This window comes from Herpailurus yagouaroundi, unplaced genomic scaffold (genome assembly GCF_014898765.1).
Source record: "Herpailurus yagouaroundi ecotype Mexico unplaced genomic scaffold, PumYag 77, whole genome shotgun sequence".
Taxonomy (NCBI): domain Eukaryota; kingdom Metazoa; phylum Chordata; class Mammalia; order Carnivora; family Felidae; genus Herpailurus; species Herpailurus yagouaroundi.
This window is the reverse complement of record NW_024412388.1, coordinates 55,858,690-55,967,947: the sequence shown is the minus strand read 5'-3', so window position 1 is coordinate 55,967,947 and position 109,258 is coordinate 55,858,690. Positions and strand designations below refer to the sequence as shown.

Here is a 109,258-nt window from a genome sequence, read left to right as displayed (position 1 = left end):
AAATGAAGAAAGATGAAGTGAGACAAAGGTATATGTGCTATCACCAATTAAATTTATATAAAATTCCTTTCCTCTGTAGACAGCTCAAAAGACACACATTATATAAATTCCAAACAATATTACCATTAGTTTATGACTAGTTGCATTATTTACTCAGTTACTTACATTTTTATTTAAATGTTACTTTACATTATTATTTAATAACCAACATTATTCAGTTATTTTTATGTTTAATAAAACCTGAGCCTTTCATATAAGACAGCAAAACAAAATCATGACTCATCATATAGCATAAAATATCTGATAACATTCTTAAAACCTGGGGTCCCCATGTCACCCATGAATATAGGAACACCTTTCATAATTTGCTAGCAATATGAGGTCTTCTCTTTATGAATAATAAGCAGAACAAAATCTAAAATGTTCCTGGTTAGAAGTTAACTACTCACCCCAATAGAATATATACAATAATTGTTTAAAGTGATATAGTATCAGACAACATTTGAGTATAAACTTTCATCTGTAACCACTCTATAAAATATTGCAAGAACTTACAAGAAAAAACAACCGGAGCCCCTGGGTGGCTCAATCAGTTAAGTATCTGACTCTTGCTTTCAGCTCAAGTCATGATCTAGGATTGAGCCCTACATCGGTTCTTTGCTGACAGCAAGGAGCCTGCTTGGGGATTCTCTTTCTCCCTCTCTTTCTGCTTCTCCCCCATTCGTGTTCTCGTGTGTGCTCTCTTTCTCTCAAAAATAAGTAAACATTAAAAAAGAAAGAAAGAGGGTCACCTAAGTGGCTCAGTTGGTTAGCGTCCGACTTCAGCTCAGTTCTTGATCTCTCAGTTCGTGGGTTGGAGCCCCACGTAGGGCTCTGGTGCTGATAGCTCAGAACCTGGAGTCTGCTTCAGATTCTATGTCTCCCTTTCTCTCTGCCCCTCTCCAGCTCGTTCTCTCTCTCTCTCTCTTTCTCTCTCTCTCTCTCAAAAATAAATAAACATTAAAAATTTTTTTAAAGGAAAGAAAGAGAAAAACAACCTGTGCCATGTATTTCCATAGAAAATATAGCTGTTTTTAAGCATTTGGATGATCATGGTTTGTTTACCTTTCAACTTGTTTGAAGCATATAATTCCACTTCAGAGCCAGGCTGCTACCTTGTTGCCTGCATCATGTCCTCTTTCCCCACTGTCAATAATCACTTCAGATTTTCAGCAATGAGGCAAATGGAAATGTCAGCAAAGCCCTGACCTACATTTCAGACTCTTGAACTCAAACTGTCCAATTCAAAATGACTGGCTCTAATGTCACTATTTGGGAAAACCCAGATTACTGAAAGTGAACTGCTTTGTCAGTACTTTTTCTTCTCAGCTTAATTTAAAATGATCTGTCTCATCCAAGAAGTAGAACCCCTATACAGGTTCTATCTGTCAGAATCTTTGACGCCAAAAATACGATGCTTAGCTTTAATTTGCAATTAACATTGATATTTATTATAAACCAGTTTCTTAAGAAAGTTTAAATGCTACCATTGACCATTCATTTATTTAACAAACATTTTTGGGTATCTAATATGTGTCAGCCATTGTTCTGGGTATTAAGAATATGATGGTGATTAATTACTGAACAGCTCTTTTGTTGTATTGTTTTTTTTTTTTTATTTTTTTTTCAACGTTTATTTATTTTTGGGATAGAGAGAGACAGAGCATGAACGGGGGAGGGGCAGAGAGAGAGGGAGACACAGAATCGGAAACAGGCTCCAGGCTCCGAGTCATCAGCCCAGAGCCTGACGCGGGGCTCGAACTCACGGAGCGCGAGATCGTGACCTGGCTGAAGTCGGACGCTTAACCGACTGCGCCACCCAGGCGCCCCTGTTGTATTGTTTAAAGTGATTAAATGGTAGATCAGTTGTTTTGAACTATCACAGGATTCTACAGGCAAATAAAAAATTACCAAATATTTGGTACATTTATAGAAGTCCTCACCAAGGGCTTTTCATGGCGTGCTTTTTCCTCCCATGTCCTTGGTTGCTTCTACTTGAGTATCTTTTCACTCTGTGTATTCCTTTTTATTGTAAATGACAGTTAAGTTACTTGTTTCAATGAACTTCTTGAAGCCAGAAACTCCATCCTGCCTTTTAAATTTTTATATCTTTGGTACCTAGCATAATATAATACTCTGGGGAAACATTCAAAACATTTCTATGCTCAGATTTATTTTAGACAGTGAAGATTAGAATGTTTGTGGGTGAAGGCTGGGCATCAATATTTTACACCTCCCCGCCATGTGATTAGTGATTATAATGAGCAGTCAGGGTTGAGAATTATTGGAATATAAGAATGAGTATCTTTGAAGACCACACAAAAGAAAGGACTGTCAACTGGATGTCAATGATTAGGAACAATTTGCCAAGCTGTGAAGGAAAGGGTGTGGGAAAACATTTCACATATGAGAACAGTGTGCAAGTAATAGAGATGTTTTGGGACAAGCTAGTTGAAGGGAATAGGATTTGAGCTAGAAAATTAAGGCCAGTGGCAGAATGTGATTACTGGGTTTTGTATTCCTGCTGAGTGGTTTAACCTTTGTCTTGAAGTCAGTCAGAGATAGCAAAGATTGGTAAGCAGAGAAATAACATAATCAGATTGGATTTTAAAGAGATAATTCTAGGGGCACCTGGGTGGCTCAGTAGGTTAAGTGTCCCACTTCGGCTCAGGTATTAATCTTGTGGTTTGTGAGTTAGAGCCCCGTGACAGGCTCTCTGCTGACAGCTCAGAGCCTGGAGCCTTCTTCAGATTCTGTGACTCCCTGTCTCTCTGCCCCTCCCAGCTCGTGCTCCATCTCTGTCTCTCAAAAAATAAACGTTAAAAAAAATGTAAAAAAAAGGTGATTCTAATTATTGTGTGGAGCATTGAATGAAGATAAAGAGCCCATTTAAGTTATTGAAAATCAGAAGCTGGTGAGGGCACAAAGCAAAGCAATGGCAGCAAGAACTCAGAGGAAGAAACAGCATTGGGAGCTATGTGGAGGCAGATTGGACAAAATGGCGACCCCTGCAGTTGTGCAGTAAACAACACTTGTTGGGAGCTAAGAAATCAGGAGCATGAAGAATGACTCTCGTGGTGATTTTTGCTGACCCAGTAGATAAGGGCATTAACTGAGCACACAAAAGGAGTGATAGGGAAGTGATGAGTTTGATTCTGGTCATGTTGATTTGGCGGCGCTTACAACATATTCAGAGAAAACTGTCTAGAGGCCATCGTAGACACTGGTAAACTTGGGGGAGAAGTTTGAGCTAAAGATCTAAATTTGGAAGATTTCAGCATGTCAGCAGTTTTAAAACTGAGATTAGAATAAGAAAACTTAGCACATCTAGAATCGTAAGGGAAGGGAGCAGGTGGACAGAACCAAGAAATCTTGACCAAAGGACAAGAAGAAGAGATACAAGGAGTGTGTGGCCAGTGTCCAATGGTCAGAGATTAAAGATGATAAGAACTAAAAGGAAATGTTGGATTTGACAATAGTCAGTCTTCCCTGAGAAGAGTTTTAGAGAAGAAATGGAGGTAGAAAGGAGACTAAAATGAGTTAGAATAAAAAATAAAAAAGAGGATATTGGCTAATCTTTCAGGAATTTGGACAGTGAAGATGCTACTGATGGGGAGCTCTGTGCAAATTAAGATTTATTTATTGTTTAAAATGGGGGTTGGTGGTGGTGCCTCTTCTTTGGTGAACAGTCCAGTCACATCTTTTATCCATTTCATTAGTTTGTTGTTTTTCTTATTATTGAGTTTTGAGAGTTCTTTATATGTTTGGAAACCAGTCCTTTATCACATATACATTGTACAAATATTTTGTCCTGGTCTGTCTCTTACCTTTTCATTTTCTTACCAATGTCATTTGAGAACAGAAACTTTTAATTTTGATTAAGTCTGATTCATTAATTATTTTATTTTCTTTTTTAAAAATATTTTTCTTTTTCTTTATTTCAGAGAGTGAGAGAGAGAATAAGTTGGGGGGGGGGTGAGAGAGACAGAGAGAGAGAAAGAATCTCAAGCAGGCTACACGCTTAGCAGTAAGCCCAACGTGGTGCTCAATCCCATGACCCTGGGGTCATGACCTGAGCTGAAATCAAGAGTTGGACCCTCAACTGACTGAGCCGCCTGGGTGCTCCCCAATTAATTATTTTAATGTTCCATTTGTTTTTCCCTGCTTACATTTTCATCAACAGATTAATACATAATCTTATTGTATGTGTGTTTCCGTTTAAAGACACCTTACTTAATCTATATTGCTGATTCATTAACACTGAACTCAGGGCCAATAACATCATAACTCATGCCTGAACAAAGCTCACCAACACATGGAGTTTCTTTGTAATATACATTGCAACCTTCTTGTGCTCAGAAACACCAGACAGTGTTTAAAATTGGGAGCCATTTTAAACAGTGAAATCGCAAACGGAAAGTACAAAATGGGAAAAAATGTGGCACTAAACAGATCTCCAAAAGGACACTTGTTTATAGTATGAGATTGGAAACAAGTTTCTTAGCTAGGGACTTGTACATTGGGTGACTCAAATTTTTCACCACTCTGCACATGTCTGCAAATTACTGACAAATGCTGCAAGTATTGATTTGGGGGTTACAAGTAAATTTTAGTTGGCAAATGAATTCCCAAATTTGGAATCAGGGAACGATGAAGATCAACTATATAAAATCCCATATGTAAGTGGTTTCACTTCATTTGCTAATCAGAAAGCATGAAGACCATTGTCTTGGCTTTTCCTCTATAGGCAGGGTTGCTATTTGGGTATACCAGGACAGTCTAATTTACACTTGTCCCAGGGTAATTATATATAACATTCCATTTTATTTTCAAAATTATTCCATTTTGGAAGATATATTATCACTGTCTTATAGGTATATAAGTAATAAACTTGGTTTGTTTCCTAAAAGTCACACTATTTTAAGTTTTCTCTGGTATTTGGTAAAAGTTTGGAACGTTTGTTGGCTGAAGGGAATGAAAAGAGTGATTGAGTATAAAATGCATATCCTGAAAACATACCATATTAAATTAGTAAGTATATTGTGAGTTAGCACATCATCAAGGCAAATACATCATAATGCAGCATTTTAGATTTTTTTCCAACTTAAAAAAAAATTCTCCCTAGGGAACTTAAAGGTAGAACAGAAGGAAACGGTTAGAACTATAGTGCTTACATAATTGTGCCTTTCTGTAAATTTACCTGCCTGTTGTGGATTGAAAATATCTCCATTTTCCCTGTCCATAGGCAACACACATTGTCATAAACTAACTAGAAGGAACTAGCTACTAGAAGGAACTCCTCAAAGTAGATTAGTTAAGATCTCCCAGTTTAAGATGTATAGCTGGGTCAAGACCGGGAATTGCTATTGCCTACAACACTGGTCTACCCACTGGGGAGCAGGCTAGAGGGCTCTATCTTGCCTCAGGACCCAGATACCATATGTGGGTGGGAATGAGCAGAACAAGGAGTAAACTGTTGACCCCTGAAATGGGAACCTAGTGACTCTTGACTCTGAATAGAGATGGAAAACCTACCGCCTGTATATGGGGAAGTGATATAGCAGCCCCAGTGATTTGAATAGGCCTGGTTTAGGGCTGGTAATCTGGTTAGAGAAAGGGAGTAGGAAACTTGTCCTGAGTTTGTGCTTGCATAGAGGGTACACTGTTTTTCCTTAGATGACTGCATTTCTTTGTGGTAGCTTTAGTAGGGGTGAGTGACTGAATATTACAGTGTGTAAAGCTCCTGAGACATTCCCTTGGAGGTATGACTAAATATGCAAATCCCATTAGGTAGACTTGATTTGGGAGGCTTAAGATGTTGTATGGTGATCTAGCACTTCTGTACTAAAGGAATAAATCAATATTATGGAAAGGTGTGGAAAATGGTGGGTGGTTGGATGAGATGGTTTTTGAAGCAGCCCATAAGAGCCAGAGCATGTCCCCTGATATATGAGTATGCTCAGGGGAAGATGCTTTGTACATATCTACCCAATTCTTGGTATGTAGGATGCAGTGGTACAGCCCAGTCCTCTCTACACCTGGGTGTAAAATAAGTGCCCCCATTTGAGAGGGCTTACTGTACTACAATAGGTAAAGGGTGAAAAGGATCCCTTCTCACTCCCCGACTGGGACAAGACACATATCCACCCTCCTTCCTGGGTAGGCACAAATGGAACCAAAATGACAGAAGAGGGCCTTTAGAAAAGCAACACAAAAAGGGGCAAGAGAGGATGGCTTTTTTGTTTTTCCTAAAGCAAACCACAGCTTTGAAATAACTCCCCAATTCTTTGTAGAATAAAAGTCTAATTGTTTAACAGATGTTTGACTAGGGAAGTGGCTTCCTCCTCCCAATTTCTTCTTTAAAGAACCAAGAGAGAGGCAGCGGCATGGATGGGTGCCCGGAAATTGAGGATGAGAGCAGAAAAGCCCACTGTGATTGCAGATGGTCATATGCAGTGAGCCACCCTTCATGGCCTGAAGGTATTTCTGTATATACCATATTAAGGAGCTTGATCCTAGGACAAAGAACTCTTCTGTACTTTCCAGTACACTGTAGACTATATGAAGTGAAGACTTATTTTGCTAATTTATTGTGACATCCTGTCTTTCTGTTGTTATCGGCCCAATGAAGAGGCTGCATATTCTTGGGTGTCTTCTGGGTACCAGCATACACTGTACTTGAGGCTATGGCTACGGAGAAGATGTTAATAGCTTTCGAGGATCCTTAAGTGGGAAAGAAGACAGAATTTAAAAATTAAAATGCAAAAGAATAAATTTTTGCAAGCTTCAGGCCTGAACGCCAGCTCCTGTAGGATAAAGTTTACCTGATGTGAGTCAAGGACTCGGGCTCAATTTCTTGCCTGGTCCCTCAAGTTTGATCTCGCACCTTTGCCTCTGAACTTGATTTTATGGTATCAGCATAACTCTTTCAACTGCCTCTCCTGCTGCCCCATCATCCTCCAATGGAAGTGTACCATACCACATCCACTTTGCTTCACCAGTGGGGTCCACCTCACTGTCTCAGCCTGCCCTACTTTTCAACACTCACAAGTCTGAGTAATTATGAAAAGTACAATTTTAGTTCTACAGTCTTTAAGAAGGTAACAGAAAATGTTATTCATTTCAGAAAGCTTGTAATAAAAAATATCGAACTTATTTTTCTAACTTCAAGGCCTTGAAGTTATGTTTTAATTATCTTGAGGGTAGTCTTACCTGGAAGAGCTCATTATTCACATATGCCAGATAAATGAGGTGTCATTTTATTAATTTTCTCAACCACTGAATTAATAACCCCATTATTCATAAAGAGATATGTAGACTCTTTGAAGAGAAATGAATACCATAAATCTTATGACTCATCCAGAGGATGGTACCTACCTGCAGCTGCCTGATTCTTCTCAGCATCAAGCACCTGATAGTACATTGAGCTGTGTTGGAGGAATGGGTGCTACAGGCTGAATCATTGCTATTTCCTGTGAGGTGTGCATTAAAGGTCATCTTTACCTTACTTCCTTATGAGTGTGTTAGAGACTTAAGAATGCTAAGAAGTGGAGATGATTTTAAAACTTTCAGTGCACATCTCAAGCTTTTAGATTGCATATATACTTTTAAGGGGGTCAATTTCCAGAGTCTCAATTTCCATTACATACCCTTTCCTAAATTTGATTCCTCTGAGAATGAGCCTGGGTTCACAGTAGTCATCCTCTCATTTCATAAAGAATGGTATCCCTCCATGCCAAATCTCAGCATGCTGAATTACCCTGGGTATAAATAGCTGCAGTGTACCAAACAAACAGATAAATGTAAATACTGGTTTCATGGAGACCTCTATGGATAATTAGTCAGGGGCTTTAAATACTTAAGGCTTCTCTAGCCTTTGCCTGTGAAGCTTACCAAAATACTTGTATTTCAGCTCATGTTGAGATACTCTGAATTTTAGCCAATTTGGGGATATTTGGATCTCTTTTGGAATAGTCTGACTACCAGGCATCAGAAGCAATATGGAGGACTTACAGTTATTTTCTTGAATGTAAATGAAATTTTTGATGGACTGTCATATTTTTTCTAGACACATTGGATAAAACTCATGGTTAAAGTTTTACTTGATTTTTTTCAGACTTAATGTACTTTATTCCATAAGGTAGTTCATGGCATATTTGTTCCTATTACAGCTTAGTTGAACTTACTTCACCATCTAAAATGTTTAATAATTTCTGTTGTTTATTTAAAAAGAAATAAACTTACTTAGACTTATGCTTAACATTTTAGATGTTAATTAAAAATATACAAGTGGGTACATAATTTTAAAAGCTTCTTTTAAGAGTATTTAAGGAAAATATTTGGAAGACCACTGCACTAGAGCTCAACTATACAAGCCAATCAAAACCATGGTGGAAAAAATACATCAAAATCTCAATAGTGGTTTTTTTGATTATCAAATTATCAAGTTTTTTTTTCTTCCTTTTGCTTTTCTATAACTCCCTGTTTTTAGGGTGAGTATTTATATATGATAATTTTAAAACATTGAAAAAATACTAAACACAATAAGGACAAGGAAAAGTTTAAATGAAGGGATATAAAGGGGAGTTTCCTTCCTAGTCAACTCTGAAATATGAGACAGTTGGAGGGAATTATTGATATGTCTGCTGATGTACATATTTAATTTATGCAAATTTAACTATAAGGGGCAGGAATGAGGACGGTTTTTCTTCCCATAGAGGAAAAATCAATTCTTCTATACCTTAAGACTTGGACCTTAAGCCCTTAATGATTCAAAGAAAAGAAGACCAATGAAAAATGCAATAATAATAATAATAATTTTTTAAATTGAAGTAAAATTGACAAAATTATATATATTTCAGGTGTATAACATGATGATTTGTGTATATATATATATATATATATATATATATATGTGTGTGTGTATGTATTAAATGATTACCCAAATCAAGTTAACACATCCATAACCTCACATAGTTACTTTTTTTTTTTTTTTTTGGTGAGAACACATCAGATCTACCCTCTTAGCAAATTTCAAGTGTATAGTACATTATTATTAACTTGAATCACCATGCTGTACATTAAATCCTCAGAACTTGTTCATCTTATAACTAAAAGTTTGCACCCTTTAACTAATATCTCCCCATTTCCTCCACCCCACAGTCCTTGGCAACTACCATTTTACTCTCTGTTTCTATGAGTTTGACTACTTTTTGGATTCCCCACATAAATGATACAATATAGTATTAGTCTTTCTTTTTCTGGCTTATTTCATTTAGCATAATGTTCTCTAGATTCATCCACGTGGCAAAGGACAGAATTTCCTTCTTTCTCATTGCTGAATAATATTCCAGTGTGTGTGTGGGTGCACACGTATGCATCATATCTTCTTTATTCACCTTGTCAGACACTTAGCTTGTTTCCGTATCTTACCTATTGTATATAATGCTGCAATAAACATGGATGTGTAAGTATCTTTCCAAGATAGTGATTTCCTCTGGATATATACCCAGGAGTAGGATTGCTGGATTATGTTGTAGTTCAATTTTTAATTTTTGAGGATACTTCATAATGTTTTCCATAGTGACTGCCCTATTTTACATTCCCACTAATGGTATATAAGGGATCCCTTTTCTCCAGATCCTTGCCAACATTTGTTATCTGTTGTCTTTTTATAAAAGCCTTTCTGATAGGTGTGAGGTGATATCTCATTTTGGGTTTGAGTTGCATTTCCTTGATGATTAGTGATGTTGAGTGCCTTTTCATGTACCTGCTGCCCATTTGTATATCTTTTTCTGGAAGAATATCTATTCAGTTCCTCCAATTTTTAATCAGATTATTTGTTTTTCTGCTATTGAGTTGTAGGAGTTCCTTATATATTTTAGATACTAAGTCTTATCAAGTATATGGTTTGCAAATATTTTATCCCATTCTATAGGTTGCCTTTCCATTTGTTGATTGTTTTCTTTGCTGTGCAGAAGCTTTTCTGCACAGTTTGATATAGCCCCACTTGCTTACTTTTGCTTTTGTTGCTTGCACTTTGGTATTATATCCAAACAATCTTTGCCAAAATCAAGATCGAGGAGCTGTTTCCCTGTTTTCTTTCAGGAATTTTAGAGTTTGGGGTCTTAAATTTAAGTCTTTCATTCATTTCAAGTTAGTTTTTGTGAATGTGCAAGATAGGGGTCCAATTTCATTCTTTTGCATGTAGATATCCAGTTTCCCCAGCACCATTTATTAGAGACTATTCTTTTCCCATTGTGTGTTCTTGGCACCTTTGTCAAAGATTAATATGTGCGTGGGTTTATTTCTCGGCTCTTTATTCTGTTCCATTGATCTGTATATCTGTTTTTATGCCTGTACCATATAGTTTTGATTACTATAACTTTATAATATAGTTTGAAATCAGGAAGTGTGATGACCTCAGCTTTGTTCTTTCTCAAGATTGTTTTGCCTATGTGGTCCTCTGTGGTCCCATAAAAAGTTTATGATTGTTTTTTCTATTTCTGTGAAAAATGCCATTGGAAGTTTGATAGGGATTGCACTGATTCTGTAAATTGCTTCAGGCGGTATGGACATTTTCGCAATATTAATTCTTCTAAGCCAAGAACACAGGATATCTTTCCATTTATTTGAAACTTCTTCAATTTCTTTTATCAGTGTCTTCTAGTTTTCACCTTCTTGGTTAAATTCATTCCTAAGATCTAAATTCTAGATCTTTCACCTTCTTGGTTAAATTCATTCTAAGTATTTTATTGTCTTTGATGTTATTATAAATGGAATTATCTTCCTTAATTTCTCTTTTAGATACTTTACTACATAAAATGCAACTGATTTTTATATATTGATTTTGTACCCTAAACATGTACTGAATTTGTTAGTTCTAATTATTTTTTGGTGGCACTTTTAAGGTTTTCTATATATAATATCATGTCATCTGCAGAGACAACTTTACTTCTTCTTTTCCACTGTGGATACCTTTGATTTCTTTTTCTTGCCTAATTGATCTGACTTGTTGAATAGAAGTGACAAGAATGGGCATCCTTGTCTTGTTCCCGATCTTAGAGGAAAAGCTTTTCATTGTTGAAAATGAGATTACCTGTGGGATTGTTACATGTGGATTTTATTATGTTGAGATACATTTATTCTGTACCTAATTTGTTGAGAGTTTTTATCATGAAAGAATGTTGAATTTTGTCAAATGCTTTTTCTACATATATTGAGATGATTATATGATTTTTATTCTTCATTCTGTATCACATTTATTAATTTGTGTGTGTTGAACCATTTTTGCATTCCAAGGACAAGCCCCACTTGATTATGGTGTATGATTTTTTTAATGTGCAGTTTAATTCAGTTTGCTAGCTTTTTGTTGAGGATTTGTACATCTCTGTTCATTAGGGATATTGGCCTGTAATTTTCTTTTCTTGTGTCCTTGTCTGGCTTTGTTATCATGATAATGCTGCCTTCATAAAATGAATTTTTTCCACTTTTTTGGAAGAGTTTGAGAAAGATCAGCATTAATTCTTTAGAGGTTTGGTAGAATTCACAAGTGAAGCCATCTTGTCCTGGACTTCCCTTGGTTAGAAGATTTTAGATTACTGATTCAACCTCCTTGTTACTTATAGGTCGTTCATATTTTCTATTTCTTCATGATTTAGCCCTGGTAGGTTGTATGTTTCTAGGAACTTATCTGTTTTTTCTAGATTATTTAATTTGTTGGCATATAACTGTTCATAGTAGAATTTCATGATCCTTTGTATTTCTGCAGTATCAGTTAAAATGTTTCCTCTTTCATTTCTGATTTCATTTATTTGCATTTCTTTTTTGTCTAGATAAAGGTTTGCCATTTTTGTTTATCTTTTTAAAAATCAGATCTTTGTTTCACTTTTGATCTTTTATATTGTTTTTCTGGTCTCTGTTTCATTTACTTCTGCTTTGATCTTTGTTATTTCTTTCCTTCTTGTAACTTTGTGTTTAGTTTGTTCTTCTCTTTATAGTTTCTTGAAATGTAAAGTTAGGTTGTTTACTTGTGATCTATTCTTTTTCTTAATATAGGTGCTTGTTGCTATAATAATAATTATTAACAATGAAACTTACTGTCATTAATTATTATTATTATTAATGTTGGCTTTGATGGAAAATTTATATCATTTTAAAAAACATATTATTAAAAGAAAAAAAGTTTTCCTTATCCGTTCACCACTGTCCATTGGTGGGAAAAATATTTATGAATTCTTTCATGATGTTCAAGATATTTTTAGAGAGTTTTTCAAATAGAGAACAATGGAACTGAGCATGATCAAGGCACACATTCATCACTCTGTTTTGCAGAAGCACACCCCTCCTTCACTTGGCCTTTGCATATAATTCTTTTTTTTTTTTTAACGTTTATGCATCTTTGAGAGACAGAGGGAGACAGAGTATGAGTGGGGAAGGGGCAGAGAAAGGGAGACACAGAATCAGAAGTAGGCTCCAGGCTCTAAGCTGTCAGCACAGAGCCCGACGCGGGACTCACACTCACGAACTGTGAGATCCTGACCTGAGCCTAAGTCGGACGTTCAACCGACTGAGCCACTCAGGTGCCCCAGCCTTTCCATATATTTCTAATGGAGGCCTTGCATTGTAAGGATGACTTTAGGCTATTCAAATTAGCAAAGATATTGATAAGATATTTTAATGTTCAAATCCATTCATGAAAACAGTTTTGAAATTTAGTTTCCTCCAGTAAGATTTAGAGTCCTGTCAACTCAAATGAAAGAGTGAGGACCCAGCTACATGAAATCTAAGGATTTTCAGTGGTTTCATTGCCTCTGTTCATCTCCCTGAAAGGAAAAATCTGACACTTAAGAGGACTTTGGATGATACAGTTAACATTTGAAAAGCATCATTTAAATACTTATCTTCAGTTTGCAAGTAGGTGCTCAAGGTTTTTTGTGTTTGTTTGCTTTGCTGGTGCATCCAAACAGTAACTAGATTATGCTTTCAGGGCAACCACTTTAATGCTCCAGTTATCAGCTTCTCAAAGTGACATTTCATTTTTTTTTTCTTTTTCAAGTTTTTATTTAAATTCTAGTTAGTTAAAATATATTGTAATATTGGTTTCAGGTGTAGAATTTAGTGATTCATCACTTACATATAATACTCAGTGCTCATCAAAATAAGTGCTCTCCTTAATACCCATCACTCATCTAGCCCATCCCCCACTCTCTTCCCTCCACCAACCCTCAATTTGTTCTCTATAGTTAAGAGTCCCTTAGGGTTTGTTTCCCTCTCTTTTTTTTCCTTCCCATATGTTCATCTGTTTTGTTTCTTAAATTCCACACATAGAACTACCTTACAACCCAGCAATTGCACTACTAGGTATTTACCCAAAGCATACAAAAATACTGATTTGAAGGGGTACATGCACCCGATGTTTGTAGCATCATCATCAATAATAGCTAAATTATGGGAAGATCCCAAATTTCCATCAACTAATGAATGGATAAAGATGTGTGTGTACACACACACACACACACACACACACACACAATGGAATATTACTCAGCAACCAAAAAGAATGAAATCTTGCCATTCACAATGACATAGATGGATTAAAGTAACATTTCAATTTAGTGCTAAGAAGAATTCAAGAATGGGCTTGAAAATTCAGTATGTAATAAAACATACTAGTGAACAACATCATTGAGGTTATACATTCCATGAACAGTTCCAGGAGAAAATTCAGTCATGGAGATTCACAGCAATCATGGGCAGACCTGAAGCCCCCTTCTATGATTCATGTAGTATTCAGATTACCACACTTCTACTTGCTTTAGCCTTATCCAAAAAAGTAATGTCCAGAAAAATCACAGTTCTGATATTCTGGTTTTATTTTTTCTAATACATATTAAAATAAACACATTGATATTAAGTGTAAATGGTTATCTGTGTACACTCTAAAATTACTCATTTATCACCAGAAATATACACACTGCATTAAAGAAACTTGTTATGTGTATCCCCTATAGCAAACTGAATTTTTTTAGAGAACCAAAAAACCTTTTTTTAAAACTGCTATACTTTGGCTAGCATATTTTCTCTGCCATTCTACCCATAGATATACTTTAAAATAACTGAATGATAGTGTTTTTTTATTAAACAATATAAAATATACTGTGGAATCATTCTTGCCTTCTATATGCATTGATAGGTATAATTCAAGGGAAAGAAAAATGATTCTTTATCATTTTGTTCTACACATATTTGTTCTGACCTTACATTCATTTGTTGAAGAGATATTTATTTTTTCCTATGTTCCAGTAACTATTCTACTGAAAATAAAGCGGTAAACAAAACAGAAAAGAAAATCTACTCCTCATGGAGTTTACTTATATTCAAGTGTAAGGAGACAAGTAACAAGTAAAATAAATAAGAAAAGTTTAGTTTTAGATGATGATAACGTTTGGTGAAATTTAAGTAGGAAAGGCAGACAGAGGTCAACGTGCTCAAAGATCTTGCTGGAATGTATCATTTGAGCAAAGATCTAGTAGAAATGAGGGAGTTGCTACAGAGGTAATTTGAAGAAGTGTGATTCAGCCATAAAGAACAGTTGGGGACAGGGGAGGGGGGAAAAAAAGAAGCTCTGGGGTGCTTTTGAGGGCCAGGAAGGAGGCCAGTGTGGGAGGAGCAAGGTAAGCAAGAGGGACGACAGTGAGAGATGAAAACAGAAGGAAATGAAGTCAGAGAAATAACTGCAGTGAGGGGGGATGGGCCATAGCATAAGGCTCCACAGGGCTCTGGGCTCTTCTGATGATTGAGATGAGAAGTCATTGGAGGGTTTTACGTAGCAGAATGATGATGATTTGACTCCAAGAAACAAGAAACAAGAAAAGAAAGCAATAACAGAAGACCCAACCACAGGAAGGGAAGTAGACATTGTATGTTTATGGGTTTCATTATGAAGGTGCAGCTTGTAGGAAATGTGTATGGGTGTGTTTTTAAGTTATGTATATTACATAGAACAGGAAACAAATATTAAAATAAACAGTGCTGTAAGTATGGGAGAAAAAAGCAACTAGAAAGGTTGGGTAAAGTAGCCACTAATTGATATGAGGTAAAACTTGAAGAGGAAAATATTTTGCAGAGGAATGGGGAAGGGAATTAGGCATTTGTTTTGGGACATTATCAGCTTAGAGTCCCCATTTTGCATCCAGACAGAGATGGTCAGTGGGCAGTTGGTCACACCAGTCTAAAATTCAGAGAGAGAGACAGTTAAGATATAAGATTTTGAGTGTCATCTGCACATAGATGGAACTTACAGCTACTAACATGACTGAGATTACCAAGAAAGTAGATATAAACTAGAGATTGAAAAGGACTGTGCCCAGAATATTCCTATGCAAAGATATCAAGAATAAATAATCAAGAATAAACCAAGAATAAACCAAGGCAAATTTTCTACCAAGTATCTGTAAGATGGTTACCAGAAAATTCATTTATTTATGATTGGGAAAATAATTACCTGCCTATATCACAAAGAAAGCTAAAGAATCTTGAAGCTAAAATAGACCTTAACCTTAATAGGGATGATGACATTCAACATGTTGGCCTTTTGGCAACAACTATTTTGACCTTTAAAAAACCAGGTGATTGAGTCATTCATTAAATTCTAACTCAGGGTTTTAATTTCAGTCAAATGATGGGTAATGATTGACATGTGAACTTCCAGTATAAAGTAGGTAGATTAGAATAAATATGGGTTTACTCGTACAAAGAAAGGGATCTAGTTTTTAACTCCAGGGTTTGGATGGGGAACCACTCAATTTCACAAATATTTATTCAGTGGCTATTATCACTTGAAAGGATAATTTGGAAAATATAGATAATGTAAATAAGTTGCTCTTTTCCTTCAGAAAGATTTAAACATAATAATGGAGAATGAGATAAGTAAAATGTGATAAGAGACATAGTGAGGCGGAAACACCTTATGAAGGTTTGTGCTAAAGAAAGTGATTCTTCATTGGCTCCATTTTAGAAGTACCATAGAGGACACAGCATTTAAGATAGCCCCTAAAGTATGGGTAGAATTGGATATTGACAGGTAGAAGATACAGTATGAGCAAAGGTCTTCGGGTGGGAAAGCTCAGGAGGATGTTTCACTGGTGGGTGGTCATGTCCCCGGACTACTGTTATTGTCATCCTATTTCTTTAATTTTTTTCCTTCCAAAGTAGGTAAGCAGAGATTGCACAAATAATTATTAGCTTGACTCCATTAAGAAAATAAGTGTATATTTGCATACCTATGTTCATCGCAGCATTATTCACAATAGCCAATAGGTAGAATCAATCTAAATGTCCATCAATGGATCAATGAATAAGAAAAATGTGGTATATACACGTAATGGGGGCATTTTTCAGCCTAAAAAGAAGGAAATTCTGTCAGGTGTTACAACTTGATTGAACTTTGAGGACATTATTCTAAATGAAATAAGCTGGTCCCAAAAAGACATACTGAATGATTCCACTTATATGCGATATCTAAGGTAGTTAAGCTTATAGAAACCAAAAGTAGAATGGTAGTGGCAGGGATAGAGAGGAGATGGAAAAGAGGAATCATTGTTCCATGTATGTAGCATTTCAGTTTCACAAGACAAAAATGTTCTAGAGATCTAGAACAATGTGCACATCCTTAACACTACTGCACTCTAATTTGTTAGGTACTACACTTAAAAATGGTTAAGATGGTAAATTTTATGTTATATGTTTTTTACCACAATAAAGAAAAACAAAAATGTTTATGTGCTGATACTCATTTGATTGTAATTAAACCCAACCAAATTAGCTTAGTGAAACAAAGGAGAATTTATTGGTTCAGAGAACCTAAGAAAGGGTAAGGAAGCAGCAGAGCCTTAACAAGAACTGCAACCAGAGACTCTAAACAGCCTCTAGGTGTCGCTCTCTGCCTCCTGACTCATTTCCTTTCTCATTACAAGTATGCTTTCTCTACAGGCTGATAACTCCCAAGGTTTACATCTTAGACTTTCTGCCATAGAAAGTGTGCCTGATGTTCTCCCTCTGAATTCAAAGCATTGAGAACTCTAAGTAGCCCAGTCAGCCTCTGGACCAACTGTTGATAGGATCTTGTAAGATATTACAAGGAGTCAGATCTTATAATAACTTGGTAAGTCCTGTGGGAACCATATGATGGGGAGTAAATGGAGTAGGGTGACAGGTATATCAGCTAGCTATTATTACTTTAATGCTGTATAACAAACATCCCAAACTAGTGGTTTAAAACAACTGTCAATTATTTCTATGATGTGCAGATTGGCTGGTGCAGCTCTACTTCAGTCTGTGGTGACCATGGTATTCCACACATTGGTCAACCTCCCCGGGGACAGTAAGCTAGCCAGGGCTTGTGGAAGTCCTCTGAAGTTTAGACTCAGAACCGTCTTAACACTTCTACCCCCACCCACAAGCCATCAGTCAATGTATATCCCATGGCTAGACAATAAGGGCCAGGGAAACACTTTCTGGCCAAAGTGAAGCTATAGTCAGAGTGGGATGCAGCAGATAGGGAAGGATGAGACTGAATAATTCAATCCACCATAGGGGGTAAATGTGAGAAACAGCTCTCAGAGAAAGATGGGATGTTGGGCAAACAATAGGTATCCAATATGGTATTATTACATAGATACAAATGTAGTAAAACCAAGTAGTAAATATTGTCAATCCCCAAATGTTACAGAGCAATTGGAAGAGAAATAGTCTCATAATGTAACAAGTACTGTACTAAGAATCTAACAGATAGAATCTCAAAGGAGAAACAATAAAAGCTGTATTTAACTGAGACAATGTCATTTTGTCTATAAACTCTCTTAGTTAAGCTCCAAAGAAAGTGTCCTTGAGGATTCCAAATTAGTATCTCTTTTTCCAATTGCTACTTTTTTAGGAGTAGGTCATGCCCTCATTTAATCTCTTTGTCTATAAAAGAAAGACACTAACTAGCATGCTGCCTCCTTTTCTTTCCAGTATTGGGAAATCAAAGAGTTCACACTTATAAACACATTTAAAAAGGCAACTTATAGTACAAATTTTTACTTTCTCATTTAACAAAGTAAATCTTGGCTAATGAATTTAAGTAATTTGCCTTCTTTAGACACCTTTATACTTTATACATTTCATATGGCCTTATTTATAAGAAACTTTATATTTTGCTGAGATATCTTTCTTCAGGTAATACTGATCAGTTGTTAAAAAAAAGAATGATCCAATTTGCTAGAGTTGAATCTTTGTTCATGTTTTACTCTAAAATCAATAGAAAACTTTATTAAATCCAGAGCATAGTACTATTCAGTAGTAAAGAATTTTCAAAGAGTTTCATTACTTCATATTATATATCTCGTGTTTTCTGGTTAGCAAAATTATAGAGACATTCTTTTTTTTTTTTAAAAAAACAAAAGTTTCAAATTGGAGTTGCAAGAGAAAATAGTAAAGCTGAGTAAGTTTTAAAACTGTCATTTTATTCCAACAAAGCGTATATTTTCCATAAATTTTTCCCATTACAAAAAACTCCGAAAATCTAATTTCCTTTTCTTGAACAATTGTTAACCATATTGGATCATTGCAACCACAAGTTACACAAGCACATTGATTTCTAATTATATAACTCTAAATATGTGCAACTTCAGCTCTTTTTACTTTAAGTCATTTTCCCCACTTTCCCATTATGAATGTAAGACAGATCATTTAAAACAAAAAAAAGATATTTTTACCATTTTGGCATGCTTGTATTTTCAATAGTCAGAATTTTTTTTACTATGCCTGATAGAAATCCAACCCAAATTACCTACATAAAAAAATGAGAATTAATGGCAGAATAATGGGGCATATTATAGAATTAGTGGCATTTTTGGGAGGAACAGGTCACTTCAGGTATCTCGAGGAGAGAAACTTCTACCTTGACATGATCAGGACTCATTCTTTTTTATACCATTCATCTCTCATCTGTTTAATTCTTCTAGACTTTGTTCTTTCCAAGTATTGTCCACAGAGAGGCTCAGATCACAACCTTATTCTATACCTCAAGAATGAAGGAGTGTCTTCCTGAAACAAATCTCAAAGAAGGATTCTGATTGCCCTATCATTGGGTCATTACTCATCCTTTAGAATAATCCCTTTTCCTAGAGAAATGAAGTATCATTGACCAGAACATGTTTGTGTTCCTATCCCTGTGGGCTAGTATCCCTCTACTATAATTGAAAGTCCAACCATAGCTAATCAGAAAGAAGGAAGGGCAGTTTCTCTAAGCAGAAGGGTAGCTGTTAGTAAATGAAGTTGAGGTGAGGAGAGGTACTCTGCACTGATTAAATAAATAAACAAAAAACATTAAATGTCTTCAGTCTTAATTCCCTAGAACCTGGGCATGCTGAACCTCTTGGTTTCAGCCTTCTCTGGACATATCTGATGTCTGGTGACACTCATATCCTTGGATCTGTTTACATGATGGACCTTGGTGCCTCTTTGGAAATACTTCAATCCCAGGGAATGGAATTTCATGGCACAGAACTATGGCTTAAGGACAATGGCCAAGGTAAAGGAGGATAAATGATTATGAATGCAGCACAATTTCTGTCTATCAGTCAGATTGGTTTTTGGCCAAGCCCCCATAGATTCAAGCCTGAGTCCTAGGATGAAAGGGGTACACTTAAAATGTGAGTCAATCAGAAGAGCCGTTGTACAGTGATCTCTGTGGGACACTGAAGTACAAGAAGTCAGCAGCATTCATGACAAAACTTCTGTAGTGACCTGAGGCCACACCCCAGTGTAGACATCTACACTCTCAACATCAAGTACCAGCAGCATTAGCAAAGACATTGGCAGGCACTGATAATCAGTCTGGTGAGGCAAAGACTTGGAAGGCAGCAGAATTGTCACTTTTGTCATCATGTGCATAGAAGACATGATCACACTAAGCCAGAATAGGAGCAAAGCTGTTGACTGGACTGAGAGGTTCTTCTGTCCCACATGATGTTGATGGGACATGTAGTCATCTTGGCTCAATGGGTCTGGAATATGAAAATGGGTCATGCATGGGGCTCATAGCTTGCACTGGCTAGCATTTGGGAAATCAGCTGGGACTGTTGACCAGAGTGCCTCACTTTTCCTCCTTGTGTCTTCTCCATGGCTTGGGCTGCTGAAAGCATGTTGCCTGGTTTCCAAAGGGGAGTCTCCAAAGCAAAGAAATTAGCAACTGTAGATATTTTAAGCCCATTCTTATAAATTGCACAGTGCCACTTTTTCCACATTCTATTGACTAAGAGTGACCACAGGGCCAGTCCGCTCAATATGGGAATGGTTTGCCTAAGATATGAGTACTGGGAGGCATGGTTCACTGGGGGCTGTTTCAGCAAACTGGCTACCTCAGCCAGAGAATGTAGTTTTGTGCCTTTTTAAATGATCCTGCTTTCCCTACAAGTTATGTGGCAAATATAATAGCTACAAATATTATTCACTCGTTCGTGTATTCATTAATTCATTCAACAGATATTGAGGTATCTAATATGTGCCAGTCCCTGTGCATGGTAATGAACATATTAACATGAGTCTGACAGTGAAATGAATTCTGACATGGGAATAAAGAGCTACATGCAGTGCATAAGGTCTAGAAAAGAGTGGGTCCTGGGAACACAGAAAAGAGGAGATGGAACAAAATGTCAGGGAGGATTTCTTCCTAAAAGGCAACAACTAAGTTGAATTTCTAAAGATGCATAGGAGAGATATTCCCAGGAGGAGCAGCATATTAGAAAAGCAGAATAAGGTACCTTTGAGAACCTGAATGGGATGAATATGAGCCTGAGGGGAGTGGCCAGTGAGGTAAGTGTTAATCAGGTTTTTCAAGCATCCTAGAGCCCATGCTGTGGAATTAGGATATTATCTGCTGGGGAATGGGAAACCATTTAAAAATTTCAAGTGAGAACAGGGAATTAATATAATATTATTTTAGAAGGGTCACTCTGGCTGCACAGTGGAATATGCATGGGAGATGGCTAAGGATGGGTGTAAGAAGATCAGTTACTTAGAGGCTGTCCCAGCTAGAGAGACAATGAGGACTTAGTCTCTGGCAGTGTGGAAAGAACAGAGAGGAAGAAGAATTAGGGAGGGCTGAGATTTGCTGATTGGTTTGGATGTGGAGAGTAAAGGAGAGGGAGGAATTTATTGGCATATTGCCTGTATCAGTCAGGACAGGCTAGGATACACTGTGCTCATAACAAATCCAGAAATTTCCAGAGCTTACCACAAAAGTTTTATCCTTAGTCATATGGAATCTCTTCCATCATGTAGCTATGCCATCTGGAATTCATGGCCTCTAAGGTTGCCATAGCTGAGGAACAGAGATCGAAAGGAACACCATTTTTTAAGTGCCATGGCCTGGAAGAAACATACATTACTTGCATTCACATTTCATTGGCCAGAACTAGATAGATGGCCCCAACCTAATTGCAAGGCAGGTGGGAAAATTGTTAGACACATATGGATATTTGGTGCTATTATCACTAACAGTGTGGATTAGTAATATGGGCTTGAAAACATACTGCCTGAGTTTAAATCCCACTTCCTCTACTTACTAGCCATGTAGCTATGGACAAGTCTCTATTCTTCATTTGTAAAATGATCTGAACAATAGCACTTACTTGTTTTGAGTATTAAAAAGGTGACACACATAAAAGACTCAGTGCCTGGGACAAGGTAGGAACTCAATTAGTAATATTATTATTCACATTAAAATGATTTTAATATGTCACTCTCAATGATGGGACCTCCAGTGGAGATGTTTAATAGGTAATCACAAAAATAAAACAAGCTTCAGAGAGAGTTGGGGCTGGGAATAGAAGTCTAGGAATTGTCAGTAAGTGGGAGGAGGTGAAACACTTTAGATATGGGTGAGATTGCTTAGGGGCGGTGACTAGGTTGAAGGAAAATAGAAGTTTGAAGATAAAACCCTGGATAATACCAACATTTATAAAATGAGGAGACAGTGGTGTGCCTAGGTGGCTCAGTTTGTTAAGCGTCTGACTTCGGCTCAGGTCATGATCTCACAGTTCGTGGGGTTTGAGCCCTACATCAGGCTCTGTGTTGACAGCTCAGAGCCTGGAGCCTACTTTGGATTCTGTGTCTCCCTCTCTCTCTGCCCCTCAGCTACTTGTATCATGTCTCTCTTTCTCTGTCAAAAATAAATAAACATTAAAATAATTTTTTTTAAATGAGGAGAGAAAGAAGAGCCCACAGTAGAAACAATCTAATCAGTAGGAGGAAACCAAAAGGAAGTAGAAAAGGGAGTTTGAGAGCATATCAATCCTTTTATTTTTTTATTTTTTTTGAGAGCTTATCAATCCTCTTAGCATTAATAATAATTTATCAATGTTTAATTTTACATTTAGTTCAAAGATAATGATGTTATTTTATACAAGCTTTTTCAAAAATGTTTATTTATTTTGAGAGAGAGAAAGAGAAGCAGAGGGAGCCAGATTCTGGGCTTGATCTCACAAACTTGTGAGATCATGATCTGAGCAGAAAACAAGAGTCAGATGCTTAACCGACTGAGCCAACCAGGTGCTCCTTATACAAGCTTATGATTAAGTGTACTTAATAGAGTTTTTAATTTATCATTGTTAGGTAGTATAAGAAGAAATATGAATATAACACAAGAAATGAATACAGGAAAATGGTTATCATTATCAGCATTTATAATAATTTTTGATCAGCATTTTGGTTAGGAAAACAGCTCCTCTCTTACTGAAAAGAAAGATATTTTTGTTTCTATAAAAAATGCCAATATAAAGAGAGACAAATCAGGCCTTAAGTAGCAGTAAAGAGTAAAGAGATATACAAAGTAAGAAAGTGGTTTAAGTATTAATTCAACAGTTTCACTGCACTGTAATAGTAATTTCATGACTATAATAGGCATAAAAATGGTCAGGGCTAGGGGGAGAAGGGAAGCACTCTTACAATATAGTAACAGTAGCTTAATCTCCAACTGGAAAAAGGGCATATTCTGGGGAAGTTGTTTTGGGGCCATTATTATGAGATATTCAGTGTCATTTCAAGACTTTGTTTCCCTTCCTTCCTCCCTTCCTCCCTTCCTCCCTTCCTTCCTTCCTTCCTTCTAGATGGAAACTTTGGTAAACTGCCACCAAGAGGTAGGAAGATGTATATAAGTAAGAGAATATAATTTTTCTCTTCATTTTATTCTATTGAATCTACTTATCTTCTGAAACTGTGTTTTATTTATAGAAGCTACACACATGCACAGACACACATGATATTATTTATTGGTCCCCATGGTCCATTCTGTTGATGTCCTGCCTATATATTCCTTCAGTCTACTCCTAAAGGTCACCTGCAGCTTCATGGAGAATTCCTTTATATTCCAAAGACATCTTATTTCAGTCATCTGTGGTCTCAAAAGTGAGCTCAGCCCATTTGTGGGCAGGGTGGAAGTGCCAGGGACATACTGACACAGAATAACCATCATTCAATGAGGGATGAGTGTTATAGATAAATAACCTAGCTTCCTCACCCATAGTAGGGACAATTCTGTTGTGTGTTCTACATCAATTCCAACAGCTCTCAGAGCTACCCAGGGGAACTGAGCCCCAGTTGCCAGCAGCAGTGACCTACTCATTAACATATTAAATTTTCTTCTTCCCTTGCTTCACTACCTCATCACACTTCCTGGGGTTATTTGCTAAGTAAACTCCTTGTACTGAAATCTTTGTCTTTGCTTGGTCTGCTTTTGGGACAATGCAAATAAGATCGTAGAACCCTTTGTTTATTTATTTATTTTTTTAATGTTTATTGTTTTTGAGAGACAGAGCATGAGTGGGAGAGGAGCAGAGAGAGAGGGAGACACAGAATCTGAAGCAGACTCCAGGCTCTGAACTGTCAGCACAGAGCCTGATACGGGGCTCGAGCCCACAAACTGTGAGATCATGACCTGAACTGAAGTTGGATGCTTAACCGGCTGAGCCACCCAGGCGCCAACAGTAGAACACTTTGTAATGATCTTTATATTTTCATGATCTATTCACCTTTAATTTTACTTTTGAAGGAAAAATTCTTCCCAGCACTATATCCTAAGTTATGCTACTCATTTCAAACAATCTAAAGATTGCCTATCTCTCAGCAGACTGCCAAATTTGTCTTGAATCACAGACAGGATATTACACTCTACTTACTCTACATGAAGCACATGTATAGCTTTTGATTTTGTTATGCTGGGAGGAGTGGGGGAGAGGAGAAAGATCCTGGCTTTGAAAGGAAAATAAAAACATCCTCTCACTACCTAAGTAACTTTGTCAAATTATTTCATCTATCTGAGTGTCAGTTTTTCGTCTATGAAATGGGGATAATAATACCTTTTTCTTAAGCTTGTGAGGATGATTGAACACAGTTCAATCAACAGTGATTTATTTCTGGGGAGCCTGGGTGGCTCAGTCAGTTAAGCCTCCGACTCTTGATTTCAGCTCAGGTCACCATCTCATGGTTCGTGGGTTTGAACCCCGCATGGGGATCCATGCTGACAGTGAGGAGCCTGCTTGTGATTCTCACTCTCTCCTCTCTCTCTGCCCCTCCCCTATTTGCATGTGCTCTCTCTCTCAAAATAAATATTAAACTTTTTTAAAAAGTGGTTACTTTTTAAATGTAATAACAGAAACAAAACATCTAGCAAAATACCTCACACATGTGTCTTTGCTCTTTCTCCCTGCCCTCTTTCTCTTAAAGTTTCACCTTCTTTCTCTAAATAGTACCAAAAAGAAAATAACAAAAGAGCTATCCAGGACATATTCTTATATGTACCATAAAACCTTCCATGATTATTAAAGAATTTATTTGCTCTTTAATCCCCTCCCCCACCTACTCAATTCATTCTAATTTCTTTCTCCTTCTTCCCTTCCTCCTGCCTTCTCTATCAACACTCCCTTATCCACCTTTGCCTGGTTCGTCACTGGTCTATGAGGGCTATAATAATATTTTTCTAATTTAGTTTTAGAGTACTTTTAAAAATATTTTAAAATAATAAGACAGATTTCTGAGAACTTTTTAAAAAAGTAACAGAAGGGTCGCCTGGGTGGCACAGTCGGTTAAGCGTCCGACTTCAGCCAGGTCACGATCTCGCGGTCCGGGAGTTCGAGCCCCGCGTCAGGCTCTGGGCTGATGGCTCGGAGCCTGGAGCCTGTTTCCGATTCTGTGTCTCCCTCTCTCTCTGCCCCTCCCCCGTTCATGCTCTGTCTCTCTCCGTCCCAAAAATAAAATAAACGTTTAAAAAAAAAAAGTAACAGAATCCCTTGCAAAATTTCAAATAAAACATATAAATATTTCAAACTCACATTAAACTCTTTTCTGTCACTGTTCTAGAAGAGTTGAAAAGCTGATTTGGGAATTATAATAAGATTCCGAACACTAACTTAATCTAAGCAGGAATTTTATGTTCGATTCAGCATTAGAGACTCTATTTCAATTTAATTGGATGTATCCTCACTAGTTTTGAGCAATAAAAATATTTACATTTGATTGAGTCATAGGAATAACTAATCTATTATTTCCACTGTAGGATACAATCAAAACTTAGTAGTTTTGAAGTCAGAGCTAAAATGTCTTGCTCATTTCAGATTTTTCCTGCATTACAAACAAAACAGATTGCCTTATTGTATTTGTAAACTATCTTGGAGAGCAGGCCAATTGGAGAGGCTCCAGCTCTTATTCGCACAAAAGCATCTTGGCTCCTCCCTCAGGAAAAAGTGCCACAGCCTGGAACAGAGAACAGAAGCATTTTAAAGGTGATTGCTTGGAAATTATCAATTATCTTTCTTTTGTCTACTTTCAGCTTTTCTATTTTCTATGGGTTTATCCTTTACTTTTAAAATCATTAAGTTATTGTTTTAATCTTTAGCTTTATGTACTTTTGTAAAAACTTTTTTGGGGTGTTAAATGGAAAGACATTTTAAACTTTTTATTTTAAAAGGCTTTTGACTTTCCAAATCTCACAAGAAGGAAAGAAAACTTAAGTCCATACTGAAGTTTTAAAATAACTTTTTTTGGCTGCAAAAATAATACGTATTTATATGTATTCTCTAGGTGTTAGTCTTTGTGCATTTAGGAAAAACAAGAGTAACAGCAGTAAAAAAATTTCTAAGATACAATTTTACCGCCCCAAGGTAACCATCTTTTAGGATGTTTTAGCACGATTCTTTTTCTGTGAACAGAGACCTATATTTTATTTTGTTAAAAAGAAAATAATTCTGGGGCGCCTGGGTGGCGCAGTCGGTTAAGCGTCCGACTTCAGCCAGGTCACGATCTCGCGGTCCGTGAGTTCGAGCCCCGCGTCAGGCTCTGGGCTGATGGCTTGGAGCCTGGAGCCTGTTTCTGATTCTGTGTCTCCCTCTCTCTCTGCCCCTCCCCCGTTCATGCTCTGTCTCTCTCTGTCACAAAAATAAATAAAAAACGTTGAAAAAAAATTAAAAAAAAAAAGAAAATAATTCTATGTCTAAAGTCTTACAATATGTTTTTTTCAACTAACAATATCATAAATATTTTCCTAGATCATTAATATCCCTTTATATCACTTTTAATATGTACATCACATGTAACATCAAATGGCTAGATAAGAATTTAGATGAGAAAATCTAAAAATAGGGGCACCTGGGTGGCTCAGTCAGTTGAACATCCAACTTCCGCTCAGGTCATGATCTCACGGTTTGTGGGTTTGAGCCCCATGTAAGGTAACGTTTGTGTTAACAGCGTGGAGCCTGCTTTGGACACTGTCTCCCTCCCTCTCTGCCCCGCCTCTGCTTGCTCTCTGTCTTCCTCTCTTTCAAAAATAGTGAAATAAAACAGAAAGAAAGAAAGCAAGAAAGCAAGAAAGCAAGAAAGAAAAAGACAATTGAGAGGGAGTTAAGATGGTGGAGAAGTAGGGAGACCCGGATTTTCCTCGTCCCTCAGACACAGCTGTATTGAGGTCAGATCACTTGCAACATCCAGGAAATCAGTCTGCCGAGTACAGAAGGATCTCCACAGTTGGAAGGAGACAGCTTGGCAGGATCGAGGTGTGTGTATGTGAATTGCGGGAGATAAAACGGCATAGGCACAAAGGGGAGGGAAACTTTTCTGTGGAGAAACAAAAGGGAGAGAGAGAGAGAGGTGTGAAAGTGCAGCATCGAATTAGGACAAGAGAAAACCTCTCTGGACCATGAACTGGGGAATGAGAAATATGAAGAGTGACAGTTTCTTTTTTGCAAACAGCCTTAGGGGCTGAAACTTGAGGTTCAGAAGTGTGTGACTTTCTCCAGAGCAAAACCGGGAGCCTTGGCTCATGCTCCTCGGAGGTGGGAGTCGGCCCCAGAGTGCATAGCTCAGTGTAGCAATCTCAGGGGTTCAGTGGGAGAGAACAGTTCCCTTCCTCAAGTACTTTGGGAAGAGGCTTTATTGCCCTTCCAAGGACAAAAGACCCTGCAGGTGCCAACCAAAGGCCTTTTATCAGCAGGCCAGAGTGGCTCTATTCTGGAACAGGGGAGAGGAACCACACTCAGCTGGGTCCTTTAAGGTTTTGCATTTGACTCCCAGCTGAGTGCCTACAAAGATCGGGAGACTGTGGAGTAGAGCAAGCCGACTGCTCTCACTATTCTGTAAGGGCTGCCTGAACAGCATGGGTAGAGATACCCGGTCAGGGGGAAGAGATGTTCATTTTACCTTCAACACCAACGTGGTGGGACATCAGAGAGCAGCACAGTGGCCTCCAGTGGAGGCGGGACATGCTTACACAAAACCCCACCACTCTGGACCTGGCAACTGTTTATCTACTGGAGAAAAACTGATACTAAGTGAACCAGATGGCCACTCCTCCAAACCGGCACAGTCACCAGTCCCAGGCATCTACAGACAACTGTTTTTTTGTTTTGCATTTTATTTTAATTTATTTTATTTTTATTTTTACCCTTTTATTATTTTTCTTTTGGAATCAGGCTTATAGTTTCTGATTTGTTTTTGGTCAGTTCTTATTATATGTGTGTACACACACACATTAAACAATCATATATATATATGTATATATGTATATATATATATATATATATATATATAAAATAATTATGCATCTCGGGGCGCCTGGGTGGCTCAGTCGGTTGAGTGTCTGACTTCGGCTCAGGTCATCATCTCGCAGTCTGTGAGTTCGAGCCCCACGTTGGGCTCTGTGCTGACAGCTCAGAGCCTGGAGCCTGCTTCAGATTTTGCGTCTCCCTCTCTCTCTGCCCCTCCCCCGCTCATGCTCTGTCTCTCTCTCTGTCAAAAATAAATAAACATTACAAAAAAATTTAAATAATTATATATCTAAATGTTTTATCAAGCATTTTTATTCTATTCTTTTTCCTCCTTTTCTCTTTCTTCTTTATTTTCCTTTCTCTTTCTCTGTATTTAGACTTTACTTTTTTGATTCTCTGTTTCATCTTCTTTTCGCCCCCTTCATTTTTCTCTTTTTCTGGGATCAGGCTCCTGCCCCCCTCCCCCTTTTCCTTTCCCCACCCCACACCGCCAGATTTACTTGAACAAACAAATCAAAGCATTCCTGGTAAAAGGTCCAAACACTCCACCACTACAAGCAAGGAGGAGCTTTGCAGAGGACTGACCAGTGGGACAGAGCAGCCAAAATGCAACAGTAGAGTGCATGCAACATACACCAAAAACACTTCCTGAAGTGACAGGACCTGGACAGTGTATGATTCCTTCTTAATATGAAAGTACTGGTAGGCTCAGGACACACAACAAGAATTTAAAACACCCAGGGGTGCCTGGGTGGCTCAGTTGATTGGGCATCCGGCCTTAGCTCAGGTCATGATCTCATGGTTCATGGGTTCAAGCCCTGCAACAGGATCTGTACTGACAGCTCAGAGCCTAGAGCCTGCTTCAGATTCTGTGTCTCCCTCTCTCTCTGCCCCTCCCCAACATGCACTCTGTCTCTTTTCTAAAAAAAATTAAAATATTCAAAAGACAGAAACTTAGACAAAATGACAAAACAGAGGAATTCTCCCCAAAAGAAAGTTCAAGAAGAAATCACAGCCAGAAAATTGTTCAAAACAGATATAAACAATATATGTTGAAAAAGAATTTAGGATAAGTCATAAGACTAATAGCTGAGCTTGAAAGAAGCATAGAAGACACCAGAGAAACTTTTGCTGCAGAGATCAAAGACCTCAAAACTAGTCACGATGAATTAAAAAATGCTATAACTGAGATGCAAAATAAACTAGATACAGTGACAGTGAGGATGGAATAAGCAGAGGAGAGAATAGGTGAAATAGAAGATAACATGGAAAATAATGAAGCTGAAAATAAGAGGGAAAGGAAATTACTAGATCACAAGGGGAGAATTAGAGAACTGAGTGATCCCATGGAATGAAACAATATCCATATCATATGAGTTCCAAAAGAGTGGGAGAAAGAGGCTGTAGATTTATTTGAGCAAATTATAGCTGAGAACTTCCCTCATCTGGGGAAGGAAACAGGCATCCAAGTCCAAGAGGCACAGAGAACTCCCTTCAAAATCAACAAACATAGGTCAAAACCATGACATATCATAGTGAAACTGGCAAAATACAAAGATAAACAGAGAATTCTGAAAGCAGCTAGGGACAAATGGGCCTTAACCTACAAGGGTAGACACATAAGGGTAGTAGCAGACCTGTCTACTGAAATGTGGCAGGCCAGAAGGGAGTGGCAGGAAATATTCAATGTGCTGAATGGGAAAAATATGCAACCAAGACTCCTTTATCCAGCAAGGCTGTCATTCAGAATAGAGAGACAAACGCTTTCCCAGACAAACAAAAACTAAAGGAGTTTGTGACCACTAAACCAGCCCTACAAGAGATCCTAAGGGGGACTCTGTGAGTGGAAAACAGCAAAGACTGTGAAGAACCAGAGACATCACAACAAACATGAAATCTACAGATAACACAATGGCACTGAATTCATACCTTTCAATAATCACTCTGATGTAAATGGACTAAATGCCCCAATCAAAAGGTATAGAGTATCAGAATAGATAAGAAAACAAGACCTGGGGTGCCTGGGTGGCTCAGTCGGTTAAGTGTCCAACTTCAGCTCAGGTCATGATCTCACAGTCTGTGAGTTCAAGCCCCACGTCAGGCTCTGTGCTGAAAGCTCAGAGCCTGGAGCCTGCTTCAGATTCTGTGTCTCCCTCTCTCTCTGCCCCTCCCCTGCTCATGCTCTGTCTCTCTCTGTCTCAAAAATAAATAGAAAAACATCAAAAATAAAAAAAAAAAAAACAAACAAACAAGACCCATCAATATGCTGCCTAAAAGAGACTAATTTTAAACTCAAGGACAACTGCAGATTGAAAGTGAGGGGATGGAGAACAATCTATCACACTAATGGACATCAAAAAAAGAAAGAAAGAAAGCTGGTATAGTCATACTTATATCAACAAGCTAGAGTTTAAACCAAAGACTGTAACAAGGGATGAAGAAAGGCACTATATCATAATTAAGGGGTTTATCCATCAAGAAGAACTAATAATTTTAAGTGTTTATGCCCCAATGTGTAAGCACCCAAATATGTGAGTCAATTAATCACAATCATAAATAAATGTATAGGTAACAATACCATGGTTGTAGGGGACTTTAATACTCATAGCAATGGATAGATCATCTAGGCAGAAAATCAATAAGGAAACAATGGCTCTGAGTGACACATTGGACTGGATGGACTTAACAGATATATTCAGAACATTTCATCCTAAAGCAGCAGAATATACATTTTTCTTGAATGCACACAGAACATTCTCCAAAATAGATCACATACTGAGTCACGAAACAGCTCTCAACAGGTAAGGAAGGATAGAGATCATACTATGCATATTTTCATATCACAAAGCTATGAAACTTGAAATCAACCACAAGAAAAAATCTGGAAAGCCCCCAAATGCATGGAGGTTAAAGAACATCCTACTAAAGAATGAATGGGTTAAAAAGGAAGTGAAAGAAAAATTTAAAAATGCATGGAAGTAAATGAAAATGAAACATGACAGTCCAAATCCTTTAGGAGGCAGCAAAGGCAATCCTAAATGGAAAATACATTGCAATTCAGGCCTATCTCCAGAAGCAAAAACAGGTCCCAAATACATAATCTAACCTTACACTTGAAGGACCTAGAAAAGGAGCAGTAAATAACACCCAAAGCCAGTAGAAAAAGGGATATGATAAAGATTAGAGCAGAAACAAACACGATAGAATCCAAAAAAAAAGAGATCAATGAACAGATCAATGAAACTGAGAGCTGGTTTTTTGAAAGAATAAACAAAATTGATAACCTGCTAGCCAGACTTCTTAAAAAGAAAAGAGAGAGGACCTAAATAAATAAAATCACAGATGAAAGAGGAATGATCACAGCTAACACCATGAAATACAAACAATTATAAGAGAATACTATGAAAAATTATATGCCAACAAATGGGACAATCTGGAAGAAATGGACAAATTCCGAGACATTCACACACTACCAAAACTCAAATGGGAAGAAATAGAAAATTTGAATAGACCCATAACCAGTAAAGAAATTGAATCAATTATCAAAATCTCCCAACAAATAAGAGTCCTGAGCCAGATGGCTCCCCAGGGGGATTCTACCAGACATTTAAAACAGAGTTAATACCCATTGTTCTCAAACAGTTCCAAAAAATTGAAATGGAAGGAAAGTCTCCAAACTCATTCTATGAAGCCAGCATTACCTTGATTCCAAAACCAGACAAAGACCCCACTAAGAAGAATTACAGGCCAACATCCCTGATGAGAACCTGGGTGCAAAAATTTTCAACAAGATACTAGCAAATTGAATTCAACTCTACATTTAAAGAATTACTCACCATGATCAAGTGGGCTTTACTCCTGGGCTGCAGGGCTGGTTTAAAATTCACAGATCAATCAATGTGATACACCATTTTAATGGAAGAAAGGATGAGAATGATATGATCCTGTCAATAGATGCAGAAAAAGCATTTGACAAAATACAGCATCCTTTATTGATAAAAACCCTCAAGAAAGTTGGGATAGAAAGAACATACCTTAACATAATAAAATCCATATATGAAAGGCCCACAGCTAACATCATCCTCAATGGGGAAAAACTGAGAGCTTTCCCCCTGAGATCAAGAACAAGTCAGGGATGTCCATTCTCACCATTCTTGTTCAACATAGTGTTGGAAGTCCTAGTCTCAGCAATCAGACAACAAAATGAAATAAAAGCATCCAAATTGGCAAATAAGAATCAAACTTTCACTTTTCTCGGATAACATAATACTCTACATGGAAAACCCAAAAGACTCCACCAAAAAACTAGTAGAGCTGATACAGGAATTCAGCAAAGTTGCAGCATATAAAATCAATATACAGAAATTGGTTGCATTTCTATACACCAATAATGAAGCAGCAGAAAGAGATAAAAGGAATTGATCCCATTTATTTTTATTTTTTTTTCAACGTTTATTTATTTTTGGGACAGAGAGAGACAGAGCATGAACGGGGGAGGGGCAGAGAGAGAGGGAGACACAGAATCGGAAACAGGCTCCAGGCTCTGAGCCATCAGCCCAGAGCCTGACGCAGGGCTCGAACTCACTGACCGCGAGATCGTGACCTGGCTGAAGTCGGACGCTTAACCGACTGCGCCACCCAGGCGCCCCGGAATTGATCCCATTTATAATTGCACCAAGAACTGTAAGATACCTAGGAATAAACTTAACTAAAGAGTTAAAAGATCTGTATGCTGAAAACTATAGAAAGCTCATGAAAGAAATTGAAGAAGACACAAAGAAATGGAAAAACATTCCATGCTCATGGATTGGAAGAACAAATACTGTTAAAGTGTCGATACTACCCAAAGCAATCTACACATTCAATGCAATCCTTTTCAAAATACCACCAGCATTCTTCACAGAGCTAGAACAAACAATCCTAAAATTTGCATAGAACCACAAAAGACCCCCAAATAGCCGAAGTAATGTTGAAAAAGAAAACCAAAGCTGGAAGCATCACAATCCCAGACTTCAAGCTGTATTACAAAGCTGTAATCATCAAGACAGTATGGTAGTGACACAAAAACAGACACAGAGATCGATGGAAGAAAATAGAGAACCCAGAAATGGACCCACAAATACATGGCCAATGAATCTTTGACAAAGCAGGAAAGAAAAACCAATGGAAAAAAGACAGTTTCTTAGCAAATGGTGCTGGGAGAACTGTACAGCAATATGCAGAAGAGTGAAAGTGGACCACTTTCTTACACCATACACAAAAATATATTCAAAATGGATCAAAGACCTAAATGTATGACAGGAAACCCTTAAAATCCTACAGGATAAAAGAGGCAGCAACCTCTTTGACCTAGGCTGCAGCAACTTCTTATTTGACATTCTCTGAAGACAAGGGAAATAAAAGCAAACATGAACTGCTGGGACCTTCTGCACAGCAAAGGAAACAATCAACAAAACTAAAAGGCAACCAGTGGAATGGAAGAAGATATTTGCAAATGATACATCTGACAAACGGTTAATATCCAAAATCTATAAAGAACTTGCCAAACTCAATACCCAAAAAAACAAATAACCCAGTAAAGAAACGGGCAGACAACATGAACAGACATCTTTCGAAAGAAGACATCCAGATGGCTAACAAACACATGAAAAGATGCTCCACATCACTCATCATCAGGGAAATACAAATCAAAACCACAATGAAATACCACATTACACCAGTCAGAATGGCTAAAATGAACAACTCAGGAAACAACAGATATTGGCAAGGATGTGGATAAAGGGGAACCCTTCTGCACTGTTGGTGAGAATGCAAACTAGTGCAGCCACTCTGGAAAATAGTATGGAGGTTCCTCAAAAAGTTAAAAATAGAACTACCTTATGACCCAGAAATTGCACTACTAGGAATTTATTCAAAGGATACAAAAATGCTGATTCGAAGGGTCACATGCACCCCGATGTTTATAGCAGCACTATCAACAATAACCAAATTACGGAAAGAGCCCAAATGTCCATCAACTGATGAATGGATTAAGATGTGGTATATAGGGGCGCCTGGGTGGCTCAGTTTGTTGAGCGTCCAACTTCAGCTCAGGTCATGACCTCACACTCCATGAGTTCGAGCCCCAAGTCAGGCTCTGTGCTGACAGCTCAGAGCCTGGAGCCCGCTTCAGATTCTGTGTCTCCCCCTCTCTCTGCCCCTCCCCTGCTCATGCTCTGTCTCTCTCTGTCTCAAAAATAAATAAAAACATTAAAAAAAATTTTAAAAAGATGTGTTATATACACACAGTGAAATACTACTTGGTGATGCAAAAGAATGAAATCTTGCCATTTGCAACAATGTGGATGTAACTGGAGGGTTTTATGCTAAATGAAATCAGTCAGAGAAAGAGATATATCATATGATTTCACTCATATGTGGAATTTGAGAAACTCAACATATGAACATAGGGGAAGGGAAGGAAAAATAAGATAAAAACAGAGAGGGAGGCAAACCATAAGAGACTCTTAACTACAAAGAACAAACTGAGGGTTGCTGGAGGGGGTGGTGGGTTAAATGCGTGACAGGCATTAAGGAGGGCACTTTTCAGGATGAGCACTGGGTGTCATACATAAGAGATGAATCACTGGGTTCTACTCCTAAAGCCAAGACTACGCTGTATGTTAACTAACTTGAAAGTAAATAAATAAATAAATAATCTAAAAATAGTAGTAAAGATCATAGATTTTGGAAATAAATACAACTGGGTTTGAATTCTGAATCTGCCACTTAATAGCTTTATGATTTTTTTTCCCTCCCCACCCCTACCCAGTAGGTTTATTATTTTGATCAAGAGGTTTAACATCTCTGAATCAAATTTTTAAATCTATAAAATAAAAACTGAATGAGACAATGTATGTGAAATTCAGCAGACCATTTGATAGACAATAAAGTTAATAAATGGGAATTCAATAATTAAATAATAGATGCCAGTAATCTACTTTTAATTTTTCACACTTATAAAATATATTGTTACATTTACATCATTATTTCTAATTCTTTGTGGATTTCTATGATTAATTCCCAAATATAAATTCTTGGAAGTGGAATTGTGGGTCAAAGGTTATATATTTTTTGAGGTAAATTGTAAGTTACCATCCTGACAATTTACATTTGCACCAGCAGAGCATAGGTATACATGTGTCTCTGTTCCCTTCTCCAACTTGCCAATACAAGGGAGAGAGTTATATTTTGTTGGTTTAATGAATACACCTTTGATAAGTTTGTTGATATTAAAAATATAATTAATGGTTATTTGTAGGTATTATTTTGCAAATGAACAGTTTATATGCAACACATATTTTTTTCTCCCAGTATGGCGTTTGTCTTTTTTTCAAGATTTTAAGATTTTTAAGATACTCTGTGTTTACACAATGTTGGGCAGTTTTCCAAGTGCAATATATTTTAAATTTTTGTTATGATGTTTTTGACATGCAGAAGTTTTAAATATGAAGTCAGATCTGACAATCTTTTACTCTAAATATTATGTTTTTGCATGCATAGCAGGCAAAACATTTGAAGATGCTATACTAAGGGATGTGTTTAAAATTGTGGTCTTTAATAGGAGGAAAGGATTTATAGAGAAAAAGTCTAGGATTTAATAATTGAAATGCTTGAGAGTATGCATTTTCATATTACTATAAAATCTGGTGCAGGTAGCCATTTTGAATTATGTTGTGTGGACTTTGTGCGGATAGTGAGAAGGCTAAGGGGCACAGAAACCTAAAGGAAGCTTTGGGTTATCTGCCTTTTGCTAGGCACTATGCTTGGCACTTCAGATTGTTAAATCATTTAATTCCCAGATTGGCCCATGAGATCATTAATCTCCTAATTTTACCATTTCCATTTATTTGACAAATATTTGTTGAGCACAGTATCAGTTTTTAGACTTCCTCTTATAGAAAGTGAAAAATAAATCCAAACTAATTTATGCACAAAGAGAATTTATTTAATCATGTAAGCTGACAAGGTCTAGCAGTGGCTCGAGTGTCAGTGGTAGATTCACCCTGGGCTCAGATGATACCACCAATATCCAATCTTTCAGTTTGTTTCCTTTGGATTGACTCCATTCTCAGGCTATTTGTGGTGGCCCCCAAAGCCCACAACAGATAGGAGAAGAGAGAGAATCTGCTTTCCTGGAGGTTCAATATCTCAGAATTGAACTTTCTGGGTCCTAATTGACTTCACCTGAGTCATATGTCCCTTCCTGAGCCAGTCACTGTGGTTAGAGAGTTGTGGCCAGTGGTCTCATTGGTATTGCGTAGATAAAGTGTTCCTCCCTTGGGACCACGGGGTTGAATAAGTTCTTCTAAAGTGCCTGTGCAGAGGGAGCAGCATGAACAAAGACACAGAGATAAGAAAAACCTGGAACATCTGAAAAACTTACATTAACTGATAAGGTTGTTACTTTGTGTACCATAGGTTGGCTGAGACAAAGCTATAAAGGAAATCAGAACTCAGTTCAACATAGACAAGACTCAGATGATATAAGGTTTCATATTCTATGTTGTATAATTTTGACTGTATTCTGAGGGCATTGTCAAGCCCAGGAAAGGAATGAAGGGAGGAAAAGAAAAACAGGAAAGAGTTCTAGGGTACAATAATATTTGAGGAGTGAGCAGAGGAATAGAGGAAAGTAATAAGGAAATTGGCAGTAAGGCAGGAGAAGTAGGAGAGAGTGGGATCATTGAAGCCAAGGGATGAGAATGTTTCAAAAAACCAGAATTAGAAGTGTCGAATTCAGAACAAAGATCAAATAACAGGGTCTGAAAGATGTCTGTTGGGTTTGCAAATGAAAAAGATGGGATTAAGGGGTGATTAAGGGACCAAAGAGCTTACTATCTGGAAGGAAGAGACTAATGGACTAAAGGGATAAGAGATTGTGTGATCAGAGATCAGAGCTCAAGATTAAAGAGTAACAGTTTTAGAGGATAAAGAAGTAAAGGTAGCTTTAATTTGGTAGGTTAATGAGTTTAGAGGCAAAACTTTTGCCTTCATGGATTTAATATGGAAAGGAAGACTGACATTCCTAAATTGGTAGAAGTGGGAAATGACTGGAAATTTGTTAGTAAGTAGGTGTGGAGAGATGGTTGGCATGAATCTCATAAGAGGAGGCCTCTCCTAAGAAAGAGGAATAATAAAGATATAAAAGGGACAATAGGGAGGCTGAAGAATAGTGACATGTCTCTCAGACCTCATGGTTTTTGTGGGGCAAGAAAGGAAATGCTCCCTTGGGTCATACTGAATGACCTTGAGTCATTGGGTCATACTGAATGACCTTGAGCCTTGGGTCATACTGAATAGTCTAACAGTGTGATTTAGTGTGGAGGCCTGGCCACACCCATTTAGTCTTAAGGTGGGGGCTGGCCACTGCAGAAAGGTCAACAATGTGACTTAAGGTGGGTGCTTTGGGTCAAATGGAAACTGAGATTAACCATGCAGGGCAATCAATCAGTCAAACATCCCTATATGATGAAGCCCCACTAAAAATCTGGACAGGAAGCTTAGGTAAGCTTCCCTGGTTAACAATACTTCGTATGTATTGTCATATATCCATACCGGAAGAGTAACCTGTCCTGACTCCATAGGAGGAGACAACAGAAGCTCTGCATTTAGTCCTTCTCCTGAACTCTGTCTTATGCACTTTTTCCCTTGGCTGACTCTAATCTGTATAGTTTCCCTGTGTCCTGAATATAATAGCTTTCATGATCTCATTCAGTAATTACTTGTTGAATTTAACTGAAAGAATCCATTTCAATTGTTTGATGTACATCTTACCAAATGTTTTCTATTAAAGAGAAAATATTTTGCATTATATTAGTAGTTACTAATTGTATGATGCAGACATAATGTAAATTCTTCAAGTTTTATCATTTCTAAAACTGAAGATAATACCTTTCCCATAGATAGTAATTAAAGATTACAGATTAATAAGACAAAGAATGAAATGAGATATGTTATTAAAAATTTCTAGTGTAGTATCTCGCACATAGCATGCATCCCATAAATGTTAACTGAAATAATGGTAATGTTCTAAGAATTTTATATAAGATTCATGCTTTATAAATTTTATTGATCATAAACTGGTGAGTAGTTAACATTTCTGAATTCAATTCTTTATTTAAGAAGCTAATGTCACCTTTGTGCAAATTTGTGAGGTGAAAGCATTATAATAATCTTAGACAAATCTCCGCAATCAACTAGATTCTAGTTACTGATTCCCTACAAATCATTATACTTGAATGTATAGGGTTTTATAATATGATAGAATTAAACCACTTTGTACTTTTTATTATTGTATTTGTCATATTTTAAATATGTGAAATAAGTTGATTCCAGTGTTTTCATGCACTGACTATAAATAAAAATTTCTAGCCAAATTTTGATCACTATATAGCAACAAGCACATTTTTTTTGCAAAATTTCTCCCATTGCCACTAGTATGGACTTGTGTTGTGATGTTAATGCTGTTTTTAAAAACTTTTTCTGTTTTGCTTTGCATGATAAAGTAAATTCCTTAAATGCTTACTAACATAACTCTTGACTGTTTAATTAATGTGGAAATGTTCCACCATTATGATAAAATCAAGAATATTTTAAAGTTAGTCATTTTTTTTTCCCCAAACCAGACAAAGTACCCACTGAAAAGGAGAATTACAGGTCAGTATCCCTGATGAACATGGATGCAAAAATTCTCAACAAGTTACTAGCAAATCAAATTCAATAGTACATTAAAAGAATTAATCAAGTGGGATTTTTTCCTGGGCTGTAAGGTTGGTTCAATATTCACAAATCAAATCAATCAATGTGATATATCACATTAATAAAAGAAAGGATAAGAACGATATGATACTGTCAATAGATGCAGAAAAAGCATTTGACGAAATATAACATCTTTCTTGATAAAAATCCTCAACTAAGTGGGGATAGATGGAACATACCTCAACATCATAAAGGCCATTTATGAAAGTCCCACAGCTAATATCATCCTCAATGGGGAAAAATTGAGAACCTTTCCCCTACAGTCAGAAACAAGTTAAGGATGACCAGTTTTACCATCACTGTTTAATACAGTATTGTAAGTGTTAGTCTCAGCAATCAGACAACAAAAAGGAATAAAAAACATCCAAATTGGCAAGGAAGAAGTCAAACTTTCACTATCTGCAGACAACATGGTACTCTGTAGAAAACCCAAAAGACTCCACCAGAAAATTGCTAGAACTAATACATGAATTCAGCAATGTTGCAGGATATAAAACCAATGTGCAGAAATATGTTGCATTTCTATATACCAATAATGAAGCGGCAGAAAAATAAATCAAGGAATTAATCCCATTTGTAATAGCACCCAAAACAATAAGATACCTAGGAATAAACCTAACTAAAGAGGTAAAAGATCTATTCTCTAAACATATAGACCACTTAATGAAAGATATTGAAGAGGATGCAAAGAAATGGAAAAATACTCCATGCTCATGGATTGGAAGAACAAGCATTGTTAAACTATCTATACTACCCAAAGCAAGCTACACACTAAATACAACCCCTATCAAAAAACCACCAGCATTTTTCATAGAGCTATGAAAAACAATCCTAAAATTTGTATGGAATCACAAAAGACCCCAAATAGTCAAAGCAATCCTGAAAAAGAAAAACAAAACTGGAGGCATTCCGATTCCAGATTTCAAGCTATATTACAAAGCTGTAGTCATCAAGACAGTATGGTACTAGCATAAAAATAGACACATAGATCAGTGGAACAGGATAGAAAATGCAGAAGTGGGCCCACATCTATATGTCAACTCATCTTTGACCAAGCAGGAAAGAATATCCATTGGAAAAAAGACCATCTCTTCAATTAATGGTGTTGGAAAAACAGGACAGCAACATGCAAAAGAATGAACCTGGACTACTTTCTTACACCATCCACAAAAATACATTCAAAATGGCTGAAAGACCTACATGTGAGACAGAAAACCATCAAAATCCTAGAGGAGAACATAGGCAGCAACCTCTTTGACCTAGGCCGCAGCAACTTCTTACTAGAGAGATCACTGAACGTAGGGAAAACAAAAACAAACATGAACTGTTGGGACCTCATCAAGATAAAAAGCTTCTGTACAGCAAAGGAAATAATCAGCAAGACTAAAAGACATCCGGGGCGCCTGGGTGGCGCAGTCGGTTAAGCGTCCGACTTCAGCTAGGTCACGATCTCGCGGCCCGTGAGTTCGAGCCCCGCGTCAGGCTCTGGGCTGATGGCTCGGAGCCTGGAGCCTGTTTCCGATGCTGTGTCTCCCTCTCTCTCTGTCCCTCCCCCGTTCATGCTCTGTTTCTCTCTGTCCCAAAAATAAATAAAAAACGTTGAAAAAAAAATTAAAAAAAAAATATTTAAAAGACATCCTACAGAATGGGAGAAGATATTTTCTTTTTTTTTTTTTTTTTCAACATTTTTTTTTTTTTATTTTTTGGACAGAGAGAGACAGAGCATGAACGGGGGAGGGGCAGAGAGAGAGGGAGACACAGAATCGGAAACAGGCTTCAGGCTCCGAGCCATCAGCCCAGAGCCTGATGTGGGGCTCGAACTCACGGACCACGAGATCGTGACCTGGCTGAAGTCGGACGCTTAACCGACTGCGCCACCCAGGCGCCCCTGATATTTTCAAGTGACATCTGAAAAAGGGTTAGTATCCAAAAATCTATAAAATAATTATCAAACTTGACACCCCCCCAAAAATAACCCAGTTAAGAAATGGACAGAAGACATAAATAGACACTTTTCAAAGAAGTCATCCAGATGGCTAACAGACACATGAGAAGATACTCAATATCACTCATCATCAGGGAAATCCAAGTCAAAACTATGATGAAATACCACCTCACACCTGTCAGAATGGCCAAAATTAACAACACAAGAAACAACAGATGTTGGCGAGGATGCGGAGAAAGGGGAACCCTCTTGCACTGTTGGTGGGAATGCAAACTAGTGCAGCCACTCTGAAGAACAGTATGGAAACCAAAGTAAAAATAGAAAGTATAACTAGAACTACCCTATGATCTAGCAATTGCACTATTAAGTATTTACCCAAAGGATATAAAAATATAGATTCGATGGAGTACCATGTACCCCAATATTTATAGCAGCATTATCAACAATAGCCATACTACAGAGAGAGAGAGCCCAAATGTCCATTGAATGGATAAAGAAGATATGGTATATATATATATATATACATATATATGTATATATATATATGTGTGTATGTATGTATATGTGTGTGTGTATATATATATATACATATATACACACACATATATAATGGAATATTACTCACCCATCAAAAAGAACGAAATCTTGCCATTTGCAATGCCATGGATGGAGCTAGGATGTATTATGCTAAGCGAAATAAGTCAATCAGAGAAAGACAAATACCATATGATTTCACTCATGTGTGGATTTTAAGAAACAAAACAGATGAACATATGAGAAGGGGGAGAAAAAAGAGAAGAGAGGGAAAACAAACCACAAGGGACTCTTAAAGATAGAGAACAAACTGAGAGTTGATGGAGGAGAGGTGAGTGGGGAATGGGCTAAATGGGTGATGGACATTAAGGAGGGCACTTGTTGTGATGAGCACTGGGTGTTTATGTAAGTGATGATTCACTGAATTTTACTCCTGAAACCAATATTGTACCATATATTAACTAAAATTTAAATGAAAAAAAAAGGGGAAAAAAATAAAGTCATTTGTTTTAAAGTTATGATTCTATGGTATGTGTGTGTGAATGGTGTATGTATGGGAGTGGAGTGGTGGGGTGTCCAAACCTGCTATCCAACTTATAAAATACAAGGGTGAAGTGTGATCTTACTAATCACATGGGTAGTTTCTTGATTTTAGGAATAAGAATGTTTTGTTTTGTTTTTTAATGCCATAAGTAATGATAGCAGCCTTTCACAAATGTTCAAATACAGGCTGTTGACTTCACTCAGACCTGTAAGCTGTATGGAAGAAGTTTTAAGCTTCTTTTCAGAATTCTGTGTTTCCAGGAAAGTAAAAAAAGAAGAAACAAAAAAAGAAAAGAAAAGCCACTACTCCCAATCCTTTTATACTTGATCTTTTCTGTAACTTCTTTCTCCTTCTGATCTTTCAGCATAATTGTTTCTATCTCCGTGATATTTGGTGAGTCACTTTCACTTTTAGTGACGTAAGTATGTGGGTGAAACCTCTCTCTGGAGAGAGAAAGCTGACCTTTTCAAGGTATGGAGAGTTCTGGAAACTTTCCATGGACACAGGATGTTTTGTAATAGGGCTGGAGGTGACTGGGTGGGGAGAAAATGACTATCAGAACCAGAAGAGAAAGAAAGAAGAACAGGCAGAGGTATTGACAGACTGGAAATTAAAATTTGTGTAGTGATGGGAAATGAAATAGGAAAGACATAGTTTTATTAAATCTTAGGCTCTTTTTGTCCTCCCAGTTGGTGGAACTATCTCCAGCCACATCTGGTTGGGGAGAGAGATTGAGCAAATGCGCAAAGGGGCATGTATAAAGCAGGGCTGGTGGGTTGCTCCCACCAGGGTTTCTCAGGTGAGTCTGGGATGGAGGTGGGAGGCCAGTCTGGGGCTCTTCCAGGTTTCTTGAAAACAACCTCTGCCTCTTCTATGCTTACTTTTAAGGATCTTCCTCTTTCCCCCCCTAGTTTTGACTTCCCTTTAGAAGAAAAGCATAGAGCCTTTGAGTTGGTGTGCTTATTTTCTAGCTGCCCACCCCCCCCTCCACCAGAGCAGGCCAAGGGAGTAGAGTTGCCACCTGGAAGGTGACCCTGGGGAGGGGGTGAGAGGGAGTGGGATGGGGTGGGCGCAAGGTGTGAGCTGGCTTGAGGTGGCCTAATTGGTGCATTTCAAACTGGCCAGACAGAACCAACCTGGAATGGGCTGGTAGGAGTTGATCACTCTTGCAATAATTGTGGAATTTGGAGATTCCTCCAATTGTTATCTGATCAGTTGCTCACAATACTCCCCAGAGTCTATACATCATACTTTTAAAACTTCCTTGGTGTATTTCCTTTGAAGCTTCCTATCCATCCTCAAGTTGGTGACAGGCAAATTTTAGTAAAGTTTGAAAATGAAGAGTAAATTCTCTCTCCCTCTCTCATAACAAAAAGGAGACAAGAATAAACAATAAACATTACATTTTTTGAAAAAACAAAAAGGAGACAAGAAAATGTGTGGTAATTAGATCTAAGCACATGGGCCAGGTTTAATAGTTAAATCTTCTGATAGTGAATTTTAAACTCAGTACTCATAATTTGTGGGCTGTATTAGTTTACCAGGGCTGCCATAACGAAATGCCACCGGGGCGCCTGGGTGGCTCAGTCATTAAGTGTCTGACTTTGGCTCAGGTCATAATCTTGCAGTTCCTGAGTTTGAGCCCTGCATCGGGCTCTGTGCTCAGAGCCTGGACCCTGCTTTGGATTCTGTATCTTCTTCTCTCTCTGTCCCTCCCCCACTTGTGCATATGCTCTCTCTCTCTCTCTCTCTCTCTCTCTCTCTCTCTCTCTCTCTCTCTCAAAAATAAATAACCATTTAAAAAGTTTTTAAAATGCCACAGACTGGGAGGCTTAACCAACAGAAATTTATTTCTCATAGCTCTGGAGGCTGGAAGGTCAAGATCAAGGTGCCTACAGGGTTCGTTTCTTCTTGGGCCTCTTTCTTTGGCTTGGGGATGGCTGCCTTGATGTGTCCTCACATGGACTTTCCTCTGTACATGATGTCTGTGTCCTTATCTCTTCTTCTTACATGACACAAGTCAAATGGATTAAGTCCCAGTCTAATGACCTGATTTTTGCTTAGTTACCTCTTAAAATAAAGGCCCTGTTTCCAAAAACAGCCACATTCTGAGGTACTGGGAGATAGTGCTTCCACCTAGGATTTTGGTGAGACATAATTCAGCCCATAATGTGGGCTATTTATTGATATTTTAGACTTAAAGAAAAGGATTTCCTGGTGTCCATACTTGGAATATGAGGTGGAGAAATTCAGACTGTTATTTCATTATTAAGTAAAATGTAATATTGAACAGTGAGTGCTTACTATGTGCTCAATACAGTGTTTAGTGAATGTGTAAGATAAAAGTGTAAGACAGAGGCCTTGTTTTCAAGGAGTAAATGTTTGAACTGATGAAACCAGATAATGGAAGTAAATTTTAATTTAAGCCTCCATTTTCTAGATAATTACTCAGTCCTGTCTTTGGTTGATGAGTTGGAGCATCTTTTGGTTTTCTTGAGCTCTTCCTTTAATAGGAGACATTTGGAACTTGATGATGAAGACTGCTTAGCAGAGCCTATTATGTTGGTAGTTATTAAATTGGGGGTTTTTGTGTGTTTTCTTTTTGAAATTTTTTTAGTCCCAAAGGTGCTGTTAAAAATGAAGTAGTGCTCTTCAAAGTAACTTTTTAGTTTGATGTCATTATTCTTAGTGTGACTCAGCCTCTGATGTGCTTATAACATTGGCCCTACAACCTTGAAATTGTTCATTATGCAGCCAAGTCTTCACAGTGAGATCCGTGGGAGATTTACTGCAGGAGTGACTGGGAATTTCGTTCTGCCCTAGTTGGCAAGTTCACTGTCTCATTGTGTTCTTTTGCAAAAACTGTCATTATTGAGCCAGTAATTAAGAACATAAATCCAAGTTTCCTTTGAAAATAATTTTACTGAATTTAGATTTGAAAGAGCCACATTTTATAACCATTTTCTCAACTTTGTGTTTCATCCTGCAGTAAATCATCCCGAATCAACATCATCTATTACAGATAAACTGGGATTACTCCCCATAAAATGATATTGTCAGAGACATCTCCAAATTAAATTGGAGTTTTCAGATCTCAGTTAGGTGTAAAATTCTTTGCCTGGTGCTGAGATTCAGAAGTGGGTAAGCATTGTTTTAGATGAGTTTCAATACATTGCGGAAGTGATCTGTCAAAGAGTGAATTTCTGTAGCGCAGTATACCAAATTCTGTGGTGAAAGACAAAGTACTTATAGGAGCACATGTGAGGAAGAGACTATCACCAAGACAAGGCGTGTGAGGATATCAAGGAAAGTTTCACCAAAGAGGTAGCTTTCATACTAGGATCTGATAAAGAATAGTCTTTTGACTGGAAGACATGAGAGAACATTGCCAGGGAAAGGAAATGCATGAGGAAAAAACACGCTTGGGGAAAAGGCAGGGTGTGTCCAGGGAATAGGAGTTGTAGAGTTTGGCAGAAGATCGGATGTGGTGGGAGATTAATTCCAAAGGTTGCTTGAGCCAAAGCCTGGACTGCTTTTTTCTGAAACATTTCATATGTCATCTAAAAAGAGCTTGCATGCTATTCTGCAGGTAATGGGGAGCTAGTTAAGGTTTGTGGAGCTGGACTTGGTCAACAATTCAGTATCATCAAAAATACAGTTCTTATGGAACTGTGAAAAATCAGTATTTGAGGGATGAAGAGGAAGATTGGGGTAGAAAAATTAGGGGCTGTATAGTGCAGTAATCACCTGAAGGAAGAGTGAAATCTGAAGGCCTGGGGAAGACAATGACAGTGAAATAAAAGCAAGAATCAGAAAAGTCTTGTCCAGTTGGGATCAATGTTGCCTCATGGTTCATAAAATCTTGTGAGAGACTACTGACCTGTTCTACCCCCAAGATTCTGTGAGTTAGGCTTCTGTGACCACATAAGATCCCTACATTCTAGAAGAGAGCATTTCCTCACAAGTGTAAGTACATATAAGAACACTTCAGATGTATCTGTATATATTTAAGAAGTGAGATCATCTCTCCCAACCCAGTTAATGTGTTGGTTGAAAGGGGGATGATTAGATCTATTTCCTTGAGTACAAACTAATTTGGCATTTTTGATGAGTCTCTAGTATGGAGACATAGTAATGTTCATCAGGATTTTTCCCTAAATACTTACCATATTTTTAAGGCTTACACTTGTGCTTTACAGGAAAGTGAGCTTTAGTTTCTTCTCACTGAACTCCGAATAAGAATTTAATAGAAAATTGAGAACAAAACTATGAAAAAATTAGAGAAAGAAAGGAAACAAGATAAGCATATGATACAATACAGAAGATACTGAATTGCTGGATTGAAACAGAAGATACAGAATTGCCAGATTAAAATAGAAGATACTGAATTGCTGAATAAAGTCTTGTTGTTTACCAAGACCCAAGGGGTTAGTGTAAGTAAAGTTAAAGAAGAATACTGTGGAAGAAGCAAGCAGGCAATTAGACATATGGAGACCATTGGTGATTGCATGATGGCAGGTATGGCAGAAAAAAAATGAAATGGTATGGAGATGGAGAATATGGATTTTGCAGGATTTATAAGTATCTCACACATCTTATCCCTAATAGGTAAGTGCCTCATTACTTGTATCTACTTATTTTATTTACCAAACACTTATATGTCACTTATATTCATTCAATTGGACCTGTAACAGTCCCATGAAGTAGGTATTTGCATTACTTCCATTTTACCAATTGGGCGACACAGAGAAGTTAAGCAATTAACCTACAGTCACACAGCTTATAAGTAGCAGAGCCAAGGATTCAAACCCAGGCAGTCTGACTCCAGAGTTTATGTTCTTAACCAAAATACTATGCTGCGTTTCTAAGCTTGAAGGTGGGAGAAAAAGTAATATTTTTTAATGCTATGGCTTGATCTAGAAGAACCTCAACAAGATTTGGACAATTATTTATGCAAACTCATAAATGTAAATGCTAGCTAAAACTGTCATAACATTTATAGTTGTCCATTTCCATTATGGCTGATGGCTAATTCATTCAGATTTTTAGGCAATAGGGATACAAAGATGAATTACACATGGTTCCTGCTTTCAAGAAACACATAGCCTAGAGGAGGAATAAAATAAGGATATCAAATGGTTTAATAGAGAGTGATAAGTACTTGGATAGCAGTATATATAGGATATTATGTGAGCACAGACATTGGACATTTAAATCAGTGTACCAGAGAAGGCTTCCCTGCAGAGGTGTTATTTGTTTGGGTCTTGAAGGATGAATAGAACTTAGAAATATAGGAAATGGAAGAACAACATGGTAGAGGAAACAGCAAGAGCCAAGCAACAAGTAAAAGAGGATACAACACATTGGAGGTACTGTTCATTAGGTGCCACAGTCCATTAGGACTGGGGTATCAAGTATACATGAGGAAGGAGCAGATGGAGTTAAACACTTAGAGGCCAAACTATGATTCGCACATGATGTATCAAGGAGCTTGACCCTTTGTCCTGAAAGCAGTAGGGATAGATTGAAGCTTTCATCAGGGAGAGGTGTGTGTGTGTGTGTGTGTGTGTGTGTGTGTGTGTGTGTGTGTGTGTTTTCTTGAGAAAATAAGTCAGACAAATGTGAAGGATAGAATGGAGGATAGGATGGATCAAATGTATAGACATATTTTGAAAACTATGGCAATAATCCAGGCATCAAATGATGGAACCCTAAACCGAGGCAGTAGCAATGTGAATGGTAAGAGAAGAAAAACTGAGAAGATATGTAGGATGTAGCATATACAAGATAAAGTGATTGTGTATGTTTAGGGAGGGGATAAGAAGGAGTTTTCCAGAAGAGTGGTGACCAAATCCTGTTTTGGGGAATAGCTGCATTAGAATAGCTTTAAAAAACAGATTCCGCACCTTCAGCTCCATAAATTCTGACTTAGCAGGACTGGGTGACAACTGGAAATCTGGATTCCTTAGAAGTTTCTGAATTCATTTGTCATTGAGAAGGATTGAGAACCATTACAATGCCTAAGTTTATGGGCTGGGTGCCTAAGAGATAACTATGTGATAATAAAGGTTGGAAGAGACTTTTGACTGAAGAAGAGGAAAGGTGTGGACAAGTTTGCTTTTAGATTAATTTGGGTTACCTGTAGGAAATCTGGGTTGAGCTAGGAACATAGGTTTGGAACTCGAAAGAGAGATTTTCGTGTGAAAGTAGATGGTGGTAGATGAAGCCAGGAGTTTGGGTGGTCATCCTGAAGAAAATATGGAATAATGAAAAAGATGGCCTGAGCTCTTAGAAACATTAGTATTTAAGGAGTGATCTGAGGAGTATTTCCATTTAATTTCCATTAAAATTAAAATACAAGTGAGATGGGAATGGACACAGATAAGATTTTGGCATGAGAGAGAGAAGTTGAAGTTCTTACTTGATGGTCTCTGTTTTCTTAGTGATACAGGAGAGCCCATCTGCCTTGCCCAGGAAGGTAATATCTATCAGGTCCAACTTCCTCAGTAAATTTGATGGAGTACCTAGCACCATATCTCTCTTGTAATACAGTTAGGTAGCCAAATGAAGAAATGAACAAATAAATGTATGCCATCAAATGATAATATATGCTCACAGAAATAGAATTCATGAAGTAGAATATGTGCCCATAGAAAAAGAAGTATGAAGTAGAAGTATGAAGCCAATATTCTGGAAATGAAATGAAAGTGCAAATGATTGAATCAAGAAAGGACTGAAACTCAGAAGGTCATATCGAGGAACATATAATGCAGAATTTAGCATTAAAGGATTAGTTTTTAGTTTATGCAAAGCAGTTGGGATACACTGTCATATTAGACCTGCCTGATACAGCTAAGCCCTTGGTACCCTTGGTATAATGATGAAAGTAAGCAAGTAGTCTAAAGTGTTTCCTCACCTCCACTTTATCCCAGGGCGATTTAGTCATTAGAAACCCCTGGCACACTGCCAAAGACTTATGAAAACATTTGAAAACTGAAAAAAAAGTATAGGCTTCAAAATATGAAAAAACTACAAAACTGAAATTAATAACATTCTGTCAACTTCATTAACTTCAAATTTAGTATTCATAAAACTGTCATTGACCCTTAAAAATAATTTGTTAATTAGATTTTCTCACTTCAAAACAAAAAAACTCATAGTTGGCTAAGCGTCCAACTTCGGCGCAGGTCATGATCTCACGGTTTGTCAGTTTGAGCCCCGCATTGGGCTCTGTGCTGACAGCTCAGAGCCTGGAGCCCGCTTCAGATTCTGTGTCTCCCTCTCTCTCTGCCCGTCCCCTACTCATGCTCTTTCTCTCTCTCTCTCTCAAAAATAATTAAATATTAAAAATACCTCATGAGGGGCGCCTGGGTGGCGCAGTCGGTTAAGCGTCCGACTTCAGCCAGGTCACGATCTCACGGTCCGGGAGTTCGAGCCCCGCGTCAGGCTCTGGGCTGATGGCTCGGAGCCTGGAGCCTGTTTCCGATTCTGTGTCTCCCTCTCTCTCTGCCCCTCCCCCGTTCATGCTCTGTCTCTCTCTGTCCCAAAAATAAAGAAACGTTGAAAAAAAAATTTTTTTTAAATAAATAAAAATAAAAATAAAAATACCTCATGATATGCACAGTGATTTGCCAGGAATCATATCATAGCTAAATAATTGACTAGCAAAATAATTTTAAATAAACAACATAATTCCTTCAAATTACAGCTGTGTGTGTGTGTATGTGTGTGTGTGTGTAAAATGTGATGATATGGTGCATCCTAAAATGTCTGTTGTGATGTTGAAGATGTGTGGAAAGTGAGAGGTGTAGGACATCTTACTCTTTAAAAGTACCTGCTTTCTGTTCCCTCTCACAAGGAAGCCGTGTGTCTCAGTTGTCCCTTGTGTCATTTATACCTTCCCCAAATTGGGAAACCCATTCACTTCAGTATGCTTGTTCCTACAGTTAGGAAAGCCTTTCTTTCCCTGATTGAGAAATAGAAATCTTTTGTCTCCAAAAAAAGAAATTTTGGAGAGAAATATGGGAGCCTTCTCCACCCCACCTTGAACTCATATTATGCGTAAGAAAAACACAGAAACTAAAATCCCTTTAGTTGCTTTTAGGATATATGAGAGGATTGGTTCCTGGATCACAAAAGACAACACATAGCATCCAGATAATCTAAAATGTCTGCCAAAATCTGTCCCTTACTCTTCAATAGGAGACCCAGAAAGTCCGAGGTACTCATAATTGTGCTAACACCCTTGCCTGCACATCCCGTCTCCAACTTGCAACTTCAAGTTATGATGTTTGTAACAAGGCAAACAATCTGCCTTGCAGCCCCATGGCTCAGAAGAGTCCAAGAGTAGAAAAGATAGTTAAGAGAAATCAAGTACTAAATAATGTGAGCTTTTGGCATAGAATCCTTAATCCTTGGCTTTTCATGTATTATTGTCTTTGTGTCTTTGTGAGATATTGATTGAATAATATGCAATATGGGAGAAATAGCGTAGACATTTTTGAGCCAGAACCTTAGTGTTGACGTTGATGTGCCTTAGAAATATTGATGAATTCAGTACTTCCTATGAACCATACAACTTCTACATTTAAATGCCACTGGAACCCATTCAATTCACTGAGCAAAAATATAGTGGGAGCTTTGGGTTAATACTCTGATTCTTGCCTCTACTCAGCTCCTCCTAGTTATTTGTGTTGCATTGGAAAGGTATTTTGTGTCCTGATGTCTAACATTCAGGTCCCCAAGCCTAATATGGACTGCCTGACCCCAGATGTAATTTTCAGCAATATTAATTGACTAGAGAATATTTATTATTATGGCAGTAGGACCCAACCAGCTTGACAGCTGCTCCTTCTGTGTGACTGATCGCCTTCTAAGTGCTGTATTAACAGTCTTGGATCATTGACCAATTTAATTTGAATGCAATTAATTATACAAATGTGAGCTCTTCACATTTACTTTCATTAAAATTATATCACAACAAAAAGAAAATAGATATAAATCAAGCCACATGCCCTTGCTTCAAGTATGAGTCAATTCTGGTTCAACTTCCCTTTATCATACATTTAAAAATTCCTAAGGTTCACACACATCTGGGAGTTCTGATCATGTGACCTTTTTGTCTAAAAAACTTGGGTACCCCTACAGTTCCATGACCTATTCCATGATCTCTACAGTTCTATTTTGTACCCCAAACAGAAATGTAAATGTGGATCTCTTATGCCTAAATATTCAATTATATTGTTTTGGAGATTTTTTCTTTTTTCTCCTTTTTAAATAGGAATTTACTGACTGAAAATGGCAGAAAAAATCTTAGAGAAGTTAGATATTCTGGATGAGCAGGCAAAGATGCTCTTGGCCAGAAGAGCAAAGGTTTGTAAATAAAAGCTAAAATAAAATTTAATCATTAAAATGTTATTTCAAATGTGAATGATTATCTTTATTTTTTAGTTAATGATGCAGTAGTATGGAGTTGTAAACTAATTTGTAAAAAGCAAATCATTATATTCAAAAAGTCATCTAGGTAAGTGTATACTATAAGGAATTAATTAGATATACAAGGTAACTTCTGGATAGCTGCCACATTATATTAGGATATAATGTATCCTAATATATATAATATATATATTATATAATATATATATTATATAATATATTATATAATAATATAATCCTAAGGTGATTAAGATAAAAAATCAAATAAGCAGTCAAATAGTAAATGTGACTACTCCTATAGTTCTCATTAATATGTTAAACATATAAAAAGTTATTTAATTGGTTTATTAAAAGGAAGAAAATATTTGGTATAGTTACCAAATTAAAAGTAAAGGTCATAAAAATTAAATAACATGAGACTTTTTAAAAATTCAATATAAAATGTTAATAAAGAATATAATTTTCAAAAACTAGATTTTTAGCACATATGAGCAATTTAATTTGGTTACACAAAGACTTGCAAAATAACTTAACAATGTGGATAAATGAGGCATGAAGAGCACAGAGTCTCAGAAATCAAGGAAGACAGCACAAAGAGGAACTCTGAAGTGACTGAACATATTTGTGAACCTGAAAATGAAAACGTTAATGCTTGAATAATAACCTTTCTCTTTTTTTCATAACTGTCTCCTTTTATTAAAAAAAAAAAGAGAAATATTGGGAAAACCAATAAATTCTTTCTGTCATTGCTACCCAAATTTTGAAATAGCAAACCAGGAGTAACTTACTAATGCAACCATATTAGACTTAAGCACCCCAAAGTTCACTCCTTTTTAATTTTCTTGTTTAAAATGAAATGTATTTTAGAAAATATAATCAGAGATAAATCTTTGTAGTTTGTCCTGAAATTTCCTTTTGTATGAATTTTAAGTTATGATTAGTAATAATAATTTTTACCTTTTTTACTAGGGTCTTCTTTTGTGTAAACCATTTCCCTAAACATTCTCATTTTGTGTTACTATGTCTAGTTCATGTGTTACTAATAGAGGATTTTCTGGAAATTCTTTTTAAGTATATACAATCAAATTTAAATTTTTTCTTATTTTTAATGTTATTTATTTATTATTTTTATTTTAGAGAGAGAGAGCATGAGCGGGGGTGGGGGCAGAGGGAGAGAGAGAGAGAGAGAGAGAGAGAGAGAATCTTAGGCAGGCTCCTTGCTGAGCATGGAGCCTAATGTGGGCTCAATCCCATGACCCTAGGAGCAGTTTTAAATATATACATATTTATATATATAAATTATGCTTAAAGGAAATTACATAAAGAAAAATTGTCTTTGGCCTCCTCAACTGCTTCCTTGAGGCAAACAAAATTTACCAATTTGGGTTTATCCGTCCACATCTTCTTTTGTGCTGTTACAAAGATATACAAATATTATCTATGTATGCATAAACCAATTTATCTTTACATATACTCACAATATAAATATACAGGTACACATACACATACATACACCTACATACATTTACGAAAGTGAATTGTCTCTATTTTATTTTTTAACGACCAAAAAATGAGATGAAAATATATAAATCACTTTGGTAATTGCTTCTTTATTTTTTTAAGTTTTATATTTTGAAATTAATGTCAAGTCATAGGAAGTTGCAGAGGTACTACAGAGTCCCATGTCCCTTTCACCCAGTTGCCCCCAGTAGTGACATCTTATATGGGTAGTGTACCATATCAGAACCAGTATGAATCCCAACCCTTATTAACATTGGCATATTACCATTAACCAGACTACAAATTTCATTTAGTTTTCACCATTTTTAAACCTGCCTTCATTTGTGTGTATAGGTTTATCAATTTTATCCCATAAGAGATTTGTGTAATCAGTACCACAATCAAGAGACAGCACGTACCCATCACCATGAAAGAACTCCCTCATGTTATTTTTCTGTATTTGTATCCATATCCGCACTTCATTCCCCATCTATCCCTGGCAATGGCTAATCTGTTCTCCAATCTTTAAAATTCAGTAATTTTGAGAATGTTATATAAATGGAACCATTCAGTATGTGAAATTTTGAGATTGACTTTTCACTAAGCATAATGCCCTTGAGGCCCTTTTAAGATTTTGCATGAATCAATAGCCTTATTATTATAAATAATGTATAAATTTTGTTGCTGAGTAGTATGCCATTATATGAATACACAGAGTTTCAACCACTCACCCATTGAAGGACGTTTGGGTTTTTTTCAGTATTTTGCTTTTAAAAATAAAGCTGCTTTAAAAAAAAAAGATTAAAGAGAGCTGCTGTGAATATTTGTGTACGGGTTTTTGTGTGAGCGTAAGTTTTCATTTCTCTGGGGTAAATGCCCAAGAATGTAATTGTTGGTGCAATTTCCATCTCTTAAACACAACAAGGTCAAGGCCACAAGGTTTGATGTGAGTTCCCCCTCACTGCTTCTCAGCCAGGAAACTACCTTCAATAAGCAAGCTGAGCCATTGTGGGATTTACCTCATTTGTTTCCCTTTTCTCAGGTTCCCCCTCTGCCTGTTCTCTAATGCCTGATTACAGTTGTTTTGTCTGGGTTTCTAGTTGTTTACAGCAGGAGGGCAACTCCTGTAGCGCTTAACCCTTTCCTGGCAGAAGCAGAAGTTCCTATCCTTTGACTTGCTGTCAAGTTTTTCATCACTTTATTCCTCTGGGCAATGCTGAGAGAATTTTTTAGAAAAGATTTCTGGCTCCTTAACTAACTTGTTAGCTATATCCTTTTCCCTCTTCAGTCCATCTATATAAATATTTGCACAAAGTCTTTTGATTGCTTTCTTCACTTCATTTCTGGCTTACGCAACTAGACAAATGTTGGAGTGATTCACCACGTGCATGGGGACAGCAAGAGCAGCAGGTTAGAGATCAACTTGCTCTCCTTCCAATAACTCTATGTATCAGTGTTTTCTTTGTGTAATATATAGGTCACTCTTAAATTCTGAATTTTAGAGTTAGGAGGGAGCCTTCATGATCATCTAGTCCAACATCCTATCATTTCATCAATAGGAAAAGAGTAGCTCAGGTCACACAGCAATGGTATAAAAAAATGTTGGTACACAGGCCCCCCAGCTTTTAATCTGTAATATTTTGCTATTAGTGACTGGCACATAAATTCTGTGTGAGTGCATAAAGTGAGACTAATTTCATCCTTTCCATACAGGGTTTTTCCTATATGAAAAGTGCTCATTTTTTTTTTCAGTGTTGTACTTTGGATTTATTGCAGAAAAACAGACTTCAGAGTCAAGTAAAGAAAAAGACTTTGGTTACACCACTGACATTTGATTTTCAGTTGGAATTTGAAGAGGCTATTGCTCCATTCACATCTAAGAACGTATCCAGGAGCACAGAAGACAAGTCATTTGGTATTAAAGAACCAAAAAGGTAACCATCCTAATTACCTCAAACTTTCAGTTGGACGTTTTTTGTTTGTTTTTTTTTTTTAACGTTTATTTATTTTTGAGACAGAGAAAGACAGAGCATGAACAGGGGAGGGGCAGAGAGAGAGGGAGACACAGAATCGGAAGCAGGCTCCATGCTCTGAGCCATCAGCCCAGAGCCCGATGCAGGGCTCGAACTCACGGACCGTGAGATCGTGACCTGAGCTGAAGTCGGAGGCTTAACCGACTGAGCCACCCAGGCGCCCCTTAGTTGGACGTTTTAAAGCATTACTGTAGATTTGTTTTAGATTATGTAATCTGTATTAAATGTAAGCTTTGTCAAACATAGGCATGTTTCATAGTGCTTATGAGTGACACCATACTCATTCAGCATTCTGAATAAATTAGTTTATAAAATATTTATTGTAGTTTATTATTACAGGTGTTATTAGATAGTAATTACAATTCTGGATTTTTAAAGAAAGACTTGTCTTGAATTCTATTACATTGCCCCAGATTAATGTCAGGATTTATTTCAAATTTTAGACCAATAGACTGCCAAAAGAAGTCCACCTGGAAAACCAAGTAAGGCAGTTTCTCTATGTACTTATAAGAGATAGCCTGAATATGTCATAGTTGGTCTTTCACTGGCATTGTGGACAGGCATAATGCTATATAATTTTTCTAGGCATCAGAAATGTAGAGGAGAGCCCAGACAAAAGAAATAGTAAGATGTAGAATCAATAGAACTTCTATCGTACCTTGATGGTAGTGTGGACACTGTTCTTACCTCATTTATTCTGTGTAAACACTCAGTGTGTTCAGTGCAGTTTTATAGATGAGAAGCCCATCTCGGTGGGGTTAGATAACTTGCCCAAGGTCACACAGGTAAGTGGCTCAAACTGGATTTAAACTCTAGCGGTTCGATTTCAGACTTGTGCTCTTTATCACTCATGCAACTGGATGAATGTTGGATGGCAAATTTATCACTACCCCATTCTGAATGTAGAATGGCTTGCAGGCTTTCGGGCTTGGTTACTAAGTGCATTATGACATTTTGTACTTAGGTAGAGAATATATGATGAAACACAGATTGGGGTAGAGAAGAGGATTACAGTGATAAGGTCTGAGTTTCATTTTGGATATATTAAGTTTTAGATGTCTGTGGGGCATTGAGGAGGGGGCATTCTTCTTCTAGGAAGCAACCCATTCTTGGCAGGAAGTCCTTTTTAGCTGTAACAGAATGATTGCTTAAGTAACAGAGCATAAGGCAGAACGTTTCTGTCCTCATATCAACAATGATATCCTGGTTATATGGGTTATATTGGATAAACTCAGTTCCTCTGTATCTGAAGATACAGTTCCTGGTAAGTTTTGTTAATTATAATTCAGGAGGCCAGTCTCCACCAGTGCTCTTAAGCCTCACTCCTACACTGAGTTGTGATGGCAGATACACTTCACACAGCTGATTCCTGTGAACACTAATGACAGAGATGCACTGCTCTAGCCCAGTGGGTCTCAAACATGGAGGGCTCCTTAAAACACAGAGTGCTGGACTGCACCTGCAGAGTTTTTGATTTAATATTTTTGATTCAGTAGGTCTGGGTGGGGCCTGACAATTTGTACATCTAATAAGTTTCCAGGTAATGCTGGTGCTGCTGGTCCAGGGACCATCCTTTGAGTCTCTGCTCTAGCTTATGTCCTGCTGATCTAGCTGCCCAACACCAACATCTGTTCATTCCAGTTTTCTTCCATAGTTTGCTGAATATCATAGTGCCTCTCAGCCCGGTGCTGTGATCACCTAATTGATATAAACCTTCCCAGGTTTATTTGTAGCTGTGCTTTGCCTTCAGACTAGTAGTTTTCAACCCAAGTGCACATTAGTATTACTTGGGGAGCTTTAAAATAATTGGATTCTACTTTAATTAGTTTGGAGTAGACCCCAGGCATTACTATTTTTAAGATTCCCCAAAAGATTCTTACATAAAACTAAGAATGAGAACTATTCAAATTCTTAGGGCTTTTTTTCTCAGTTACTCCCAGAGACATGTTTCCCATGTAACTATCAGTTCAGGATTTCAGCATTTTTCTGGGATAAATGGGAACCGATAAAATATTAAAGATATCTTTCAGCTAATCTGTGTATAGTCTCTAAGATTTCTCATTAAACACCAAATATACTCTTCTCTGCAACTTTTCATAAATGGACCTTTTACAAAAGAGTCATATTCATTTTAGCAAAATTCCCTTTTAAAAATTACCTGGAATAAAGATAAAGTGGGGCACCTGGATGGCTCAGTTGTTTGTGTGCAACTCTTGGTGTCAGCTCAGGTTATGATCCTGAGATTCATGGGATCAAGCACCCAGTGCTGACAGTGCAAGACCTCTGTGCTGACAGTGCAAGACCACCTTTGGATTCTCTCTCTCCCTCTCTCTCTCTGCCCCTCCTCCAGTGGTGAGTGAGCACTCCCTCTCTTTCTCTCTCTCCTTTAAAAAAATAAAGGAAAGACAAAGTGATTTCTCTACTACTTAAGCATTTAGTGCTGCATTATCAGTTGAAAATGGCAATTTTACTACTTATAAAGTGGTAAGAAATAGAAAACAAGTTAGGAATAAGGAGGTTGATTAAGGGTATTTAAATTGTCACTGAAAGTTAGGGGCGCCTGGGTGGCGCAGTCGGTTAGGCATCCGACTTCAGCCAGGTCACGATCTCGCGGTCTGTGAGTTCAAGCCCCGCGTCAGGCTCTGGGCTGATGGCTCAGAGCCTGGAGCCTGTTTCCGATTCTGTGTCTCCCTCTCTCTCTGCCCCTCCCCCGTTCATGCTCTGTCTCTCTCTGTCCCAAAAATAATAAATAAAAAACGTTGAAAAAAATTAAAAAAAAAAAAGAAAGCTCAGTAAATAATTCAAAGCTACTGAAGTTACAAAAAATAATATTTTTCTTTTTTTTAACGTTTATTTATTTATTTTGAGAGAGAGAGCAAAAGCAGGGGAGGGGCAGAGAGAGAGGGAGAAAGAGAATCCCAAGCAGGATTCTCTCAGTGTGGAAGCTGATACAGGGTTCAAACTCAAAAATGGTGAGATCATGACCTGAGTCAAAATCAAGAGTTAGACAGTTAACTGACAGAGCCATTTAGGCTCCCCAAAAATATTTCCCTTTAGATTAATAGATTAATAGGGACTATTCATTAGAAGAATTATTGTCCTAAAAATAAATCTATAATGAGACCTGTCAAAAGAATATTCCTTTTAGAAATAGTTTTATGACAATAGGATAAACTTGCATACAGAAAAGATAGTTAAATATTAATGAAGGATTCTCTTGCAGCCTACAGTGAAATTTAATTGGCCACATTCCTTCTTCCTTTAGTTCAATATGCATGTCTTATACTCTGTGTGACATTAGACTGGCACAGAGATTAAGAGGATGAGGTTTATAGGCCAGTTGCCAGGTTTGTATCTTAGCTTTACTTACTACTAATTGTGACCTTGGACAAGTTACATAACCTTTTGTGTCTCAGTATCCTCATAGTTACAGTGTGGATAATAATAGTATGTATTCCATAGGGTTGTTTTGCAAATTAAATGTATTGACATGTGTGAAGAGTTTAAAATTCCCCAACATACAATAGTCACTCAGAAAAAAACAAAACAAAAACAAAACCCAGCAATAAAAATATAAACTGTATTAAACATAAGGGAAGGGAAGGAAAAATAAGATAAAAACAGACAGGCAAACCATAAGAGACTCTTAAATACAGAGAACAAACCAAGGATTTCTGGAGGGGTATTGGGTGGGGGATGGGCACTTGTGATGAGCATTGGATGTTATATATTAATGATGAATCACTGGGTTCTACTCCCAAAACCAATACTGAAATAAATAAATAAATAAATAAATAAGCTGTATTTTTGAAATATGCAATCATATATTCTAATCATTAAAAATAAGATAGTAAATGAGATACACAAGCCATGTTTACATATGGCAATAATTTCTAAAATCTTAGGTAAAGTATGACTTATGGGTAAGTAGGGTAGGGTGGCCTGGGAACAGGAAGGATAGAGAAGACGGAGGCTTTTATGTGAGTAGACGCAGAGATTCATGCCTCATTCCTGCTGCCCACACCATTTCTCAGTTATGTAAGCACAGGCTCCTTCAAGGCCCCAGGAGGATTCTGGGAAGGTAACAACATCAACTCCAGCTCTCTATGGGGAGAGGTTCACTACTAGGCTGAACACTGCCTCTTCTCTGTACCTGGAAGAGGACTCCTTATTATTGCTCATACCTAGAGGAGCCTGACATTCTAGAGCAGGGCCTCTTTACACTAACTGCCCACTTGAGAGTTTTTGGAAAATATGCTGAGCCCTGCCTAAAGATCATGATTTAACTATGGGCAGGGGGGCGGTGCGGGGGGGATGTCTGGACATTGGTGTTTTTTCAGAGCACCCTAGATGATTCTAGTATACATCTAAAAATTTAAGAAACATTTCTAGAGGCCTCTTCATTTGTCACTCCTTTAATCAAGAGACCCTCTTATGACAGCTTGTTTGCCACTGATACTCTGCAAAAGAATCTTATCTGTCACTGACTGATATTACCTGAGTTTCAAATAGCCTCACCTTTATATGTGCTGAGGGAACTCACACTCATTGAAATGAGAGGTTGAAGAGAAATCCCTCATTTAAGGGGACTCATATGAAGGAGGGAGATAAAGACAATCAAAACAAGTGACTCATGATGAGGTAGATAATGGAAGAAACAGAAGAAAACTTAGGAGAATATATATCTTAAGGACAGAAATAATCAGGGAAAAGGGATTTAAAAATATTTCTGGATCAAAAATTGAGTAGGAAAATAAAAATAGAATACAGTTAAAAACAGTATTGATAGTCTAGAAGGTCAAATAGAAGCAATATCTTATGAAAATACAAAAAAAAAAAAGAAAATCAGATTGAAAAGAGATATATACTAAGATTTCAAGATATTCAACCTGGGAATATATACCTAATACATAAATCAGGAAAGTAAGAAACATAGTAAGGAAATAAAGAAATATTAGGGAAAAATGACCTTTTTTTGAAGACAGACTTGAATTTTCAGATCAAAAGGGTTACCAACTGCTAGACTTACAGTAAAATTGTTTAAGTCCAAAGGCAGAAAAATAATGGTTAATTACAAAGGAAAGGAAGTCAAATGAGTTTTATATGTCTCATCTGCATCTCTGAGGCTAGAAAACAATAAACAATTTTAAACTTTTGAACAGAATGGCAATCCAGGAATCCTCTATTTAGATGAATCATCATTTATATATGAGAACAAAAGAGAAATTTTTGGATATGAAAAACTAGAAGGTAATCCACCTATATATTCTTTCTGAGCCATTTACCTGGAGAAATATTTTATGCAAGTTAAAATCAAATATAATTAAAATAAAGATCCAAACTGGATGTCTTTATGACAAAAAAATGTAGTTAGAATTCTCCCATGGTACCAGAACGAAAGCTCTGGACCTTCGTTTCACAGTGGCTGTTCTGTAAAAACATAAAACATTCCAAAGCAGGGAAGTTATCCATAACAGATTCCTATTTGGGAAGAGGCAGCTTTTGAAGCAATCCCCATACTTCCATCTGAGCTGTGTCCTGCTCTTGGGTTTCTTCCCTTTATGCACCAGTGCCATTTCATATCCATTCCATGGATGTGCAGTAACCTTCCTTTAACTCCAGCCCATGCAGCACAAAATCAAGGCCTTTACCTATATTCCTTTAACTCAACTGCAACAGGGTATAATTTTACAGGGGATTTTTCTAAATATAAGACCCTAAAAGAGGGAATGAAGGTGGATGAATTAAAAAAATTACAAGCAGCTCAAAACCAATACAACTTATAAAGAGAAGATTTATGATTTTATGCTAGTGAATTAAACCATCAAATTTATAATCCAAGTTTAATTCTTTTTTTTGTTTGTTTGTTTTTCTTTTTTTTTTTTTTAATTTTTTTTTTCAACGTTTATTTATTTTTGGGACAGAGAGAGACAGAGCATGAACGGGGGAGGGGCAGAGAGAGAGGGAGACACAGAATCAGAAACAGGCTCCAGGCTCCGAGCCATCAGCCCAGAGCCTGACGCGGGGCTCGAACTCACGGACCGCGAGATCGTGACCTGGCTGAAGTCGGACGCTTAACCGACTGCGCCACCCAGGCGCCCCCCAAGTTTAATTCTTTATATTACATAAGAATCTAGTGCTAGGAACTCAATTTTTATTCTTAGGCTCTTAGCCTCCCATTTGTTCTTCCTGCTGCTGGGAAAAAAAAAATCTCCATGGATCTCTTATATTTCTGTACATCTTATGAGAAGAGGCACTGGTTACCTTGTTCCTAGCTTCTCAAGGATTTTTGTATAACAAATAGCCTTGAAAGAGGTAGTGCTTTTCTTTGAGCAAGAGCAGGTATGTTACTATTCATTATAAAAAATTTGGGTTCTGTAAGCTCAGGGTTCCACTCTTGTAACAACACACTATGTGTGCAGAAGTCATCTGGCCCTCTGCTTGTTGCCCTGTGGAATAGAGGCTCAGAGAACTGATACAGAAAATGCTATTCCTATCATGGTGAGTAATAAACAGGCCTTTGTCTCTGACTCAGGAGTCTACTTCTTTGCGAGCATAGATCAAACTGTGGCAGCCTAACTCGTTAGCTTGTAAGTAATGTCAAATCTCAGACCTTTCACACCTACTTTTAGGGAAGAAGCTAGAATGACAGAAACTGTGACCACCCTCCTCTCCTTCCTTTGCAAAATGAGTGGTAAAATACATTAGGCTCATTATTCAATGAGTAGGAGAACACCCTTATCCAGGTCCCTGTGAGCTTAAAAGAACTCTATTTCTATACCCCATTTATCTATCCCATAAGTCTATCTGCTTCTGGGCATCAGGATTTATATTTTAGTTATTAGTCAACTAAATCCTTAAAATTAATCCATATAATAAAGTTTTTAAGAAATAAAACAATATGACAAGAGGCTATATAAACTAGAAAGGAAAGTCAAGGTCAGTTGTGGACAGAGTTTGTGTATAATCAATCTTATAAACCAACCCAGCAAAGGATAAAACAAATGAACTGAAATTTGACCTCTTCTTATGTCCCAAACATTTTGCTAAGCAACTTCTGAACTTTATTTTACGTATTTCTTATACTAACCCTATAAGATAGCTATTACTGCATTTGGCCTGTGAAAGACAAATTCAGAGGAAATCAGTATTCTGCAGAACTTCACGTAGAGTCAAGATGCAAAGTAAGGTCCAACTCCAAAGTCCACACTCTCTAGTTCACCATAAGGAAATCCATATCCAAACATCTCTATATAGTCTTTGTAAATGTATTTGAAAAATACTTTAGTAATATAAGGATAAAAAAAATTACTCCTTAAGAAGACTATATAGCCAACTTCATCCTTAGGATGGAAGCCTTGACGCATTTCCATTTAAATTAGAACCAGAAGGATGCATATTCTCACCAATAAACTGTACTATTCTAGAAGTGCTTGCCAGTGATATTAAACAAGAACGTAATACAAAAATATAAATGTTTTGAAAGGAATAGATAAAATGTTTTATGAAAGTTAAATGAATGTTTACTGAAAAATCCAAAGAGAATACACTAAAATCTCATTGGAAATTATAAGATTATAAGAAAGTTTAGTCAAAATTTACCAGGAAAATTTGTACACTCAGCAGATGTTTATTACACATGTACTATGTGTCAGTCCCTATTCTAGGTGCTGGGAATACGAGTGAACAAAATCCTCACTCAGTTTATGTTTTAGGATAAGGTGGGGAGACAGATAATAAACTAAATGAACAAATGAATATTTAATGTCAATCCATTAGTGATAAATACTATGAAGAAAATGATAGTAAATTAAAGGAATTAAGACTGATAGGGATTACTATTTTAAATAGAGAAAGGGGCAGGAAAAATCCTTTGTGGAGAAATGGAAATTGAGCAGAGTCTTACAAAATGCTCTCTTATAACTTAAGGGAGTAACCCTTGGCAATCATTGGGAAATATTACAGGCAGAAGGATGAGCAAGTACCAAGGTCCTCAAGTGGGAGCTTAAATTCCTTTCCTCAAACCAAACAGTTGGAAAATTCACTCTGCTTCCATGTAGAGGTGGGGCTTGGGGAGGTGCACAGAGAGGCCTGAAAGGACATTCAATCGAAGTTCCTCTACTTAGAAACATGAGAACTGGGGACAGTTTCTGTCTTGGAGTGAGGATTTTGAACTTTATTTGAGTCCAGTAGGAAACATTTGGAGGGAAATGGCAATCACATTTATATTTTACAGATGCCACCATGGTTGCATTAGGAATAGACTGTAGGGGATGAGTGATAGCAGAGAGAGCAGATAGAAGGCGAGAGACACATAGAAGTAGCTCAGATGGGAGATGAAGGTGTCTTGGACTAGGGTAGAAGTAACAAGAAATAAAGTAGTTTGATTTGGGACATATTTCAAAGAAATATCCAGTGGGGTTTGCCAACAGATGGGAATGAGGAGTGAGAGAAAGAAATCAAAGATATTGTCAAGTTTTTGGCTTAAGCCTTTGGTTGAATGGAGATGGGGAAGCCTCAACAATTGGGAAGAAAGCAGAAGCAAAGATTTGGTTTTGAATGTGTTAAGTTTGAGATGCCTATGATATACCTAACTGCAGAAGTCATGTAGCAGTTGGATATATAAATCTGGAGCTCAGGGAAGAGTTTGAGGGCCTGGATTTATAAATCTCAGGGACATGAGCATATAGATAATACGTGAAGATGTGAGATTAGATATCAACTGAGGGTGAGTGTTAGAGGTCAGAAGACTGAGTCATGGATTACCCCAGCATTTAGAGGTCAGAAATATCATGAATTATGTAATACTATTAACTTTATTACATACTATCAGTAGTCAAAGAATTTAATGGAGAAAATTTCCTGTATGGTAAATAAATGCTGTGATCCTATCTAGTATGTTATTTTGGTATCTGAAGTGACCCTAACTCTGGGTCCCACCACTTTGACTCAGGTCTGACAATGTCTCCAATATCTCATTTAATGAATTTCCAGCATATTTTTTAAAGGGTTAATCAGCTTGTGAACTATAGTTTCCTAGGTGCCCTCAATCCTATGACAACAGTAGCTTACTATCTGTCTCTACTTCAAGTGATTATCACGAATACTTTCATCTCTGCCTTAGTACCAACATTTTACACTTTGTACTATAATAGTACTAATACAACAACATTCAATCTGCATTTTACCACATTTCTCAAAATTTATTTTTTAGATTAGTTTTGTAGATTTTTCTGATTACTTTAACTTAGATTAATTTTATTTTTTCTAGATACGTCTCCTTTAAAAATGAGCCTGAACCTACAAAGAGTGATTTTGAAACATTAAATTTAAGACCACACTTTGTACCAACAAATATAAAAAATCAAGAAAGCAAGTCAATAGGTAATGCTCTGCGTACCATATTTACTTCTCCTTTAACTTATTAATGAGTGGTTTTGCTTGTATTATATACTTTATTATTTATTAATGTATATCTTAAAAGCTCTTGATCATTGGATATCTCTGTGGAAAGAATTTTCTTGAAAGTATATGGTGTATAACTGCAGTGTGAAAGATTTCAGTGAACTATAAAGAATTTCCTAAGCAGTAGAGACGTTAAATATCAGAATGGACAATTTATGCAGTTCAAAAATTAAGAATATATTTTTATGTTTATTTATTTTTCTTGAAAGAAAGCTTCTGAGTTTCCTTTCAGCTCTACCCTAAGAGTTTCCTTATTGTTAAAAAAAAAAAGAAATCAATCAAGTATGGACATCTTGCTTAATAAAAACTTATTTACAGAAAGTGTAAAGGAACTTACTTTCTTAGAACATTAAGGAATCTGTAAGCTAGGAACAAGCACTTATAATATTGTAAGAAAGTTGAATAAAAATTTACCAGGAAAATTTGTGCACCCAATAGATATTTATTACACACGTACTATGGGTCAGTCTCTACTCTAGGTGCTGGGAATACAAGAGTGAAAAAAATCTGCCCTCAATTTATGTTTTAGGGTAAGGTGGGGAGACAGGTAATAAACTAAATGAACAAATGAATATTTAATGTAAACCCATTAAATTCTCCACATCTTCAGAGAATTTGAGTGTTTTGTGTTGCCTTTTTTTTCTTTCTCTGGAATTATCAAAAAACATTCAATTGCATCATTCTCATCGATCCCTTTGGGTAAGGCTCCTTGACTCCACATTGCCCCATACTGCCTCATTACTCTGATACTCTTCATCTGTCTCTACTTCCTCTTTTGTTCAAACTTCAGACAACTACAGTCTGGATTCCGCCTCCACCATCCTACTGAAGCTGCACTGATCAAGAATACCAATGATCTCCATTGATAAATCCAAATAATATTTTCTGTTTTTATTTTCTTCCACATTTTAATAACAAGTATAGTTGGTCAATCATTCCTTCCTTCTTAAAATTTTCCTCTTAGGGGTTTGGGAACCCATATCTCTTGTTTTCCTGCTATTTTACTTCTCAGTCTCTCTTCTTAATTTATTTTCTCCATCATTAAAATACTGTACACCTTTTGGGATGAGCACTGGGTGTTGTATGGAAACTAATTTGACAATAAATTTCATATAATAAAAATAATAATAATAAAATAAAGTACTGTACACCTGATCCTTAAACAACAGGGTGGTTAGGGGCACTGACTCTAGTGCACAGTCAAAAATCCACATATAACTTGTGATTCCCCTAAACTTAACAGCTATTAGCCTATTGTTGACCAGAAACCATTACAATAACATAAACACATATTTTGTATTTATATGTATTATATACTATATTATTATAATAAAGTAAGCTAAAGAAAAATGTTAAGAGAAACAAAAGGATGAGAAAATACATTTACAGTATTTTACTATCAAAAGAATCCATATGTAAGTGGATTCATGCAGTTCAAACCTATGTTATTCAGGGATCAACTGTATATCACAACTTATCTATTCTACTGTTGAAATTTTAAGCAGTGTCAAATTTTGCTTTATAGATTTTTAATATAGTTTAGGCCATGTTATCAGTTACATAAATATTTCGAATTATGTTTCTAGTGAATTGAACCCTTTTTCATTATGAAGTAATTGTCTTACTATTTAATATTGCTGTAGTTGCCCAGCTTTCTTTTGGCTACCATTGCATGGTATATCTTTTTCCATCATTTTATTACCTTCTTGTAACATTGTAATCTATATTTATCTCTCATAAACATCATACTATTAAATTAAAAATCTACTATCATACTCTTTGTCTTTGAAATGGAGCATTTAGTCCATTTATACTTAATGCAATTACTAATATCTTTGGATTTAATTTTGCCATTTTATTTTTTTGTTCTTTCATTTGCCCTGTTGATTTTATACTTCTTTTTCTGTCCTCTCATGTTTTCTTTAGAATTGAGTTTTTTAAGTTTCACTTTTCCCCTTTATCAATTTGGAAGTTATGTACTACTCTATTTCTATTCTTTAAATGATAACTCTAGAAATTACAACATGTAACCTTTCAAAATCTATTATTATCCTCATTCTGGACAATAAAAGAATTTTGGAACACAAATTATTTTACTGATGTCTGACTTTTATGTTATCGTTAAAATCCAAAGTCTTATTTAAATAGTATCTAAATCAGATATAGGTGAGACTCAAGGAATGATTCAGCCTGATGCAAATTTCCTCTCTACCTGTGAACCTCTAGAACCAAACAATATATGTGCTTGCAAACTGCAAAGGTCAGACAGGCACAGGATAGGCATTTTTATTCCAAAATGGAGAAAGGAATAAGGAAACAAGGAAACAAGGGGTGATAGGTCCTGAGCAAGTCAAAAATTTAGCAAGGTAAACTTCCTAAGATTTTAAGACTCAAGAATAATTCTCTCTGGCTGCATATTCTTCTGGAACCACTGGGGAAGAGGTCCTGCCTCTATAGCATGCCAGGTAGGGGTCATGACTCCAAGACTCTGGGATGCCCTACCCCAAAGGCATTGAGTGGAGGCTCTTTGGCCTGTTGAAACTGAGACATTAGTAACCCCGTTTGAAACTGAGGAGGCAGCTCTGATGATTTTTGAATTGCCTTCAGGGTCATTCTTTCCCTGTCTTGAAGAATAGCACGTATTTGCAGTGAATAGCTCTGTGGTCCTATCCTGTAAAACCCAAGAAGTCCAACAGATTTCATTCATTTATGTCTCATCTCCATCCCCTTCAGTTCAAACTGGCAGTGTCACTGTTGGGATATCTATTTAGGTGTGTGATTCACACCCATACCAATCTCCTTATCAAATAGTCATTCTACCACACCCTTAGTGTTCTTTTTCAAACATGGACATGCTGAAAATTTTCTTATTTTTTGTAATGTGGACAGGCTGAAAAATTTCCAAATCCTTAAGTTCTGATTTATTTTTGCTTAACAGTTCAGTCTTCCAATTCGTTTTTCTCTTTTTGAATTTTACTACAAGCAGTCAGGAGGAACCAAGCCACTCCTTCAATGCTTGCTTAGAAATTTGAGCTAAATATCCAGTTTCATTGCTCACAAGTTCTACCTTTCCCAAAACAGTAGAACACAAACACAGTTCAGCCAAGTTCCTTGTCACTTGATAACAAGGATAACCTTTTCTTCATTGTTAATAATATGTGCCTAATTTCTATGAGACCTCATTGAGAATGGCTTTTACCATCCATAGATCTACTAACATTTCTGTACTTGATTATGTATTCTTTTTAAAAAAATTTTTAATGTTTATTTATTTTTGAGAGAGAGAGAAAGCAGAGTGTGAGCAGGGGCAGGGAGGGGCAGAGAGAGAGAGGGAGACATAGAACTCAAAGCAGGCTCCAGGCTCTGAGCTGTCAGCACAGAGCCCGACACGGGGCTCAAACTCACAAACCATGAGATCATAACCTGAGCTGAATTCAGACGCTCAACCGACTGAGCCACCCAGGTGCCCCTTTATGTATTCTTTGAGACGGTAAAAGAATCTTAGGGAACTCGCACCAGAATCTTCTTTAAATTCCCTTCATGGAAATACTGGGTTTTTCTCCTATGCATCTCAAAGCTCTTCTAGCCTCTGGCCATTTCCCAGTTCCAAAGCCACTTCCCCATTTTTAGTTATTTGTTATAGCAGCACCTCACTTCTCAGTGCCAATTTCTCTATTAGTGAGTTCAGGCTGCTATAATAAACTACTATAGGTTGAGTGGTTTAAACAACAAATATTTATTTATCACAGTTCTGGAGGCTGGAAGTCTGAGATCAGGGTGCTAGTATGGTCAGGTTCTGGTTAGAGCCCTCTTCCTGGTTTGCAGACAGCTGTCCTCTTGCCTGATTCCTTACATGGTGGAGAAAGAGATTCTCTGTCATGTTTTTTATTATAAGGACATTAATCCCATCATAGGGGTCTTCACTTTCATTACCTCATATAAACTTAAGTATGTCCCAAAGGCCTCACCTCCAGATATCATCACATTGAGGATTAGTGCTTCAACATATAAATTTTGGGGGGAACAGATTCACTCCATAGCAATGAACCTATCTAAAATATACCTCACTCTGTTGTTCTCCCTCACCAAAATCTATTTCTGTCACAGCAGGTATCTTAATTTATAATTATTCACTTCTTTGTCTCACTTGTTTATTATCTGTATTACCCACTAAAGTATATGTATCACTGGGCACAGGAATCACAATTACAGTGTCTAACACCAGTGCTGGCATGTAGTAGGTGATCAGTAAGTAACTGTTGGGGTGCCTGAGTGGCTTGGTCGGTTAAGTGTCCAACTTCAGCTCAGGTCATGATCTCACAGTTTGTGAGTTTGAGCCCCGTGTCGGGCTCTGTGCTGACAGCTTCGAGCTTTGGATTCTGTCTCCCTCTCTCTGCTCCTCCCCCACTCACACTCTCTCTCTCTGTCACTCAAAAATGAATAAACATTAAAAAAATTAAAAATAAATAAATAACTGTTGACTGAATGAATGCCAGATACTATTAAATTAGTTACATCTATTATTTCATTTCCTCCTCACAGCATTCCTCTAAGATAGTACTATTATTTCCCCTTAACAGATCAGAAAACTAAGGCTCATGGAAGTTAAATAACTTATGTAAGGGTATATGACTTACAGATAAAAAAGTAGGCTTTGGTCCTAGACTATCTAAATCCAAAGTCTGTATGCTTGACCTAACACCATACCTACCTTAAGAAAATCCATTAAAGGATAACCCAGGTTAATAAATAATTAGAGCTGAGTTGGGGTTCAGGTTGAGGGGAATATTTCTCTTTTCAAAGGAATTAATGAAAAGATTCCTTTAACTATGATTCCATTTTGTTTAGAAATCCATTTTTTCCCAAGAACATACCACTTTGTTGTGTGTTCTGAGGTCATAGCTCTGACCTCCATAGTTTCTGATAAGTAGTCAGGAGTTAATAATCAAAAGTTATAAATTCTGTTAATGGAATTGGCTTTTTTTTTTATTTTTTTATTACATTTCTTTATTTTTGAGAGGCAGAGAATGAGTGGGGGAGGGGCAGAGAAAGAGGGAGACACAGAATCCGAAGCAGGCTCTAGGCTCTGAGCTGTCAGCACAGAGCCCCACATGGGGCTCAAACTCATGAAACTGTGAGATCATGACCTGAGCCGAAGTTGGATGCTTAACTGACTGAGCCACCCAGGCGCCCCTAATAGAATTGGCTTTTAAAGCAAATTACTCTAGAATATATTTAGCTCTGAAAATGTAATGCATATGTAAGCATCTAAGTTTATCAAATTACATTTCTAAAGTTGATTAGAAGTAGAAAAAATATTTTATTGATAGTTAAATTAGAAGTAGCCTAATAGTATAGAAATATCATTTATGTTTCGATTTGTTTCTTTAGAGCCAATGAAAGAACATCTGAATTCAAGATCTTTTAGACCTTTTCTTTATCTTAAGGATACAGCTGAGGTAGGTTTAATTTGTGTACCTAACAATTACTTTGTAGAAATTCAGATTGGCACTAACAATTTTGTATATACTTCTATGAATCCCAAATTCACATTTATTTTAGGAATCAAAGTGTAAAATTTTAAAGTGATTTCATCTTTGATATTATGTAAAACTTTATGTGAAAGGATAATACAGAAAATAATATATTATTTGCTTGACAGTCCATATAGCAGAAATTAGTTGAATATGATAAGGACTAACAGTTATCATAAAGTTAGTAAAAACAGGACATCATAAAAAAATACATGCATGACTTAAATATTTTATTTTAATTTAAAATATGAAAATATGCATCCATTTGTAATCTTTTGAGGTATAGCCAAGACCATTTCTTTTTAGCATACTATAGTTATTTATATAATTACAGTCACAATTACTATAAACAAGCTTGGGACCAGCAGTATTGATTCTTTTTTTAAGTTGCAGCATAATTGTAGTATTGAAGTATAACACACATGTTACATTAGTTTTAGGTGTACAACATAGTGATTTGACAACAATATTGACTCTTGATAACCTTTTGAGCAGAGAGGTTCATGGGCATCCAGAAAAGTAGTTGACTAGCCTTGAACACTGAGCATGCCTTGGCTATTGTTCATTAGGTTTTATCTAGGAAACTAGGGAGAGAAGTTAACCAGAGAATCAGCAAAGGAAAGTCATTTAAGAGAGTCTCTTAGATATTAATTTATTATTAACCCTGATTACTGCTAATATGGAAAATGAAGCATGAAGAAATACATACTTTGGAACATAATTAATGACATTATAATTTTTATTGCATATTCCCCTTTTATAATTTTTAAGAAAATTTACAGGATCCACTGTCCAGAATATTAGTATTATCCTCAACTACATCTTTTATTTAGGTTCATGTTAAATAAATACCTTTCAAGAAATACATATTGTAGCATCACAAGTTTACTCATAATAATAAATTTACTAGTATCTTATATAAAATATGCAACATTTTAATTTTTAAAAAATAAGTTAAAATATACATATGAATTTTTAAAAAATAATTCAGAAAGTCTAATAAGGATACAAAGCACTTCCATCCCATTCTTCTTGTTCTAATTTCCTCTTTTCAAAGGGAACCATATTTAACTTTTGGGGGGGGTTTAATTCCCTTTATGATTAACTCCGTAATTTTAAAGAATGAGCTTCTACTACTACTTTTTTGCTTTTCAACTTTAAATATTATATAGTCAGTAAAATATATTTGAATTAGCTTATTTATATTGCTGTACATTTCATCTCTCCCTGTTTTTTTTTCTTCTGGATCTTTGATAGTTACTTTTTTGTTTCCTCAGTTGTTAACTTTTGAACCTATAAATAACATATCTAAATATGTTTTCTTTTATATTAACTTTAAACACTACCTCCTGATTCCCCTGTTTGTAAAATGAAGAACTTAGCAGCCCTATCCTTTTCTCCCATTCTCCTTCACACCTTCTTCCCCAAGTCAGGTATATCTTTACTTTTGCATTGTTGACATCAATGATTATATTCAGTCTGCAACTCTGATTAAGCCCTCATGTTTTGTCTGTAGGTTAATTCTAAAACTCAAGGCTATAAATAGTATCTTGTTATGATGACACTGTACATATTCATTGTAATGAATGTGCAACAAAGTAATGTGCTAAGATTACAATTCTTCTCAATGGGTAAAATGTACAAGCAAAAGGCTTTCTTTTCTTATTCTCCACCAGTTACTCAAAAATAATGCCATGTGTTAGTTTGCCTCATATTGAAACCTTTACTGTCATGTATACACTTTTGTGTTTTTTTCCGAAGATTCAATTTGCCTTTTTTTTTCTTGTGGGAGGATGATAATAATAGCAAACATCTATATAGTACTTACAGTACTTTTGTAGTATAAATATACATATATATGTATATATATAAATTTACATCCCTAACAACCCAAGGAAGTACTATTTTTATTCCTATTTTATAGATAAGAAAAAAAGAGGTACAAAGAAGATACAAGTAATTTGGCCGAGATCAAATTATAAATGGCAGAGCTAGGAAGAACCTAACAGTCTGATACATGCTCTATGCCTGTAAGATATGCAGTCTCCAAAAAAGAAATATACAATTTTATCATTATATGTGAATATACTCAAGCTTTCTTACTCATTATCTCTATTGAGTAGAATCCATTCTAATCTTCTTGGAGGAATTGTTCAAGGATCCCAGTGACTTTTTGTTCTAAATTTGACCTATTTTAAGCCTGTTCTGCAGTTGTCACTGGGTCATTCCATTCCTGGTTTAGTTGCCAGATTTTAGTACTCCATGTTTTGTTATTTCTTCTGGGATTTCATCTTTATTTTCCTATAATATGTCTTCAAGGAACATCCCTAGAAGTGGTTCATAGATGTCTGGGTGTATATTTATTTTTCCCATTATATGATTGATAATTTAGCTGAGTACAATTATATCTTAATTTCATTTTTTTCCCTAAACTTTGATGACATTGCTAGACTGTCTTATGCCATTCAGTATTGTTAATGAAAGGTTCTCAGTCTTTTGTAAGTTGATTTTATTTAATTTTTCCCCTTGGAACTTTTAGGATCTTCTCTTTATCAATATTGTTTTCACATGTCTTGAGGATATGCCCAAGGGTGGTAATTTTACTTCAATTCATTCTGTTCAGTGTTCTGTGGACCCCACCCTAAAGCAAATGTCTTTCTTTAGATCTTAAAAAATATCTCTGTTATTTCTTTTCCAATTTCTTTCCACTATTTTCTGTGTTCTTTAATGGTCAGATATTAGATTTCTTGGATTGATTCTCTATATTGCTATTCTCTACTTTTTGTTTCTGAAAATTTACCTTTTATTCCAGTCCTTTGATTGCATTTTGGTTCAGTAATGATATTTTAAGTTTCTTTCTTGTCCTTAGTTGTTGTTGTTTTTCTTTTTGCAGACTCCTGTTACATGTGTTCTCAACATTTTCTGAGGATGTTAGTGTTCATTTCTTTTAACTTATTTTCTGTTTCTTGAATTATCTCTTTTTTTTTCTGGTGTCAGTATTCCTTTTGTTTAACATGATAGATATTTTTGAAGTTACTGATTTTTATCATACCTAATAAATCTTCATTTGTTCATATTTAAGAGTAAAGATATAAGTTAATTTTTCTATGAAACTGTCATTAATTTTATAAATAAGTATCTCTCCAGAGTGGAGAGTCAGCTGTTCTGTGTATACATCAGAGTTCTCAACCAGCTAGCTTTACTTTAGCATAAGAGGGCAGAGAGAAGGTAATTTGACTGGTAGCCTTTCTTCCAAATGCTAGCATGAAGAGAGTTTCACTCCAGAGAACCAAACATTAGCAGTAAGTTTATTAAGAGAAGGGCACTTATTTTAGCCTGAGATTAATTAAATACAATTTTCTATAACTGTATGTGGGAGAGGGTAACTGGGAAATGGGAGAGGTGGCAGTTGGTTCAGAAAGTCCAAAGAATTGCAGTTAACCTCTTTACAACTTTTGTTTTCATCCTCACCCTCAATATCTGCCAGCTCTATGCCTGGAGTTTCATCAGAAAAATGTAGTTATTTTAATACCTGCAAGATTTTAAATATAATTGATAAATTCAACAGCCATCATTGATAAAACTACAAAAAATACTTGCTGTATGATAAAGAATATCAACATAATTTTGTTTTTAAAAAATTTAAAGTTTATTTACTTATTTTGAGAGAGAGAGAGAGCAAGGTTGGCAAGGGGCAGAGAGGTGGAAAGAGAATCCCAAGCAGGCTCTGCACTGGCAGCTTGGAGCCTGATGCAGGGCTCGAACTCATGAACTGTGAGATCATGACCCAAGCCCAAACCAAGAGTTGGATGCGTAACTGACTGAGCCACCCAGGCACCCCCCAGCATAATTTTAAAAATTATACCTTAAAATAGCCACCTTCATAATTAATGACAATACACTAGTCTATGGCATGGCAAGAGTGACACTTATTGCCACTATTATTTATAGATGTTTAGGAAGTATTAAACAATGCAATAGGAAAAGACAATAGAGGTAGTAAAAACTCTGGAGAAATCTGATTCAGTATGGCTGAGTAAACCCTATTACACCCACCCTGTCTCAGACAATAAATGTAAACTCTAGACAAGATACTCAGAAAACACACACACACACACACACACACACACACACACACGCACACACATATTATCTGAAGACCCTAGAGAGTAAGAAACCAGAAGCATGTTATAACAAAAAGCATAGAAACTTGGAATAACTTACTTACACAGGGCTATTTTTATGACTTTTAGCTTGAAAGGTAGATGAAGCTGGCACTGCATGGGGCATCGAAACCTCCGATAGGAAACATGTTTTTCCTGGCCAGGAGAACTAGAGGGCAATGTTCAGGGCAGCCCAAGCTTCTGGAAAGTGAGTGGAGAGTAATAGAAGAAAGTCAAAGATGGTAGCCCCATCTTCCATGTATAAACCCTATCCAAGTATCTCATTGCCCCCTGAACCATGCCTGTTTAGGGAGACTGCAAGCAGCCTGGCTAAGGATAAAACAAGTGGACTGAAATGTGAGCTGCTGCTCCAGAGACAGTTTGTGTTTTGAACCCGACTAAGTTAATTGCTAAAATAAAAGCATCAATGATCTTTCTAGTGACATAATGGATTCACCAAAGTCTCTCTCCACACTAGAGCCAATCTGAGACCCTAACCTGGGAAAAGTTGGATCTTTTTTCCAGTTCTCTCATTCTACTCAGAGGTATTCTGCAATATCTACTCAATGAATGAGTCAAGTTTCTTTTTAAACTAAGAGGGCTTCCCCCCCCCTCAGTATTTGAAGTTTAGATTTTCCCTGCATTTGGAGAAATAAATTTTATATGAGTATAATAGCTAAGCTTTAGAGGCAAAGAAAATAGAATTTAGTAAAAAGTGTGAACGTAGTCCAAGTTTTAAATTTCTGTAGATTTGTTTCTTCCTCATAAAGTGGTACTAACATCCATCTTATAGGGTTTTGTTTTTGAGGATTAAATAAATACTATATTTGGAAGTATTTAAAGAACTAGATGGGGGTGGGGGGGTGCCTGAGTGGCTCAGTAGGTTAAGCATCTGACTTTGGCTCAGGTCATGATCTTGTGGTCCATGAGTTCAAGCCCTGTGTTGGGCTCTTTGCTGCCAACTGGAGCCTGGAGCCTGCTTCAGATTCTGTGTCTCCCTCTCTTTGCCCCTCCCTCATGCGGACTCTGTCTGTCTCTCTCTCAAATATAAATTGACATTTAAAATAATTTAAAGAACTATACAGCTGTTAGTTATTATAATTATATATTCCAAGTGTGAATAATCAGATTTAAATTATTTATCAATATACATAGAGAGAAATAATTTCTGAGATAGTTTTCCAGTTTTCCTAATGTTCAGGTAAAAAAAAAATTCTAAGCCTTTGCATGATCTTATTCACAGAATAAACAAGAGCATAGAAGAACATTGGGTTCTACAACCGTTTCTCCTATACCCACGATTCAATCTAAGGCTTATAAGAAGGAAAAAGACTCTGCTTTATTTGCAGGTATACACATTGTGTGTTTATATTGAAATTGCTGAAAATTAACTGTATCTAACTTTTAAAAGCATTAAGAAAATCTTTAAAGAATATCGTATCTGATCTTATCACCACATTATTTCCCTACTTAATAACTGAATGATATCTATTACAAAAATGGTAAAATTTAGATTGCTTATTATGGTATACAAGATTTTTCTAGCCTTCTATCTTGTCTCTTTCTCCTTACTGATTCTAGTCACTGTGAACAGTCTGTTCCAAATACAGTGTAATACGATTCATTCTGGCCTCTATAACTCAGAACTGACTTTTCCACCTGATAGATTCTTACTCATCTTTAATATTTAGGAGACATACAGCTTTAATTAAAATAAAATCTGACTATATATTGTTTAAACAATAAAGTTGTTTATATCTCAAATAAGAAGTCTATCAGTAAGTCAGTTCCAGGCATGGTTAATTCAGAGTCTTGATGAGATATACCTGGTCCCTCCATCTTTTCTCAAGTTTCTTAGTAAGTAGCCTGTCCTCCTAGTTTTGCTGTACAATATGGTGACTGCTATTCAAGATAACTTGTATGGCTAACAACATCCACTGAAAAGAGAAAAGCTCTTTGGTTCCTTTGTAAAAATGAGGAAAATGCTCCTCAAAGCCCTCCAGCAGACCTTCCCTGGTGTCTCCTTACTAGAATAGCTTAATGCCCCCATATTTTAACCAACAAATCATTATCAGCTTAGGTAAGTTTTTCTAGCTTTAAACATGGTGTATACATATATATATTATATATAAACTATTTCACATATATTATATGATATATAGAGTGAGCAGAAGATTTAGCTTCATGGTGTCCTAATTGTCTTTTTCTCTGTTAGTTGAATTTGATTGCAGTATTTTAGTGTTTTGTACAGCTGTTACTAAGGACACATGTAATACACTGTATGCTGTTCTATTTTGTTTTTTAAAATGTTGATCAAAGTATGCTAAATTAATTTAGTGTCTAAATTGATGGGTTATAGCTCACATTTTTAAAAGCACAGGCTTAGATCATTTAAAGATTCACTCCCTTGGGTGAGGAAGGAGCCCAGCCTCCTGTGGAAGACATGGTTGTTTGGAGAAAGATAAATAAAATCAGAGCTCTGTCAGCATAAAAGGGAGAAAGGGGACTATTAAGTAGGCAGTCCTCTGTTTACCACATAAGTCGCCTCTGAAGTGTTTCCTAACAGCGGGGCAGACTGTTCTACTCTTTCAGCAAAGCAAATTTCCCTTTATAAAATTTCTTGAGTCTCTCTACAGAAGAAAAATTACAGTTCTTTTATCAAAGTCCCAAATTAAGACTTCTGGGAAAGTTGGCAACATAAATACAAATTTATCCTGGCCAAAATGAATAACAAAAAGAAGAAAAATAGACAAGAAAAATTCATTAAATTGAAACTAAGACATTTTATCTCAAACTGAAAGGAAATCTGCTACATATTACAACATGAAGTAGTTTGAAAGAAGATTCCAGAAGTTGATTCACAATTCCATTTCCTAAGAGAAAGAAGAGTATTTAAAAAGCCAGTAGAAGATATTCTGAAAATTCTTCTTTTAATACCACTCCCTAGCCCCACCACCCAAATACTCAAAGAAAATGATGGGTCACAGAAAGATGGATCCCTTTTGGGATCCCTTTCCTCACTGCAAGTCAATAGCAGTCCAAGTCTGTGTTAGCAGTGTTTTTAGAGAAATGTGATGACCATACTTAGCCCTTTCTTTCTTTGGCTTCCTAGTATTGCTTCATATGGACTCAGGGGGAAAAACCTCCTAACTTGGAGGAGCAAGGTCTTGAAAGGGGAGTTGACAACAGAAGAGACAAGATGCAATTTCCTAGGAACCATCTTTGCAAGTGTGAATAATAGCCACAAAGACAACTGTGTAAAGAAAAAAATATATGATCCCATAAAACACTCTAAGAACTTTGAGGCCTTTCTTTGACTAAATGTCTCCTCAAACTGAATTGCTTACCCCAAGAGAGAGGTAAAGGACTCTAACCCAAGTGGCACTTCACCAGATCACCCGTCACCATCACCACCTCATTAGAGTCATGAAGAGGTTTCACAAAACATACAGTGCACAGGCACAAATTTCCCCATGATGTTTCAGGGCTCCGGCTCCCTCACCAGGCAGCTCAGGCAGCTGAATGCCTGAACTTACAAGGTAACAACATGTGGATTTGCCTGTCAATTTCTAAGGGGAGAATTTAACAGTATCCAGATAAGCAGGGAGAGTAGCCAAAGAAATTTACTTCTTTTATATTTGGACTAGGATCAAACCTGGATTTAAGTGTCCGGATTCAAAGGTGAGTAGGAAAAACAAGAATGTGGGGCTTATTAAATATCACGTAGCAAATAAAGGAGATAATTTAAAGATAGCTATGGTCATGTTCTGACAGAAATTGTACCCCATGAAACAGGAGAAATTTAGAAAATAATATTTTTAGATGTTTAAGAGATTAAAGAACATAAGGGATTCTGTGAAATAAGATTTGAAGATATAAAAGATACATGTCAAAAATGAAATGATGCTGTGAGAGCTAAAAACATTTTTTAAGTTTATTTATTTATTTTGAGAGACAGACAGAGAGAGAGAGAGAGAGAGAGAGATAGTGGAGGAGGATCAGGGAGAGACAGAGTCCCAAGCAGGCTCTGAGCTGTCAGTGCACATACCTTGAGATTATGACCTGAGCCAAAATCAGTTATGAGTCAGGCACATAACCGAATGGGCCACCCAGGCGCCTCAGAGATAAAAATATTTTTAAGGTAGTGAGTAATGATAATGCAGAACCTAAAATTATATTAAAAGTTGTGAAGAGTAGAATAAACATTGGAGTAAACCAAATCAAAGATCTGAAGAGCAAGTTTAGGAAAATCACATAGAATGCAACGTGAAGGGACAGAATTATGACTGGATCAGACAAGATAGTATATCGAGGTATCCAACACCGAGATAAACAATGTGTTTGAAAAAGAGAACAGAACAAATTGAATGAACTTGCTGCAAAAGGGCATAGGAAAACTATCTTTAAATAATAGAAATAGTCAAAGTCTCAATTTTGTTGATGCTTACATAAATATATATCTATATATATATAGATATATATTTATCAGAATTCATCAAACTATACATGTAAAATGCATGCATTTAATTGTATGCAAATCATACTTCAATAAAGTTAAGTCAAAAAGAAAGCAAAAGATTAACACTGCAAAAGTCAAAAACTCCAAAATAATCTATTATATCTGAAGTGATCTGAAGGAAAATTATTTAATAATAATCTAGAATAATCTGAGGAGGAAGATGGCAGAGAAGTAGGGGGACCAGGATTTCCCTTGTCCCTCAAACCTAGCTGTATTAAGGTCAGAACACTTGGAACACCCAGGAAATCTATCTTCGGAGTGACAGAAAAATCTCCAGAGGTGGAGGGTGACAGCTTGGCCGGGACAGAGGTACCTGTATGCGAATTGGGGGAGATAAAACAGAGTGGGCATGGAGGGCAGGGATCCCCTTCTGTGAAGAGACAAAAGGGAGAGAGAGAGAGAGACTGTGGATTGCGGTATTGTGTTGGGACAAAAGAAAAATCTCTCGGGACCACGGACTGGGGAACGAGAAATATAATCGGTGCCAGTCTCTACTTTGCAAACAGCCTTAGGAGCTGAAGATCGGAGTTTTCAAAAGTGCATGACTTTCTCCAGACTGAAGCTGCTGTAGCGGTGTGAGCATGCCTTGGGAGGAGAGAGGAGAGCTAGCCCCAGGGCACGGGAGCGACCTCAGGGGTGCACAGGGAGAGGACAGTGCCCTCCCTTGAGTACTGGGGAAAGAGTGTATATTGCCCCCCAAGGACAAAAGACCCTGCAGGCACCTGCCACATCTGGAGGGCAGATTGGTGCTACCCCAGAACCGGGTCTGTGCAGTGTGGGATCCTTTAAAACATGGGGTTTTGAATCCCAGCTGAGTGCCTAGGAGGCACGGGAGACTGTGGAGCAGGGCAATCCCCCTGGTTGAGGAGGAGAGATTGGGGTGTCGCTATTTTTCTCCCCATCATCAACAGGGTGGGGCTTCAGGGAGCAGTACAGCAGCCCCCAGTGGAGGCGGGACCCACTTACAACCAAACTCCACCCCTCTGAGCCTGGCAACTGTTTATCTAGTCGAGTGAGACTGACAAAGACAGAACCAGACGGCCTCTCCTCCAGATCAGCACAACCACCAGTCCCAGGCACCAACAGATAACTGTCCTGTGGTTTTTGTGTGTTAGACTGTTGCTCCTTTTCTTTCTTTTTTCTTTCCTTCTCTTCTTTTTTCTCTTCTTTTTCTTTCTACCCTTTTCTTTTTTCCCCCTTTGGAATCAGGCTCAAAGTTTCTGATTTGATTTTTGGTCAATTCTTATGTTATATATAAAATATATATTCTTTCTTTCTGTGCTTTGCTTGTCTCTGTTATCAGGCATTTTTACTCTATTCTTTTCACACCTTTTCTATATTTCCTTTATTTTCCTTTCTCTCTCTCTCTGGATTAAACCTTACAGTTTCTTTGATTCTCTCTGCTTGGTCTCTTTTTCACCCCTTTCATTTTTCTCTTTGTATGGGATCAGGTCCCTGGCCCTTTCCTTTCTTCCAGGTTTACTTCAATGAACAAATCAAAGCACATCTGGTGGAAGGTCTAAACAATCCGCCACTATAAGTAAGAAGCAGCTTTGTAGAATACTGACCAGTGGGATAGAGCAGCCAACAGAGTGCACGCAATATGCTACAAAAACACTTCCTGAAGTGCCAGGCCCTGGGCAGTGTATGACCCCTTTATAATACAGTAGTTCTCACAGGTGCAGGACACATAACAAGCATTTAACACACGTAAAAGACAGAAACCTAGCCAAAATGACAGAACAGAAGAATTCTCCTCAAAAGAAATTCCAGGGAGAAATGACATCCAGAGAATCGCTCAAAACAGATATAAAAAATATATACGAAAAGGATAATAGTCATAAAACTAATAGCCAGGCTTGAAAAAAGTGTAGAAGACAGCAGAGAATCTAGTGCTTCATAGATCAAAAGCCTAAGAACTAGTCACGATGAATTAAAACATGCTATAACTGAGATGCAAAATAAAGTAGATGCAGTGACAGAAAGGACGGAAGAGCAGAAGAGAGAATCGGAAGATAAAATTATGGAAAGTGATGAGGCTGAAAAAAAAGAGGGAAAAGAAATTATTAGACCATGAGGGGAGAATTAGAGACCTAAGGGAGTCAATGAAATGAATAGTATCCTTATCATAGGAGTTCCAGAAGAAAAAGAGGGAGAGAAAGGGGCAGGAGGTTTATCTGAACAAATTATAGCTGAGGAAACAGGCATCCAAGTCCAAGAGGCACAAAGAACTCCCTCCAAAGTCAACAAAAACAGGTCAACACCATGACATACCATAGTGAAACTGGCAAAATACAAAGAGAATTCTGAAAGCAGTTAGGGACAAACGGGCCTTAACCTACAAGGGTAGATACCAAAGGGTAGTAGCAGACCTATCCACTGAAATTTGGCAGGCCAGAAGGGAGTGGCAGGAAATATTCAATGTGCTGAATGGGAAAAATATACAGCCAAGAGTTCTTTTTTTTTTTTTTTATGGCTATATATTTATTTGTTCCTGAGATGCAAGAATGGTCAACAATCACAAATCAATCAATTTCATATACCACATCAACAAAATTATGGATAAAAAGTCAAATTATTTCAATAGATGCAGAAAAAGAATTTGACAAGATTCAACATCCATTCATGATAAAAACCCTCAAAAATATGGGGTTAGAGGGAGCTTACCTCAAAATAATAAAGGCCCTATATGACATACCTACAGACAACCTCACACTCAAACGTCAGTTAACCTATGACAAAGGAGGCAAGAACATACAATGTGGGGATACAGTCTCTTCAATAAATGGTGCTGGGAAAACTGGACACCCACACGCAAAGGAACGAAACTGGATTGCTTTCTAAAAGCATACACAAAAATAAACTCAAAATGGACCAAAGCACTAAACATGAGATCTGAAACAATAAAAATCCTAGAAAGGAACACAAGCAGTAGTATCTCTCTCTCTCTTTTTTTTTTTTTTTATGAAATTTATTGTCAAATTGGTTTCCATACAACACCCAGTGCTCATCCCAAAAGGTGCCCTCCTCAATACCCATCACCCACCCTCTCCTCCCTCCCACCCCCCATCAACCCTTAGTTTGTTCTCAGTTCTCAACAGTCTCTTATGCTTTGGCTCTCTCCCACTCTAACCTCTTTTTTTTTTTTTTCCTTCCCCTCCCCCATGGGTTCCTGTTAAGTTTCTCAGGATCCACATAAGAGTGAAACCATATGGTATCTGTCTTTCTCTGTATGGCTTATTTCACTTAGCATCACACTCTCCAGTTCCATCCACGTTGCTACAAAAGGCCATATTTCATTTTTTCTCATTGCCACGTAGTATTCCATTGTGTATATAAACCACAATTTCTTTATCCATTCATCAGTTGATGGACATTTAGGCTCTTTCCATAATTTGGCTATTGTTGAGAGTGCTGCTATGAACATTGGGGTACAAGTGCCCCTATGCATCAGTACTCCTGTGTCCCTTGGATAAATTCCTAGCAGTGCTATTGCTGGGTCATAGGGTAGGTCTATTTTTAATTTTCTGAGGAACCTCCACACTGCTTTCCAGAGCGGCTGCACCAATTTGCATTCCCACCAACAGTGCAAGAGGGTTCCCGTTTCTCCACATCCTCTCCAGCATCTATAGTCTCCTGATTTGTTCATTTTGGCCACTCTGACTGGCATGAGGTGATACCTGAGTGTGGTTTTGATTTGTATTTCCCTGATAAGGAGCGACGCTGAACATCTTTTCATGTGCCTGTTGGCCATCCGGATGTCTTCTTTAGAGAAGTGTCTATTCATGTTTTCTGACCATTTCTTCACTGGGTTATTTGTTTTTCGGGTGTGGAGTTTGGTGAGCTCTTTATAGATTTTGGATACTAGCCCTTTGTCCGATATGTCATTTGCAAATATCTTTTCCCATTCCTTTGGTTGCCTTTTAGTTTTGTTGGTTGTTTCCTTTGCTGTGCAGAAGCTTTTTATCTTCATAAGGTCCCAGTAATTCACTTTTGCTTTTAATTCCCTTGCCTTTGGGGATGTGTCGAGTAAGAGATTGCTACGGCTGGGGTCAGAGAGGTCTTTTCCTGCTTTCTCCTCTAAGGTTTTGATGGTTTCCTGTCTCACATTCAGGTCCTTTATCCATTTTGAGTTTATTTCTGTGAATGGTGTGAGAAAGTGGTCCAGTTTCAACCTTCTGCACTTTGCCGTCCAGTTCTCCCAGCACCACTCGTTAAAGAGACTGTCTTTTTTCCATTGGATGTTCTTTCCTGCTTTGTCAAAGATCAGTTGGCCATACGTTTGTGGGTCTAGTTCTGGGGTTTCTATTCTATTCCATTGGTCTATGTGTCTGTTTTTGTGCCAATACCATGCTGTCTTGATGATGACAGCTTTGTAGTAGAGGCTAAAGTCTGGGATTGTGATGCCTCCTGCTTTGGTCTTCTTCTTCAAAATTACTTTGGCTATTCGGGGCCTTTTGTGGTTCCATATGAATTTTAGGATTGCTTGTTCTAGTTTCGAGAAGAATGCTGGTGCAATTTTGATTGGGATTGCATTGAATGTGTAGATAGCTTGGGTAGTATTGACATTTTGACAATATTTATTCTTCCAATCCATGAGCAGGGAATGTCTTTCCATTTCTTTAAATCTTCTTCAATTACCTTCATAAGCTTTCTGTAGTTTTCAGCATACAGATCCTTTACATCTTTGGTTAGATTTATTCCTAAGTATTTTATGCTTCTTGGTGCAATTGTGAATGGGATCAGTTTCTTTATTTGTCTTTCTGTTGCTTCATTGTTAGTGTATAAGAATGCAACTGATTTCTGTCCATTGATTTTGTATCCTGCAACTTTGCTGAATTCATGTATCAGTTCTAGCAGACTTTTGGTGGAGTCTATCGGATTTTCCATGTATAATATCATGTCATCTGCAAAAAGCGAAAGCTTGACTTCATCTTTGCCAATTTTGATGCCTTTGATTTCCTTTTGTTGTCTGATTGCTGATGCTAGAACTTCCAGCACTATGTTAAACAACAGCGGTGAGAGTGGGCATCCCTGTCGTGTTCCTGATCTCAGGGAAAAAGCTCTCAGTTTTTCCCCATTGAGGATGATGTTAGCTGTGGGCTTTTCATAAATGGCTTTTATGATCTTTAAGTATGTTCCTTCTATCCCGACTTTCTCAAGGGTTTTTATCAAGAAAGGGTGCTGGATCCCGTCAAAGGCCTTTTCTGCATCGATTGACAGGATCATATGGTTTTTCTCTTTTTTTTTGTTAATGTGATGTATCACGTTGATTGATTTGCGAATGTTGAACCAGCCCTGCATCCCAGGAATGAATCCCACTTGATCATGGTGAATAATTCTTTTTATATGCCGTTGAATTTGATTTGCTAGTATCTTATTGAGAATTTTGGCATCCATATTCATCAGGGATATTGGCCTGTAGTTCTCTTTTTTTACTGGGTCTCTGTCTGGTTTAGGAATCAAAGTAATACTGGCTTCATAGAATGAGTCTGGAAGTTTTCCTTCCCTTTCTATTTCTTGGAATAGTTTGAGAAGGATAGGTATTATCTCTGCTTTAAACGTCTGGTAGAACTCCCCTGGAAAGCCATCTGGTCCTGGACTCTTATTTGTTGGGAGATTTTTGATAACCGATTCAATTTCTTCGCTGGTGATGGGTCTGTTCAAGCTTTCTATTTCCTCCTGATTGAGTTTTGGAAGACTGTGGGTGTTCAGGAATTTGTCCATTTCTTCCAGGTTGTCCAATTTGTTGGCATATAATTTTTCATAGTATTCCCTGATAATTGTTTGTATCTCTGAGGGATTGGTTGTAATAATTCCATTTTCATTCATGATTTTATCTATTTGGGTCATCTCCCTTTTCTTTTTGAGAAGCCTGGCTAGAGGTTTGTCAATTTTGTTTATTTTTTCAAAAAACCAACTCTTGGTTTCGTTGATCTGCTCTACAGTTTTTTTAGATTCTATATTGTTTATTTCTGCTCTGATCTTTATTATTTCTCTTCTTCTGCTGGGTTTAGGCTGCCTTTGCTGTTCTGCTTCTATTTCCTTTAGGTGTGCTGTTAGATTTTGTATTTGGGATTTTTCTTGTTTCTTGAGATAGGCCTGGATTGCAATGTATTTTCCTCTCAGGACTGCCTTCGCTGCATCCCAAAGCGTTTGGATTGTTGTATTTTCATTTTCGTTTGTTTCCATATATTTTTTAATTTCTTCTCTAATTGCCTGGTTGACCCACTCATTCATTAGTAGGGTGTTCTTTAACCTCCATGCTTTTGGAGGTTTTCCAGACTTTTTTCTGTGGTTGATTTCAAGCTTCATAGCATTGTGGTCTGAAAGTATGCATGGTATGATTTCAATTCTTGTAAACTTATGAAGGGCTGTTTTGTGACCCAGTATATGATCTATCTTGGAGAATGTTCCATGTGCACTCGAGAAGAAAGTATATTCTGTTGCTTTGGGATGCAGAGTTCTAAATATATCTGTCAAGTCCATCTGCTCCAATGTCTCATTCAGGGCCCTTGTTTCTTTATTGACCATGTGTCTAGATGATCTATCCATTTCTGTAAGTGGGGTGTTAAAGTCCCCTGCAATTACCACATTCTTATCAATAAGGTTGCTTATGTTTATGAGTAATTGTTTTATATATTTGGGCGCTCCGGCATTTGGCGCATAGACATTTATAATTGTTAGCTCTTCCTGATGGATAGACCCTGTCACTATTATATAATGTCCTTCTTCATCTCTTGTTACAGCCTTTAATTTAAAGTCTAGTTTGTCTGATAGAAGTATGGCTACTCCAGCTTTCTTTTGGCTTCCAGTAGCATGATAAATAGTTCTCCATCCCCTCACTCTCAATCTAAAGGTGTCCTCAGGTCTAAAATGAGTCTCTCGTAGACAGCAAATAGATGGGTCTTGTTTTTTTATCCATTCTGATACCCTATGTCTTTTGGTTGTCTTTACATTCAGTGTTATTATAGAAAGATATGGGTTTAGAGTCATTGTGATGTCTGTATGTTTTATGCTTGTAGTGATGTCTCTGGTACTTTGTCTCACAGGGTCCCCCTTAGGATCTCTTGTAGGGCTGGTTTAGTGGTGACAAATTCCTTCAGTTTTTGTTTGTTTGGGAAGACCTTTATCTCTCCTTCTATTCTAAATGACAGGCTTGCTGGATAAAGGATTCTCGGCTGCATATTTTTTCTGTCTAGCAAACTGAAAATCTCGTGCCAACTCTTTCTGGCCTGCCAAGTTTCAAAAGAGAGATCCGTCACGAGTCTTATAGGTCTCCCTTTATATGTGAGGGCACGTTTACCCCTTGCTGCTTTCAGAATTTTCTCTTTATCCTTGTATTTTGCCAGTTTCACTATGATATGTCGTGCAGAAGATCGATTCAAGTTACGTCTGAAGGGAGTTCTCTGTGCCTCTTGGATTTCAATGCCTTTTTCCTTCCCCACTTCAGGGAAGTTCTCAGCTATTATTTCTTCAAGTACCCCTTCAGCACCTTTCCCTCTCTCTTCCTCCTCTGGGATACCAATTATGCGTAGATTATTTCTTTTTAGTGTATCACTTAGTTCTCTAATTTTCCCCTCATACTCCTGGATTTTTTTATCTCTCTTTTTCTCAGCTTCCTCTTTTTCCATAACTTTATCTTCTAGTTCACCTATTCTCTCCTCTGCCTCTTCAATCCGAGCCGTGGTGGTTTCCATTTTGTTATGCATTTCATTTAAAGCGTTTTTCAGCTCCTCGTGACTGTTCCTTAGTCCCTTGATCTCTGTAGCAAGAGATTCTCTGCTGTCAGCTATACTGTTTTCAAGCCCAGCGATTAATTTTATGACTATTATTCTAAATTCACTTTCTGTTATATTATTTAAATCCTTTTTGATCAGCTCATTAGCTGTTGTTATTTCCTGGCGATTCTTCTGAGGGGAATTCTTCCGCTTGGTCACTTTGGATAGTCCGTGGTGTGGTGAGGACCTGCAGGGCACTTCCCCTGTGCTGTGGTGTATAACTGGAGTTGGTGGGCGGAGCCGCAGTCAGACCTGATGTCTGCCCCCAGCCCACCGCTGTTTCCACAGACTGGTGTGTGCCTTCTCTTCCCCTCTCCTAGGGGCGGGATTCACTGTAGGGTGGGGTGGCCTGTCTGGGCTACTTGCACACTGCCAGGCTTGTGATGCTGGGGATCTGGCGTCTTAGCTGGGGTGGGGAGGCAAGGTGCACAGGGGCAGGAAGGGCAGGCTTAGCTTGCTTCTTCTTAGGTGATCCACTTCAGGAGGGGCCCTGTGGCCGCAGGAGGGAGTCAGAACCGCTGCCAGAGGTTTGGCTCCGCAGAAGCGCAGAGTTGGGTGTTTGTGCAGAGCGAGCAAGTTCCCTGGCAGGAACTGGTTCTCTTTGGGATTTTGGCTGGGGGATGAGCGGGGGAGATGGCGCTGGTGAGTGCCTTTGTTCCCCACCAAACTGAGCTCTGTCGTCAGGGGGCTCAGCAGCTCTCCTTCCCTTTGTCCTCCAGCCTTCCCGCTTTCTGAGCAGAGCTGTTAACTTATGACCTCCCAGACGCTAAGTCGCACTTGCTGTCGGAACACAGTCCGTCAGGCCCCTCCGCTTTTTGCAATCCAGACTCAGGGGCTCTGCTTGGCTGGCGAGCCGCCCCTCCGCCCCGGCTCCCTCCCGCCAGTCCATGGAGCACGCACCGCCTCGCTGCCCTTCTTACCCTCTTCTGTGGGCCTCTCGTCTGCGCTTGGCTCCGGCGACTCCGTTCTGCCAGCCAAGAGTTCTTTATCCAGCAAGGCTGTTGTTCAGAATAGGAGGAGAGATAAAGGTTTTCCCAGACAAAAATTAAAGGAGTTCATGACCACTAAACCAGCCCTGCAGGAGATTCTAAGGGGGACCCTGTAAGTGGAAAGCAGCAAAGACTACAAAGGACCAGAGACATCACCACAAGCAAGAAATCTACAGATAACACAATGACACTAAATCCATATCTTTCAATAATCACTTTGATGTAAATGGACTAAATGCCTCAATCAAAAGATAGAGTATCAGTATGAATTAAAAAAAGCAAGAGCCATCTTTATGCTGCCTACAAGAGACTCATTTTAGACTGGATGACAACTGTGGATTGAAAGTGAGGGGATTGAGAACCATAGATCAGGCTAATGAACATCAAAAGAAAGGTGGAGTAGCTATACTTGTATCAGACAACCTAGATTTTAAACCAAAGATCGTAACAAGGGATGAAGAAAGGCACTATATCATAATTAAGGGGTCTATCCATCAAGAAGAGCTAACAATTTTAAATGTTTATGCTCCCAATGTGAGAGAACCCAAATATATAAATCAATTAATCACAAACATAAATAAATTTATAGATAACAATACCATGGTTGTAGGGGACTTTAATAGTCCACTTTTACAACAATGGACAGGTCATCTAGGCAGAAAATCAATAAGGAAATAACGTCTTTGAATGACCCATTGGACCAGATGGACTTACAGATATATTCAGAAATTTTCATCCTAAAGCAGCAGAATACACATATTTCTCAATTGTACATGGAACAGTCTCTAAAATAGATCACATACTGGGTCACAAAACAGCTTTCAACAGTTACAGAAAGATTGAGATTATGCTATGCATATTTTCAGATCACAAAGCTATGAAACTTGAAATCAACCATAAGAAGAAATTTGGAAAGCCCCAAAAACATGGAGGTTAAAAAACATCCTATTAAAGAATGAATGGGTCAACCAGGAAATTAAAGAAGACATTTAAAAATACATGGAAGCAAATGAAAATGAAAACATGGCATTAAACCCTTTAGGATGCAGCAAAGGCAGTCCTAAGAAGAAAATACATTGTATTTTCCAGAAGCAAGAAAGGTCCCAAATACATAACCAAATCTCACACCTACAGGAACTAGAAAGGCAGAAACAAAGAAACCCCAAACCCAGCAGAAGAAGAGAAATAATAAAGATTAGAGCAAAAATAAAAAATATAGAATCCAAAAAAAAAAAAAAACCTCCAGTAAAACAGATCAATGAATCTAAGAGTTGATTTTTTTAAAAGACTAAACAAAATGGATAAACCCCTAGCCAGACTTCTCAAAAATAAAAGAAAAAGGACCCAAATAGATAAAAATCAGAAATAAAAGAGGAGAGATCACAACCACCACCACAGGAATTCATACAATTACAAGAGAATACTGTGAAAAATTATATGCCAACAAACTGGACAATCTGTAAGAAATGGACAAATTCCTAGACACACACAATCTACCCAAACTCAAATGGGAAGAAATAGAAAATTTGAACAGACATAATCAGTGAAGAAATTGAATCGGTTACCAAAAATCTCCCAACAAACAAGAGTCCTGGGCCAGATGGCTTCCCAGGGGAATTCGACCAGACATTTAAAGAAGAGTAAATATGTCTTCTGTTCAAGCTGTTCCAAAAAAGTAGAAACGGAAGAAAAACTTCCAGACTCATTCTGTGAAGCCAGCAGAGCTCAGAGCAGAGCACAGAGAGTGATCTTCCTGAAGCATAAATCGAACTACTTTCTTATTCTGCTTAATACCTTCTAAATCACCTCTGTTATAACCAGAATACTGTCTTAAGTTTTTGGTATGGCTTATGTGGCTCTCTATAATTTGGCTCCTGCTACCTGTCTCATCTTACTCCACTCTCCCCCTCATTCGCTACAATCCAACAACATTGGCCTTCAGCTCCTTTACCATTCCAAGCTGATTTCACACTGAGACCTTTACACTTGCTGTTTCCTCTGTCTAGTAGTCTGTTTGCCCAGCTCTTCACCTGGCTGCCTCTTCTTTCTCAGACTTCAACTCAAATATGCCCTTCTGAGAGAAGCCTTTATAGCCACCATAGGTGAAGTACCATGGGTATATGTTTTTATAATACTTACAAGTGGTTGAAATTATTTTATGTATTTTTGTGTTTGTTTATTTGCTTGTTTGTTGACTATTTCCTTTCTCTAGAATAGAGCTTCTGTGGTAACCTGTTATGCTGAAATACTAATCCTTCAGCCTTCAAGAATGCAAGGGTTGGCCTTATGTCAGTCTGGCTACAAGTATACTCAAGTGTTTGTCCTCAGTGTACTGTATAAAAGAATATTAATTAGTATGTTTGCCATGATGTGGAAAATGTTGGGAAGCACTGCACTAGAATACAAACTACTTCAGGACAAGAGAAAAGTTGAATTTACTGCTCATATCATATGTGTCTGGGAGCACTTCAAAGACAGTAGGGAAATATTGAAGTGTCCACCAGGCATATTTGGAAGAGTTCAACCCTAGACACTTCCTTCCTGCTAGGTGGCAAGATCTGTTTGACCTGTGCTAACCAACTTCCCCATTTACCAACAGTGTTTAACCATCTGAGGCTTCCTACTGGCTAATAATGACTTACGTGTTAGAGAGATTTGAAAATTTGAGAATGTCTTTCTTCCACAAAAATCTCCAAGGCCAGTTTTATGTTTGATTTGCCTGAGCCAAATATTAGGTCCTTGGCTGCAGTTGTTTCCAGTTCTATCTTGTTCATTTAAGAAATTCTTACTTGAGTATCTAGTACAGATCAAGCACTATACTGGAAGCTTTCTATTGTTATTTTACACTGTAAAATATTTTATAGAAGGTATTTTCTAAATGCCATGATATATGAAAATCTTTTATAATTTCAGCTCAAACTGGAAAAAAACCTAGGGAATCATCTGATTTGGCTGGTCGCTTAGAAGATTCTGTCAATAAAAGGTAATTTATTTTAACATTTTTCATATTTTATTGTGTCCAATGTTTTTGATAGGAAGAGTTATTTGTTTTATTTTTTACTGGACCGGAATGAATTTATTCTGGCTTATTATTACTTATACTTTGGGCCTATTTAGGCCCATACTATAACCCAGTGACTGGTCTAAGAGTGTCCTACTATTATACATTCATACCTTGAGCACATGCTCTATCTGCTTCAAGCTGACAGGCAAATGGAAAGAAGAACATGGGGAAATGAATGGAGAGAATACATTGTGTTTTTGTTGTATAGACAAGATTAATTTTACTACAATATGGATTTAAGAAAAATAGCTTTGTAGTTTTGTATAAAGTTCTGATCTTTCCCAGATCCTCAGACTCTGAGTAAAATCATATTAATCCAGCATGTTTTAAACTTTGGAGCAATAATGTATAGCCTCTTTAAGTTTATCCCAGTCCTTCTCTTTCTTTCTTAAGATGGTTATCTGGGTATGTGAATGAGATGCTCACTGGACTTTGTGACATTGAGGAAAAGGTACTTGAGCAAGTATTTTGGTCAATGTCCTTGTACTGCTGGTCTCATTTCTAGGTGTTCTGTGGCTGCTGACATCTGTGGTTCATGAATATATGGTCTATTCTCTCTGAACTTGAATAGGCTCCACTCTCAACTCTCATTACTATGGTAGAACCCTCTGAGCCTCCATCATGACTTTCATCTGTCCTTAGACTGTCCATGCCTCACTTGTGCCAGGCCTTTGATGTGGGTTACCTCACCCCTGACACAGCAACCACTTTGGTAAGCCAAACTCAATGTCCTATGTCACATGTGAACCATAGGAAATATGGAATGAAAACTATATCCTCTTTCTGACTATAACCATACCATGCCATTGCATTCTGTTAGCAAAGTTGGGGCCACCCTATGTTGTCAGGAAGCTGCCTTGCAAAACTCTTGTTTCCCAGAATCTCAACAAAGGATGTGGCAAATACCTCTTTATCTTTGGTATTCTTCTCAATCTACGTAAGATACATCTTCCCCACTCAAAAGCCAAAGAGGCATGTATATATATATATATATATATATATATATATATATATATACTCCTCTCCCCCCACTTTTGCTATTTCCCCCAAAAAGGCAGGAAGGAATACTCTTGCCAGATTGAAAGTGTGTGGCTGAGAGTTTGGGGAAGATGTTGTCAGTGACTTTCGGGGATCGGGGAGACAAGCAAGAACTGACAAACTAGAATCAACCCTAAAATCAATCATTATTTATGCTGAACTTGTGCTCATTTTCAGAAGAAAATCTCCCCCACAGATGGATGATTTTAGCACAAAAGAAAACAAAACCATCATAAATGACCAATTAAGTGAATATTGTTCAACAAGAAAGAAAAGCTTGCTCCCCTTGTGCTTTGAGGATGAATTAAAAAAGCCAAATGCCAAGATAATCAACATTAGTCCAGCAAAGACAGTAACTTCTCACATGGTAATAATACCTGCTATTGTTCAGGAAATATGTGCATAAGTTCTACTTGCAGGAATCTTATATTCTAGTGACTAGAATCTTTGATAAATTATTTTTACTTCTCGGTTTTGCATTACAAAGTGACAACCACCCTTAGATTCTTAGTGCTCTTTTTAGAACTGACAACCCAAAACTGGGGATGCCTTTGCATCAACTGAAAATTTTGTGTTTTTCTTTATGAAAAAGGCTTTGTCAAACTTTCTTGATTATAAAAGAAATATAAAACAGATTTTGTATTTTGTATTTTTTTTTAATTTTTTTTTTAACGTTTATTATTTTTGGGACAGAGAGAGACAGAGCATGAACGGGGGAGGGGCAGAGAGAGAGGGAGACACAGAATCGGAAACAGGCTCCAGGCTCCGAGCCATCAGCCCAGAGCCTGATGCGGGGCTCGAACTCACGGAGCGCGAGATCGTGACCTGGCTGAAGTCGGACGCCCAACCGACTGCGCCACCCAGGCGCCCCAAGATTTTGTATTTTTTAAATGACTGCATTGCTTTTCACTTTTCTAACAATCTATTTTAGCTAACTGAATGAGAAAATACATACATTAAGGCTATTTGGTAGCTCACAGAGACTGTAGGAAGGCTGGAGAGACAATCTGGCCTGAGAGCTATCCAATCAGGAGTCACCCATTTGTAACCCTAGACTGCTCCACCCAGACCCATGCTTTTGTTACACAGTTTATGACTCTGATGCTGGGCAGGAGATGCTATTTCTAAGACCCTTGCTATTGCTGCAAAGCAGCAATATGTGCTACATATCAAAGCAGATATATGTGCTACATTCTCACTAGAGTCATTTTCAAATAGCCCACCTTTAGTGCTTGCTTTCTCTGAACTGAAGACTATCTGAGGTGTATCTGATTGGCAGAGCCTGGGTCACATGCCTGTGCCCTAACCTCAAAGAAGGCTAATAAAGTTAGTTTCTGCCTCTATGTAAGAGTACAGAGATTTGTAAGGTGGAGAATTCCCAGAGGCATTGGACAGGACAAAAATAGAACAAATCCTCACTACTGTGGCTAAACACTGACATCCCAATGGATTGCAAAACCAGATCTTTCATTATCTTTTTAGTAATTATAAGCAATAATATACCTTTCTCACTAAGTATACTGATGTACAATTAGATGATCCTGGTTTCTTATGTCTTGAGTAGTCTTTATAAAAGAAAGGTAGCAATCACTGACTTAAAGTTTGCAAAGTAAAAACTGATAATATGCATATTTGACCTGTTTCTTTGGAGTTAATCTTTTTGCCCTATAATGGAAATATGGGAAAGAGTTTAATAAGTAGCTCATTCATACAAATTTTGCTATTATTGTAACAAAAATAGTCTATTTTTAAGTCAATCTATTACTTTGGCTATATTATTACACAAATATATATTGAGTGCTTTTTATGTGCTAAGTATTATGGTAAGGGTTGGAGTATCAGAATAAATATAATATTATAAAGATACTTTTAGATGCTTGGAATTATTTATAACTGTATGCAGACTTTAATTTTGGCTTAAATTTGGCTTATCACCTTTGACTCAATTCATTTTTTGGTATGCCTTTTATTTCTGGACATGGAAACCTAAGAAATGCCAGAGCAATGTCCCATCCCACCAACGATCCTATTTTTCCAATGACAACATCTCAGACATTTAAGGAATGTATTTATTTTGTCATATCTCACTTTATTTCAGAAAGGATTTTATAGGCCAAAAGTTCAGATTTTGCCCCTAACATCTTGACAGAATATTAAGAGAAGGAAGTGTGCCACATATAAGCACATCTTTTTTGTGGGTTTCACTACCATTATTGTTCATATTAAAAAAGTCTCTGTAGTCATTTTTAGGATACTTTACCATTTCATTTTCACGTTTAAAAATATATGTAGCCTTCTTGTCTCACTAGACTGATGACTAAGTACTCTTTTCTTTAATCCACAGGAACAAAATGACACAAATCCCGTAATTTTCCATGAAACTGGATATGTGCAAATGTTACTTTTGACAAAAAATCGCCTTCCTCCCCATCGTATGGAAGATGATAACATTTACCCACATAAAAGAGCAGATTTTGTCTTAGAAAGAAATTGTGAAACCCTCAAATCTTTAATTAGGGATCAATTTATTATTCCTTCCAAACCTAAAAGGATTATGGCTACAGCATGGAAAAGAAATATACAAGCAATATCTGTTGATGTGGGCCATAGAGTTGTAGAGAGTAAGCTAAGGAAGAAAACTAGTAAGAAGACATTTGAAAACGTATCCTGGAGTAAATTCTATAATTTCTCACAGACTTTTTCCAGCCTAACAAAAAAGTTTATGGGCTTCCTTGATAAAACTGTTATTCACGAAATGAGTGCTAGACATGGCAACTTTGAAAGAATGTTTTCTACAGTAAAACCAATTAGCAAATTCAGTACCTTACCTGTCAAATATTGTTTAAAGCCTTTAAAAAATATACTCAAAGTCCATAAATTAAATAATGTAACACCCTTGGATGATTTGTTAAACTGGTCAAGTGAAAATTAGGCCCCTCAAAAAATATTGTTTTACAGCAATATTTACGTAACAAAAAGAATAAAATGAAGCTCCAAGATCATAGAAGAAATCGTTATCTAAATAATATTCTTGTGGATGGTATAAAAAAGCAAAACATAGAAATTGCAATTATAAATCAACAGTCATCTGTTCAAGAAAAGCCAACATTTTTAGTAAACAAAAGGACAAAATTAGGAAATAATTATCCACAAGAGGGACTAATACATGAATTTTTATGAACTCAATTAGATTCTTCAATCATCAGCATTTCTACAGTAAAGTGTGATTTGGGACCAAGAATGGCATTCACCGTCTCTGGAAATTTGCTGTTGGAAGCCAAACAGCACCAATAACCTTGCTCAATAATTGAATATCAAATAAGACAAATGCACCATTAACTTGATGCATGTGGAATTAATCATATATCAACATTTTGGATAATCATTGGAAAATAGGATTACATTAGCAATTCATGCAGTTAAAAAGACTTTGTCAAATTTAAAATAGCTTTTTGTTAGTAGACATTGAACTCATTGCTATACAATACCTTTTCAAGTATACTTTTGACTTTTTTTGGAATTGTTAAATAATTTAAAAGAATAACTTATTCACAATAAGCTAAAAATTTTTTGATACCATGTCCTACTGTTTTCAAGAAGTTGTATTTCAAAATTTCATTTTTAATCCATTAGTTTAAACTTTTTTTTTAAATCTGAACTGTTAGTACATGAGGAGAAGTAAGTTTAATTAGAAACATTTCCTTTAGAGGAAGGCTTTGGGGGGTCTCTGGAAACTTTTAAAGGCAAGGACGTAAATATGTTCAAGGTTCCTGTTTCCACTTCAGACTGGAGGTTTTATTTACTGTGCTCCATCAATGCTCCTCTTGGGCAGCTCTTCCCAAGTAGAGTCAGGTTTTGGCTCTAAATAGAATGGCAAGGAGAGAAAATGGAGGTGGGGGAGGGGATGGGGAAGTACAAATGGAAACTCTGTAAATGAGGGAAGAGCAAGAGTGATGGATAAGGTGATGGGCTTTTATCTAAGGCAAGAGCTTTAAGATAGGGTGATGGGCTCAGGTATATAGGAGGTAGAGGAGATGCATACATGCATCCTGGCTCTTTACCTTTCTTCTGGTCACTAGAGGAGTAGCAACAGCAGCAGGTCAAAGTTTTGAAGTCATGTGTCTCTTTTCCAGCAAATAAGGATTGATCCTCTTGTTCTCTTGGCTTGCTGTCATCCATTCTCTTCACTCCCCACTCCCGCTCCATCCTCGTTTTCCCTCCTCCCAGGCTCACTGCAAAGCAAAACAGTATCCCTAACTACCCTGCTGGCTCAGAAGATAAAACACAAACTTTTAAATCACTAACAGTAAAAACAATAAGAAATAGAACTCATACGTAGTAATAGCACAAGTAATGATGGTAGTTTTTCGTGATACTCACTATAAGGTAATGAAATGTGGGCAGATATGACTAAACTTGAGCAAACAATGTAAACTGTCTGAGCCTTGGGTTACTGTATCCTTGCCTTGAGATGGGACAGTACCTTATTATAGTATTATTATTTTCAGTGTTAAAAAATTAATGTGGTGTGCCTTGAGCATAGTAAGCATTCATTAAAAATTCCCTTTCTATCTTCACCCTTTCCCCTGCTCTTAATATAACATCTCAAAAGATGTTCCCAAAAGTCTCTCACTCCAATCTTTTCTAAATTAAATGCTGGACCTAACTACAGTGTTTGAACTTTAGCCCAAAGTAGGTGCAGATTAGAACTGGAGATTTTTATTTTAGTTGTTTTTGGAAGTTTGTGCTGGAACTTGTGAGCTTTATCTTTTAGGAAGAACTAAATCAACTTAACAATTCCATTTGGCTGAGAATTCTCCATTAAAACAACTGGACAGCTGGGAGCAGTGGATTCTGGGAAGGTAGTGACCTAAGCTCAGTACCTTTCTCTTCTACTCTCAGCTTCCATCTGTCATCTTCTAAGCCAGACAGCTGCTGAGATCGTCAAGCAGCGGGGTGCAAGGTTAGACATGGTTTCTATTCTGATGCTGAGATCTGACTATGGCCCTGGAGACCAGATTCTGAGTCACAAGGCAATGACGGAGGTTGTGCTGTGTCCTCAGACCAGCTGGCTGTTGGGATCTGTGGATTACCAGAGGGAAAGATTGCCTTTGGTCTAATAAAAGTGTTTCTGGTCTCACTGGTCCCAAGAGGCCAGGAAGGAAACACCAAGCCTGTGAGAACACTGGGAAGTCAGAGATCAGTGAATTTTCCCTCAGATGCTTCACCAGGAGATTGTGGTCTGCTTGCTTCTAAAGCACCATTCCATAATGGGTTAGACTTTACCTTCCACCACTCAACAGTACTGTAGTTACTAGACATGGCAATAAACAGACCTGCACTTCCCTGAGCCAACTAAGAAAAGTAGTAACTCATCTAAAGGGGCCCAGCAGCAGACAGTGGCCAGCCACGCAGGACTGTAACAGAAAAAGGGCAAAATTATGAAAATTGACAGAAATCTCATTTCAGGGATGAGGAGGAATAGGTAAACAATAATTTTGTAGGGTTAGCAATGAGAAAAATCATTAGAAAAAATAAAGTTGCTTCCTGTTTGCTAACCCTGCTAAGTCCAACTCTTTCAGTAACCAGAGATTAAATAAACAGAACACATAGAGCTGCTAGAGGAGACAAGGAACAACTTGATAAGAAAAATAATACAAACACTTAAGGAGATTCAAGTATAGCACACTATATGCACACACACACACACACACACACACACACACTTGCACACTCACTATACTATTTTCCTTAAGATATGGGTTGGATTTGTTATTACTTTCAAGCATAATCTTAATAGAAGAGTTAATGATTAATTGAATAGAATGTATAAGATTTCCAAATAAAAAGGGGAATGGGATTACTATGAAAAAACAAGGAAAATTTTAAAAAGAACCAATATACAATAAATCATAAAAATATAGAAATCAAGTCTCTGTCCTGATACTATATTTGAATGGGTTGAAATTTCCCATTAAAAGACAGGGACTCTCAGGCTGAGTTAAAATAATAACACTTAAGTATATACTGTTTATAAGAAATATAGTTAAAGCAATAAAGAAATCTTGAAAATAAAGTAGTGAGGAAAGAGATACCAAGCCAATGAAACAAAAAGAAGTTGGAATGGAATTATTAATATCAGATAAACTAAAATTTAAGGTTAGAAACAATAAATAAGGACCTTATATGTTATGTAATAATGAAAATACAATATATTAAAACAGCATCTTTGGTGTACTTTGTATATGCCAAAGAATAAAGTGGCTAGTTATATAAAGTAAAAACTACTGGAATTCCCAGGAGAATGTAATAAAAATAAAATTATAGTGGAAGACCTCAGTTCATCTGTTTCAGAGTTAAACAAGTAAAATAAAACAAAACAAAACCCCAAAAATATGGATGCAGAGTAATTATACAATCTAATTAATAAAGTTGATGTAATGGATATGGACCTCAGTTTCTCTGCAACAGAGAAAATAAATTTTGGGTTTTGTTCTTAGAAAATTGATTGTATTGTGGACTATGCAGAAATACCCAATATTTTTTAAAACTTTTTTAATGTTTATTTATTTTTGAGAAAGAGCGAGAGAGAGAGAGAGAGAGAGTGAGCATGAGTGGGGGAGGGGCAATGAGAGAGAGAAAAAGACACAGAATCTGAAATAGGCTCTGGGCTCCGAGCTGTCAGCACAGAGCCCGACATGGGGCTTAAACTCACGAACCTCAAGATCATGACCTGAGCTGAAGTCAAACACTTAACCAACTGAGCCACCCAGGCACCCCAAGAAATACCCAATGTTTTTAAAAATAAACATAGGGATTTAAAAAATCCAATAAAATTAAGAATAAACATAAGGAAAATTCTAAATTTATTTACTATTTGAAAATAAGGGATGAAGAAGCCAAAACTCAAATTATAAGGTAGAAAATGAAAAGGAAACCATTTCATTCCAAAGCCTGTGACATAACAGCAAAAACTAGTTCAAAAGAAAATGTAAAGTTTTCATTTTTCTCCCTCTTCCACCCGCTCCTAGTTCTCTTTCTTCCTGGAAAGGATTTAGTAAAAAGGATCCCAAGGTTCTCATCTCAGGAAAATAGAAAAAGCATAAAATAATACAGAAGAAATTATGAATAGGAAATTAACACAGAGAAACACTACAAATATTTAAGTAGAAATAAAAATGTAGTATAAAAGGATAAATGAAAGCAATAGTTGTTTTGTGTGTTTGTTTTTATTGTTTTTATTTTTTTTCAATGTTTATTTATTTTTGGGACAGAGAGAGACAGAGCATGAACGGGGGAGGGGCCGAGAGAGAGGGAGACACAGAATCGGAAACAGGCTCCAGGCTCTGAGCCATCAGCCCAGAGCCTGATGCGGGGCTTGAACTCCCGGACCGCGAGATAGTGACCTGGCTGAAGTCGGACGCTTAACCGACTGAGCCACCCAGGCGCCCCTGTGTGTTTGTTTTTAAAATATACATGAAAGCTAGGGGTTAAGATGCAGAGACTGGGTGGAGAATATGGAGCGGAGAATGGGTGTGTAGTACCACCTGGAACGTCTATTCACTAGCCTGATTTCCCCTGTATAAATTACCCTGAATAAAACTCTGTGTAAATGGAATGGAGTGCCTCACTTTGTTTTTTGGTATTAAAGGTCTTAAGGGAAAGGAGAAAAAAGGAATATGAATGATAAAAGAAACAACCATAGATATAGAAAAGAGGAAAAGAATCATAATATTACATGCAAGCCAACAGATTTGAAAAATCCAGGAAAAAGTGGATGATCTCCTCTATCAAAAAGGACATGATCAAAACTGACCCCAAGGAATGGATATTTGGAATAGACCAGTTTCCCAGAAAACAGTGACATTCACCAAAACCAGATTGAATTCGCAAGTCATTTTCCTTTATTATTGAAGCCAGTGTGGTAGGCAGAATTCCAAAGTTGTCGTCCCAAGACTCAGACCTCTCATTATTCAATCAAACACTAGTTTAGATGATGCTGTGAAAGGACTTTACATAAGGATTTAAGGTTACTAACCAGCTGACCTTAAAATATGGAGAATATTTTGAATTATCAGTGGGCCCAATGTAATCACATGATCCCTTAAAAGCAGAAGAATGCAGCAATCAGAAAGATGTGGCAGAAGAGAAGGTAAGAAGGATGGATTAGAAGTTGAGGTTGGAGACTTCATAAAGGCAAAAGTTTTGAACACTTATTTTTTTTTTAATTTCTTTTTCAACGTTTATTTTTGGGACAGAGAGAGACAGAACATGAGCGGGGGAGGGGCAGAGAGAGAGGGAGACACAGAATCGGAAACAGGCTCCAGGCTCTGAGCCATCAGCCCAGAGCCCGACGCGGGGCTCGAACTCACGGACCGTGAGATCGTGACCTGGCTGAAGTCGGACGCTTAACCGACTGCGCCACCCAGGCGCCCCTTGAACACTATTATTTACAACACTTCCGATTTGTTCACAGTTACTCACTTCCTCCATGACTTTGCTATGCTTCTGCATAATTGGAGTGTATTTCCCCACTCCATTGACTTGGGCTTGGTCATGTTACTTTAACAAATAAAATGTGAGTACAGATGACTAGCATGATTTAACTTTGTTCCTGTCTTCCACCATCACAACAGCATGCCTCAGATAGTGGCCATTCTTTGAGCCTGGATGCCCATATAAGAAAAAATTTAGAGCTCAGACCAGCTGAGCAAAGCCCAGAAGAGCATTGGCCCACCCATGACTTTCATGTAACATGATCAAGAAATAATATTTTGATGTTGTAAGTCACTAAAATAATGGGGTTATTTCCACAACAAGAACAGACTAACGCAATGTAGGAATCTGACAATACTGACTTCATCTTTGGCCCTCCATCTTGTTCTCCCCTCTGGCACACAGATGGCACCACTTTAGATAACTACCCTTTGACCTCACCACCATGTTCCTTGCTCCATAAAAGCTAGGGGTTAAGATGTGGAGAGCAGGAAGCGAATATGGAGTGGAGAATAGCTGTGTAGTACCACTTGGATCATCTGTTCACTAACCTGATTGCCCCTCTCAATAAATTACCCTGAACAAAACTCTATATAAATGGTATGGAGTGGCTTGCTTTGTTTTTTGGTATTAAAGTGACTTTTTTTTTTAAATGTTTTTAAAGTTTATTTATTTTGAGAGAGAAAGAGCAAGAAGGGGAGGGGCAGAGAGAGAGAGAGAGGGAGAGAGAGAAAATCCCCAGAAGTCTCTGGCACTTACAAAACAGAGCCTGTCATGGGGCTCAATCCCATGAACCATGAGATCATGACCTAAGCCAAAATCGAGAGTCAGTTGCCTAACTGACTGAGCCACCCAGGCTCCCCAAATTCATTTTACCAGTTTTGGTGGGGGGGGGGTTGTTTTTGTTTTTAAGTAGGCTTCATGCCCAGTGCAGAGCCCAACATGAGGCTTGAACTCAAGACCCTGAGATCAAGACCGAAGCTGAGATCTAGAGTCAGATGTTTAACCAGCTCAGCCACAGAGACACCTGGTATTAAAGTGACATCTAAGTCTGCAGAGTACACAGTACTGACCCTCTTCTGCCTTCTGACACACTGTTATTTTGGACTTTAATCTTTGAATTTCTCACAAGAAATTTTATAGTGGGAGGGGTTTTAAATTCAGAATTGGGCATCTCTGTGTTGTTAGCATTTTATTAATGGAGTATGTTAATCTCATAACAGAACCTCTGATGAATCAGGCTGGGCAATGGCCTGGCCATGATGTGAGAATGGAAATAAAACAGGAAATGAAATTTTTATTTTGATACATCATGGGCTTGGAGTTAATTAATATAACGATTGATGGGGACACCTGGGTGACTCAGTCGGTTGAGTGTCCAACTTCGGCTCAGGTCATGATCTCGCTGTCTGTGAGTTCGAGCCCCGTGTTGGGCTCTGTGCTGACAGCTCAGAGCCTGGAGCCTGTTTCAGATTCTGTGTCTCCCTCTCTCTCTGCCCCTCCCCCGCTCATGCTCTGTCTCTCTGTCAAAAATAAATAAACATTTAAAAAATATATGTATATAATGACTGATGTATATTTTAGAGTCTTCTGGATGCAAAATTCACATAGTTGACCAGCATTCCTAGGAGAATTCAAAAAGATGCCATCTCATAAAGGTAAGAAGTAGAATTTCCCTGATAACTGCAAATCTCCTCTCCACAGATCTGACTGACCATAAACTGAATGACTAAGTTCAACAGGTAAGGTAAAGTTAGAGAAGAATACTTATTTCCCTGCTCCTCATGTTTCCCTGTGGAGGTAGGAACTTCTCTATGGTAATACCTATGGTCTTCTGCCCCATCCATTACTCACTTTTCCCTGTTGAGAAGCGAGATGCCTCATTAGGGGCGGCAGCAATTAGCCCATGTTTCTTGACTGGGTAAGACTAATCTATTAAAAGATGATAAGCACTAAGGAATTTATTCTTTTCTTCCCTCTTTGCCCCAATTCAGAGGACACAGCAATAAATGCAGTGTGTCTGTTCTGCAGACTAAAATGTTCCATTGGGTAGGCAATCCCACACTTGGAGGCAGGGAGGTAGAAAACAGTCCTAAACAAGTCCACTTAGCACTCAAACCTAAACAATTTTCTCCAAATGGCTCAAATTGTGTTATGACTGCTATCAATCTACCTGCTGCATTTATCTCTCTGTTGCTTTCAAATTCAAACTCCAGTGAGGAAGATGGGAGTTATTTTTTAGTCCCCTCCAATTCCAACATATATTTTCCGGTGTACTTTCCTGAAAGTTCTGTTGTCAAGGATATTGATTCCATCACATAACTTTGAGTGTGGATGTAGATGGAGTGGCAAGGAGAGAACTGGCAGGGCAATTGAAACTGTTTTCAAGCCATCAATCTCCCCTTTCTTCCTGAGCCACAATTTCCTGGAACTCAGAGTATAATACCCTGGGGCTCATGTATTTCCATGTCAACCGCAGCTTCTGAAATACCAGTCTGGACTGAACTGAGGCTCCTGCTTGTTCCAGCATGGTGACTGGAAATGTAGCATTGGGCTATCTACCAACAAGGAATGCCTTCTTGGAGAATATATATTGTGCTTTAAATCTGAGATGGCATTGTCCCATCTTGGCCATACTGTAAGCACCACATTTGGAAACTTTTCCTTCTGTTACATAGAGTAACAGAGACTTAGCTTGCCCAATTTAAATCTCTACCTGATAACACAAGATATATATACTCTTACCAGGAGTCCATAGCCAGGTACTCACATCTTAAAAGAGCAGACCTAAAATTCTGCTAATTTTGACAGTACAAAATCTCTCCCTTAACTCCACTATTCTCTGTTACTAACCACGATGTTCCTTCCAGGTATCACCAACAAATCTCCCTTGACTACATATTTGTTAGTAAGGCAATAAACTTCTCCTGTTTTACTTTCTCTTTTCTGTCCCTATCCCCAAGACTCCTACAAACACCACACACACACACACACACACACACACACACACACACACACACAGACTATAGCTTTTGTGTGCATGAGAGAGAGACTGTGCAGTCTCCCTATTTAGAAAACCAGAGTCACATAATTATGCCTTCCTCCAGAGCAGAGAACTCCTTCATGGCTTTGGTGTTCACTGACTAGCATTGGCTTGAACACCTCTAGCAGACAATAAAGCCATTCCTCTCAAAATAGCCCATGACATTTTCAGGTCTTGCTAATTGTGTATCACCCAGGGACTTGACAGGAATCTCATGGTCAAAATTGTCCACAAACTGGATAATTTGAGGAGAACTTAATAAGGGGCTGCTTACCAAGGTATAAGCTCAGTGTAAGGAAACTACAAGGGATAATGCAGAGCTCCAGAGCTAGTAACCACCCTAGGTCTACAGGCTGAAAGGAAGGGGTGAGGGGATAGAGGAAAGCAGACAGAGAGAGAAGCATGTGATACTAGCCCATGGTAACATCCCAGGGAGGAAGCCAGGGTAATAATAAATACCCTGGGACCTCACTTTCCTTTTGCCCTCTTGTGCCTATAGCCCTTCCCATTGTCTAAAGTCAATCAAAAGTCTGCCATTAAGACAGGGCTGAGACTGGGGTGAAGTGACTAGAGCAAGGTGCCTAGTGCTCACCATACAAGGAGACAAGGCCCTGTCAGGGCCATGCAAATGCAGCATCAGCACTGAGAGTGAGTGCCTCCTTAAATGTGGTGCCCTAGGTGCCTCTCTTGCCTCATCTAGTCCCAACCCTGGGTGAAGAGAGCCCACTGATGAAATCCATGGAAATCAACCTCCCAGGGCACAGAGCTGGGTTATGAGTCAACTTGAGAATCATTTGGAAGATATTGAGCACACACTGTTAGCAAGGTATTCATTATGGTAAGTTAAAAATCTGTGGCTTCCACTGAACCCCTTGATCCAGGATTACTTGACTAAGTTAGATTTCTTTTAGGTATAATTTCAAAAAGTTAAAAGGCATGACTCTCATAGAAATATAAAATGAACATATGCCAAGGATTTTATTCAACCCATTCATTAATGAGTAAAGAATAAGATGTTAAAACCAGTTCAAAGGGAAATGTCAAGACAGATTTATGTAGTCAAGTTAGCCGAAAGAATGTTAAAGTGAATATGCTAATAAATGCAAAACTGGTTAATATCTTACAGGGCAATAAATTTAAAGCTTTAGGGTTATCTTTTCTACTGGAGGGAAATCAATTACATCTCAACATTTAAAATTTATCTGTGCTATACACAAGAATCATTTGCTTCGCAATTGATTTTCCACAAGACAGCTTTTCTATTAGAAAGCCAATCTAGGGTGCATACCCTTTTAAGAATTAATTAATACATTGAGAATCCATCTGACAATTCCCAGTATTCCTCTAAAAGAATATCCAATAATCACCTTTCTTATTTCTAATATTGGATACTTTTGAAAAGCATTTCTCCTTCTGCCTGGAAGCCATTTGGATATCTAAAGATACGGACACATCTCATTTTACTCCAGGAGTCAGGTGCCCAGGATTAGACACAGGTGCAGTGTGAGCAGGAACGTGTTTTGTTTCAGTTCCCCAAGGGAGAATCAAAACCAATTATTTTTAAAGCTGAGGGGATATTGTTAAATGTAAATCCCATTTACTGCCTCCTTCACTCTAAAGAAAAGCTTCGTTATGTATGTTCTCTGCCCAGAAAAGAGGTAGGGCACTGCCTTTATAGCCATAGCTGTGGGAGGACAACAAGAAAGAGACAAAGAACTAGTCAGACAAGTAGCCACAATGTAGATTCCCAAGTGGCATTTAGTTTGTCAACATACTTAGTTAAAATTTGGTCAATTGTTAATTTGATCCCAACACTATACTTTTGTGTGAACTGCAATCAAAATATGGGCTCCCGGTGTCAGGTATGAATTATCCATCTTTAGTGGCAATGACTTATAACTGATGCCCCTAAAGACCATTGTATTCATTCTTTTGGTGTTTTTTTTTTTTTTCCCCATCATTATCCTTACTATCTTGCTCTGTTCCATTTTGCTTGAGACCTCAGAGATAAAAAGGATCTTGAAACTCTTCTGGATGAGAGCTGTCCAGTACAATGTTCTATACTGATGGAAATATTCTATATTTGTGCTGTTCAATATAGTAACTGCTAGCCACCTGTGGCCATTATACACTTACAATGTTTCCAGGGCAGGATTTCTCAAACTCAGAACTATTGACATTTGGGCTGGATAATTCTTAATTGCTGCCAAGATTGGTAAGAAAATTCAACCACCTTGCTGAGTTGGTCCACACACAGTCATCCTAATGAATGTCAACCTCATTCTCTCAGCTCTCAGAAATCTTTTAAACTCCTGTTGACTTCTCTTCACAAATTCATGGTGGCTGTTCCAAACTCTCACACTCTGCTCAAAATCATGACTTCACTCTGCCCACCAGTTCCAAGAATAGGAGGAAAGCAGAATCAGCTGCAGCTGTAGTATGAGATTACTTCCTCATGTAATTCTGGAGTTTACTTAAATCTTCCAGTTCCCATGTGGGTGGCAGTACTGATCAGGTCTGAATTTCTCCATGCTATGAGAAATCCAAAGTGGGAATACCTGATTCCTTGGATATAAGAGAGACAGCTCAGTGTAGTGAAAAGAGCATTGGATGGAGATACAAGAGGCCAGGTCTCTACAATCCGTTCTGTTAATAACTCATGGTTATTTGGGCAAGACCTTCAATCTGTCAAGTCTCAGATTACCCACCTTGAATACCAGGGAAAACCTTCAGTGATTTTTTTCCCCAAGATTTTAGATAATCTTTTTAGATCTAGACCTTTTAGATTCTACTTTCTTTTTTACTCTTCATCTTCTAATAATAATAAAAAAAAGTTTATTGAGTATTTACTATGTGCCATCACTGTACTAGTTGCTGGAAATCTAACAGTGACTAGAATAGACTTGATTATTCTGATGTAGTTTTGTGGGGAAACTGGCTACCTGTTCAATGCCCCACCCTGGGAAAACTCAACTCTAGGGAGAACAATCAATCCAAGCAATAAGGTTGTGTTGCTCTATTCTTATCTAACCCACAAGGCACTGGGAGGGCAAGACTATGCCTCCTCCAAAGTCATGATTTCTCCCATGCAGCATGTTGATTGTTTAGTAGAACCAGGGATTTTATGCAAAATATTTAATAATGAGCTCAGTATAGGCATTGGCCAATGAAACTTATGGCTGAAGCAGGATGTCACTCCTAGACTTATTCCTTTGGTTGCTGATTTGTGGGGAGGTCTGGGGGATTCCAGAGGAGGGACTAGGGTGACCATGGCAGTAGGTCAAGTCTCAGAGAAACTAGGGAAGTTACTTTTTACCAGCATTTATAGAAATATATTTATATTCAAACTACATAGTGGCCATGCTGGTCAGACTGGTCAGAGGCTACTATTCAGTTAATATTCATTAACCCTAAGTAGAATTGAGGAGGCAACGTGGACACACAGCTATGTGACTTATCAACAGCATTGGCTTTTCCAGAGTCATCAAGAGAAGACTGCAGTACCCCAACATTTTTTTAGAGATGCCTGCTTGGATGGACATATGTATGTAAACCTAAAAAGTTAACTTCAGCTTCCTCTTTTGACTCTACCCAAGTTTCCATCCAGAACCTTTCTGTCCTGGGCCATCTCATAGTTCTACCCATTCCTGAGTCCAGATATTTCTGAGTCCGGATAACCTCCTTGTATTGACATGTCATCTTAAATGTGGAGTTTAGGATTCTAGACTACCTTGTTTGTCCCAATGCATTTTCCTTCCAACAGAAATAATTCTAATGAGTTATTTTCTGCCAAGTATGGGGAAACCACATTATGTTTCTGTAATGAAATTATGCAATGAACTACTCCACTTCTGCTTTCTCCTTTCCCCCTCCCTCCCCTCCTTCCTTTCATTCCTGTCCCTCCCTTCCTCCCTTTCTTTCTTCTTTTCTTCCACTCTTTTAACATATGTTTATTGTATGCCTACAATATGGCTTTGATTCTAGTTACTGAGAATACAGCTCTGAACAAAAACAAAATCCTCCACTCTTAGAGACCTGAGTTATGAAGTTCATGAAACTTAAGCTTAATGCCCCTCATTTGTATAAACTTTTTCTAAGGCTCCAAGAGAGGCCCTAGAAATATGTTTCTCTGCTTTATATATTTTATAAATTTTATAAAATTTGTAGAAGAGGGGCACCTGGTGGCTCGGTTGGTTGAGTATCTGACTCTTGGTTTAGGCTCAGGTCATGTCTCGCAGTTCTTGCGTTCCAGCCCCACATCAGGATCTGCACTCTCAGTGCAGAGCTTGCTTCAGATCCTCTGTCTCTCTCTCTCTCTCTCTCTGCCCCTCCCTCACTGGTGAACTCTCTCTCTCTCTCTCTCTCTCTCTCTCTTAAAAATAAAAAACAAAAAAGCCCCAAAAATAAAATTTGTAGAAGATGTTTTAGCTGTAATTGGTGAAGAATGTTGTCTCTTTCCACCTCAATTTTTCCATCATCATGCTTCCCCTTGTATCAGATGACATTTGAATGGCAGAAAATACTTCGAGAATTCTTGTATGGAGAAATTGAGTGAGAAATATATGGTCTGGGTTTGGTAGGATATATATAGGTGGTATGCATTCACTTTTGTATAAAGTTATTTACCTGTTTTAATGTAGGGATGGGCTTCTAGAATACTTCTCCTGTCTACTATAGTACTTTATCTACCATGTGACACAAAGTTACATGTCCAGAGGACGTATCATGAAATAAAATGTGTCCTACAGTGGCCAGTTCCAAAAGTGTGTGACTGGATGAGGAGAACCAAGATCTGAAACATACAGAGTTGGAAACTATCAATGAAACCTTTTTCTAATCATCAGACAAATAAAATTATTAGTAGGGAATTTGAGTCTCCTCAATACTTAGTCAAAACAAAAGTTCTCTCTTGTTGGCAAAAACTCAATAATGTGTATACTGTTAAAAATGAACTGTATATTTTTTCTGTTTAGGTGGAAATCATGCAAAATAGAACTTATCAGAATTTCTGGGTTTATAGGGTACATATTTGTAGCAGCACTACAATGAGTTTGGGTGTTTTATTAATCAATAATAAAAACAAACTAGTTGGGGCTTCTAGGTGGCTCAGTTGGTTGAGAGTCCAGCTCTTGGTTTCGGCTCAGGTCATGATCTCATGGTTTGTGAGTTCGAGCCCCACATTCACCTCCACATTGACCATGTGGAATGTGCTCGGGATTCTTTCTCCTCTCTCTGCCCCTCCCCCACTAGCGTGAGTGCATGCACACACTCTCTCAAAATAAACATTTTTTTTAATGGGAAAAGGATTTGAACAGACATTCTCCAAAGAAGACATACAAATGGCCAACATGCAAAAAGATGCTCAGCATCAGGGTAATGCAGGTCAGAATCACAATGAGATATCACTTCACCTGTTGGGATGGTTATTATAAAAAACAAAACAAAAATAAAATAACCTGAGGATATGGAGAAATTGGGACCCGGTGCACTGTTGAAGCAAATGTAAAATGGTGCAGCCATTATAGAAAATAGTGTGGAGGTGCCTCAAAAAGTTAAAAATAGAACTACCATATGATCCAGCAATCCCACTTTTGAGTATTTATGGAAAATAATTTTTTCCAATTTTTTTCTACTTCCTTATGTGTAAAATTAGGTTATTGATTTGATTTTCAAAAATTTTTTAAGTGTTTATTTAGATTCCAGTTAGTTAACATACAGTGTAATATGAGTTTCAGGTATAAAATTTAGTGATTCAACACTTCCACACAGCACCCAGCGCTCATCATGACAAGTGCACTGCTTAATCCCCATCATCTATTTCACCTCTCCCCCTACCCACTGCCCTTCTGATAACCATTGGTTGTTCTCTATAGTTAAGAGCCTGTTTCCTGGCTTTCCTCTCTCTCTTCTTCCCCTTATGATCGTTTGTTTTGTTTCTTAAGTTCTACATATAAGTGAAATCATATGGTATTTGTCTTTCTCTGACTTATTTCACTTAGCATAATACTGTCTAGTTGCAACGACATGAGTTTATATAGAGAAAAATTAAAACAGAATTTCAAAGTGATATTTGCACTCTCATGTTCACTGCAACATTATTCACAATAGCCAATATATGGAATCAATCTAAATGTTCTTCAGTGGATGAATGGATAAAGAAAATGTGGTATATATCTACAATGGAATATTATTACATTACATTAATTACACGAATTACATTAATCCTGTAGATAAATTTGGAGAGAATTAACATCTCA

General features: G+C 37.4%; 1 protein-coding gene across 2 annotated transcripts; it reads left to right on the top strand.

Annotated features, from left to right (window-relative positions):
- Positions 1–17,055: 17,055 nt before the first annotated feature.
- CUNH1orf141 (chromosome unknown C1orf141 homolog) lies at positions 17,056–97,135 on the top strand. 2 transcript variants are annotated; one of them, XM_040470584.1, is made up of 10 exons: positions 17,056–17,203; positions 25,695–25,862; positions 51,222–51,313; positions 54,653–54,810; positions 64,181–64,293; positions 69,766–69,833; positions 75,315–75,420; positions 90,274–90,343; positions 91,640–91,829; positions 93,807–97,135. In XM_040470584.1, exons 3-10 carry the CDS (start codon positions 51,239–51,241, stop codon positions 94,392–94,394), a joined length of 1,368 nt encoding a protein of 455 aa, XP_040326518.1. In that variant the 5' UTR covers positions 17,056–17,203; positions 25,695–25,862; positions 51,222–51,238; the 3' UTR covers positions 94,395–97,135. The 2 variants fall into 2 exon arrangements, with proteins under 2 accessions (XP_040326518.1, XP_040326517.1); XM_040470583.1 differs by lacking the exons at positions 17,056–17,203; positions 25,695–25,862 and adding an exon at positions 45,933–46,549.
- The last annotated feature ends 12,123 nt before the right edge of the window (positions 97,136–109,258 follow it).

Excerpts from the sequence above, each read along its gene's own strand:
- CUNH1orf141 (XM_040470584.1), top strand. The coding sequence starts at position 51,239 with ATGGCAGAAAAAATCTTAGAGAAGTTAGATATTCTGGATGAGCAGGCA. Across the intron at positions 75,421-90,273 it reads AGACTCTGCTTTATTTGCAG|CTCAAACTGGAAAAAAACCT; the intron begins GTATACACATTG and ends TTATAATTTCAG. Across the intron at positions 91,830-93,806 it reads AGACAGTAACTTCTCACATG|GAACAAAATGACACAAATCC; the intron begins GTAATAATACCT and ends TTTAATCCACAG.